Genomic DNA, 144,179 nt, shown 5'->3' with positions numbered 1-144,179 from the left:
GGGGGTATCATCTTGGAATATGTGGGTTATGGAACACCACGCTTCCACTGCGCTACTCTGATCTCTCACTGACATACGGTCTTTTGAAAAAAACAAGCTATTGTATTTGATATATCCGAGTCTTGATGACAAGAGAAAAATTATTGTAGCTACATCTCATGGATATCTTCCTAAGCACTTGGTATATTCTAGATCACTGGAGCTTGTACAACTTTATTTCTTGTAAGCTCAAGTTCTCTTCGAGTTCCATTGGGACAATTGATATAGTTATGTCCAATGTTGTGGCACTCGGGGCATCGATGTTTAGGGTGCTTTGGACATTCCCTTTTGAAATGACCTAACTCCCTGCAATAGAAACAACGCGGAGCTTTATCACTTGTGGTCACAAGATTCTTGGTTGTCTTTGGTAGGATTTTCTTCTTTAGACCAAATTGTCCTAGGATTCTTTTAGCAGATTGGAGTGGTCCTTTATCTTGGAAACTACATTCCCAGATTGTCCTGTTCTTAGTTCGGGACTGAGCTCCATGGACAATTGGCTTTACTTGTAATACTAAAGAATACTTCCAAGCTTCGACATTCTGGTAAGACCAAATCTATATTAGTTGAGAAGAAACAACTTAAGAGAAATTCATTACACATTACAACTATCATTCCTTGCCAGAGTATCTCTAATCATTTGCAAGTTCTAGGCTCAAAATAGATGCAACTCATATTACTCAAGTTAACTGTAGTTATAAGAGTAAGGTTTATTCCAATACAAGTTGTATTTCATGTCGACAAAATTTCTAGGATTCCTAATAATCCTGAAGTAGTGTAGAAGGTTCTAAGTCTTCGTCTTCGTCTGATTCCTCTATATATCCAAAGACTGCACTTGTGTAGCTTCGTTTTCTTGAAGGCTCCGTATCTTTTGGACTTAAGTTAGGGCAGTCTGCTTGGATATGTCCTAGTTCATTGCAATGGAAACATTGACGGTAGGGACATCTCCTACGGATGTGCCCTATCTCTTCACATGTATGGCATCTCTTACCTAGATCTCGAGAGTCATCTTTACTACAATTTTCCGATTTAAATTCTTAGACGATTGGATTCGCTTGGAATAATGCGTCTTGCAAGTCCGTTGGACGCATTGCTTCAAGATGGTGGTTCAGAGGAGTGTTTAGACCATGGAAAAACTTGGATACTTGCTGCGTAATATCCATAGGTAGTGCATATTTTAGTAGGGTTACAAACTTTGAGTAGTAAGCTTCCAAAGTTAATTCTAGTTGCTTTATCTTGAAGAATTCATTCATCTTCAAAGTCCAGTAGGTTGGCGGAAGGTATCGTTCGCGTACAACATCTTTCAGCTGAACCCAAGTAACAACGACTTCAGAAACACCTTGATCCTTGCACCATTGCTTCCACCATAACCGAGCCTGGCCAACGAGCTTAAGTTTAGCTATCATTGCTTGATTGGTAGAGGCAGTTCCCGAAGCAAAGAAATAGTCATCCATCGACTCAATCCATATCTCTGCCTCTGTTGCAATGTCTATCCCTTCTCCATCAAACTCGGGTGCCTTAATTTGCTTGAGAAGGAATTTATCCTCTTGCATGTCAACATTCATGGGTGCAGAAGGTGCCTAACAATCAAGCTATACTACTTAGACTATTTTGTTTAGGATATGTCTACAAACCATACATTAATCAATCACGTATCATCATAAAGTTTCGCTCTGATACCAACTGTGAGGTGCCCGTCCATCGGCTTTCCAGGCACTCTTTTAGCGGTCTATCGAGAAACAAATCTAAGCGTCGCTGCCCGGCACTCCCAGGGAATGTTCTGAGTTTTGTCGCCTAGGGTTTCCCGAATCCGCCTCGCAACGGAACGTTCACGACCGAACCCACTAGGATCGACCTGAAACTTGGGTTCCTAGTTGTCAAGGTCTCCTGTTAGCATTCTAGCGTCGGGTTTTGGACATCCTACTTTACGCAGAGATACCCAATCCGAAGCAGACCCATGCCACACTTGGTTCAAAGAGAATGGGAAACGAGAGGGATGCGCTGCTCAACCTCTCTGCCCATAGGGCATAGTCCCATTCCGGTCCCCTAAAACGGCATGAATCGAGTTCTAACGAGTCAATATCTAAAGGTCAAATGACAATAAAAACTTATGAGAAGCCTCCCAGTTCTCTGGGACCACCCTGCCGTAGGACGGACCCATCGGGGGTTCCGTCCACCCGCTTCTCTAAAATAGCTTTAGTTTTCTAATTAAGTCCTACCACATTTATGTGTGACACTTAAAATCAGCTTCATTAATTAAGCCTTTTAGGGAACAGGGTTCGTTCGCATAACTTATAGCACAGACACGAAAACAGAGCAAAGCAATCTATTGACAAACAAGTTCCTTAACTTATCTTCAAGTTAATGTTTGTCTCCCGCCCATACAGGAGAATTTATGTTTCGCTTTTGTCCAACAGAAGTATCCCTTCTGCCCTGTAGAAGTAGCTGGTCCAATTCACATGGCACCACAAACTCAATCCTTTATCTAGAATAGGATCTCCCAACATGCCCAGATGTTGGGGGCCACGGAGGTCTTCAACTCCATTCTAGACCTAGCAAGGGGTGTCCAGAGCTCCAACTGACCCGCAAGCTGTCTAGGAGCGAAACATCATTCCCGTGGTTGGCCTTTTCACCACTCGACCTTCGGCCCATGAATCGAGCAGTGCCCTCTCGGGTTAATACGCGGTGCGACCATGGAGGTGATCCACCCGTACAATATATCCTTCCTTAATTAAATCCTTTAAGAATCAAGCACGAACAAGGCATTCAGCCTAATATCATTTTCCAAGAAAACATTCCTTTAATCCCATGGCGACTTGTCATCACAAACCCTTGCCATGCATTTACCATAAATCACAAGCACTTGGAATAATCATCCAAACAACAACTAACAACTAGTTGAATATAAAAGCATTTAGGATGTTGGTCGCTCAATCAACAAAACCAATTGCATTTTTTCCAACCAATGCAATAATAGAGGATATAACATTTCCATCGTATATTTGCTCTCCCCCTTGGGATCTAAGAGCAATACCATGCAAAAATGTTTCTTAACACTTCCTTCCTTCGGCTAGGGCATATGTTAAGGGTTCAAACACTTTTCATGATGTAAGTTCTATAGGTCACTTACCTTGATCGATAACCCAACCCTGAATTTGGATTGGCAAAAGTCATCGTTATCCAACGGATCTCAAGACATCCTAGTTTTAACCCTTATGATCAATTTCTTGTACTAGCTCTTAGTCAAGTCATGAGACAACTAGAAAATTATCTCATATATCAAACGTGTTATAGGCATAATGTGTGAATACTTAATACGATAAGTACGAGATTATCTCAAGTAATTAGACTCTAACAGGCCGTGCATTGAGCTAGAATCTAGTTTTTCTTAATATTTGGGCTCTTAGCTAAGTACTTTTGAAGTATCTAAACCTTAAACTAGTACTTTCTATTCATGATTCTCAATGTCATATTCTTTTAGTAATTATGCTATTAATAACCCTTGACTATACTTTAATCTAGCACTTGGATGCCCAATCTTTTAATGTCATTTTTTTTAAAAACGACTATGCCATTCATAACGCTTGACTAATTCTTCCTTGTAATTGCTCTACTAGCAAATAAGTCATATGTAACTAGGTGCAATTATCTTCCCTTGATATATGCACTTCACAAACTCCATCTTCCGAGTAGACGAGATGAAATTTATCCTTTCCCATGACCTATACTCGTGCATCGTAGTATGGGGCCTAACGTATCTCATACGAGAATCAAAGCAAGCATCTATCAATTTTGAAAATACATTACTTAACGATCGGAACCGCAGTTGGATTGACAGTGATGCCTTTGCCCGAAGCCTTGTTGTTGCCGGTTGCAGGATTGTCATCCGCACGCGACATTCTTCGCTTGGAGACCATCTTCCGCAAGTAGACTCAAGAGGTTAAGAAGGTAGAATAGATTCAAGATGGGAGAGCGTAAGAGAAGATGGTTAAGTGGAGGATCGAGATAGAGGGAATTGAGCTAATTCTCTTCCTTGCAGCCTCTCGGGGTGACTCTTCTCTCTCTCTCTCTCTCTCTCTCTCTCAAGCTCTCTTTCAAGCTCTTCCTCACAATCTCTTGGAGGGGTATCCTTCTCTCTACCTCTCTCTCACAGCCTCTCGGGGTCTCCTTATGTTCTTTTTTTTATGCCTCTCCCATGCCTCATATTTATAGTGAATTGGAGAAGAGGGCTTGTGGTTGAGAAGTGGAGCTCTTTGTGGAGGGGGATCTTGGAAAGATCAGTGATCTGATGCTCAGATCATAAATCTGATGGTTCCATTGGCTCCGAAAGGGGGGTAAAACTCCAAGACACTTGGTTAGAAAGCTCTTAGTTCACTCCTTCTTCTTTTCTCTGTTCAAAGTGCTGTCCACTACCTGTGTACTGCGATCACGGCGCACACGATTTCGCAAATCCTCTCTTTATTTTTTTTCTTTTTATAAAATCTCCAAACTAACTAAAATATCACTTGTCTTTCCTTTTAAATGACATCCAGTTCTAAAAATATCCTACTAGCTTTGCCCAAAATCTAATGTTTTGGACCATCCAAACTATACACATTAACCTAGTGATTAATATAACTCATAAGTCTCGTTCACGTTGTAATTTACGTGAAGGGTGGCTACGGTCCTTGCCAATCCGAGAAAAATATCGAATTTACGACTCTCGATTTTTCTAAATAAAATATTTTAAATTAAATCAGATCAATGGAGCCAATGGAACCATCAGATTTATGATCTGAACTTGGTTAGAAAGCTCTTAGTTCACTCCTTCATCTTTTCTCTATTCAAAGTGCTGTCCACTGCCTGTGAACTGCGATCGCGGCGCGCGCGATTTCGCAAATCCTCTCTTTATTTTTTTCTTTTTATAAAATCTCCAAACTAACTAAAATATCACTTGTCTTTTCTTTTAAATGGCATCTAGTTCTAAAAATCTCCATATCTTTTTTTAGGATAATATCTAAAATATCTAAAATATACTAGTTTTGCCCAAAATCTAATATTTTTGGACCATCCAAACTATACACATTAACCTAGTGATTAATATAACTCATAAGTCTTGTTCACGTTGTAATTTATGTGAAGGGTGGCTACGTTCCTTGCCAATTCGAGAAAGATATCGAATTTACGACTCTTGATTTTTCTAAATAAAATATTTTAAATGAAATAAAAATTATTAATAATTAATATTAGTTAATTTTTGTTTAGTTAGTAATCTTACTAACTTATTAATTGATTAACTGACTTTCGAACTAACCAACTAACTTTTATTGTGCGGAGATATTACACATCAGTTTTGTTATGCAGAATTTACGTCATGTACCTGCTTTGACATGCAGTCTCATGTCAGCTGGACAGCTTGATGACGCAGATTATCATGTATCTTTTGGAGACTCTGCATGGAAGATCACTCGTGGCAGACTTGTGATTGCGAGAGGTGCCAAGGCTGGCAGGCTCTATCCCTTGATTGTATCCACTTCTTCCCTTGATCATGTGTTATCTGTGGGTTCTATCCCACATGTATCTCTTTGGCATACCCGTTTGGGCCATATGTCTTTGAAGGGAATGATAATGCTTTCTGGTTTGCAGTACTTATCGCCCCTTGATTATGCATGTTTTGATTCATGTGAGCATTGTCTTTATGGCAGATAGACTAGGTCTACGCATAAGAAGTCTGGTAGGCCACGCATGAGTGAGCCCTTGGCATTGGTACATTCGGATGTTTGTGGGCTCATGCCTTGTTAGTCTCTGGGTGGTGCAAAGTATTTTGTTACTTTCATAGATGATTTTTCACGGAAAGTTTGGGCTTATCCCATTAAGCTAAAATCCGATGTCTTGGTTGTGTTTCAGAGATGGCTTGCATTGGTTGAGAACCAGTTTGGGTATAGGCTAAAATGCCTAAGGACAGATAATGGATGTGAGTATGTCTCACGTGCTTTTGAGCAGTTATGTGATGAGAGGGGTATTAAGCATCAGTTGACCGCCCCCTACACCCCCCCCCAGAATGGTTTGGCTGAGCGGATGAATAGAACACCATCCAGGAGCTAATCTACCGCACTGATACTTGTTTATTATAGGTGGAGGTGAAGCAGTGCGAGCTAATGCCACATAAAGCATAGATTCACTTGGATTTTTTTGGCTCACACATGAGATATCACCTGTGTTGTACTACACACTCAATATGTTGGGGCAAATGGGCACATTCTTATTCTTTTAAGAGCTTGAACGCATGCATCATGGACTAGCTCTCACCTAGTCACTTGCATGCGGATTGAGACAAATTGTTGTATTGAGCATAGGGTCATGTGCCTTCTATCAAGAGGGTTGCAAGACCTAGCTCCACAATCCAAGTGAGTACTTTGTTGCTCCTCAACCCTTTACGGTCCTCGTCATGCAAGAGAAAGCATGGTAGGCATGAGAGAGGACTAGAGAGAAGGCTAAAGGTTTTGCTATTCTTGTCCCTCACCACTCACACATACACACTCTCCCTTAGCCTCACACACTCTCTCTCTCACACACACACTCTCATGCAAGACTTGGAGCAAGAAGGTAGAGGAGCAAAGTTTGCATAACACAAGAATAATCATTTCCATTCAAGCTCAACAGTTTTATACATAAATTCTATTGTTAGGATTTCCCCTTTCCCTTGGGCATCTTGCCCATCTTTTGGTCAATCGACGGGTGTCGTGCCGCTATGCGGACACTGTGTAAAAAAATCTAGAGTGTGGCTTCCTTTTAGATTTTGAGAGCCAATGCCACTTTAGGCATTAGTATTAGTGTCCATGGTTTAAAATATTAGATTTTTTTGGACAAGTTTTTAGTCAATTTTTGATGTTCTAGATATTATCTCTTGTAAAAATCCATAAAACTATAGGTAACTTCTAGATTAGGAGGACATGTAAAAGAAAGCATGTAGCTTTCAGCCAATTTGAGAGGATTTTATGTAAAAAAAGAGATTAGCAAAATCACGTGATGTGCGATTGCTGTTTTCAGGCAGTGAACAACACTTCAAAAGTGGGAGATGAAGAAGAAGTGATCTGGCAGGATTTTGGCTAGGTGTCCTGGTATTTAACCCCCCTTTTGGAGCCGTGGGAGGCATCAGATTGGATATCTAAGTAGCATAGAAGAAGGTATTATTTTGTACACATTTTTGTCTATTAGAGTTATATTTTCTCATAATGCTGAAAGAAACTGACATGCTTCATCTCTATTAGTATTCTTCTATATTTTCTAATTCTTTTTGGGAGTATTCTTCTACATCTTCAATCTCTTCGAACCCCTTCTCTTCCGTCTACTCCTCTCCTTGAATCTACCTACACCTTGCTGTCTCTTATCTTCAAGAACTTGGCTTGAAACCTTCAACCCTTCTCTTATCTCTACCATCTCCGAAGTCTAAGCTCTTGAACCCCCATACATTCTTCTCTTGCCAAACCCCTGTGGTGACCTTTAACCCTACACGCTGTGACATCGGTCCTCTTTGCTTTTTCTGCACTTTAATCCCTTGTCCTATGCTACTCTTTTGGAGATCGACTCTTGGAGAATCAATAAAAGGCTTTGAATAATTGATATAATTTTCCAAAAATCATGTAGCCATAAAGTTCGATGTTCTTATACTTCTAAAGTTGTTAACATTTTACCCCCTCCTAATGTAGTGCTAATCCCATGGCACTCTTGCTCTCTTTTGGCTAGTGGGAAAAATGAGATTTGTGGGGGGGTGTTGGGATGATGAGGGTAAGGGTTGGATAGGGTGGAGATAAGAAAATATGTGGAGGTTGAAGTTAGGGAAGTTTGTAGGAGAAGGTAGATATGGGCAACCGATGTTGATGGGTCCTTGAGTGCTTCCAAGTATCTATCATGTTGTGGTGTATTCCTTGATGGGGGTGAATACCTACTAGAGATGTGTAGTGCTTGTGCAATGGAATTGGGAGATGGGTGGAGTTCTAAGTAAACTTGGAGTGTTGTTCCACACTTGAGGACCCAGTTTGTGGAAGTTGTGGTGTTGTCTTGACTCTAGGGAGGTAGGTTTACCAAGCAAGCTTAGAATGCCCTGTGCTTGATGAGCCCTAAAGTGGTAATGTGGGAAAATGGGCTAGGGGGTGGCCCCCCTAGGTGCTATGCATTGGGTTTTGTGTTTCTCTCTCTCTCTCTCTCTCTCTCTCTCTCTCTCTGAAGTAGTTTGACAAGCAAGCACGCTACTCCAAAAATAGTTTGAGCACATGTTGAAGGCATCCCATGATAATCGTGTATTCTTTTAATGAATTACACAATTGCAAGGGAAATACAGAGTAGAAGGGATGTGTAAATAGTGTAAACTGGACTATCCACCATATCCTTGAGTAGCTCAATGCAATATGGAGGCAATAGTGCAGCTAGAAGATGAAGTCATATCACTGCCACTCAGTTAATTCCTATGTTTATATTGAAAAACATGGGTGGGAGTCACTCCTCATATGGCATTGGTTGATGGAGTAGAGTAATGAGGAGTTGGAGATAGTTGCAAGTTGTGATAGAAGAAGGATTAGGGCAATTAGTGAATCTTTCCACAAAAATGGCAAATGATAGGATGATGTCAAATGGTTAGAATAGGTAGGTCTTCTTATTGTCAACAACTCTAATATTGGGGATTTTAGGAAAGAGAAATATTGTTAGCCACACACCAAAGAATGAGCTTCCATTCACTTTTTGAACTTTATATACAAGCCCTAAAATCCCATGGGCACCCATCCATTTTTTACATGACTGACTATTGTGGTAAGGTCCTTTCTCTATTTCCTCTTCTAGTCTTATGCCTCCAGCCTACACCCGTCTAATATTTTACAATTGGCACAGGAGGGAGCTTGGCGCTCTTTTACACGAGTTTTTGGAGTTTTTTGAGGCGCCTTTCATTTAAAATTATGCTTTTGGCCTCAACTTAGCTTTAGAGGTCGCTTGCATGTCTTTGCTCTTTTTCCATCCTTTTTTCATTTTTTCATTTATTTTTTCGCCTTCTTGACTTGGGGTTAACTTTACCCCCCTCCGAGACGGGTGCCAGTCCCATGGCACTTTTGGTTGCTGTTGGGATTTAATAGGTAGCTGGCAAAGTTGTCGTGTGAGGGTAGGGCCACATGTAAACTCGGGTGCTTATGGAAGCTTGGTAATGATGTTTGTTGGAGAAGCCAAATGGATAGCAAGTGGATGACAACAGGGGCCTCCGAAGTCGGTGGTTTGTCGCCTTTGTGATGCCTGAAAGGAAAAGGTGCAATGCTCTACCTAAGGGGGGTGTCTACCTTATTGTGTAGTGCATTGTGCTCGTGCTGGTGGAATGGGGAGTTGGGTTTAACCACAGGCTAGCCTGGGTGATGTCCCACACTTGAGGACCCCATTTGTGCAAAGGGAGGTGTGGTGCAAGTAGCTTAGGGTGATAGGTCTAACCATAGGTGAGTGTTACCTCCCTAGGTATGTCCTGCCCTTGATGGGCCCTAAGCGTGAAGTGGGGGAGCAAAAAGGGCTAGGGGGTTAGGAGCGGAGCCAGTTGACCGAAGCCACTGGGCACGCCTAACTTGAGGATCCCTAGGTGCAGTGATCGTGCTTTATGTGGTGCTAAGTGCTTCTGCAAGTGAGTTGTTTTGTCCATTCTGTGTGTAATGTTCTTCTTGATTTTCCTTTCATGCTTTTATTTTTTCGTTCTTTCTTAAAATAAAATAAAATAATAGTATTATACTAGTAGAATGACAGCCAATGCCTAAATCTCATCGTCTGAATTAGGTGGAGAAGGGGGTCAGATGGATTTGCTCAAAAATTGATAGCTTTGCATGTATCCTTTCAGATTCATGCAGACGTGGAGGGAGGTGGTGGAGAGGAAAGGATGATTGCATCTAGTGAACTGGCTGTCGTTCATGTCTTCCAGGAGAGCTAGTCAAAAAGAGGGGAGGAGGCTAGCCCTCATCATCAGATGCGCCATGGAACAGCTGTCGATGGTGTTAGGGTCAAAGAAGAGGGGAGGTAGGCCACATTCTTGTGGAGTCGGGTCCTGCTTAAGTAATAATTTAAGTAACCTAAGATAATTACATATAGTTACGAAAGCTAGATCGGGGCATTAAGAGAAATCCGCGAGGAAACGCGTCATGGAGTCATCCAAGATTTTCGAGTTGAAGAGGAGGGCATGTTCGAAGGAGACAACATTAGAGTTGTAGATGATAGGAAAATCATAACGCCCATGGAGGAAAGCATCAAAATCCACATCTACATTACGATGGTACGCCATGAACGTGGGGTTGTTCCTCTCGTAGGGCAGGATGTTGCAAAAAGCCATCCAGGTGAGCATGCTGATGTCGCACACCCATCTCCTCCATAGAGGTTGGCAGTTATATCCCTGTATGGTATGTGGTACTTCAAACACTTTGTTTTGCCAAAACTCAACTTCTTCATTTCCCCAAAGAGTGGGGGTTTTCTCCCTTTTCTTTAGCCACTTTTATCCTAGTTGACTACCAATCGCAATCACCTCCTCCATCACTTTGAGCAGTAAGACCCTCCGTACGCTGTTGGGCATGAGGAAGCTGAAGGTGAATGGGTCTTTTTCTCTTTCTTGCCGCTCCCAAACTACCAGCTTTGCGTGGAATCTAGCGGGAATGTCATCAGGGCACGGTGGGAGGGGTGCAAACGGTTGCATGACTGGCTTGGCCCTTAGTTACTTCCTGGTTTCTTCGACTAACTTTCTCCGTCTTTCCCTGAGCGCGACTTGTCTCTCCGCAGATGGATCAACCTATTGTTGCTCTTGGGAATGCGGCGAGGGGGGTTGTGGAATCACCTCTTCATGCTTCAGTCCATTCAAAGACAATCAACAGGCTTGTATAAAGGTCTGGCCATCAACGCGTAATTCAGCACAAACCGCCGATAGTATCCCATATGGCCTAAGAAGCATTGGACTCCCTTATAGTTGATTGGGGATGGAAGGTCAACAATAACCTGGAATTTTGAGAAGTCAGTGGCAATGCTGTTCTTCGACACCACATGGCCTAGGATGCATCCATGCTTCTCTCAAAACTGGCATTTTAAGGGGTTCAAGGAGAGACGATATAGGTGACACCGCTCAAAGACTGCTTGGAGTTTGTCTAAGTGTTCCATTCAGGTCGAGTGAACGCAGAGGTCATTGACAAAGACTTCCAACTCTTTGCGAAGCATGTCTTTAAATATGGTGCACATGAGGCATTGGAAAGTGGCAGGGGCATTAGTCAACCTGAAAGGCATGACTATGTAAGCAAAGACGCCCCACTCAATGGTGAAGGAAGTCTTATGCTTGTCGGTAGGATACACTTGCACCTGGTTTATCCTGAGAAGCCATCCAGAAAACTGTAGGCCTCCTTGCCCGCCACTCTTTCAAGCATGTGCTCAGTGTATGGCAATGGGTAATTGTCCCTCTTAGTAGCAGCGTTCACCTTCTTGTAATTGATGCACACTCTGATTTTTCCGTTTTCTTCATCACGATGACTATGGTTGATACCCAGTCCGTGTGCTCAATTTCGTAAATGAATCCCGCTCTCATCAGTTTATCAATCTCTTCCTTGATAGCATGAGCGTGTTTTGGATTCATAGGGTATGGTTGCTGCTTCACCGGCGTTGTGTCTGGTGTCATGGGTATATTATGAGTCACTATACTTGGATCTACCCCTTTGAGCTCTTCCAAGGACCAAGCGAATGCGTCTACATACTCTCGCTTCCTCAGTCAAGTCATCGACAATAAAGACTGGTCGGGGTGTCTCCCCTTCCTGGGCTAGGTTCACCTCCTTGACCTTGGCTGGTCCCTCGATTGGTTCGCTCATTTGCCCTTGCCGTTTGACACCCAATAGGATCACTACCCTATCTCCTTTCTTGAATTTCGTAAATCTTGTAGGGAGGTCCCGTAGTTTTTGCTGTTCGTCTGTTTGTTCGTGTGTCCTTGGATTGTTTCGCCCTTTCCTGCTTCAATCGTCTATGCTCAGGTGGACGGGTAAGTCCCCCTTGGTGCGTTGGGTCTTGGGCGGCCTAGGTATTTTTGGGTTGCTTTCTGAACTTACCTCCGACTTAGAGTCAAACTCCTCGTCTTCGCTAGAAGAGGTGGTCTCCCTTGGTGGTCGCAGTTCAGAAGGTAATTCTATCCTAAGCATTGGTGTTGTTCTCGATTGGATTAGGTCTGTTTGCTCAAAGTCTATGGCTCCTATGTGTCCTAACGAGGTGCGATCACAATCCATGCGCATGACCCCTCGCTCTATCATGAAGTCACTCTTTTTCTGTGACTTGGAGTCTACCCATATTTGTTCTATTTCATGTCCATTAGTTTCGTATTCTACGATATCTATCTCACCCTCACTTTCATCACTGAAGGATTGGCAGTCTTAGTACTCGTCATTAGAGTCCTCTGCGTCAGACTGCTCGTCGTCTCCTAGGGCTTGGTATATCTCTTGTCGTTGATCAGGGACTAGGGCCTAGTTATACATGAGGTTTAAGTCATGCACCCTGGTTCGTTGCCAATTGGATTCGTCTAAGAGATCCTGGAGTGGTTTGAAGTTTGCTGCTGGATTGTCAGCTAGCTTGTCCGTTAAGTATTCCAAAATCTCTTGGAGTAGTTCTCTTTTGTTGTTTGGCACTTGGAAGGTGACGGGCTTAGGTCTCCCATGAAGGGTTCATGCCATCATGCAAACTGGTATAGAGGGCGTGCCGTTAGACTTGCCCATCATCTTGATGGAATGCTCATATGCCTCATGATCTGAGAACGGCAGGTCGAGTGTAGCAAGGACATGCATCCAATCTCGCTCATCCTCTGGGCATGGGATATACTTGGTCAAGGGCCTATAAGACTTCTTGACTTGAGCGTTACCTTTGAGCATCGCGGAGATGGCATCCAAGTCGACTAGTGAGGTCTTTCAAGTGTCCCCATCTCTACCCTCATAGCTTCCATTCTATTACCTAGGAAGACCAAGCTATTACCCCAATCTTTGATAACTCTGGCATTGCGCATCTAGGGTCGGCCTAATAGGATATTGTAGTCCACTTCCTTCATGACTATAAAGTCGACAGAAAACTGGACACTTGCAATTTTCACTGGCCAGTTTTTAAGTACCCCGAATGGATTCACTCTCATGCCATTTGCTAATGTGACATTAAATCGAGCAATCTTGACAGGTGGGTTTCCCCAAGTCTGAAGTACTGCATGGCTCAGCACACTAACCCCAGCTCTTGTGTCTACAATCCCCTTTCTCGCATGTCGCCTAGGGCTAGGACCGGTAATACTGCATGCATCTTGGTGCCTTCCCAGAAAGCATTAACATGCAAGGATTTTGGCATAGAGTGCAGCGTTAGACTCGGTATTTGTGTTTCTGCATCATGGTCGTGCAGATCAGCAGCTTGTTCTCGTAACCCCTCAACCCATTGCTTCAGGTCTTGCCATAGGGTGGCATGCTGCTTAAGCAGGTCTCCCAGGCTTAACGTCATAGGGGTGGTCACTAGCATGGTAAGGAGGTCGTTGGCTGCTTGTCTCTCTCCTAAACCAGATTGTCCTGGCCAATGGCCATGACTAATTTGTGGGCCTACAACATCAAGGCTTGGCCTAAGCAGTGCTGCTTGTGGTGCGATCGCATCTCCTGACTTTGGTTGAGGGGGTGAAACTAGCGTGATTATGCTGGGGAGATCATTGATCTCGTCCTCTAGTATGGGCTTAGCATTCCTTAAGTGCTCTTGGGCCTCTTTCACCCAGTCCTTCACTTTCTCTATGGCCTTTAGTTGGCACTTCAGATGCGGGTATTCCCCTACCTTGGTACTTCCCTTTTCGGCCATCTTAGGGGCTGAATTTTTTGCCTCTGTATCCATGACCTTCTTTCGAATAGGCAGAGTTGTAGCACTCTCAATTTTCAGTGCAATCTTAGCTTCCGACCTCTTCTTTCTCCGCCTATGGCTCTTTTTCCCTATTGAGGCTGCATCGAGGTTGCTAGGTCCTGACAGTGATATGCTGGCATGCTTCGTCTAGGCAGGGGTTATGACCCGCAATGGGATAGGTGTGGCCTCCCCATCGAGGTTCTTGACACCAAATAGCCCTAATGGGACAGATGGTATGTTGGCTGAACTTGAAGAAGGTTTTCGCTTTGGGCAATCGACGAAGAGATGGGTGATTTTGCACTCAATGCACCTTAGGTCAGCTTTGTCTTTGTTCTGCTGCTCCCTCTCAGGGCAATGTGATGAGACATGACATGGGTGACCACAAGTCCAACAGATGATTGGATCCTGCATCTGCCCTCCTAGGCCTCTACCTCATCCTGCGTCTATCAACAGATGATTGGATCCTGCGTCTGCCCTCCTAGGTCTCTACCTCATCCTCTCCCTAACGCCACCGCCAATACTAGTCGATAGTCCATAAGGATTGCGTTGCCCTCATTGTCGTGAGAGATGTAAGGGTATATGTAAGTCTCTTCCTCATTTGGCTCTTCCACGTAGTGGATTGGAGCGTCACTCGGTGGATGGGTCACGTAGGGACCAGGCGGTCTAGGTATGCATGTAGGGTTTATGTCCATCCTAGGAACAGTCGGCTTAATGCCATTAGGTGCAAGAAGGGCCAATGGGGCTCTCCTTCCGAAGAGTGGCTGTAGCCTGTCGCTAGGTAAGGCTGGCCATATGATTGTGAGTACGGAAGTCTTCTCGAAAATCTGCAATGCGCGACGTCGTGACCGAACCTGTTTAGCAGTTGTACTAGCAGATTGTCAGAGTATCTAGGCTCGACAAATCTCTTGATGAAGAGATTCTTGAGGCCATTGAAGTTGGCTCGCTCTGCGGCATCTAAGCTTGTATACCAAGTCCTACCCTTGTCACCTAAGCATAGCCCGAATGCTTGAGAGTGCTGAGTCAGGTCGCTGAGGCCGTTGGCTTCATAGACTTACTCGAATTGCTCTACAAAGCTATATGGATCGTCGTGGGGTTGGTACTTGTTGAGCTGCTTTGTGACTATTGGGATTTTAGACTGGCTCTTAGAGCCTTGGGTTGCTCCTAATCCTGCCACCCAGCATGTGAGAAATGCAGGATCTAGAGCATGGCAGAGGCGGAAGCTATGGAGGATGGAAGATGTAGATACTACTCATGTTGACATTGACAAAGAAGACAACTGTTACACAAGTGAATTAGGTTTCAAGATTAAGACTTGAACTCATAAACACAATCTTGTGTAGGACTGACAATGACACAGGGACTTGACAGAAAGAGACAAGTACTATTGCATTATCATCCTATCAAAGTGATAGTCAAGTACATCATTATATAGGATTGCTTGGTAGCACATTTCATCACTGTGCCTATGGGAACTGTCTCTCTTCCTAGAATGAACTGCATCTTCCTAGCCTAGTTGTTCCATACAAAGGGGCATAGATAGGGTGTGATTGGCAGATTCTCAACACCCCTCCTCAATCACAACCTGAAAGTACAAAGTGTGTAGAGGCTTTAGTGAGAGCAATACCTGCAAAGTGTAGGCATACCACAAACATGGCAAAACACCAGAGGCTGTTGTAGAAAAGGCTAAGTGTGGGTACCATAAACATGGTGGACATCCAGAGGCTGTAACAGGGGCCTCACAAAGTGTACAGAGGCTGTAGTACAAGGCTACATGAGGAGTTTTTTTCAAGCTTATGAAAGGAACATTAAGGCAGGTACAATGCTTTTAAAACAGAAAATGAGAGACAAGGACCGATAGTCCCTTGTGGTATTTTTCAGCATATGATTTCTCTTTGTCAGCATGGAAAATCTTCTTGTCTTTCATCTTTGGTTCTTCAGCTTTGAATGATGTGGTCTTTTGGTCTTCATGGCTGATCTTCTTATTGTCCTTCTTCCTTTGCTCTTTGATCTTATGGTCTTCTTGGTCTGGTTCCTCATGGACTTTGCTTGGAGCTTTATTCTTTGAGAGCGAAATTTTGGTGCCGGGAATTGCTTAAAAATAGCTAAAAATTATGAATATCAAGGGAAAAATATTCACCGTCAAAGGCGGCAGCTCGATCTAGGACGATTTTAAGCGTCAAAGTGCTTTAAAGGTGCCCGAGTGACACTTGTTGATTTTTCATAATTTTTCAGATAGTCATGCGGGTTGACACGAGCTACTAGCCAATGCGGGATGCTAAGCCGGACGCCCAGGATTTTTCAGAGTTCAATTCCGAGTCCGGACGGGGAAATGGCCAAGAAGTTGGGCAAGATTTGAAGAGGTGGACATTGGAGTGGCCAAAGTGGGCATGACCTTTGGGAGCCCAAGAAATTTTATGCCACATGAAAGTTAGATGAAGGAAATCGTGGAGAGAGAGAGAAGAAGCCCATGCTTGCATCACGCCGAAAATTGCGCCATCATGGTGGGAGATGCCTCATGTAGCCTGCACACAACCCCCCCATCAGACATTGGCCCTTGCTTCCCTCCTGAATGCTGACTCTATCGCCGCTCTTCGCTCCTCAATTGATGGCCTGAATGCTGAGATAGAAATCTAGTCTTTCTCTCTCCTCCCTCTCTCTCCTCTAAGAGGGAGTTCATGTGGGAAGAGAAAGGAAGAAGAAAGAATGATGGAGGCTTGTCCGGCATGGATCGGATTGCTCCACGGGCTGGAAATGGTGATTTGTGATCGTGCTGAGCATGAAGTGCTGCTGATTTTCAGATTTGCAACCATGGACATGAAACCCGAAACACGCAAATAAGCGGTAATTCAATTTTTTCAAAGGAAATTTGAGACTTCATGACTTTTGATTGATAAAATGTTGTTCATGTGGGCTAAAAATTGTTTATGTTGCTGTTTTCCATGAGTACTTGTTGATCATAATCAGAAAATCAGAAAAATATGCATCTTGTGGCTCAAAATAATACACTAAAACACGTAAAATATGGAAAATCAAGGGAAAATGATGTTTTTGGGTATAAAAATGGAGGAATAAATAGGAACACCAACTAAATTTTCATTTTTTCTGCAAGAAGGAACTAAGGGCCACAACCCATAACCTATTTTGAATTTTCAGTAATTAAGTAATGCAAAAAATAAGAGAAAATACAAGGAAAATAGAGAAAAATCACTAAAAATAGGGAAAAAATGCATTTTGGGTGCGGAAAATTAATTAAAATTAAGAACAATGTTTGTGAATGTTTTTGGGGACTGAAGCATGAGGATTTGCCTCAGTTCAACCCCACCTTCTTGTTCTAGTGTATTTCTCCCATTTTTTACACATAAAATGATGGCAAAATGCCCTATAAATCTATACCACAATGCAACATTTGATCGATGGGAGGGTAGAGTGGTTAGAATGTGTCTAAATGTGGAGTCAAATGATGAAAATATTGCTGTTTTGTTTGCATGCCATATAGGTCGGTGAATAATTATAAAATAAGAGCCTAGTAGCACAAGGGTTTCCTCGGTACTAGGTTCGTGCAACGCCCCATAAGAACGGTAGTTGAAAATCATTGAAAGGATGTTTTCTACATGTGCACAATATTGATTTCATAATTTTTTGAGCACTTGGCATCCACAATATGCATAAATCATGGAAAGTATTTAAAGGTATCAGAAATCCTGGATGCACAGCAATTGCTTTCATTAGGATCTTGACCCACGTTGAGTGAGAGATAGGACACCCTAAGCCATAGGCTAGTCGTGGGGTCTAGGAAAAAGAGAAGTAAGGACAATGGTACATTCCTGTATACGGTTAAATGGTACCTTGAGTGGATTTTGTGCGACATGTTTATATGTTAAGCGACGCATCGAGGGGCCAATCCCCAAGGTGTAGGAGAGTCGCAGAGGGGTGGCGGCATTCAGCCCCATTGGAGGCCCCTATGTCTGTGCTTCGTGCCATTACGCAATGTGTAAGGGACTCCCTCTGAGGAGTAGTGGGTGAGAGAAGAGTGGACTACAAACGACGTAATACAAATGCAAGATGTCTAGGAAGGCAATGTATGTGTCATCAACGCTCCTGGCCGCGAGGCCGTGGGGTTGTTGAGCGCATGTGATAGAGGTCCCGGCTAGTGCACGAGCCAGTGCCGGCCCGTTCTAGGTTCCATCAGTGGTGCGTCTGCCGGGAGCCGCTTAAAAGTGGCGGTCCTCGAATCATGGTTGTTTAGGGACCAACTAGCAGTTTATGCCAAAGGATACTGAGATTGATCCGTTATTTATCGATAAGCATTATCTAGCAGAAATCCAAAAGCAAGAGAGAGACGAAAGAGCTAGGCGACGTGCTGAAATTTTTAGGAGATATTCCCCTAAGCGTAGCGATGCTGAACCCTTACGAGGGAGTGAATCTAGTGGTCTTTGGGCCACAAGCAGTAAGTTAGGAGAAGGTGGAAGCTCTAGTGCTCCCCTTTCTGCCATAAGCCAGTCTACATCAAGTGCGGGAGGTGTAACCCCACCGTCCCCTATTCCTAGTGCAAAACCAATTTTCGTCATGGCGCAGCCTATTGCAATTCCAATAGGAACGACGGATTTGCCGGCTCTAGGTTACCCGCTACCCATTTTTAATGGGCTAGTTGAGGAAGATGCGGAACTCCACATCAGGGAGTTTCAAAAGCTGATGTTTAACTGTCGCATCCAAGAAGAAGGACATTTAATGATGTTCTTCAACATGACTCTCAAAGGAAGAGCTGCCATATGGTATCATGGTTTAGAAGTCGGAACCATATTGAATATTGATGCATTTTATGGAGCTTTTCGAAGGGAGTTTGCCCCTGAAAAGGGTAGGCAATATTGGTTGCGTGTACTCAACGTGACTCGCCAAGAACCACACGAAGCTCGTAGAAAGTAAAGCCGATAAGGAACCACCAAAGAAGAAGGTGAAAGTTAAGAAAGAGGCAATAAAGCTGGTTCAACGACCTAAAGAGCAGATGGTTTGGCGTGAAAAGCGAGCTCTATCGAACTATCATGAATTCGATTTGGCGAGCTCTCTTTGCGAAGTCAAGCCGGATGTGAATCTCTTAGAGCTTATTAAGCTTTCCCTAGGAGTACGCAAGGAATTTAGAAAGATCCTACGTACCGGGTATATAGTAGAACCTTTGGGTATTGCGCGAGTTGGTGATGACTGGTTCGAGCATGCTGAGAAGCATTGCCCAAGGGTTGCAGCCTATGTCGATGGGATATTAGTAGATTATGCCATTGTCGACACGGGATCATCTGTTAATATTATGAGTTCTGAACTGATGGAAAGGTTGGGTCTTGCGATCCAGAAAGATACCTCCACAATTCTCAGAATGGCAGATGATAGTTTGAGACAGCCGGAAGGCTGCATTACTAAGGTCCATGTTACTGTTGCAAATGTAGAATGCCTGTTAGACTTTAGGGTGATTCGTTTTGCAGGCCGTCCAAGTTACCAAGTATTACTCGGACAACCTTGGATCTTGCAAGCGGACTGCCAAGTAGATATACCCACCGGTCGACTAATATTCGACAGAGGTGCCCAGCGTGTGGTGGTTGATGCTTATCCTGAGTCCCCGCAGAGTGAGAGAGCTCCTCTATCTTCTACAGAATTGGAGACATTAGAAGATTTATCTGCCAGTGAGACATCATTGAGTGATGAGTCCAAAGAGGGATTCACCACAGAAGACATCTATCAGATTACTTTGAACGAGCCGATAGAGGGCCAAGATCGTATAAGAGATGCAGATGTTATCGAGCTAGACCTTGGTATGCCTGATGATTCATGGCCAATCAAATTAGGTTCTATGCTCAGCACAGCAGAAAGGGAGGACTATGTGGCCTTGATTTAGGAATTCCGTGATATCTTTGCCTGGAGTTATGATGAGCTGAGAGGCATTCCTCCTAGTCTTGCTGTTCATACAATTCCGTTGAAAGAGGGCAGTCGTCCTGTACGACAGAAACTAAGGCGTATGCCTTTCGAACTGAGGGACGGGCTGTTTGAAGAGTTACAGAAGCTTCGAAAAGTGGGTTTGATTTTTCCTGTGCAACACACGGAATGGTGTTCGCCAGTTGTGATTAGAAAGAAGAAGAATAATCAAGTCCGATTATGTGTAGACTTTAGGGAGATGAATAAGCAGACAGTTAAGGACTATTACCCGTTGCCATTTATTGACCAGATTTTGGATCAATTAGCGGGTAGGGAAATATATTCGTTTATGGATTGCTTTGCAGGATATAACCAGATGGCAATTGCAGAAGAGGACAAGTTGAAAACGACTTTTATTACTGTATTTGGTACTTTTGCGTACCATGTGATGGCCTTTGGTTTATGTAATGCGCCTGGTTCGTGGCAACGAACAGCAGATAAGACATTCGATGACATATCCCCTGAAGAGTTGAAGGTGTTTATTGATGACTTAGGGGCCGCCACCGTGAGAGGAAGGTAGCTGATCATTTTAAGAAAATGCTTTGAGCGCTGTAGACAATTTTGCATCGCTCTAAACCCACGGAAGTGTGTTTTTGGAGTACCTTATGGGCTATTGCTGGGTCATGTGGTCAGTTCGGTTGGAATTGCGACAGACCCCGAGAAGGTCAAAGTTATAGCTGCTATGGGTCCACCACGCACTCCGAAAGAAGTTCATAGCTTTCTGTCTTCGGTTGGTTATTACCGTAGATTCATAAACGCCTTGGCAGAAAGAACGTTGCCGCTTACAAATTTATTGTCCTTTAGCTGTTCGTTTGTATGGGGTGACCCTTGTAAGGTAGCATTTGAGGATGTGAAACAGGAGCTAGCAAGAGCGCTCGTTTTAAAAGCACCTAAAAGAGGTGAGGTGTTCTATATATTCTCAGCAGCCACCATGTATAGTATCAGCTGCTGTTTAGCCCAAATTTGGGAAGAGAAGTGGTACCACCCGATTGCTTTTGCTAGTCGGAAGCTGGGGGTATCCGAAATCAACTATACCTACATGGAGAAGTTGTGTCTAGCGATGGTCTTTGGGATCAAGAAATTCAGGCATTATATTCTCTATGTGAAAGTCGTGCTTTATACGAAGGCGGAGGGGCTTCGACTATTGATGAATAAGCTACAACCGCCTGATCATCTAGCGAAGTGGTTGATCACTTTGCAGGAATTCGATTATGAAATCCGTAGTAAGCCACCAAGGTTGCAAGGCATCGTGGAATGTCTGGTGGACTTTGGGGAGCCGAAGGAATCTGTGGCTGAAGGTAGTGACATGGAGTTGTTATTTAAAATAGATACGGCATCTATTCCCTCCTGGTATGCTGCAATAACAAATTATTTATCGATGGGAGAGGCGGGATCCGAATTATCTAAAGCTGAGAAACGGAAAATTAAGCAGCAAGCGTTAAAGTTTGCCTTGATCGCATGTACATTATATCGGCAAGGGGTTGATGACATCTATCGCCGATGTGTGATGCCTGATGAGGTGCCATTCATTTTGGAAGAGTGCCATGATTCTGCTTGCGGAGGCCATTTTGCAGGATGGCTTACAGCACAAAAGGCTTTAAGAGCAGGTTATTGGTGGCCTACCATCTTCCAGGATGCATTTGCGTATGTTAAGAGATGCGATATTTGTCAACGACATGATAGTCGAGAGAATAGGAAACGACCACTCACCCCTATTATGGCGATACTTTCATTTGAGAAGTGGGGAATAGACTTTGTGGGTCCTATTACTCCGTCGTCGACTGCACAAAAGAGGTATATCATTGTAGCAACTGACTACTTCACAAAGTGGTCAGAAGCACGTGCAACGAGGAAAGATGATGCTAAAAAAACTGCTAGTTTCCTTTTAGAGCAGATAATATGCCGTTTTGGTCCGCTGAAAGAATTAGTGTCGGACTGCGAAACCCATTTTCTGAATAAGGTGATCAAAAGCTTGACAGAGACTTGGCAAATCAAGCATAACAAGACAACCCCATATAACCCGCAAGCCAATGGGCAAGTTGAAAGCACCAACAAGCAGCTTGTGGGCATCCTGTCCAAAATTGTGTCGGAAAAGAAACGAGATTGGGATAAAAAGTTATACGTGGCAGTGTGGGCCTATAATACGACCTTCAAACGAGCCACTGGCCATACCCCGTTCAAGTTAGTATATGGGGAGGAGTGTGTCTTGCCTTTAGAGATTGAGCTGCCGACTATTCAGTTTGCCATCAATCATTCTTTGAGTGATGAAGACGCACTTTTTGAGCGCTTGACGACACTGGCACATTTAGATGAGCTTAAGCTGCAGAGCTTATTGCACCAAGAAGTGGCGAAGCGCCGAATGAAGCAGCTACACGACCTCAAAGCCAAGAAATACACCTTCAAGAAAGGACAGCTTGTTCTGTATTATGACGCACGATGTGAATTATTTCCAGGCAAGCTAGAGCCCAAATGGGATGGGCCCTATAGGATCGTTAGAATAGGAAAGAATAAATCCACAGTCTTGTTAGCTGACCTTGAGGGGATAGAATTTAAAAATAAGGTTAATCTTAATAAGATTAAACCTTATTATTTCTGATTGCACTAATACTATGACTGCCCTTGCAGGTCTAGGCGAGATCGATCAAATATCTGCAAGGAAATCGTGATAGAGGTTGATGGGTCGTCTGATCCCTTATTTAGAACACCCGTATTTAGAATAGCGGTACCATCAGGGAAAGCTCATTTGGTGGAGCAAAGGATATAAGGTGACTGAGCAAGAAGGCGGGACATTTATTCTACGAGCCTCTGTTCCCCTGGGAATGGTATGCTTTGATGTTTATCATAGTTGTTTCCAGGAGGATGTTATGCATAATCATGTTTTATTTCATCAGGACAAGAGGGCCAATCTATTAGCAAAGTCATGTTTGATTTCATTAGGCCAAGAGGGCCACTTCCCTGTCTAGTGCGGGTGCGTTTAATCGGGTGTTTGTTTTAAGTGTTGTGCTAGACAGGTTGTGTGATTCGTGGAATTTGGTGAAGCCTGGAGGAGCCTTTGCTGCGATGGAAGCTTCTTGTGGCCAATCCAGGTGATACCTCTCCTTTACGAGTACCTTTCTTTCCTGTTATATGTGTATTTGTACTTGTCAAGGGGATATATTTTTGTTGGGGACCGGCAACCAAGGCATGAAGTCCCAGGTTTAGGCTAAGTATGTTTGAGGGAGGTCGGAGTAGTCATTGCCTCTTGTAAAGACATTGTCAGGCATCGAAAGACCTGTTTTAGAAGGAAGTCCGTGTGGCCCTGCTCTGCTAGCCTACTAGGCAGCCATTCTAGGAGTTCTTGTTCGTAGTGGGGCAGTTAGAGAAGCCTGCCAGAAGTTAATAATGATGATGCCAAGAAACCCTGAACATCCTACAAGATGAATATAAATACGAAGGTGTGTAAAAAGGGGTTCTAACCCCTATCAAAGAAAAGAAAAGGAATGAACATATATAAGCAGTTGATCATTGCCTTGCGAAGGCCTAGTAGGTTCCTGGGGACGAATCAGACCCGGGGCCGATACCTTGTCTTCCTAGGGGTGGCTTCTTGCTGAAAAAAAAATGATGAAAAAACAAGGAAGGTTGGAGCGAAAATAAAAGTGAGCGTTAGAAAAGGATTAAGTGTCGCCTTGCGAGGGCTTGGTAGGTTCTTGGGTGCCGAGCCAGGTCCTGAGGCCGATGCCCTATTCTCCTTGGGTCACTACGCTCAGCTCCCTCCTTTTTACATGCCCAAGTATGTTCATAAAATAAAAACCCTAAAAGAAGAAATGTACTGAAAGAAAATACGCCTTGATCAGGCTATAGGAGTCCTCGCCTTGTAGGAGCTCCTAGTTATGTTGTCTTTAGTTGGTAAGTAGTTCAAACTACCACTTAGGGCAACCTCTTTGATAGGGTTTTTTTAGTTTGGCTGTGTTGGAGCAGTTGGTTAGTGACTCGCTTCGGATCTTCTATTAGATGATGCTAGGCCTACTTCTTATGGATGTCGTGCCTTGGTTTGACCAGGGGTAGGGGGAGCATTGTGCTGAGTTTTATTATATATTTGTTTTGTATCAGTTTGATGCTTCTTTGGTTGTTCATGTGCAGATATGTTCGTGGATTCGACGGGCTGAGTCGCCCTATCCCATGGTTGCCAATGAGAGCGGAATTTTGGTGCCGGGAATTGCTTAAAAATAGCTAAAAATTATGAATATCAAGGGAAAAATATTCACCGTCAAAGGTAGCGGCTCGATCTAGGACGATTTTAAGCGTCAAAGTGCTTTAAAGGTGCCCGAGTGACACTTGTTGATTTTTCATAAATTTTCAGACAGTCGTGCGGGTTGACACGAGCTACTGGCCAATGCGGGATGCTAAGCCGAACGCCCATGATTTTTTAGAGTTCAATTCCGAGTCCGGACGGGAAAATGGCCAAGAAGTTGGGCAAGATTTGAAGAGGTGGACATTGGAGTGGCCAAAGTGGGCATGACCTTTGGGAGCCCAAGAAATTTTATGCCACATGAAAGTTAGATGAAGGAAATCGTAGAGAGAGAGAGAAGAAGCCCACGCCTGCATCACGCCGAAAATTGCGCCATCATGGTGGGAGATGCCTCATGTAGCCTGCACACAACCCCCCCATCAGACATTGGCCCTTGCTTCCCTCCTGAATGCTGACTCTATCGCCGCTCTTCGCTCCTCAATCGATGGCCTGAATGCTGAGATAGAAATCTAGTCTTTCTCTCTCCTCCCTCTCTCTCCTCTAAGAGGGAGTTCATGTGGGAAGAGAAAGGAAGAAGAAAGAATGATGGAGGCTTGTCCGGCATGGATCGGATTGCTCCACGGGCTGGAAATGGTGATTTGTGATCGTGCTGAGCATGAAGTGCTGCTGATTTTCAAATTTGCAGCCATGGACATGAAACCCGAAACACGCAAATAAGCGGTAATTCAATTTTTTCAAAGGAAATTTGAGACTTCATGACTTTTGATTGATAAAATGTTGTTCATGTGGGCTAAAAATTGTTTATGTTGCTGTTTTCCATGAGTACTTGTTGATCATAATCAGAAAATCAGAAAAATATGCATCTTGTGGCTCAAAATAATACACTAAAACACGTAAAATATGGAAAATCAAGGGAAAATGATGTTTTTGGGCATAAAAATGGAGGAATAAATAGGAACACCAACTAAATTTTCATTTTTGCTGCAAGAAGGAACTAAGGGCCACAGCCCATAACCTATTTTGAATTTTCAGTAATAATGCAGAAAATAAGGGAAAATACAAGGAAAATAGAGAAAAATCACTAAAAATAGGGGAAAAATGTATTTTGGGTGCGGAAAATTAATGAAAATTAAGAACAATGTTTGTGAATGTTTGTGGGGATTGAAGCATGAGGATTTGCCTCAGTTCAACCCCACCTTCTTGTTCTAGTGTGTTTCTCCCATTTTTTACACATAAAATGATGGCAAAATGCCCTATAAATCTATACCACAATGCAACATTTGATCGATGGGAGGGTAGAGTGGTTAGAATGTGTCTAAATGTGGAGTCAAATGATGAAAATATTGCTATTTTGTTTGCATGCCATATAGGTCGGTGAATAATTATAAAATAAGAGCCTAGTAGCACGAGGGTTTCCTCGGTACTAGGTTCGTGCAACGCCGCAGAAGAACGGTAGTTGAAAATCATTGAAAGGATGTTTTCTACATGTGCACAATATTGATTTCATAATTGTTTGAGCACTTGGCATCCACAATATGCATAAATCATGGAAAGTATTTAAAGATATCAGAAATCCTGGATGCACAGCAATTGCTTTCATTAGGATCTTGACCCACGTTGAGTGAGAGATAGGACACCCTAAGCCATAGGCTAGTCGTGGGGTCTAGGGAAAAGAGAAGTAAGGACAATGGTACATTCCTGTATACGATTAAATGGTATCTTGAGTGGATTTTGTGCGACATGTTTATATGTTGAGCGACGCATCGAGGGGCCAATCCCCAAGGTGTAGGAGAGTCGCAGAGGGGTGGCGGCATTCAGCCGTCGGAGGCCCCTATGTCTGTGCTTCGTGCCATTAGGCAATGTGTAAGGGACTCCCTCTGAGGAGTAGTGGGTGAGAGAAGAGTGGACTACAAACGACGTAATACAAACGCAAGATGTCTAGGAAGGCAATGTATGTGTCATCAACGCTCCTGGCCGCGAGGCCCTGGGGTTGTTGAGCACGTGTGATAGAGGTCCGGCTAGTGCATGAGCCAGTGCCGGCCCGGTTCCATCATTCTTCATGTCCATGTTTTTGTCCCCCTCAAGCAAAGACATCTCATTCTTCATGATGGCCAAGGTAACTGGAGTGCCTTCAAAAACTTTAGATGGAATCATTGATTGCACTTTAGTATGAGCAACTCCATATCTCTCTGTAAGTAGATCACAAAAATCTTCTATGTAGTGTAGATAAGTCATGTTACTTTTCATAAAGTGTATCCACATATAAATCTTCTTGGTTATCATAGATATGACCAAGAATCTGCTTCAAATCTGTGAGTAAGTGGCAACCAAATTGATCTTCAATGTGTCAAAAAACACAAGTGAAGATAGTGTTAAATCAACACTCTTAAGTATCAAGGGATACTAGAGTTGAAGATGGTCATTCTTGATGCCGATCCTTTGCTTGATGAACCCGTTGTTTGAGTCCCCTCCTTGCTGGTAAAATCTTGCTGAACACTGAGTAAATACTCAGATCAGATTAGCAAAACCTTCAGTTGAGTGAGAAGAGTGAGAAGGATGAGTTGGAAGAGGAGCTTGATGTGGTTGTTTGAATGCTTGGTCTTCCAATCTTTGAAAATATCCAAGGATCTCCAAGAACTTCCCCTCCTTGATGTGTGGCATTGACTAAATCAGTGAATCTGGATGTTAATAGGGTGATCCAAGTAGCATGACTGAGAAAAATAATGGTTTTATGAGCTTGAAAGAAAATAGCTATGGAGTCCCACAGTTAGGGTTTTCAGCCTGGTTTTCGACCTGGCGCAGCTCGTAGACGCAATGATCACACGCGATATTCAGGGAGGAGTAGGTTCATGGGTCAACCTTTAAATGCCCTATGGTTGCAGGACAAGGCGTAGTACAAACGGGCAGAGGCGCAGATTTAACAGAGATCTCGAATTCACGCAATGATGGGCTCGATGATGAGCAATGTTGAACTGTGATGTGATAGGAGGCTGCGCCCTGACCTAGGCAAGATATCTCCAGAAGAAAGCGGGTCAAAATATTGAGTGTGGAAGGAGATCAAGAAGCTCCAAGGAGGCAGCGTGCAGTCCTGGCTATGGCAGACAACAGTTCAAGATGAAGGTCAAGTTGAAAAATGGAGACATGAGCTGACATTGAGCTAGATTGAGGTTGAGAGGAATCAAGAGAGGTTGGAGAAGCAATGCCATGCCCAACTGGGCTCTGATACCATGTGAGAAATGCGGGATCTAGAGCATGGCAGAGGCGGAAGCTATGGAGGATGGAAGATGTAGATACTACTCATGTTGACATTGACAAAGAAGACAACTGTTACACAAGTGAATTAGGTTTCAAGATTGAGACTTGAACTCATAAACACAATCTTGTGTAGGACTGACAATGACACAAGGACTTGACAGAAAGAGACAAGTACTATTGCATTATCATCCTATCAAAGTGATAGTCAAGTACATCATTATATAGGATTGCTTGGTAGCACATTTCATCACTGTGCCTATGGGATCTGTCTCTCTTCCTAGAATGAACTGCATCTTCCTAGCCTAGTTGTTCCATACAAAGGGGCATACATAGGGTGTGATTGGCAGATTCTCAACACAGCAGTGATGTTGCCAATGCTGCAGCACTTTGCTCTGCTGCGGTGTTGTCTAGCAGGTCGCTTCATGAGAAGCTCACGTAGCGTTAAGTCTCCTTCTAGGGCTCTCTTGTGATCTGTTCTATTTCTACCATCTAAGTTCAACACCCGCTGCACCTCACGCAACTTCGTGCTTTGCCTTTGGCTGCTAGCCTGCTGGTCTCTATTGTATTCAACTATACTTTGCAATGTCTTGTGGGCCAACTTTCTCTCTTCTTCTAAGTCTGCGATGATAGCATCTGCTATCCTGCCGCGGTGCTCATACTGGGCGTGCGCATCGTAGCTACTGACCAGCTTCTGCTGAATAGCCTCTGGGAAGACACCTAAGTCGAGGTTCTCGTTAGACCTGTGGTCTGAGCTTTCTTCTGCCATAGTCGAGTTCTCCTACTTCACCAAGCTATCGATCAGGTTGAGTAGGTTTGTCAAATCCACTTCGTTGGCGCCGCTTGCTTGGTCCTACTTCGCATGTTGATGGTTTGTCTAAGTCTTTGGGTCCTCTCCTATTTGGTGGGTTCCTTGAGTGGTTTATTCAAGTGAGTTCCTTGACTTATTAAATACAATCCTCAATTTATCTCCACTCAGTGTGTGTGTTCTTTCCAGTGCATTTATGCTCAATCAAGCTTTCAGTTTTCCTTAAGTGTACTTCAAGTGCGGAAATTCAAGGTGAGTGCGGCAAACAATTTCTAAGCGTCGTATGCACTCTCGCTTTGTTTTGGGCCTAATAGGCTTTGTCAATCAATTCTCTAGTCATCTTGACGGGGTTTAGGGTTTTTCTATTACGTTGCCTTGCTCGTTTTTTGGTCCAATTAGGGTTTTATGGCTCAGCAGGTTGCCTCTAGGTCTCTAGGTCTCGCGACAACCTATTCAAGCTGCTAAGTGGTTGTGCCTTACGATTTTGTCTATTCCGTGCGCCAGAATCAAGTTCTAAGCGTCAGAAGGACTTGCGATAGTTTGCGCTGCTGAGCTCTAGCCGGGTCATGTCAAATTTTTGAAAATTTGAGACAAATTCACACTCGGCCCAACTGGTCCTAATTGTAGGGACTGAGTGGGTGATTCGGATGGGCCAAGACACATGCGCCGAGGGCTAAATCACACTGGTCCGAGGGCCAAACTTTTCGTGGGTCTAGGACCGAATCACACTGGTCCGAGAACTGAACTTTTCGTGGGCTGAGGGCCGAGTCTTGTCGTTCGAACGGGGTTGCTCGGACGCGGGTCGAGGGCCAAATTGGGTCTTGGGCTGAGGGCAGAGTTGGTCAATGGGGCCGAGTAGACTTTGGGCCGAGGTCCGATTAGGGTTTCTTGGCCGAGCCGGCCGAATGGCAAGGGCTGAGGGCTGATTCTGGAACTTGGCCCAGAAATGGCTACTCAGACGGGCCAAATGCGACACGATGAATGCAATGCGATGACGATTTTGATCAAATATCACGATTTAGACAATTACTCCAAGCACAAACTTCCAGATCCTAACTAGGGTGCCAAGGGAAGTGATTGGTATACTTGAGGTGAGCGACAGGCTCTCCGATGACGAGATCGAATCGAATCTTTGCGGGGGCTCTCTCTCTCTCTCTCATTGCAATGGTTGCAAATGAGCTCTCCCTTGACCTCTTGGCTCTTAAACCCCTTCCCAGGTAAGGTTTTGACGCTCCCAATCACTCACTTGCCGACATTAAGCATCCCAAGCAAGCTTTTTGCCATTTTTTGCATGATTTATGCCTTGTCTTGCCTTGGTTTGCAACGGTAAACCCTACCCTTTCTCGATTCAATTTCCTAATCCTATCCTATGCTAAATGCAACAAGAATCAAAAGCAACAAATTGAAATGATTTCTCCATGTTTTCCAATCATCAAACACACAAACTAACCCAAAATACTTACTTGTTTCAAAGATCAAAACACCCAAACTTCCTACCTATCTCAAGCTTCATTTCGAGGATGAATCCCTTACTTTGATGATCGATATGAGACGTGCAAGTGCTCAAGCTTGAATCTGTTGGTCCTGGCAATGGAACCAAAAATGTAGAGGGAGCTCACGCTCAATCGCCAAGACCCACAGACCGCTTATTGTTTCAAGCATTTCAAGCGAGCTCTAATGGCTATCTCTCACCTAGTTGACGTGCCGTCGATCCTACGAGTGTAGTGAGCTTCCCTTAATGCCGATATGAGTTGCCTCCTCTCTTGCACACACCAGTAGCTCTATGATCCTAGATGCCAGCTCAAGCATCCTCAAGTTTCCTCCATCTCCAAGCTCCATCCACCATAGCCACGCGCATGAGAAAAGAGAAGAAGGAGAAGAGAATTAGAGAACTCTTGTTAGCCACACACCAAAGAATGAGCTTCCATTCACTTTTTGAACTTTATATACAAGCCCTAAAATCCCATGGGCACCCATCCCTTTTTTACATGACCGGCCGTTGTGCAAGGTCCTTTATCTATTTCATCTTCTAGCCTTATGCCTCTAGTCTACACCCATCTAATATTTTATAATTGGCACATGAGGGAGCTTGGAGCTCTTTTACACGAGTTTTTGGAGTTTTTGAGGCACCTTTCATTTAAAATTACGCTTTTGGCCCTAGCTTAGATTTAGAGGCCGCCTGCGTGTCTTTGCTCTTTTTCCATCCTTTTTCCACTTTTTCATTCATTTTTTTGCCTTCTTGACTTGGGGTTAACAAAGTCTCAAAGAGCATATCTTGTTACAGTCAAAGAAGATGAAGACTCATATTGATCGATTGGGAGATGGAAGTAGCCTTTCGGGAGTATCGATATTTTTACTATTCTTTGTTGTTGATATTGTGGTAATCTCAAATACTCCAAAGTCATTGTACGGATACTAAGATGTATTGCATACCTTTGTTTGGGACCAAAACCTTACATTGAACCGTGTAAAGGTTCAAGGTTATGGTACTCTACACCTCTGCCTAGTGGATTGAACGGCAAGTGTCTCATTTTATGTAGGGGGAGACAATGGAGAGAATCCAAAGTTATATCTCTAGAAGTTACACTATTGCAAGGGCATGTTTCACTATGGGATAAAGCCAAATATAGGCCAAATCAAGGCTATGCTACACTAGGAACCATGTAGAAACAAGTTTATGCACATGTAATTCCAAGAGTCTTGAAGAAAGCTTTAGCACTCTTAACACATTGGTTATACTACCACTCTTATATATGTAGCTCCTCTTTGGGGACCAAGCCTCTTCCACACGAAAAAGAGACCTACAACAAAGCAAACACCATTAGAAAATAGGGGGTTGTATGATGGATAGGCCCATAGCGATCATATTTCTCAAATGATTAAAAGTCATTGATGTAATGTGAGATAGTTAAAGAAAATATAGGAAGACCACATATCACGGCTAGTATCTTTTTTCAATTGATGACTTTTATGAAGACTTTGGAGCTTCCCAAGATATAGATACTCTAAACTTGGTCTAGAGTCATCCAAATAGCTAGCATTATTAGGGACACACAAAGTGTTGGTACATTCAACCAAGCACATAGCCACTTTTCTATATGTCCTATAATGAATCACCTCCCACCTCTATAGTAAAATATTCTTCCCTATAGCTTATTTTAGAGGAGCTCAATAGGATTATCAATATATACATCATCAATTACACTATCAAGACATGGGTCACACCTACCAAGCTACTAAGTATGAATATGGCTTTCTATCAATGATTTATGCGGCTAGCTACAATTATTCAGTTGGTTATTATTCTAACATGATTTTCTGAATTTTTGGCAACTCATGTGTAGAGCAAGGAGAATTGGAAAGGCGCGCCACGCGCAAGCATTCTAAAGATTATTTCCTCAAGAATTTATTTGGAAATTATTGGATTATTGTATTAGACGCACCGCTATTTCTTATAAAGCGTGCACATAGCCTCTATGTAAATATTTATTAGCAAAATAGATTTTTAGAAGATATATCCAATAAAATATTAATAGTTCTAGAGAGTTGTGAGATGCACAACTGCTAGCATCCATTAATTTAGATTACTCTATCTCTTTTCCAGTTCACTCAAACTCTTTATGCAAAGAGTGATTGTAAAAGGTCTAAATCTTGGGCAAAGAAGATTTCATAATATTATTATAAATACGGCGTGAAGGGAGCTGCCCACTTCATGTCGGGGGGAGATTGAACCCAATCTTGAGTCGCTTCATCTTACTTTACTTTCTCTTTTAGTCTATTTTTTAATTTCTCATGAGTCGTATGCAATTTTATGAGTAAAAGAGAGAAAGAGGGAGCTTTTTCCATTCGCTACGCGCAAAATACGCATCTGTTGCTTGCAACAGTGGTATCAGAGCCCAGTCTACCTCTTGGGCTTCCAATCACCTACCCTTGTTGAGATGACAAGCTCAGCATATGCAAACATTGATGATGGACCGCCTGGTTAGATGGGTCCACACATCTACACTTAGCACGTCGGTGGTCATTATGACTCTCACATGGCCACTGACTCATTACTTATTATATTTAGGTTGTTACACCTATTTACAGCTGGCATAGTTATAGCGCCAGTCGACTAGTGTAGTCGGTTATGCATTGTTTGACTTAGTAGGCCACTTTCATTTATGTTGTATTTTATCTATACTTTGTGTACATTGTAAAGTGTGTGGAAGAAGAAGAAGAAACCATCAAGAAAACGTTTTGGCCTCCATCTCTCTTCTTGTCTCTTGAGTGAGCTTCTACTTGTGCATTCTGTGTGTGTTCGGCGCAGCATCTTGAGTAAGTCTCCCCACCACGTGATTCTTGACAACCCTATGGTGTGAAGGCGATCCTCTACTGCAAATGGGCTCTATGGTCCGTCTCATCGCGAACTGACTACACGGCTAGATTCATAGGCCTTCAAAACCCCAAACCCCTCTATCACAGTCAAGAAATTCTGTTGTTTTCCCGGACATTGAAAAAGATCTACTCCTATATCATGGCACCATATTTCGTGATGAATTGGAGCTTACATGTGATTAGTAAGCTTAGTTAAAGCTTAATTAAAAAGCTTTGCTTAAGCTTAATTAAGAGCTTAAGCTCTATTTTGATTTTGGGGGGAGAGGGGGCGTTTTTTACGCCACGACAGCATCCACGACATCTTCTTGTCCAAAAACATTAAGTTTTATTTAAGGCTTAAAGCCTTATTAAGCAAGTTACATTACTAACTTGCTTAATCAACTTCAACCTCTCTTACTCCCCGTGTCATACATAGACTCTGCAAATCTTCACAAGTCACAACTGACTATCTCTTCCATAGAGGCAGTTCTCGTGCAGTTCTTTCCAGCTTCATAAATTTCACAAAATTTCTATCAAAAATTCCCCTTTCTTGCCTACTTCCATCCATAATTTCTTGTCCAAATACCATTTAAAATTTTGGTCTTACACGCCAAAATTCTTCAATGACAAGCAAGGCATCTTTTCATTTGCAAGGCATCCTAAATCTCCAGATTTCTCCATCAAGCAATCATGGCCAATTTCGACTCTGCATCACCGCTTCCTGAGCCAACCTTGGAGCAGCGTATGGATTTAATATCCATGCAACTTGAAGAAGAGCGTCAACACCGCATACAACTGGAGCAAGAACTGAAGTCCTTCAAGCGTCCTACCACTGAAATTTCTACCAACGACGATAACCTAGTTCGCGCCATCAATGCTACTTTGGATGTCCACGCTAGTCGAAAGGAGTCCAAGATAAGCAAGCTTACATTCAAATTTAATTCTTTTGATGGTCTTAAAGATGGTCACAAAATTCTGTCATGGTTAAGTTAGTTTGAAGCTTAATTTGACAATGAGAAATACTTAGAAAGTGATAAAATCAAATGTGCATCTCATTATTTTATTGAAAAACCTGCATTATGGTGGGATGTCATGCGTAAAAGCATTGATCGCCCTCTCACATGGAATGACTTTCTCAAGCAGGTTCTTACAAATTTTCTCCCTGCACAAATCGAGCTCCGTATGCAACAACAATGGGACCTATTCATGCAACGGGAACGTGAGTCTATCCCTCAATACACAGAAAGATTTTGGAGCACTCTCTTGCAGCTCCAAATGGTGGAGCTAGTGGCCGAGTCTACCTTCAAGAGAAATATATGTCCGGCTTAATTCCATCCATCCAAGCAGAAGTCAACATATTCAAGCCCAATAACCTGGATGAAGCCATATCCCTAGCTCACGACACTGAAAAGAAGCAGTCTAAAGACCAAAGGAAATTTCCAACATCCAACAGTAACAAGATGGGTAACAACTTTCGTTTTAATTCTTTCCGTAACTTCAATTCTCAATTATGAAATAATCGTTTTAACCGACGGCCATGGATGCGAAATGTTCTTAATAATCATGGTCAATCAGTTTCCAATTTTAAACCTCCCAATCCACCTTCAAATTTGCCTAAATCTGGTGAACCTAAAAATATTAATCCAAATGTCTCCAATGCCATTTTCAAAAATGTAATTTGTTATAATTGTAAGCGTCTTGGTCATATTGCGAGTCGTTGTCCCATGGGCAACACCCGTGATTGGAAGAAACCCATGGCACATCTAAATTTTCTTGGAGCTAAAGAATCCAACGAAGACCTTGAAGCAATGCCCGACTTCGATGAGACTGCACTTATCAGTGAAAATTCTAATGAACCTAAAGACCTTACTGGTATGCATGCCTTATTAAATATGCGATGCAAAATCAATAATAATGATATGATTGTTTTGCATGACGATAGTAGTACTCATGATTTTGTTTCAAAAAAAGTAGTAAGAAACTTACAACTTTAAACTATTTCATCTGCCTATAAAATTAAGGCTGCATTTCTAGGACAACGATATAATGGTACTAAAGAAGTTCATAATTTAGAAATTTGTATTAGATCTTATAAGGAAAAGTGAAATTTTTTAGTAGCACATTTGCAATCTGCTGACCTAATTCTAGGAATGCCATGGCGCCACCAATTCAACCCCAATATAGATTACAACATGTACTCAATGCACATTGAGCACAAAGGTAAACAAATTTTACTCGAAGGGTTAACAAAAACCGAATTATTTCCAATTATTAGTCATACACAGGCAAAGCGAGCTTTGCGTAAACAATCAAAAGCTTTCTTAGTATGGATTAATGAAGTTGATATTACAAAAATTAAACTAACTCCAAAGCAACATCATTTTATTGCTAAATTTTTTGATTGCTTTTCTAATGATTTGCCTTTACAACTTCCTCCATCACGACCCGAAGACCACCAAATTGATTTACTTCTTGGTAGTCAACCACCTTGCAAAGCTCCCTATCGCCATAACCAATTAGAACAGAAAGAGATTTAGAAGCAAATTGAAGAATTTCTAAGTAGAAAATTAATTCGTCCAAGTAGTTCACCTTTTGGAGCTCCTGTATTATTAGTTAAAAAGAAAAATCAAACTTACCACATGTGTATAGATTATAGAGCACTTAATAAAATAACGGTTAAAAATAGGTATCCAATACCTAGAATAGACGACCTTCTAGATAAATTACAAGGAGCAATAGTGTTTAGTAAAATTGATTTAAAATCGCGATATCACCAAGTTCGTATGTCTACTTCTAACATTTTTAAGACAACTTTTCGTACACAATTTGAACATTATGAATTCTTAGTAATGCCCTTTGGACTTACCAACGCACCAGCTATATTTAGTAGAATGATGAATAGAATATTATTGTATTTTCAGCATTGTGTAATAGTTTTTTTTAATGACATTATTGTTTTTAGCAAAACTGAAAAAGAACACGAAGAACATTTATCTTTAGTGTTTAGTTTATTAAAACAAAACCATCTATATGCTAACCCTGACAAAAGTTCTTTCTTTCAATCTGAAATAGAATATTTAGGTCATATCGTATCTGCCAAAGGCATACACGTAGATCCACGTAAAATTGAAGTAATTAAGTCTTGGCCAACACCTAAAAATGTACATGAAGTTCGTTCATTTCTAGGACTAGCTAGCTTTTATCGAAAATTTGTTTGAAATTTTTCATTACTTGCTTTACCATTAACTCTTTTGTTAAAGAAAAATCTTGTTTATCGTTGGGGCGACAGCCAACAACGATCATTTGAAATACTTAAGCATGCACTCACACACGCACCAGTTTTGCAGTTACCTGATTTCAATAGACCATTATTTCTTGTGGTTACCGATGCAAGTGGTTCTGGCATCGGTACAGTATTGATGCAAGACAATCACCCTATAGCATACTCTAGTTGTAAACTGAAACCTTCTGAACTTAAATATATTACATATGACAAAGAATTATTAGCCGTAGTTCATGCATTGCGCATATGGAAGCATTATTTAATGGGTTCGAAGTTTATGATTAAAACGGATCAACAGAGTATTAAACATTTATTGTCACAACCACAAATATCTGATGTGGGCATCATTTATTCAATCCTTTCATCCACTCATTCAATATCAATCAGGGAAGGAAAATGTTTCTGTCATTTCTACTTCTTCGTTGGACACAATGAAAAATGCTTATCTTCAAGACCCCAATTTTCATGATATTTTGGTAAATTTATCTAACAATCAATGGATCCCTACTACTAATAACTTTTCTGTTTCCGATGGTTTTATGTTTTATGAAAAACGGTTATGTATTACTAGTCCTTTTCGTCATTTCATTATGCAAGAAGTACACGAGCCTCCTTATATGGGACATCGTGGTATTATCTCCACACTTAGAAATTTACATGAAGATTTTTTCTAGTCAAATATGCAACGTGATGTCTCTAATTTTGTTTCTGAATGCATTGTATGTCAACGCATAAAAAGACATCATGGTAAGTCATATGGTTTATTACTTCCGTTACCTATCCCTAATTCACCTTGGGAGCAGATTTCTATGGACTTCATTACACGTTTACCACAAACTTCTTCACAAAATAATATGATATGGACCATAGTTGATAGATTTAGTAAACAGGCTTACTTCATTGCTTGTAAAAAGACCTTAAGTGATGCACAAGCCGCTAACTTATTTCTCAAGCATATTTTTGTGCACCATGGATTGCCGAAAATTATTGTGTCCGACCGAGATCCTCGATTCTGTAATAATTTTTGGATTGCATTGTTTACTAACTTAGGAACCAAGATTGATTTTAGCTTTGCATTTCATCCAAAGACTAACGGTGAAACAGAGGCTACAAATAGCACAATTTTGGATTTAATCCGTGCTTACACAATTTCTTCTCCAGCCACATGGGATAATCATTTGCACCTTCTACAATTTGCTTACAATAATACCACTCACACTGCTATACAAAAGGCACCTTTTGAAATTGTTTATAGTCACAAATTGCCAACTCCCACATTTTGTCTAACTCAGAAAATGCCTTCTGTTGACGATTGGATTCAAAATCATTCAAGTATTTATGAGCAAGTTAAACAAATACTAGCAAAGGCCCAACAATCATATGTAAAATAAGCAAATAAAAAGAGGCAAGCTATGATTTATAAAGAAGGAGATTATGTTTGGTTACGTGTTGAAAAACGTAGACTCCATAGTGTAGAAAAGAACCCAAATGTAAAATTAGCTCCTCGTTTCTATGGACCTTTTAAAATTATCCATTGTATTAATCCTAATGCTTATAAATTAGAGTTACCTCATCATTGCAAAATCCACAACACCTTTCACATTAGTCTTTTACGTCCCTTCAAAGGTTCTCTTCCTTTTCACCCTATTTATGAATCACCACTCTTGATTGCAGATGACCATGAAATCCTAATCCCTGAAATAATTATTGATGTTGACTATATGACCACTAGAACTGAAAATACTTATCCTCATTATCTTGTCAAATTCCACAATCATCCTGTTGAGGAAGCTCAATGGATGCACGCTCGTGATTTGCGATCTTTTTCCAATTTATTATCTCCACATCCAGCCAATAGCAATTGAGGAAAATTGCTATGCCACCCCGGGGTATGTTGCCAGGTGGCACCTATGCAAAGGGATGAGCACCTTAAATGGTTCTCCTTTGTGTGTACGTTGGCGAGATGAGCGCGTGTGTACATTGGCTAGATGAGTGCCTTAAATGGTTCTTCATCAATGCAGGGCACGTTCCTAAGAATTGTCTTAGGCGAAAGGTCGATGGGGACGCCTATCCTTTCCGGGCGTCGATGCAAGTGTGAACGTGGATGGTATCATTTTATCCACACGAGTAATAACATATTCGTGAATTAATTATTTGTTGTATGGAATTTCAAATTAATTGATTTATGTGGCTAGTTGCAATTATTCAGTTGGTTATTATTCTAACATGATTTTCTGAATTTTTTGCAGCTGATGTATAGAGTAAGGAAATTTGGAAAGGCACGCCACGCGCAAGTATTCTAAAGATTATTTCCTCAAGAATTTATTTGGCAATTATTGGATTATTGTATTAGACCCACCGCTATTTTTTATAAAGCGTGCGCATAGCCTCTATTTGAATATTTATTAGCAAAATAGATTTTTAGAAGATATGTCCAATAAAATATTAATGGTTCTAGAGAGTTGTGGGATGCACAACTGCTAGCATCCATTAATTCAAATTACTCTATTTCTTTTCCAGTTCACTCAAACTCTTTATGCAAAGAGTGATTGTAAAGGGCCTAAATCTTGGGCAAAGAAGATTTCATAATATTATTATAAATACGGCATGAAGGGAGCTGCCCACTTTATGTCGGGGGGAGATTGAACCCAATCTTGAGTCACTTCATCTTACTTTACTTTCTCTTTTAGTCTATTTTTTAATTTCTCATGAGTCGTATGCAATTTTATGAGTAAAAGAGAGAAAGAGGAAGCTTCTTCCATTCGCTACGCGCAACCCACGCATCCATTGCTCACAACAGTCCAATGTTTCAATAAACCTATTCGAAAGGTCTTTGTCTCTGATGATCTATCTAGTACCAGCATTCACCTATTCTATAAGAAAGCTCTAAGGTTGGAGTAATTCCTATCGAAAGAGAAGTCAGAAAAAGGAAAGAAGTCTATCAAATCAATCGAAAAACACCAAATGATGAAAGTACTAAATCGACTTCTGATTCTAACTTAGACATGGAGTCCAACAGTACAAAGTCTTATTCTTGAGGAGGAAGAAAGAATGAAACAAAAAAGTAAGAAGAAAGAAAAAGGAAAGAGAACAAGAGACAACAAGAACGAGGTTAGCAACCTCTGGTACACATAGTGCAACAATCCCAGACATGTCCTGCTGGCTAAATGTGGCCTGAACCAAAGATGGTGCAACATTTGCAACTTGGCAGCACATAACACTGAGTATTACTGGTACAATGGTAAGTTCCATATGGCATGTCCCATGGTTGGCAAGGGATCAGAGCAACCAATTCTGGCCAGTGGACAACAAACCTCCTAGCCAATGCGGTTCCTACACCGGCAATGGCATATGCCAACCAAGATTACTAGCAACCCGACAATGGCCACAGTGGGCTTAGTCAAGGTGGAAGAGGCCGAGGGAATTTCTAGCCCTTTTCTAAACATTATTTGTTTTGTATACAAGAAGGACATTGGCTAGTTGAATGCCCAAATGCCCCAACATATGATGCTTCAAATAGGCAAGGGTAAGGCATGACACATATGTCATGAGCCAATATAGTGGAGATCAAGGAATTGTCAGAATTGGAGGTTCATGTCATCACCTAGTTTGGCAAAATGCTAGAGGCAACCACAACATCCGGACCACGCCTTAACTATTGTATAGAACTTTTTGTTCATTTTCCAAATTACCAAGAACCGAGTTTAGCACTAGCATTAGTTTCTTCTTTGTACTTTCTTGCAACAGTCATGGCTTCATGGTGCTATCGATTAATGAAAGCCTTTTTCCATCACATCACCGTGTTTCAACCTTTCTTATTTCATTTCCATGTTTTCTAGAAGTAGTTGCTAGATTAATTCAGTTAGAACAACCCTTCTTTAGATTTAGTACAACATATCACCCACAAACTGATGGCCAAATAGAGTGAATCAATCAAGTCATTAATGATATTCTAAGTAAATATTGTTGGAAAGACCCAAGCAGTGGTTGCAATACCACTTTGCTCAACTTCTCTAATCCAACACTAAGGATATAAGCATCCAAGAAGATGCTAGAGGAAATGGATGAGCAAATTAAAGCCATAAGACAAGATATCCAAGCTGCCAAGGATCATCAAAAAACCTACATTGACATTGAAAAACAAGAGTGAATCTTCAAAGAATAAGACATCATGTTTCTTTGTGTCCATCTAAAGAAGGGCTCACTATCATTGGGTGAAATCAAAAGCTAAGCCATAATGTGGACATTACAAGCTCCTCAAGTACCTAGGGACCAATACATACAAGTTACAACTTCCCGAGCACTTAAAGATCCACAATGTTTTCCATGTTAGTCGAGTAAAGGCTTGTGTACCCAATCCTAATTGTATATTAGATGATCAATAAATTGAAATGCCAAGACAAGAAGCCCTTGAGCTTCAATCTTAGAGAATCCTTTGGTGTTAAGGAAAGGATCCTTGAAAGTATAAGAAAGCATTTCAACTAGCGGAAGGATTATCCTAAACAGGATGCCACATGGATTGACAATCAAGCCCTAAGCAAATAATATCCCCAAATTCTCTGTTGTCATCGCCGTCATCATCATCACACTCATCTTTACACTCATTGTGAAAGGTACGTTGATCGATCAACATATCAATCTTGAAAGGTGAGAGTTAATCAAATTAAACTTTTTGGGGAAGGAAGGACCAAACGCAACATGCTAAGTAATGGGACCGATCAAAGCGTATAAAAACCATAGCTATGAAGGCTTAAGCTATTTGTTTTGTTGTTTTTTTCTTTGAACATCACGTTGCTAAATGGAGAGAGAGAGAGAGAGAGAGAGAGAGAGAGAGAGAGAGAGAGAGAGAGAGAGAGAGAGAGAGAGAGAGAGAGGTATATAGAGGGAGTGAGAGGAGATAGAGAGCAAGGTTGTATAAAAGAGAGGTAGTAAGAAGGAAATAGAGAGAGAGAGTAAGAAGAAAGAGAGAGTAAGAAAGGGGGAAAATTACTAGATCAAAGATAAAAGGATCCCACCATCCCTTTTAAATTTAGGCAAAGCAATCAAAGGGAGAAATAGTGAGAAAGAGACAGAGAGCAAGGTTGTATAAAAGAGAGTTAGTAAGAAGGAAATAGGGAGAGGTAGTAAGAAGAAAGAGAGAGTAAGAAAATAGGGAGAGTGAGAGAGAGTAGACAGAGTGAAAGAGGGAAGAATAGTAAAAAGAGGAAAGGGAGATAGAGAAAGACATATTGGGAGACAAAGAGAGAGCGAGCGAGAGAGAGAGAGAGAGAGAGAGAGAGAGAGAGAGATATATATATATATATATATATATATATATATATATATATATATATATATATATATATATATATAAGACAAAGAGAGGAAAGATAGTGAGAAAGAGAAGATAGAGGTAGAGAGAGGGATAGTAAAAGCCGATGAGAAATAGTAAGAGAGAGAGAGAGGTGCACATAAAAGTGAGAGATCGAGGTTGCATATTTGGTTCATACTCCATAGTCATGTACTAATTCACCCTCATAGTTTTAGAGATTCTCATCATACCAATTTACCTTGCCACTCTCTTTGCCCCCATCTGCCTACTCTAAAGTAAATCCAACTACCTATCCATCCCCTATCATCATCACCTTACCCTTGTCATCTCCTCTATTCTCTATTTAGGGAATGCATCAGAAACCCTTCCAAAAATACATCATAAAGTTATACTAAGCCCACCCTCTCAAACCAAATTTCTCAATACTCAAGCCCTACATATACTTCCTTCAAACTTATTCTCCTACTCCAACAAACCTTGATTCGAGGCTACAAGTCCGACAAAGCCTAAAGAAGGAATGGAGGAGTCTACCGACAAGATGGCTCCTAAGTGAAGAAGCGCTTGAGCTAAATGCAAGGCAGCACGCACAAGCAACACCTCTATTGCACAACCCCAAGCCCAAGTTGTTTCTTTGCATTTCAAAGAGATCCTATTGAAATAATAATAGAAGAAAATCTAGTTAAGAAATGTCGATAAAATCAAACTGTCAAATAAATCAAAATCATTTATGGATACTCGAGATATCAAGTAAAATGGCAAAATACTACATATGCTTAGAAGGAAATTCAATTAGAATTACTATCCTATGATGGCATCTAGTCTTCATATAAAAATCCCTAAATAAATCAAATGTTTTTCATGTTAGTAATAAACTAGGGATTTAAAGATTTCATTGTGATAGTGATTTATTTTTACCTTCGAACGAAGCTCGAATATGAACTAGAATTATTGAATAAAAATAATAATATTTAAATCATTTTTAAGATTATTTTTTAATATTATGTTTGTGCCTAAGTTATGCAAATGAGTATTATTTTAAAAAATTAATTAAGATTACATGTATTTAACAAGATTATACCAAATTAATTAGAAAACTAAAACAATCATTTGAGAAAAGTAAATGATTAGATCCGCAATGAGTTTTTCCAATGGCAAGGTGGTCGCAATTAACCAAAGGTTTCCATCATAAGTTCAATGTTAGATTAGGCAAGGCTAGAAAGGCTGAACGTTGACTTTCCTAACGTGTTATCATTAGAACCCAACCAATGCTATTTAAGGAAATCAAAGTTGAGACTATACCCTATCAATAGAGGCGTCTATGCACATCGCCCCCCTCGTTTTTCACTCTCTTTAAATCAAGTGCAATAATGATTCACTTCAGCTTAAGGGATGATAGTAATACGATTACCTCATGATCATTTCAACTCTTATCAGGAATATTCTTTGCTCAAGGGATAAGAGGATGTGGGAGGAAATGACATGGCAATCAAGATTTGGAGTGTGGAGATAGTGAACTCCTCCAAGGTTATACATGGATCCATGTCTTGCAATGCACAATACAAATGGGCAAAATTACAATCTCTAGTGTGGAGATAGTGAACTCCTCCAAGGTTATACATGGATCCATGTCTTGCAATGCACAATACAAATGGGCAAAATTACAATCTCTAGTAAGAGCATACTTCAGGTGTTGCTAAGGGTATCTCTGTGTTGGACGAAAATTTAGATTACATATAGATCGGATATTCTATAGCATGACTTGAATTAAATTATTCCGTTGTGTTAATTTCTTATGTTGTCAATCCATCTTTTTTCGGTATATCATGATTCACTTGCTCCATGCTTGAGCTTTTTATCTTTTGTGTCTATATCATTGTAGATTTCAGAAGTTTAAAAAATCCAATTCCAATGTGTATTATTATTACATGGATTACTTGTGTGTTTTTTGAATAACTCTATGATAACTTAGAAAGAACCAATATCAAAATTAGGTTTTCTTGTACTTTTCCATTTCCAGTTCATAGATTTTTTTTAAAAAAGCTCATGATTTTACTTCTTGCTTGGCTTTTTTTTGTTTTTTTTTTGAATGAGCAGCTTCATTGTTGACAAGAGGCTTTATGCACCTGATCTTGGGATAACAAGGGCCAGAGGGACAATTTGCATAAAGCCAAAAAATTTTGTATAAAAACTTAGAGGTGGACGATTATGCTACAACTTTGCATCATAATCCGTTGAAGAGGAAAAGGAAGGGTCATTATCTACACTGGAAGGAGCAGCAAAAGCAACATGGTGACCCATTTCAACCTTGTGTGCCTCTTTGAGCTCCATAACAATCTCAGACATTGTAGGCCTGTCTGTAGCTATAGCCTCCACACTCTGCACTGCTACCTGAACAACTTTTGACAATGAACTGCTATTATAGCATCCCTCTAAGGAGGGATCAGCCACTAGCTCGTTATTGCCTTTCTGCACAGTCCATCTCACCTGAAAAAAACATGAATTAGATATCATCACTACAACAGCAATAATGTACCACCCACTTGACCCTACCGTTGTACCAGACCAACCTGGCCTTGTCTAGCACTACTTTTGCACATCTGACCCACAATTACATTTTTTTCCAAGTCCCACCTTGACATTGTCTAGACTCCAGACACTGTTTTTTGAGTATTTACTATATATATCCAGAGTTCCTTTCTTGTGCACAAGGCCAACCCAAACAAGTGATATTTACTTATCTCGAGAGAGAATGCAATGCTGCCTAAACACAGAGTTCAAGCCACATTTAGTGATGTCTTTATCCACTTCTAGAACTTACCCACTCTACAATGTTCCACTGCTCTTTTTGAAGACTTGTGTCAAATGGAATACGCCCACAGACAACCTCTAGAATCAACACTCCAAAGCTATAGACATCACTTTCCTTTGTCAATTTATTGAGTCTGAAGTACCTAAAGCCATGCAGCAACCACAATAGACGTAAGTTCAGACAACACTTTTCTTATAAATCCAGTGTTTGTATAAAGATTTAACAACTGAAATCCATTAGTACTACTCTGGATCCAAGTAGCCCAAAGTTGCATCTGGCGCTCCTTTATCACCATCAGGTAATAGCTCATGGAAAGCAAAATCTGATACTTTTGCCACCATTGAGTTGTTCAGAAGAACATTTCTACTTCTCACATTTCCATGTATAATGCTTGGAGAGCAGGCAAAGTGCAGATATTCAAGTCCTACAAAAAAGGTACACAGTGTGAAGTGGGATTGAGATTCTTGCAAGAAAAACACACAACTCTGAAGCAAGAAGAGAATCATCATACCTTGTGCTACTTGTAGTAAGATATTTAACCGTGTTTTCCAATCGAGAGACTCTTGATCTGAATTACACACAGCATAAGGCTTTTTAAAGCATTTTAGTAAGGAATCCAATATCAAAGCTTCTCCTTTTCATGGCAGTCTTACCATGCAGCTGATCATACAAAGTTCCCTTCTGCATATATTCATAAACAAAAAGTTGGCGATGGTATTCGTCGCAATAGCCGATAGCACTTAGAATGTTCTTGTGATGCACCGAGCAGAAGCGCTCAACCTGCATAATTAAACCCCAAGTCAACTCTCATGGTATCCATTTTCTTGGTCACGTGAACCTAATGGTGTGAGTGGACCATAAGGTTTTATGTGATTGACTTAAATACGAACACATGTAAGTAACAAACTTACCAAAGTTCATAAACAGCACTTAAAAAGTAGGAACACAAGTAGGTCCTACCAATCATGGCATGTAAGCTTGATGCTTCTCTACTGAGACCTTGTGGAAGGTTGGGATTGGCTTGCATCAAGGACATTGAGTCTCCGTATCAGTAGGTCATCCATATTTGTCATTGCACAGCTTTGTTTGCATAAGCATCAGCCAAACATAAAGATGGGCCCATCCCTTGCATAAAGAACTCATTAAGGCTCTCAAGCTTGAAGTTGAAACTGCCCACTCGAGGCCAATATATCACCATAAGTGAATCCTACAGAGTTGCCTTCTCCATTCCTGCTGCCACTCCTTATGTAATGCCTCTACCCTCATTTTTGGTGCTGCCTGCACAGTATCTACAAACCCCCCACCCCCCTCCCCGCGCAGTACAATTACCTCCTTCCTCTTCCTGTTTTCCCCTAGCCTTCTACACACACCTCTGCGACCTGACATTTCCTCACCCTCTCTGCCTTTCCCTCTTTCCTGCCTTCCCTCCCCCCAAACCCAAAAAGCACTTTTACACAAGAAGTTTGGTGGCTGATTCGTCTGTCAGTGAAGCCAAGCTCAGCTGAGTTGCAAAGGACACCGCCTCAGCCACCTCTTCATAGCTGCCTGCATCCCACCTACCCCACATATAAACTGCTGCAAAGTTGCCTGCCACTGGACTTCAAATTTGCCTGCATACTGTGGTCTCCACCCTTGTTTGCATACCAAAATGCCTGCATTCTTGGTTGCATACCAATGCCTGTATCCTTGGTTGCATACTCACCTACATCCCAACCTGCTCAGTTTTCTGCATTCAGCTATTTCTGCCTGCATCCTGCAGTTCCTTTCAGCGACTTGGCCACTTGTCCCTCCCTTCAACAATGCCCTGTCTTTCCCTGTCATGGCAGCTTTCCACTCTGCTCTCACAGCCCTTTTCCAACTTCTCTCCTCAGCTTGATCCATCCCTTCTGAAGGCCTAGTTTGCCCAAGGGGTGGGACTCCCTTGGCAAAACACCGATGCAAGTGCAGCTCAAGAGACAGTAGCTCAACAGGATAAAAGAGAAAATGAGATTCTTGGGATAGCAACCAGTCCTTCACACAGAGACTCCACTGCAGCCCCTCCTTTTTCTTCAGTCTATGTTTTCCTGCTTATCTGCTTGCTATTAGTGACAGAGTGGTGGCCCTTGAGGCATCATTTCTGGCCTCTTGATGGCTGGGATACCACCTACCACACTAAACAAAGTAAAAGACATGCTCTAGGCAGCTCTCATCCCTGAGCAGTCTGAGGCGATGCTTGCTACTAGCGCACTGGGCAGTCCAGACTTTAGTGGCATCCTTTCAGGGAAGGATTGAGGCCCCAAGGTTTATTCCTCACTCGGATCACCTTCCCATGCCTATAGACAAGTATCTCACACCCTACCTTTCCGAGATTGGGAACACATTTGGCCATGTCATTATGAGGGACAGAACCTTTACTCAAGTGGTTTTGGATGGCACACCCCCTGATATGTGTAAGTTAGGGTGGTTGTTCTCAATTCCTTACTTGACTCCCTCAGGCCATAGTTTTTCCCATACTTTTCCCTATGGAAATTGCAAATGGGTATAATAGTATGATTGGAATACAGTTCAACCCTCGGGGCTGAACCATATGTGACCCTTCTTTTACGGAGAAAAAAACCCAAGAAAATACAACACTGTAGATATTTCATATTGGAAATTTATAAAACTTAACCCTTAAACTTGAAACTTCAAATTTATATTAACTTGAAATCATGAAAGATCAAGGCATCACAACTCCCAAGGCTACTGAGAGCTAGTCCTTCGTGAAGACATCTGCAACATTGTCCTGAGTAGAGATATACTCCAGCTGAAGGGCTAGCTTGATTTGATCTCGAAAAAGATGATAATGAACTCCAACGTGACTGGTCCTTACACGACCAGATTCTATGCTAAGGCTATGGCACTTAGAAGCAGACAAGTGTGAGCCCATTTTGGGAATGCCCTAACTCCTGAACATGCTGGTGAAGTTGCAAGATCAAGGGTACCATGATAACAAGTTTGGTACTCTGCTGCTGTTGAAGAGGTTGCAATGGACCAACAAATAAGACTTGAACCAAGAGTGCAACTATTAATAACCTCCATGAGACTTCTGTGTGACGATGCCAGCGGCGAAATCTGAATCTGAATACCCCTAAAGAGTGGTGCCATGAGTGTACTACATGCCAATGTAATGGTGCCAATGTAGTAGTGCCATGAGTAGACAACTGACAAAGGATGCTGATAGAGAAAGAGATGAGGTCATCCTCAAGGTAGATCTCCCCCTTGAGGGCTTTCCTTTTAGAGAGAGAGTCTCTCCGTGTCTCCAAATCAGTAAATTTCAAGATAAGAGGTCAATCCTTGGATTCTTGTCGGCTATCGCCTTCTTTCCACCCCACTACACAGATATGCAAGGCTATAATTTTTCTTCTCTTCTCCTCTTCTAGTGCAACATTTACAAACTCATCTTTGTTTGGTGAGGCCTGGCAGCAGCTGCCTCTCTGTTATGTAGCAATGGCACCTCCCCTATTGAAGGGTGGTCTTGCAGCAAGCTTGAACAAGGGTCACACGGTCAACAGGAAGGAGCTTCCACCTTGGCCTTCCCCAACCAAGGGGAAGCTTGGATAGATGGTTTCCATGGTCAGGAAATTGATACGTGAAGTTGTAGAGTTTGCTCCACACAACAGTGAATTACTGAGTTGTTGAAGGTTGGCAAGGACAAATGTGCACTAAAGGTTGCCAAGAGATATATATGGACACAATTGAGGGCTAACAAGCATGAGGAGATGACCATTGTCTTGTGGAAGATAAGAGCTGCTGGTGGAGGTGAGAAAAAGAAATAAGTTGGTGGATTTGGGTATTTCAATGGCAGAGCTCTTGCTGCTTTATATCATCCATGAAACTCGTGTATTAGAAGTGCTGAGTGTAACCAACCTTCCTTCCGTGGATGGGTGGTAAATCCTTGATTACAACTAAATTACAGCAGCAAACAATTAATGCAAATCTGAAAATACAAATTTACCTACTGATCTTGGTCAATGCACACCCGATTGGCCCCAAAATTAGCGCAACTTTCCGTATTTCTTTAGCTTTATTGAGCAAGAAGTTAATTTACAATGGGATTCTCCCGATCCCCTTTGCAATCCAAACTCCCCTTGCTGTCCAAAGTTACCAACAAGTCTTCAATCTATTTTGCCCCTCGATTTGAGCACTTAATTGGCCTTAACCCGCTTTGATGAAGATGGAAATGCCCCAAATTCAATGGCTAGCTAGTCCTCCACCTGAATTTAGCTGAAATTCACCTTCAACCTTGAAAATTCCAAGTCTTGGAGCTTTCAATTTCTGGCACGATTCCCGAGGCTATTGATAAACCCTAATTTCTACTGTAAATTAGGGTTTACAGCAGATAAATTTGCAATTTCTTAGCCTCCAAGGGTCCAAATGTTGAGACCTTCGGAGGAAGGCTGTGAGATGGTTGGGAGATGAGAGAGAAAGCTATAGAGAGAGAAAATTCAAAGTTTTGTCGCAAAGAATGACTAAAAATCAGACAAACGCAGCTACCGTCCTACCACAATAGCTTGTAGATGCAAAGAACTGAGGAAAATCAATCATCTATTGCTGCTACCCTGTCTCAACAGCCCGTAGATGCTGTCACCTACTGTTGATTGGTCTTCTCCAACCCCTGGCTACCTCAGAAGGTTCTCCAATGGCTGCAAATCAGACCAGTAGCATCTCCTCCCTCTCTCTTGCAGGCTAAATACACTAAAAATGCCTCTCTCCAACCTCTAAAGACGTTTTTCTGTCTTGCATGACATTTTTGACAAGTGGCAGCCTTCCCAAATGGTTTTTCTAGTATTATCCATAATTAAATATTAATTTTCAGTCTTTAAATACTGAAAATTAATCTAATAATTATTTCGGTGACCTAAAAAATAATCTGACTCGCCAATAATTAAATTGGCTAGGCATCTTCCACTCTCGAGTGTCTCTGCACCATCTTTGACCATCAAATTGACGTTAGGTACCATTAAACACCACTTCTCTAGTGTCACCAACTGACACTTATGGCCAAATGAATGACCTAGACCAACAACCGGCACCAGATACCACCAAGTACAAACCTAACCCTGAGACTTCATACCTTTATTGCCGGTCTCCAACAAAAGAAAAATCCCCCACAAGTACATAAACGTATATAGCACAGAGAGAAAGTACTCGTAAAGAATAAATATCACCTGGACTTGGCTACAAGAAGCTTTTGCGCAAAAAAAGGCTGCCTCAACTTCTAGCAACTTTTGCCATTGACATCCCATGGTTTCCTCAAGTCCCGGGCTCGTAAATTTACTTTAACCCTAGTTGCACCTCACATGTGCAACATTTACTAAATCATGTGATTAAAAATTAATCCACATGTTAAGTGAAGTTTTCAAAAATACATGTCCTCATTATAGCCCTCCCCCTTGAAATCCTTGCAATTGTCCTCCATTGCACTGCTAAATGCATTAAAAGCAAAGTACTACACTGGAATTTTCATAGGGCATCATAGTCAACACAACATTGCGCATTGCTGTTCAACCATTCCTTATGCCCAACATATGCTGAAAAATTACCAGCCAACATAACATAACATAAGACTCACAAAGAATCTCAAAAACATTGCCAGATTATCATGTGACATGTCCATTTCTCATGAGCTCAACTCATCTCGCAAAACCAAACCATAGTATAGCGAAAACCAAGCATAAACCATGGCTGAAATATCAATGGCATCATAAGACATATTGTTGTCCCACAAAACCAACTGAATACCACTGAATATTAATGATCATACACTCAAAACCAGCATTCGATAATCAACCCCTGATGATCATTAATTGATGCTACACCAAGCATAACCAATGCCATACCAAGCATAACTGATAACACACCGGGCATAACAGATGCAAATATACAGTTTGAGAGCTGCAGTGAAAACCATATTGATCTGCATACCAAACATAGTGACTAGTACACTGAATAGTGGATATTGAATGTATTCAACATGCATTCAGGGTACTGTAGCTGAACAGTATATTTTCCAAGAGATCGCTATGAAACCATATAACCAACCTTCCTTCTGTGGATGGGTCATAAATCCCTGATTATGACTTAATTACAGCAACAAACAATTAATGCAAATCTGAAAATACAAATTTATCTACTCATCTTGGACAATGCACACCCAATTGGCCCCAAAATTGGCGCCCCTTTCGGTATTTCTTTAGCTTTATTGATGAAGAAGTTGATTTACAATGGGATTCAACCGATCCCCTTCGCAATCCAAACTCCCCTTGCTGTCCAAAGTGACCAACAAGTCTTCAATCTATTTTGCCCCTTGATTCGGGCACTTAATTGGCCTTCATCCGCTTTTATGGAGATGGAAATGCCCCAAATTCAATGGTTGGCTAGTCCACCTGAATTTACATGAAATTCACCTTCAGCCTTGAAAAATCCAAGACTTGGAGCTTCCAATTTTTGGCACACTTCCCGAGGCTGCTGCTAACCACTAATTTCTGCTGTAAATTAGGGTTACAACAAAGAAATTCGCAATTTCTCAACCTCCAAGGATCCAAATGCTTAGACCTTCGGAGCAAGGCTGTGAAATGGATGGGAGATGAGAGAGAAAGTTGTAGAGAGAGAAAATTCAGAGTTTTGTCGCAAAGAATGACTGAAAATCAGTCAAATGCAGCTATTCCCCTGCCACAACTACTTGTAGATGCAAAGAACTGAAAAAAATCAGTCATCTACTCCTACTGCCCTGTCTCAACAGTCTGTAGATGCTGTCACCTGCTGTTGAGCAGTCTTCTCCAGCCCTAGCTACCTCAGAAGGTCCTCCAATGGCTACAAATCAGACCAGTAGTATCTCCTCCCTCTCTCTTATAGGGTAAATACACTAAAAATGCCTCTCTTCAACCTCTAAAGACGTTTTTCAGTCTTGCATGGACATTTTTGACAAGTGGCAACCTTCCCAAATGGTTTTTCCAGTATTATCCATAATTAAATATTAATTTTCAGTATCTAATAATTATTTTGATGCCCTAAAAACTAATCTGACTCACTAATAATTAAATTGGCTAGGTTTCTTCCACTCCTGAGTGTCTCTGAGCCATCTTTGACCATCAAATTGGCGTTAGGAACCATTAAATGTTACTCCTCTAGTGTCACCAACTGACACTTATGGCCAAATGAATGACTTAGGCCAACAACTAGCACCAAATACCACCAAGTACAAACCTAACCCTGAGACTTCCTGCCTTTATCGTTGGTCCCCAACAAAAGAAAAATCCCCCACAAGTACATAAATACATATAGCACAGAGCGAAAGTACTCAGAAAGAATAAATATCACCTGGACTTGGCTACAAGAAACTTTTGCGCAAAAAAAGGCTGCCTCAACTTCTAGCAACTTTTGCTATTGACATCCCATGGTTTCCTCAGGTCCCAGGCTCGTAAATTTACTTTAACCCTAGTTGCACCTCACATGTGCAACATTTACTTAATCATGTGATTAAAAATTAATCCACATGTTAAGTGAAGTTTCAAAAATACATGTCCTCATGACAGCACTCCCCCTTGAAATCCTTGCAATTGTCCTTGATTGCACTGCTAAATGCATCAAAAGCAAAGTACTACACTGGAATTTCCACAGGGCATCATAGTCAACAGGACATTGCGCATTGTTGTTCAACCATTCCTTATGCCCAACATATGCTGAAAATTACCAGCCAACATAACATAACATAAGACTCACAAAGAATCTCAAAAACATTGCCAGATTATCATGTGACATGTCCATTTCTCATGAGCTCAACTCATCTGGCAAAACCAAACCATAGTATAGCGAAAACCAAGCATAAACCATGGCTGAAACATCAATGGCATCATAAGACATGTTGTTGTCCACAAAACCAACTGAATACCTCTGAATATTAATAATCATACACTGAAAACAAACATTCGATAATCAACCCCGGATGTGTTAGACAGTCATTTCCTGGACAGTCGGTGGAGAGCCGAGTATAGCAAGCTCCACGTCAGTGCAGAGGACACCTTAGCAGTACAACAAGATGCCACGTGGCCCTGGGCAGTCGGACAGCAGTTATGTTCAGTCAGACTACACAGTCGGCCAGTTTACTGCAGTTGGCTGCATTTAATGCAGCCAACCAGGTACAGTTATTTCCTATTTTTCCGGCTATTTATAGCCAGCTTGTGGCACACTCTAGCATTCTATTCACTTCAAATTCTGGTCTCGAGATCTATTGGCTGAGACAGACTGTGCTCAGGCTGACGGAGATCGAGGTCATCAAGTCGAAGACATATGCAGATATTTCCTCTGCCCCCGTGTATATTTCTGCACTCTTATACAACATACTACACTGCAGATTTTCTGCGTTTACACTGTCTCCTTTTCTCTCTCTCTCTTCTCTCTGCGTTCACTCTCTTTCAATCTTTGTCCTACGCTTCCACATAGCTGCACTCTGACAGGATGATCATTACATGATGCTACACCAAGCATAACCAATGCCATACCAAGCATAACTAATTGCACACCGGGCATAACAGATGAAAATATGCAGTTTGAGAGCTGCAGTGAAAACCATACCCATCTGTATACCAAACATAGTGACTACTACACTAAATAGTGGATCTCGAATGTATTTAGCATGCATTCAGGGTATTGTAGCTGAACAATATGTTTGCCAAGAGATCGCAACGGAACCATTAACCAGCCTTCCCTCTATGGATGGGTCGTAAATCCCTAATTATGACTTAATTACAGCAACAAACAATTAATGCAAATTTGAAAATACAAATTTACCTACTCATCTTGGACAATGCACACCTGATTGGCCCCAAAATTGGCGCCCCTTTCGGTAATCCTTTAGCTTTATTGATGAAGAAGTTGATTTACAATAGGATTCAACTGATCCCCTTTGCAATCCAAACTCCCTTTGCTGTCCAAAGTGACCAGCAAGTCTTCAATCTATTTTGCCCCTTGATTCGGGCACTTAATTAGCCTTCATCCGCTTTGATAGAGATGGAAATGCCCCAAATTCAATGGCTAGCTAGTCCACCTGAATTTAGCTGAAATTCACCTTCAGCCTTGAAAAATCCAAGACTTAGAGCTTCCAATTTCTGGCACACTTCCCGAGGCTGCTAGTAAACCCTAATTTCTACTGTAAATTATGGTTTAAAATAGAGAAATTTGCAATTTCTCAACCTCCAAGGGTCCAAATGCTAAGACCTTCGGAGCAAGGCTGTGAAATGGCTGGGAGATGAGAGGGAAAGCTATAGAGAGAGAAAATTCAGAGCTTTGTCGCAAAGAATGATTGAAAATCAGTCAAACGCAGCTACTCACCTGCCACAACAACTTGTAGATGCAAAGAACTGAAGAAAACCAATCATCTACTACTACTGCCCTGTCTCAACAGCCCGTAGATGCTGTCACCTACTGTTGATTGGTCTTCTCCAACCCCTGGCTACCTCAGAATGTCCTGCAATGGTTGCAAATCAAACTAGTAGCATCTCCACTCTCTCTCTTGCAAGCTGAATATACTAAAAATGCCTCTCTCCGGCCTCTAAAGAAAGACGTTTTTCAGTCTTACATGAACATTTCTGACAAGTGGCAGCCTTTTCAAATGGTTTTTCCAGTATTATTCATAATTAAATATTAATTTTCAAACTTTAAATACTGAAAATTAATCTAATAATTATTTCGATGCCCTAAAAACTAATTTGACTCGCCAATAATTAAATTGGCTAGACATCTTCCACTCTTGAGTGTCTCTGCGTCATCTTTGATCATCAGATTGGTGTTAGGTACCATTAAACGCCACTCCTCTAGTGTCATCAACTGACACTTATGGCCAAATGAATGACCTAGGCCAACAACTGGCACCAGATACCACCAAGTACAAACCTAACCCTGAGACTTCCTGCCTTTATTGCCGGTCCCCAACAAAAGAAAAATCCCCCACAAGTACATAAACACATAAAGCACAGAGAGAAAGTACTCAGAAAGAATAAATATCACCTGGACTTGGCTACAAGAAGCTTCTGTGCAAAAAAAGGCTGCCCCAACTTCTAGCAACTTTTGCCATTGACATCCCATGATTTCCTTGGGTCCAGGGCTCATAAATTTACTTTAACCCTAGTTGCATCTCACATGTGCAACGTTTACTTAATCATGTGATTAAAAATCAATCCACATGTTAAGTGAAGTTTCAAAAATACATATCCTCATGACATCCCTCCCCCTTGAAATCCTTGCAATCGTCCTCAATTGCACTTATTTACCGCAGCACAGAGGAGCGGGAAAATGGAGCAGAGGAGCGAGAAAATGAAAACAGAAGATAACCGAAAGGGCACAGGACAAAGGAAGGAAAAGGCGCCCCAAATGAAAGTCAGACCCTGAAAAATTTAAATGACGACCTCTCCAGAAGATCTCAATGTCGCCTCGAGAAAAGAAAAGAGTAAAAACGCACCATTAATTGTGAAAGCGCTTCCGAATCCTTGTAAAAGAGTGCCACGCTTACTCCTATGCAAATTCTATGCACTAGTTGGGAATGGGATAAGTTAGAATGGTGGGAAATAGGAAAAGAGGGCCTAGGCTAATGGCCGGCCATATAAAAAGTGGGGATAACCGCCCAAAAGTAGGGCATGTATATAAAGTTCAAAAGTGAATGAGAAGATCATTCTTGTGTGTGGCCAAAGCTTCTTCTTCTTCTTTTCTTGTTTCTTGCCTTCTTGCTTGTGCTTGAGTGAGGGATTGAGGGTGTGAGGGAGTGAGTGTGTGAGAGTGAGGGATCGTGGAGAAGAAGCTCTCCATCTTCTCTCTTCATCTTCTCTTCTTTTCTTCTCTTCTCTTTTCTCGCGCGGCTATGGAGGATGGAGCTTGATGGAGAGAGCTTGAGGTTTCTTGAGCTTGCCGCAAGGATCGTGGAGCTACCAGAGTGCAAGAGAGAGGAGGGAACTCGATCGAGCATCAAGGTAAGCTCACTACACCCGTAAGGTAGGCATTGCGCGTCGGCTATGTGAGAGGTAGCCATGGCCGCTCGGCTTAAAACACTTGATCAATAAGAGGTCCGTAGGTCTCGGGGTAGAGCTCCGTAGCTCCCCTTCATTTTGGTTCCGTTGCTGGGACCGACGGAATCAAGCCTCAAGCGCCGCGCGCATCGAATCGAGCATAGAAGTAGGGTTTGCAGCCCGAACCGGTGCTCGAGATAGTTAGGAGATTTAAGAGATTTTAATCCTTGGAGTAAGTATTTTGATTTGTTGTTAAATATTAGAGTAGGATCGTCCATCTCCATCTCTGTTTTTTATTTTTGTTGCATTAGATTAAGATTAGGATAGGAAAAAGAAGAAAAACAAAAAGGGTTCTACTACTGCTAGAAACAGGAAATAGGGGCACAAATTCAAATTTCTGGTTGAAAGAGTGTGAGGGATTAGCTTCTGAGATTACAGCAGGCTAGGATGGGGCAATAAGAGGTCCAGGGAACCAGGAAAGACCACATTTGACATTCTACTTTGTGAGAGAGTGAGCTTGAGAGCCAGGGAGAGAGAGAGAGAGAGAGAGAGAGAGAGAGAGAGTATATTAACGTCTCTAAAAGGCCAATGTGGCCTATGAGACCAAAGCAGTACATACAATGATGGTGTGTTTCTCATCTAGAACGAGAAAAAAGATTAAAAACATGCCTATAAGACTGAAAAGGAAATGAAATAGTGTCCCATAAAAGGGAAACATGTCAATGATCTGAAAGTGAGAGTAGAGAAAGGAAAACTCTCCATCAATGATATGTCTGTTCTCTAGGGAGGTGTATCTCTGCATAGCTGAGGCGTCTTGGCATCTGTCTCCTGTGGCGCTCAATGATGGCTTTAATTTGTCTGTGGTGTGGATGTCTAGGCCTTCGTCCGGGTGGACGTGGGCGCCTAGACCGGCTAAGTGCCACTGCTCTATCCAAAGGGACACCTACAGAAGATGAGGTCCAATGATGATGTACTCCTGTAGGCTGTGTGGCAGTAGTAGTGGTATCTGTCATACTCTGTCGTGTATCCATGAAAAAGTCAGTGACTGCTCTCTGTCTATGTGAGCCGAGCTGTGGGGGCCTCCTACTCCGTAAAATTGTTGCTCTGCGCCTCTGGAGCTCCAAGAGGAAAAATCCCAAGCATCTCTGATCCTCATACTGCATGATCCGTCTCAGGGGTCCAAAACCCTCTCGAAACAGACAGTGGTATCTACCTCGTATGTCGTAATATACAGTGCATCGGCAGATGTAGTGTTCCTCTGTCTCTGTCTCTCTGTCGCATAGTGGGCATATGCGTTCTTCTGTCTGTATACCCTCCCATCTGCCTGTCTCAATCCTCAGGTGGTGGGATGAGGTGCAGATCTGACCAATAACTGTGTGTAGTCCATGAGGCAACTGTGTGTCCATGTAATTGGGTCGGGTGATGAAACCATCCTCAGTAACCTGGAGGAAGTGGGTCTGGTAGTGTGCCATCCTCGTGCCATGGGGCGAGGGGGGTCGGATCCAGGTCTTCTCCGTATCTAACTTCAGTATGTCTGCTCTGATCACATGGTTTAGCTCTGATCGGCTTAGGTCAAGTGTAGGGCAATCCAGGCTATAGTCAAAGGGGGGTAGTCTGTCAATCTGCAGACCATGTAGACGCATCCATGTACTCATCTGAGCATACCAACAGTGTCTGTCACCGTCTGCTGCTAGTTGTCTAGAAGAGGCCAGGGCTAGCCGTGGGTATCTATCTTGGGGGAGCTCCCATAGTCTATGTATGAAAGTCACTGCCTGAACCAAGGCCTCAGCCACCATGGGTGATGCCCCCAACTCAGCTCTGATAATCTCATGTGGGGTCGAGCTCTTCGCTCGTATCATGCGTGAGATCATCATGACCAGTGGTCTTTCCATATGCTCCCATCCATCATAGTATTCCTTCTCTGGTCCATCCTGGTCTCCCAAAGGCTGTCTCCTCGTGTGAAACAGACTCGGACCCCAAATAGCTGCCCCATATAGGAGTGTGGGTGTAACCAAGGTGTCAAAAAGCCACAGTTTGGTGCGCGGCTCATGAAATTGTATGTGAGCACATTGCCTCTCCAATGCCCCTAAGGCTGCATATGCTTTTGCCAAACGAGCCTCTGATGTCTCTCTCCAAGAGAACTGTGGTCCCTTCAATGTGACCCCCAAATAAACATACTGCCTAACCATCTCCACTGGCTCTCCGTCAAAAGTAAACTGGTGCTCAGCTCTTGTCACCCAAGCAGCTGAAGTGTTAAATACCATAACTTTAGTTTTCCCAAGGTTCACCTTAAGATCTCTATCTCTGCAAAAAGCTGATAATGCATCCAAGTGTCTATTTAGTCCCTCAGGTGAGTCAGATATAAGTACAATATCATCGGCATAAAGCAGTAATGGTATCAGCACTCCAGCTAGGCTGGCTCCGGCCCCACCCGTCCTATCCACATATTCTGAAATTTCATCTATATACAGCCCAAAAAGTGTCGGTGAAAGTGGACAGCCTTGTTTCACCCCAATGGTGCTATTGACTGTATCTGAGATGCCCTCAGGTGTTCGTACTCTGCCTGTCACTGTCTCATATAGGGCATAGATACTCCACTGTATCTCTACGGGCACATCAATGTTTTGCATTCTTTTCATGAGTCTAGCACGTGGCACTGTGTCAAAGGCCTTGCGAAAGTCCACAAAACAGCAATAGATCTTTTTCTTGAATGCCTTGCCTTCTTCAATGATTGCCCTCAACGTAAAGATATGGTCTAGAGTTGTATATCCCCTCCTGAAGCCAGCCTGGCCTTTTGACCTCAGGCCATGCATCTCGGCCCATTCACTCAACGCTTGTTCCACGATAGAGCCATATATCTTGGCCAGCATGTGTCCAATCATGATAGTTCGGTAGTTACTAGGTAGCGCGGGGTCTCCACTCTTAAAGAGCGGCACAATAATATGGTCTGACCAACAGGTTGGAAATCCCTCACAAACTGCCCTATTAAAGATGTGAGCCAGCGTTGGTGCCAGAATATCACAGGCATGCGTGAAGTGTTCAGCCACTAAACTCTCATGGTCTTGGGCTCTTCCATTTTTCAGCTTCCATATGGCATTCCTCACTTTTTTTTCTGTGAAAAATCTGCAATTTGCTGGTCTTGAGGTTGAGGGGAGTGGCATAGGCTCTTGGCCAGGGATATCATAGAGTGTGCAAGCATATCCATGCCAATCATCCGGTCTAGTAATTTGTAGGGGTGGCTGGCTCTCATGCATCTTTTTCCATGCTCTCTTGCTGTCCTGCCCCAAGAACATGGAATACATTTCTGTTTCTAGTCTGCTCAGGTATTCCTGCTTCTTTTTGCGTACCAACCGTCTGAAGAGTGTTCGAGCATGCTTATGGGTGCATATACCAAGTGCCAGCTCTCGCTCAAAACGTGCTCGTGTCTCTCTGCACTCATCATCATACCAGCCATTCTGTGGAGCATTACCTCGTGGAGGTTTATCTGACGGTGTAGTGTGTGGGAAAGCGTATGCTGCTGAAGTGTGTATTATCTCGGCCAACTGTCCTGTAAACTCATCCAGAGAGGCCTGTGTGTCTAGCTCCCTCAATGCATCTCGCACAGTAATGCTGTATATGTGTGAGGTCGCTTCCACAAAATCATAGCGTGGTAATTTTGGTATATGTGACTGTGCTTCATGTATATGCCCATATTGCATTGTGAAAGCTAGAATAGCATGGTCTGCTACTAATCCAATTGGTCTGTCTGAGATTTCAAAACTTTTTATGTCAGGTAGCAAGTTGGGTGATCCAATCAAATAGTCCACTGTGCTTGACCCCTTCTTGTTATTCCAACATGTGAAGCCATTAGATCTTGGCCACTGTGGTAGCCCGTTAAGGATGGCCAAACCATGTGCACTTCCCAGTGCCAGTAGGTGTGTTCCATATTCTGTTATCTCTCTATCTTGGGCTGATCTAACTAATCCCACTTCATCTAATGCAATATCTCTGAACATCTCATCACTAGTGTCAAAGAAAGCAGATTGGTTGTTTCCTGTGCGTGCATTAAAGTCTCCTGCTAGTAGAACATCCCCAATTCTCATGTATCCCATTATGTCCTCATATAGTGGTGTATACGGGGATGCCTCTTTAGGGGCAAACTTAGAGTATGCAGGGGGAAAATAGCATATGGCAATATACATGTCGCGAGTTCTGCTTGTACGTAACCTGATCCACATGTATCTTGCCTCTACATCTCTATGTACCACTTGGACTGTATCTCGGAGCTCTTCTCTAAATAGAATTGCCACACCTCCTGATCCCCTCGTCCCTCCAGGCCGTCTAGGCTGAGGGCGATATACACTTTCCCATCTATATCCATATACACTTTCCCATATCGAGAGAGAGAGAGAGAGAGAGAGAGAGAGAGAGCTGCAAGGAGATCCTTGGAGTGCCGTTCGATTCGAGCACCACAGTGATTCCAGGTATATTTGGCATTTCCTTGTAGTGTTTTGCACCTATCTGGAAGGCACTAGATGATTCCATGGAGTAGGCGCTGAGCTTGAGTCATCACGCACAACCCGCGGGCTGTCGTCTGCGCAGTCGGACCAAGTTGTCTGGGTTCGATTCCCAGAATCAGACCACCCGATTTCTGGAGTCGGACCGTCCGACTACGAGAATCGGACCACCCCGTCCAATTCGATTCTAGCAGTCGGACCACGTGTCCTAGTCTCAAAATCGGACCAACTGCAAGGATCAGACCACTTTTCCTAGTGTGAGAATCGGACCATTGGTCCTAGCGCCATAATCAGACCACTCATCCTATCGCAAGAGTCGGACCCCCCTGTCCGACTAGGAAAATCGGACCAAAGTAGAAATCGGACCACCCTGTCCGAGTATCAAAATCGGACCACCCTATCCAAGTCTCAAAATCGGACCAGCCCGTCCGATTCCCAGAATCGGACGAATTGGACCACTTCACCAGAACTTAAAATAGAGGGTTTTTGAACCTTCCTGACAGTCCTGGCCACCCTGTTCACATCTCTGACCCCCCTGGAAACCCAATTTAGCCCTTAGAAGCTAGAGACCAGACAGGATAACCGAGGATTCACCCCAAATAGCTAGACACTGAGTAGACTGAATTCACACTAAGTACTAGAAAGCACGAAGCACAACTTGTGAATAAGATTGACAACTGCTTTCAATAACAAGGAACTCATCAGGAGATATAATAACATTAAGGAACCCACTATTAGGAGAAGATCCCAAAACATAGTTGGGTGCCTGAGAGCCCCATCAGTAGGACCTTAAGAGGACACGAAGATCCAGAAGGTGACAACATAGAGGATCGGACGCTGCCGGAGCTACTCAAATTGATCGACGACCTTGTGGAGCTGGAAGTGGGAGCAATGTCAGGATCACGAGGCGGACAAGGAGAGAACCGACTGGACTTGGGAGAATTCCCAGTCTTAGTGCAAGAGTTAGTCAATGAGTACGACTTGTTGACTAGGACGATAGTTTAGGGAAGACCAGTGGAGGAAGTAGTAGCAAGCCTAGAAGAGGAAAGAAAGGCAATTAGAAAGGCGCGAGAGGGCATAATTGCCTATAACCACGAGCAGAAGGCTAGGAAACTCCAACAAGATGTAGACATGTACGAGGCTCGGCGTGTACTAGCCTTAGCTGGTGCAGCCAAAGCAAGGCCAAATGCAGAGAGAGAACGAGCAGCACAAGTTGACTTATCGTTGAGTGAACTCGTAGCCAAGCGGCTCATGGACAATACGTCCGCTGAGCAGAGCACAACAACCTTAGCCACCGCATTACTCTCAGGATTAGGGGTCACACAAGGGGCAAAGGGGCAATCTAGAATCCCTATTGTAGCAAAGCAGCTAGACAAGTATGAACCTAGCAATGACCCATATAGCTTTGTGGAGCAATTTGAACAAGTTTGCGAAGCAAACGGTCTCATGGACCTTGCACAACGCTCTCAAGCTTTCGGTCTGTGCTTAGGTGATAAGGGGAGAATTTGGTACACTAGTCTAGATGCAGCTGAGCGCACGAACTTTGCCCGTCTTAAGGACCTCTTTATCAAGAGATTCTTTGAGGCAGGATACTCTGACAATCTCATCGTCTGGTTAACAAATGTCAGTCAGAGGGAAAAGGAAGACGTAAGGGACTATGCCACTCATGTACGTAGCCTCCTCAAGAGGATCCCTGCAAATGAGCGGCCTAACGAGAAGGCTGTGTCTACCGTATTATAAATGGAATTTGAAGCGAGGAGCTCTACGAGGCTTTGGCTAGCAACTCCACTCTACACCGAGACGTGTTAGCTAGAGTCTTTGAAGAGGCAATAAGGATGGTCGATCAGCTTAGGGAGCGAAGCATGAGAAACACCAGTCGGGACAGTACAAGTCAGAGAGCTCCAAAGCGGTCAACAGTTTCAGGAGAGAGAGAGAACTCTAGCATACAGGATAAGGGAAAGAGTGTTGACCAAGGCCAGGAGCTGGCTGAGGTGAGAATGGAGCTTGCACGATTGCAAGACCAAATGAGGAAACCTGTGCGGTCGCATGTGCAGTGTATACACTATGGCGGTAACCACCTCCCAGCCGAGTGCCAAGATCCTAGATCTAGGCCGTGCTCGAATTGCGGTAGGTTCGGTCATGACGCATTACATTGCAGACTACCAAGGAGATTCCCATATGCATAGCAATACAACCCTCCATACTTCGACAACAGGCCACCTAACCTCTTTGGCAGGGGAGCCCAGTTGGCGCTTCCAGCACCAAATGACGCAAGACCAGCCATTCCTAGGCTAGAGATGAACCCAACAGGCATACCCAGACCACCAGGGCCCTATGTAACCCATCCACCGAGTGACGCTCCTGTTCACTATGTGGAAGAACCTAGTGAATAGGAGACCTACGTGAACCCATACATATCCTATGATGAGGAAGGCAATCCAATCCTGATGGACTACCGACCAGTACCGGTGATGGCACTAGGTAGAGGAAGAGGCAGAGGCTTTGGGGGACCAAGCCAAGATCCAATCTCATACTGGACTTGCGGTCATCCAGGCCATATTTCATCACACTGCCCAGAAAGGGAACAGGCAAACAAGGACAAAGCTGACCTTCGATGCACCGAGTGTGGAATCACACACCTATTTCCTGACTGTCCATGGGGGAGGAGAGATCAATCCTTTGAGTCTCCGCCATGAAGCTGAAGCAAGTGGCAGTGTGGAAATGGCCCCAGTAGTTGTAGGCAAGGGCAAGTCCCTGCTACACCCCCTGCCTTCCTCCTTTGTGCCAGTACCAACCGACACCACAACCACCACCCGGCAACCCACACCCTCTCTAGACACAGCCCAATTGATGAACATGATGCAGCTACTTGTCAGTAAAGTGGCTGAAATTATACTAGAAGCCAAAGCAAAAAGGTCCGCTGCTGCAGATGCCGAGTCTAGGCAAGATCCAAAACGACAGAAGCTAAAGGCATCAACCACTACAGCCCCTACTCCCATGCCATCTAGTCCCGACTATGATGCTTATGTGACTGAGCTTCTAGCACAATTGGACAAGGCAAAAAAAAAAAAAAAGATAGCCCTGGTGGAGTTAGAGAAAGAAAAGGAAACTTCGGCAGCCTTAAGGCTAGAAGTTTCAAAGCAAGGAGCCGACCGAAGAAGGGAAGTGAAAACTCTACAAGATCAGCTAGAAGCAAAGACCAAGGAAGCCCAGGACAATGAGAGCCGCCTAAGACAAAGGCTGGAAGATGAAGAGCAAAACCTGGTGGCAGAATAGCGAAGCTTGAAGTTACTAGTGCAGCAGTATGCTGACTTGCAACAGAGAACTTCCGAACTGGAAAGGTACAGACAGATAGAAGCTCAGGAGGGCGAGCCAAGTGAGCAACAAGAAGATGCCATAGCTTTCCAGCTATGGTATGAACTTGAAGAACAAGACAGATTGGAGAGGGAAATAGAGTTCCTAGAACAAGAAAGGCCGGGAGTTCCTGCAGCAGAAGCACAAAGGCTGCAAAATGAGGCACGACGACTGCAAGATGCATTGGAGATTACCAAGGGAGACATAGAGGTCCTCGTGGCCATGGCCTTCACCCAAAAAAGATTGCACTTCGCAGAGATCCAAAGTCGCGAGTAGCTTGTGCAAGAAAAGTCAGAGCTATTTGCTGAGGCAGAAAAAAGATTCAGCATTGCAAATCAGGCAAAAGAAATTGCTGAAGAACAGCTGGCTCAAAAATCTAGGGAAAGAAACCAACTCTGGTTCTTAACGAATGAGCAGCAGCAAGTTGTGACAACCTTGGCAAGTGAGCTAGAGGAGGGAAGAAAGAAGATGGACGAGAGAGCCAGTGAGTGGGAAAGAAACAATTTTAAAAGAGTTAGGGATTTAACAGAACGCTTGGCGGTGGCTAAGTACGAGAGAGTGCTTGCGGAGTCCAGGGCAGAAGCTGCTGATGTATGTACCAACACACAAAGGCAAGCCTTCCTCAGCACAGTACTGCACGTCACCCAGGCGGAGGGCAATGATTCAATGGAGAAGGTAAGAAGAAAGCTAGAACTGACCACCTGAGCACTAAAGTATGGCCTTCAAGAACGGGAGCTTCCAACAGGCACAAGAATCACAAAAGAGCAGCAATTTCACTACCTGCGCCATGCTAGCCTCTCCACTGTTGAGCTTAAGGAACTTGGGTTTAAAGAGCTTGAGCAGCCACCACCACTATCACAAGCGGTTCCATCAGTTGTCGAGCAGAATGTCGGAGAAGGTCCAGACTTTGAGCAGGATTCTGAAGAAGAGCAACAAAGAATGCCCAGTTCACCTCTACCAGACCTCCCGCTTGAAGAGCCCGAAGATGCCCATATGCCCAAGCGCATTGTGACAGCTAGAAAAAGAAAACAAGAACTAGCCGAGGAAGCCCACCTCCCTCCACTCTTTTTTTACATCAACCTAGGGATAGATAGTAGAGCCATGACTAGACTAATGATGAGGGCAACCCTACTTCCCTCCTTTTGCCTAGAAATCTTAGAGGATATGAGTAATACCCGCTTCACGAGGTGAAATCATCATTTCTTGTCATCCATACCTCTGAAGGCCCGGGCTGGTATTAAAGAATATCTACAAAGTCGCGCATTCCTATCCCAATACTTGCGACCGCCTCGTAATCCAGCTGAAGGTGATAGACACTAGCCAGGACATCTTCCTTGTATGCAATTCTTTTAATTTTTAATATTTTAACAATTTTTTATTTTTTATTTTTTTTAAAAAAAAAACGAGAACTCACTAATTCACTACACATAGGGTTTACACCTAGCCCCTCCCCCGCTTTACGCTTAGGGCACATCAAGGGCAGGACTTCTAGACCTGTCACCCTAAGTTTTGCACTGCACCTCCAACAACACACGAACTGGATCCTGAAGTGTGGGACATTACCAAGGGCTTACCCAAGGTTAAACCCATCTCCCAGTTCCACTACACATACACTTACACCACACCGTGAGACAGACACACCCCTTAGGGAGTGCACAACTTTCTCTTGCAGGCTATGATCGTGACTCAGTAAATGGCTACCCAACTAAAGAAGATCATCCACAACATCCGCTAATAACCAAGAATTTTTCCCTGAGTCGGACAGGACACCACTACAGCAGCTTTAGGAGCTTTTGCATACTCCGATGGTTGGATGGACCAACATGCTTGATGTAGCCGATGTCTGTTGATGGCTACCATGATTGAACCAAATCAAGCAGAAGGAAAACTCAATGATGGGCCTACCATTAGCATAGATTTTGGAACCTCATATTCTCCAAATGTATGTTCAAACCCCTAGACCTGCGGATTACTTATTGATTAAGTGCTTTCGGATCAGCACGGGATGCATGGCTACATGGTTCTCAACAGCCGGCTAGCAATGAAAAGGATTAGAGATGCCCATGGAAAACCTTTATCAGCCATCGTAGAATGGGAGCTACAACTGTGTGAGAAATGCCGAGCATCTTCATAAAGTCTAAAGCACGCCGGAATCTCCCGATCATCGTTAATCAAACTTCATCACCTCTCATTCACAACAGCACCTTTTGATTGTGGTCATCTACCTACCAGTTCCACTTAGCAACAACCCCAACTACCCCACTACTTCCCACCACAGCACCATCGGACTGGCACTCAGCTAGGAGGGGGGTAATGTTTACCGCAGCACAGAGGAGCGGGAAAATGGAGCAAAGGAGCGGGAAAATGGAAAAAGGAGATAACCGAAAGGGCACAGGACAAAGGAAGAAAAAGGCGCCCCGGATGAAAGTCAGACCCTGAAAAATTTGAATGATGACCTCTCCAGAAGGCCTCAATGTCGCCTCGAGAAAAGAAAAGAGTAAAAGCGCACCATTAATTGTGAAAGCGCTCCTGAATCCTTGTAAAAGAGTGCCAGGCTCACTCCTGTGCAAATTGTATGCACTAGTTGGGAATGGGATAAGTTAGAACGGTGGGAAATAGGAAAAGAGGGCCTAGGCTAATGGCCGGCCATGTAAAAAGTGGGGATGACTGCCCAAAAAGTAGGACATGTATATAAAGTTCAAAAGTGAATGAGAAGATCATTCTTGTGTGTGGCCAAAGCTTCTTCTTCTTCTTCTCTTGTTTCTTGCCTTCTTGCTTGTGCTTGAGTGAGGGATTGAGGAAGTGTGAGGGAGTGAGGGAGTGAGTGTGTGAGAGTGAGGGATCGTGGAGAAGAAGCTCCCCATCTTCTCTCTTCATCTTCTCTTCTTCTCTTCTCTTCTCTTTTCTCGTGCGGCTATGGAGGATGGAGCTTGACGGAGAGGGCTTGAGCTTGCTTGAGCTTGCCGCAAGGATCGTGGAGCTACCGGAATGCAAGAGAGAGGAGGGAACTCGATCGAGCATCAAGGTAAGCTCACTACACCCGTAAGGTAGGCATTATGCGTCGGCTATGTGAGAGGTAGCCATGGGCGCTCGGCTTGAAACGCTTGATCAATAAGCGGTCCGTAGGTCTCAGGGTAGAGCTCCGTAGCTCCCCTTCAGCACTGCTAAATGCATCAAAAGTAAAGTACTACACTGGAATTTCCATAGGGCATCATAGTCAATACTACATTGTGCATTGTTGTTCAAACATTCCTTATGCCTAACATTTGCTGAAAATCACCAACCAACATAACATAACATAAGACTCACAAAGAATCTCAAAAACATTGCCAAATTATCATTAGACATTGTCATTTCTCATGAGCTCAACTCATCTGGCAAAACCAATCCATAGTATAGCGAAAACCAAGCATAAACCATGGCCGAAACATCAATAGCATCATAAGACATGTTGTTGTCCACAAAACCAACTGAATACCACTGAATATTAATGATCATACGCTGAAAACCAACATTCGATAATCAACCCCTAATGATCATAACTGATGCTACACCAAGCATAACTGATTACACACCGGGCATAACAGATGCAAATATACAGTTTGAGAGCTGCAATGAAAACCATACCCATCTGCATACCAAACATAGTGACTACTATACTAAAAAGTGGATCTCGAATGTATTTAGCATACATTCAAGGTACTGTAGTTAAACAATATGTTTGCCAAGAGATCGCAACGGAACCATTAACCAACCTTCCTTCCGTGGATGGGTCGTAAATCCTTGATTACAACTTAATTACATCAACAAACAATTAATACGAATCTGAAAATACAAATTTACCTACTCATCTTGGACAATGCATACCCAATTGGCCCCAAAATTGGTGCCCCTTTCGGTATTTCTTTAGCTTTATTGAAGGAGAAGTTGATTTGCAATGGGATTCAACCAATCCCCTTCGCAATCCAAACTCTCCTTGCTATCCAAAGTGACCAGCAAGTCTTCAATCTATTTTGCCCCTTAATTCGAGCACTTAATTGGCCTTCACTCGCTTTGATGGAGATGGAAATGCCCCAAATTCAATGATTGACTAGTCCTCCACCTGAATTTAGCTGAAATTCATCTTTAGCCTTGAAAAATCCAAGACTTGGAGCTTCCAATTTCTGGCACACTTCCTGAGGCTGCTGCTAAACCCTAATTTCTACTGTAAATTAGGGTTTACAGCAGAGAAATTTGCAATTTCTCAACCTCCAAGGTTCCAAATGCTGAGACCTTCGGAGGAAGGCTGTGAGATGGTTGGGAGATGAGAGAGAAAATTCAGAGTTTTGTCGCAAAGAATGACTAAAAAACAGTCAAATACAGACACTACCACAACACCTTGTAGATGCAAAGAGCTGAAGAAAATCAATCATCTACTGCTGCTGCCCTGTCTCAACAGCCCGTAGATGTTGTCACTTGCTATTGATTGGTCTTCTCCAGCCCCTGGCTACCTCAAAAGGTCCTCCAAGGGCTGCAAATCAGACCAGTAGCATCTCCTCCCTCTCTCTTATAGGCTGAATACACTAAAAATGCCTCTCTCCAGCCTCTAAAGACGTTTTTCAATCTTGCATGGGCATTTTTGACAAGTGGCAGCCTTCCCAAATGATTTTTCCGGTGTTATCCATAATTAAATATTAATTTTTAGTCTTTAAATACTGAAAATTAATCTAATAATTATTTCAATGCCCTAAAAAATAATCTGACTCACCAATAATTAAATTGGCTAGGCATCTTCCACTCCCAAGTGTCTCTGCGCCATCTTTGACCTTCAAATTGGTGTTAGGTACCATTAAATGCCACTTCTCTAGTGTCACCAACTGACACTTATGGCCAAATGAATGACCTAGGCAACAACTGGCACCAGATACCACCAAGTACCTTTGCGGTATACCTTATAGCAACTTTTGCCTTTGATATCCTGTGATTTCCTTGGGTCCCGGGCTCGTAAATTTACTCTACTTTTTCTCCTTGATGCACTGCCCACTTACCATTTCTTCGCACCTTTATAAGTTTGGCTAATTATATTGGTCTTTAAGCTAGAGTGGAGCCATCTGCTATCAGGCATCCATACTTTTGTCCCTTGTAGGGACTTGAGTTTGCTTCATCACCACCACTTTCTCTGTCATATCCATGTAACTGACTTTTGCTTGTGTGCCTTTTGGGATAGTACACATGGGCTCTCCCAAATCTACAAGAGGGACAACTGTGGTTAACTGTGCTAATAAAACATTTGTTTCTAGAATGAAATCTTGTTCAAGCTCTAGAACAAGATTCCCCCTATCCCATCTAGCAAGGAAACCACCAATCCTTATCTCTCTCTTATTACTTTCAATCCTCTCCTCCTTAATTTCTAACATAACCTCTTCACAAAAATGTGTTGAATCAGATGAATTTACTTTTTATATATAGTTGGCCAATTCTGCTTGTGATGACTGTATTATGGGCTCCTCCTTTGCTTTCTATTGTTCGTTCTTCAGGCCTTGCAGCTGTTTTTGCAGTTCTTTGATGTGTTCATCCTCCTGCCAAGTTCCAACTCCCCTTGAACTTCTTTCAGTTCCTGCACGAGGTATGACTTCCATGACAAAGGCTTTGCTGCTGGTGGGGGGGAACAGAGGTATCTGGAGCCTGACTGCTACAACAAACTTCTTTTTCTCCATCCCTACTACTGCTGAGACACAGAGGGGAAGTTGTCAATGTGAGTATACCAGATATCCCCAAGGGATTCCCCTTCCCACCTTGGGCTCTGCCTTAGATAGACCCCACACGATGGCCAAAAAGGCTAAATTCAGGGTTGTAGGCAGTGGCAGGGGCAGTGGCAGGGCGGAACTATCAACATGTTGAGTGTGGACAGATTTAACAGACGGGCAGGGCGGGGGGTGTTACAGAGTCGGGGTGGGTGGTGTTTAAAGCAGGGCAGGGTGGGAGGGTTACACAGTTAGGGAGGGGTGGGGGTTTACAGGGACAAAGCGGGGTTGGGGTTCTTCATGCCAATCGTGGCAGCCCAGCCACTAACACCCATGTGGTCTCGGCTGCTTGTCCTCATTGCCATGAGACGCCTTCTATTTACAGTTTAGTTTGCTCCAGCAATGCTGTAGAGCTTGTTTAGCTACATCCTTCTCTTTCAGACCATGATTTTCTGAATAATATAACTGTCAAGATCTCAAAAAGTTTTGCCAAGTGCTTTGAAAAGTTAAGCTTCCTATCAAGCGTAAGAAGAGTGATTTCTTCCTTGGTAATATTTCCTAGTTGTGCTTTAAAGTTGTTACCAGACTAGCAATGATAAATGCAAAAAAGGTGGAGATGAGTATGCAATTTAGCCATCACGAATTAAATTATACTTAATGATGATATGTTAAATAGACTAGTATAGAAAAGCCTATAAATTGCTAATATCCTTGGAGTGACAAAGAGAATTCAAGCACCTCATGGCACAAACTTTCAAGCTCTCTGGATTTTGAAAGTCTTGTGTTGGAAACAAGAACCCAGCAACAATCAACTCTTCTAGAGGCATTATTAAACAATATCAGGTTTGCTTGTGATTGAGTTTGCATATAATAACAATGTACTACTTCTTGGAAAATTAGGGTGTGCATAATTTGCATGGAAAAGAATAGTAGAGATTATTTACAGGCACGTAAATTGTTGCCATAATGAAAACTAAAGATGAAACATCAGAGCTGGTAAGTATATTCAAATTCGGACCTACGCTAATCTCGAGAACTCTCAACAGAACAGAAGAAGGTTGCATAAGCAGAGGAACCATAGGTTTGAAAACGCAAAATCCAAAGAAAAGAAGACCGATACTTATTACTAAATTCTGCCTGTGTTCTCTGACGAAAAATTAAAGCTCTCAAAGGTATGATTCACTTCAATTTTCGTGTATCACAGGTCATTGGTAAAAATCTTACCTACATATATAGCAGAACCCCATGCACACATGTGCATTGGATATCTAGGATTTGCCTCCTAGAAATAACTTTGTTTTGTGCTGCATATATGCCGCATGGGCAAATATAGCTATTAATTAATTGGTTCCCAAGCACTCGAGTACCACTATGATCAGACTTCTGTGCCACGACAGAAGCATATACTTTTAGCCCCTGACTGATCCTCATGCATCATGCATAGCAAGCCCTACTGGGAAAGTTGTTTCTCCCTACTAGAAAGAGTTATAGCAAGCCCTGACCTGATGAAGTGTACTGTGCCCGACTAAACTGACAGTTGCAAGGTGCAAACTTTCCACAGGAAAAACATTATAAAACCCACTCCTATGCTCTAACACCAAAAAGGTGCTTTGAATTTGAACTGATTCTGAATCCAATCCATTGGTATGAGTTGTTTAAATCAATACATCATGTAAAATAGGCAGAGACAATCACGAAGTTTATGTCATTTACCATGATCTGAAATTCACTCTGCAGACGTTGATATTTGCTCTGTAACAACTTGACCACAACTTCTTGTCCACTTGGAAGCACTCCGTAATATACACTTCCAGAGCAGCCTCCTGCCAGTTCCCTCTCAAAATTATTGGTAATAGCTCGTATATCTGTGAAAGTGTACTCAGACAAATGATTGGTGCTTTCCTTCCTAGGGCTGAGCACAGGATCTGCAACTCTTCTGAACTCTGTACTGGCAAGCATCCACTTATCAGTGATCAACATGGCATTATTCTCCACTACTAATTTGTGCAATCTGTTACATATTAAGCTAAAAATCTTCTCGATTCAGTTTTCAGCCATCAGAATACTCCGGCACTTAAAGGGATATAATATAAAGACAGATCCCCTTCATAAAGGAATGTCACGCTACACAGTTGGGGGTCATGGATCAGCATGATGTCTATCATAAAATTGTAATGACAGATTGGAAGAGCATTTCAAGTTTTACACAGAACAACAAACTAGCAAACTTCTAAATCAAATCAACAATGGATTCTGGTTACAGGCACTTGCTTCCTAATCATATAGCTCAGCAGATGGATGTGTCTTCCACCTATAGTCTGGCCCTCGACCACTGGGACAAGAGTCAATTAAGAGTATGACAAAGACTTGCCTAAGGTTGACAATCAAAACTTTAATGTGCATCTAACCACACACTACTACGGATATAACACATTTCTATGCAACATAAAACACAGCCACAGAATTTCTGGCTTTACCAGTGGTAGGTGGAATAGGAGGCCAGTGTCCAGAATTTGCCATGAGAAACCTTTTTCTACCAAGAAACTTCCATCTGTATATTGCAAGCAATACAATGATAGTAACTGCAAAAGTTATCCCAGTTCCCACCAGTATTTTCTGAAGACTCTTGCCAGAACTGGAAGGTGAAGGCGAGGGGGTGAGTTCAGGTGCAACTCCACAGTTTCTGTCCCCTGCTGGTTTACAGAGAAACGGATTTCCAGAAACACTGCAAAAACAAATGCAACAAACTGTAATTTTTCCGAAATGTGAATCTTGATAAACAAAGGAAACTCCAGTAAATTATTAGCTCCTAATATGATTTCAGAATGAATTAGAACATTTTGATAAAAATATGAAAATTGAGTACTCCAGGGAATGATTCTTGCAAATGAGGATAGTACTTCACATAGTTCAGAAGTTGTCAAATGTCTTGCACTAACTACATCAAGCAATCAACATGTGCATCAGCAAATACTGGAGGAACGGTTCACAAATCATCAGAAATAAGCACATCTAATCGCATGGCACTGATGTCATGGTTCAAATTGTCCATTTGCAACAACAGGGCTGCTAGTGAACAGCTAGTGGATGTACTTAGCTCTCTTTACAAAGTTCCTTGTACTTTGTATTATAACTCAAGGGAATTTTCTCCAAGGTGTTAATAATAGAATTTTCTTCTCTGAGCTTGGATCAGATAAGAGAATAGATGAGCACCCCAGAAAAGTTGGCTATGTTAGTATCTCCAGGAGAACTCTCTCAGAAGGGGACAACCAGAGCCTTTCAGATTTTTGTGAGGTTACCTCCTAATCTTGGCTTCCTCACTTGATTGTCACAAAAACATTTATAGCCAGGATAAGTCAAACCTTTGTCTGTTATTTTCACAACTCCTGAATAAACTCTCAAAATGATCAAAACATAATATTTTCAGAAACTCCTTACTTGATAGTGACAGTACTTCTGAAAGTTGGCAACTCCCCACTGAGATTATTATTTCGCAAGTCCCTACAAAACAAAAACTTTCAGACAATTATACATTTCCCATTTAGAAAAACAGGTGCTTGAATAAGACATCCTTACAGTTTGAGGAGGTTTGGGAGATTCACAAAAGATGAGGGGATGATTCCTTGCAAATTATTGTCATGTAGATCCCTGGACAAGTATAATCATCATAAACCATCAGCCAATATTTTAAACAAGCATGCACATAAATACATATGGGTCTGTATGTACATGTGTCACTTGTGAATAGATTTGCCATTATAATGAAATAATACAATTGCACCTGACATTAGTAACTTAAATATGAAGTGACCTGGTCAATAGAGGCAAATTTAGGATGAGGTATACATGGGCTTGTGAGGTCCATGTCTAGATCATGAAAGAAATGAATGCATGTAAATTTGTCCCTCAGAAACGAGCTTGCGGCCTCTGCTGAAAACAAGAAGAGTAAAGGGGCAAGGGGACAACCCTGTCTCACCAATCTCTGAATGCTAAGTCTATCAACTCTGGAACAACCGATGAGAACCTAGCCATGAGCCGAAGAGTAAAGAGCCACTGTGCCTATGACTCACTGCTTTGGAAAACCCATCCTTAGCATGGTGTCCTCCAAAAATTCCCAATCAACTCTGTCATATGGCCTATCAAAATTGAAAAGTGACACAATGAGATCCTGTGCCCTAGTGTTGCAACAGTTGTGGATTCCCAAACGGTAAAAATATCGTGCAGGATATTGTACTCCTGAACAAAACCTGTTTGGGCAGGGTGGATGATATCTGGCATCAGAAAAGATAATTTGAAGCTGATTGCTTTGGCAAGGATCTTATATGCTGCCCCAAGCAAAGTAATTCATCTCCACTGAGCGATCTCCAATGTGTCACCACTGCCTTTTGGGATGAGGTGAATCAATCTTCAGACAGTCTCTTCGGCATATCATCATGCCATAATCTCTTCGAAAGCTGCAGGAAACCTTGTATTGATAAGGTCCCAGTAACTCAAGAAGGTCCTCTCCAGATCATCACCTAGGCACTTGCCTAAGGGCAAGGCTACTAGAGGCTTTGCAAGCTCCTCCTTTGAACAAGGGGCCACCAAGTACCTACTCATATTCTCTATGATCACCATCTCATAACTTGGAGGTCTCATTGTGGAGCCTAGTAGGATGATATAATAATCTGTAACCACACACATAACCTGCTATAAAAACATAGTTGTTAGGAGTTCCAAAAATGAGGAAAGGGAAATGTATTTCAAAGTCACAAAATGGCTACTACTTTAGTCTTTCCATAATAAGATGCATTGCTACTACTTTAGTCATAGGGTTTGTACTATTTGCACTGCTTCTTGTAGTCTTTAGTCCACTAGCTTTATTGTTTCTCAGCTTGTATTGTTTCTTGTAGTCTTTAGTCCAAGGACTCATTATTTGGTAGTTACTGTTGGACTTTAGCCTTTATGTTATATGGCATTTATGATGCCTCAGTTTTAAGTTCTACTATATTTCTCAGTTTGTACTCTCTTGTTCAGTGTTTACTGTTGGACTTTATTCACACAACATTTCTCAGTCACCATTTGGCATTGACAATTATTGCTTTACTCTTCAATTTGAGTATTCATTATTTATTTATGTTTCAACTTTCATGGTTCATGTATTGTTTTAAAATTTTATGGGATATTTTTAGAATGTTTTTGAGTTAAGCTATAGTATTCGTTTAGTTTCTTTATTGATATTTCAATTATGTCTAAAAAAACATATATAATATAGGTCCTCATCCCCGTCCCCGTCTCTGTCCCCCATCCCCCGTCCCTGGTGATTATGAAACCAGACAACAATCAGGTCACATTGATTCTAAAGCACCTGCTTTAGAATAGTTTCATTTTATGCAACAAGACATTTTGTTACCTCAATGAATTTTATGAGTTTGGATGTCAGCTCTTGCATTAAGCTCGGTTGAATGACCGAGTTTAGAAAAAGACCACCTTCCGGTTGCCTGCATCAAAGGGAACTCCAGTCTCCTCTTTTTCAAAGGGGAAGGCCGAAGCTGGCAAGAACACTCGTGAAGGAAAAGTAAGTCCTAAAAAGGATGCCACCCCATCTTCTAAAATGGAGTCAAAGAAAGTAACCCCATTTGGCAACACTTTCCTAAAAGAATAGATATTGTACTCACTGTCAATGCCAAGGTCATGTGGACAAGGAGTGTTGTAACAAGGCTTAGGGTCATTCACCTAGATCTTCCACTTAGCAAATTGGGGCTCCACTTACACATGGCACTTCCCTGGGGCAAGCAAGAGGGAGTCCTCCAATCTTGTGAACCTGCCGCATTGGACTTCAAACCACATGCTCATCTAGCCACCCTTTTGGAGGCTGATGATGTGGCCTTGGTCCATTCAGTTTCTCCACCTTATCATGACTTCCCTTGGGAAAGATATGTTGAAGGACATGAATGATGATGGCCCCACCCTTAGGCTAGCACCTTCTAGGCCATTAGGGTACACTAGCTAGTACATCTTTAGGCTTGTCTAGCATTTGTTCCACTCATATCATCTTAGGCTATTCCAAGTAGGCCCATAGGCTAATGTGTCCCTTAGCCTACACATCTTTAGAGCTTTCCTTTTCTTCTATTACATTTACATACTCATTTCTATCTTTCACTCCATTTTACCCTTACTTTAGCTTACATTTGTTTTTCTTAGCTTAGCACTAAAGCAGTCATAGGGTTTGTACTATTTGCACTGCTTCTTGTAGTCTTTAGTGCACTAGTTTTATTGTTTCTCAGCTTGTATTGTTTCTTGTAGTCTTTAGTCCAAGGACTCATTATTTGGTAGTTACTATTGGACTTTAGCCTTTATGTTATATGGCATTTATGATTCCTCAGTTTTAAGTTCTACTATATTTCTCAGTTTGTACTCTCTTGTTCAGTGTTTACTATTGGACTTTATTCACACCATTTCTCAGTCACCATTTGGCATTGACAATTATTGCTTTACTCTTCAATTTGAGTATTCATTATTTATTTATGTTTCAACTTTCATGGTTCATGTATTGTTTTAAACTTTTGTGGGATATTTTTAGAATGTTTTTGAGTTAAGCTATTGTATTTGTTTAGTTTCTTTAATGATATTTCAATTATGTCTAAAAAAACATATATATTTTAGGTCCTCATCCCCATCCCCGTCTTCGTCCCCCGTCCCCCGTCCCTGGTGATTATGAAACCAGACAACGATCAAGTCACATTGATTCTAAAGCACGTGCTTTAGAATAGTTTCATTTTATGCAACAAGCCATTTTGTTACCTCAATGAATTTTATGAGTTTGGATGTCAGCTCTTGCATTAAGCTTGGTTGAATGACCAAGTTTAGAAAAAGACCACCTTCCGGTTGCCTGCATCAAAGGGAACTCCAGTCTCCTCTTTTTCAAAGGGGAAGGCCGAAGCTGGCAAGAACACTCGTGAAGGAAAAGTAAGTCCTAAAAAGGATGCCACCCCATCTTCTAAAATGGAGTCAAAGAAAGTAACCCCATTTGGCAACACTTTCCTAAAAGAATAGATATTGTACTCACTGTCAATGCCAAGGCCATGTGGACAAGGAGTGTTGTAACAAGGCTTAGGGTCATTCACCTAGATCTTCCACTTAGCAAATTGGGGCTCCACTTACACATGGCACTTCCCTGGGGCAAGCAAGAGGGAGTCCTCCAATCTTGTGAACCTGCCGCATTGGACTTCAAACCACATGCTCACCTAGCCACCCTTTTGGAGGCTGATGATGTGGCCTTGGTCCATTCAGATTCTCCACCTTATCATGACTTCCCTTGGGAAAGATATGTTGAAGGACATGAATGATGATGGCCCCACCCTTAGGCTAGCACCTTCTAGGCCATTAGGGTACACTAGCTAGTACATCTTTAGGCTTGTCTAGCATTTGCTCCACTCATATCATCTTAGGCTATTCCAAGTAGGCCCATAGGCTAATGTGTCCCTTAGCCTACACATCTTTAGAGCTTTCCTTTTCTTCTATTACATTTACACACTCATTTCTATCTTCCACTCCATTTTACCCTTACTTTAGCTTACCTTTGTTTTTCTTAGCTTAGCACTACAGCATCTCAACATGAAGTATTGCATGTAGGTTGTGGTCTCTTTTGGTACTTGCATGTTGGGCTTTGTACTTTAGTTAAGGCCAAACATTGCAAGTATGTACCGGTTTGGACTGGGTTGGAGACACAATTAGTTGGTTGTTCCATGATCTCTCTTGGTTGAGCCATTGTTCCTTAAACTAGCATGGAGGCTTCCCCTCCCAAGGCTAAACTTTAGGTATCAATTGATGCCAACACATATCTTCTAGAGCTAAGATGTTTCTACCATCCACTTCATCAAAATTCTTAGCACTGTGAGCAAGCATCAGCTCCTCCTCCTCCGACATCAACAACCATGGTTTGAGGAAGGGAGGGCAAGGAGATGCAAGGGTTTTGGGGGCCCGTGGGTGGGGGGGGATGGATGGATGTGGATGTGTGGTGCTTTTCCCACATGGTACATGAAGGTTTTGACATTGTCTTCTTGTCTTCAACATCAGCATCCCTTTCTTGTTACATCTCCCTTTGTATTAGATACATCATTGCTTTTCATAACATTATTATTAATCATTGTAAAAGGGCACTTGGGCAATTGAACAATTTTCCTATAAGGGCATTGTGTTGCATGAGTGTGCCCCTTTATGCAATACTTCTTTGCATTTACATTATGTATATATGTTGGGCCCTCAGTGTGAGAATGAGAAACAGAAGTGGAAGAATCACAAATGTTGAACACTAAGAAGAATAAGCAATGAAAGAGAGAACACAAGAACTCAAACAATGAACGAATGGGCAATGCAAGAGATATACCGTACAAACCACACATGTGAATGGCACTTGTGGTAACCAATAGTACCTCTAGACTCCCTCTCGCGTCAAGTGGAATTCAGCTGAAGTAACAAAAATGGAGGAGTGGAGTATATATAGATCCCAAGACAAATGAGCCTGCCCTAAATAGGCTGCTCAACTGTCCATAAAAGCATCCAATACAAAGCCTAATAAAAAGGCAAGCACTCATGAAATGTACACCACTAACGTTGGACGAAACAAAAACTTATGAGAGTAAACATCGTGAGTAGCCCAAAGAGGGTAGGTAGGCACACTTTAAGCAAAGGATGGAAATCCCTGCGTCAGAGTGACCCACGAAGTGTGTATCGGTGCACCATAAGCAGAGGATGGATATCCTTGCACCTAAGAGGACGATGCAATGGGTGGTGCATATCTAGGGGGAGTGAGGGGGATACCCAACACAGCTAGCCCATGATTAACAGATGTGTTCACTTGCGGGTGTGTGTAAGGTACAATGTTGATGGGTATTCCCAATAACTATGAACTGGGATGCAGAGTGAAATTCACCTATGGGTGTCTAGCATGTGGAACTCAAGAAGAAAAAGTGCTATCAATGGAAGGCCAAATAAGAGGCTGCAGCAATCGTGAAGTCTGTATGGATTGAGTAGAAGATGCAGCAGCCTATCACTTGGCTTCAAGGGCAGAAAACGCATAAACAGGCTGCAATGATGATGCAGCATAGTAGGTCACCAAGTGCTGAAGTAAGCATGGCAACAGTCGCAGAAATAGAGGCAGCTGCATAGTGAAGAGGGTTGATGGCTAGAATGACCAGGATATTGAATGGCTGAGCATACTGTCTATTTATAGATGAGCAACCACCCAAATTCGGAAAGTTTGCTTATGGGACATACAAACTCTTCTTAGTGTTAACGTCCAAGGTTTAATGAGAAATGCTCCTTTTTTAGCTTAACGCCCCCTCTCATGCCCAAAATTGAAACTAAAAAGGGACTACAAGCATAGCTTACCCTATGTTTACCCTGAGACATCCCACTCCAAAGCAACCAAGGCATTGCTCAATGGGTGCATGTTGGCTGCCCAATAACATACCAAGACTACAAAGGCAATGGTTATCTTAACTGAAGAGTCCAAAGGGCCACCCGAAAGACCAAGAAATTGGACAAAGGGTGCTCATCAACAACCAAGTGGCCTATCAGGCCTTGCAAAGGCAATGTTTAACCACTTTGAACTTTCTTTCTTTTTTATGAAGTAACTATGCCCATGGGGGAAATAATAACAAATCACAAAAAAAACAGTTAATACCCAACCTCTTGAAAGGGTGCTGATGATAAAGGAAATGGTAAAGAAGGATATCGAGGTATGGTGGTGACAAAACCGACAATGGACACAACTTAGGATCCGCTCAAGGGTGCTTTGCACAATGAGATATATAGATGGATGCTACACGATGAGAATGCAAATGCTATAATGTGCCATGCACCTCGATGTGCTTAGCACAAGCATGAAATATTGGATTCCTCGCAGCTGCCATGACACTCTGATTGTCAATCTAGATAGGAGTAGATGACTGTTGTTCCACACTAAGATCCAACCAAAAGGTATCTAAGCCAAACACATTCCAATTTGGTTGTAAATGTAGCCTTGTATTCAGCTTCATAGCTAGATGTGGCACTTTGGACTGCTTCTTGCTTATTCAAAAGATATATGAATCACCAAGCATGAAACAATTACCACTTGTGGATATCCACGTGTCAAAACATCTAGTCCAATCACTATCTGTGAATGCATGCAAGCAAAGAGAAGTGCATTTTTGAATGGAAAAGGCCCAACTCTAAGATAGCAAAGGACACGTTTGACCAGTTGCCAATGCACAATACCAAGGTTGTGCATAAAGCGTGCCAACTAAGAGATCCCAAATTGAATATCCAACCATGTATTACACAAATACAATAGACAGCCAACAGCATGTTGATAAAGAGAGGCTTCAAAAAGGGATCTCCTGCATCCTCCAAGTACAAACCTATGGCCTGCAACTCAACTAGAATAGAGATAGGCCTACAATCTTGCATCAAAAAATGCTTAAGGAGCTGCCTAATGTATTTAGACTACTGCAAAATAAACCCCCCTCAACTATAGTAAATTGTATGCCAAAAGAATAGTGCAAATGGCCAAGATCTATGACATCAAATGCATATTGCGATTCAGCCTTTAAGACTGCAATCTATGTCTCATGAGATCCAGTCAAAGCATATTATCCACATAAAGAATGACAATCAAGAGATTATCCCCATCTTTAGATTATCCCTGTCTTTGCAAGTATAAAGCATGCTTTCAATGTGTACATTACTATAGCCAAGAGTGATCAAATATGCATGTATCTTCTCATACCTTGCCCTAAGTGCATGTTTCAATCCATATAGGGGTCTTGTGCAACCGGCACACTATGCTCTAATGCATTCTCCAATGATCTCCTCTTATATAAATTAAGCTGATATAGGCCATTGTCCAATGTGGCAGTAATCATGAGGGCATTCCATAGAAACATGAAACGGGGAACGGGAACGGGGAACGGGGACGGGGACGGAGACGGGAGCGCCAAACCTAGGGAACGGGGACGTGGGAACGGGAACGGCATTTAAAAAATCAAAATTCATGAAAAAAATTTAATATTTCACTCATAATCCATGTGGACTCTGGAGTGTTAAAACTTAAAACCAAGGTATATAATCCACAAGGACAAATCATTTTAAGTTTTAACTTTAAGATATCATGCATTATTCTAAAACTACTCATTAGAAATTGAATTGCAACTTACAAGGCTCAAGAGGTAAGCTATTCAATTATAAATAATAAAATCCATAATACATATGCCAAAAATCATAAATGATAAAACAATGAACAATGAACTAAACTTAAAAGTCTAAGCTAAAAGAACATGCCTATGGTACCATTGCCAAAAAACTTAAAAGATTACAAATATGAAATTGAAGTCTAATCTTTGAAAGAACATGCTCATTGCCCCAAAAAACACTGCAAATATAAAGTCTAATCCCTAGACTAAAGCAAAATGCAGCATGCCAAAATAGCCCAAAGGGCAACTGCAAGACTGCAAGACTCAAGTACAAATATAATATCGGCATGGCACAACTGTCAACAACCCAAGTGTCACAGTGTCATCAATGATCATAATATCATATATAATGTAAATGTGTCATGTATCATGAGACTCGTGATAAGTAAGCTAAATCAAAGATCATGATCATGATCTGAGACTGCTCTAGCCACTCCTGAAGTGCCAACCTCATCATCATGTGTACCATGAATTGTTGCATCTCCCTCAACATCAGCATGTGTCTCCTCTTCTTGCTGCATCTCCCACTCTGTGAATGGATCAGGCTTTGTTGTCATACTGTTACATAACATCCTCAAATTAGTACTAACGAATACTAGATCGTTTGCCCTCTCCACACCAAGACGGTTCCTCTTCTTTAAAGCAATGTGAGCGTAGGTACTCCACAATTGCTCCAAACGAGAGGAGCTAACTGACTGACTCAAAATACGGATGGCTAGTTGTTGCAACTCAGGACCATCCGAACCATAGTCCTCCCACCACAAAGCTGCCCCAATCTTACAGCGATCCTCCTGTGCATCCCCACAACCAAAAGAACCCCGAAAGGTCCTATAACATAAAAGCTGATCTCTGATCTTTCGTCTAGTACCATGATCAGGCACTAGACGAGACAATATAAGTCTCCATGCATCCATAATCTCACTGTCATTCTCCTGACCCTTGCCCTGGAACTCAGGATCCACAACAAATGCAGCTACATGCATGGGTGAGCTATAGGAGTTCCACCTCGTCACAACTAAATGGTGTATTTCCTCATACGCCTCATCATTTGGTGCCAACTCCTGCAACTTTTCATTCAGCCTATCCATAGCCTCATATACCTTGCCAATGCAAGGTTGCATAGCATCCATAACCCTCAATAAATGTACAATGGGTGATACCATAGCATCTATCAGCTTTTCATCATCCCAAAAAGTGGAGTTATTTGCTTTCTCCAAGCATAAGATACCTGTAGGAGTATCTGCCAATGTTGATGAGGTAAACTCATCACTAAGAAATAACTGCCTCAAGGCACCACTGCATTCTCTTAACCTGCCTAGCATCAAGAAGTTAAAGGCAAATCTGGTATCAGAGTATTTTAAAAGTGTCTTCTTCGACCGCAAAGAGAAGTGATGGCGAAGAAACTAGTGATTCAAAACAAAGCTAACCATTTGAGCTCCTTGCTCTATGACAGGTGCAATCCATGACAGGTTACCAATATCCTTTAGTAGATTGTTCAAGCAATGAGCCATACAATATGAAACTGTGATATGTGGATAATATCCCTGAATAATAGCACCTGCTGCCCTATTTGCAGGCTCTCCATCTGCAACAAATCTCACAACATGCTCTGGGCCAATAAGCTCAACACCTGTAACCCACTCTGCTGCAAGTACATCTGCTAACTTTCCTGTCCCCGATGCATCATGTGAAGATATAAAATACATTTCCCCACGAGAATAAGCAACCATACCATGAATGGATCGCTTGCGTGTATCACTCCAACCATCAGCAATCAAGGAAACTCCATTTTTAGCCCACATGCTCTTTCTAGTCACTGCTGCTTGCTCAACAAGGCGCTTTTCCTTGTCGAGCAAAGTGGTGCGTAAGGTCTCTGATGAGATGGAGGTACATACGAAGGGCCATACTCACCAATCTTCTTGTACATCAATTTAAAATACTCTGACCTGGCTGCACGAAATTGAATGTGGTCATGATAAAAAAAGTGTGCCACTGATGTATCCACCTCTTCCTTCTTCTTGGGATCCCAACTAGCATCAAGTGTGCTTTGTCTACGTGCAACATATGGCGTTGTTGATGCCATGGCCGATGCAATGCCTGTAGTAGGTGTGGAGGTAGCACTTCCTGATACTGACCCTGCTCTAGATACATCTGATGGGGATGGTGTCACAAAAGTTGCAGGGTCAACTGCAACACGTCGTGGTCTAGATGCAAGATAAGCTTGTTGACCTGCTACACGGTCACGAAGCTCCCTTTGCTTCTCCAAGGTCACATTTGGACAAAACTGCACCTCTGAATTTGGCTCATGTAGGAGATGAGCTCGGACCTGATTATGCATAAATATTAAAATTTAAAATGGAACAAGTGGCAATTGGTAGTCCATATTCTAATATTTAAGTAATTTCAAAAAATTAAAATCAATAAAAATTTGAAATACAAATGCTCGGCTCAATGGATTACCTTGTTTGCTCCACTAGTTCGCTTGTATGGGCAAAGCTTGCAAGTCCATGGTTGAGATCCTCCACCACTCAAAGGGCGGTCAGCATTTACTTCTTCCCACCATGACCAATCATCAGACCTTCTTCCTCGACCACCAACCCGACGAGCGGGGCGGGAAGATGAAGCCATTTATGATTTCAAGCTGAAAATTGAAGGCCTTAGGTTCAAGAGTCGAGAGAAGGAAAATTTGAAGGCTGAAAATTGATTACTGAAGGCTCGAGAGAAGGGAGAAGGCTCAAGAGTCAAGACTCACTCAAGAGTCGAGAGAGAAGGGAAAGGGAGAGAAGGGAAAAGAAGAAGAAGGTTCATGGAAGAAGGAAGAAGAGAAGGGAGAAGTGAAGAGAAGGTAGAAGGAAGAAGGGAAGGTAGAAGGAAGAAGAGAAGGAAGAGAAGAAAGAGAAAGAAGAGAAAGAAGAGAAAGAAGAGAAAGAAGAAGAAGAAAGAGAAGGAAGAGAAGGAAGAGGTTGGAGGTGGGAGGAGAAAGAAGAGAAAGAAGAAGAAGGAAGAGAGGGAAGAGAAGGAAGAGAAGAAAGAAGAAGAAGGAAGAGAAAGAAGGTGGCTGGGCCCTGGGGCCTGGGGACAGGATGCCGGCGGGTCTCGCGAGCAGAATGCAGGGCCTTAGGCGGAAGCAGGTGGAAGCAGGAGAACTGGGCCAAGCGGGAGCAGGCGGGAGCAGGCGGGACGCAGGAGAACTGGGCGCAAGCGGAAGCAGTTAGTGGGCGGCCCGTAGGTAATTTTGCCACGTGGCGTTCCCTGTCTGAAACGGGACAGGAAACGTTCCATCATTTGGAAACGCGGTCCGCGACGGATACATCCCGGGGACGGCAATTCCACGTGCCAAGGGGCCGTTCCGGCCGTTTCCTGTCACTATGGGGCATTCCCATCACTACAGTCATAGAAACTACATCAATCCATATGGAATTTGACCACAAAACTAGGACATGCAATAGTTGAAACTAAACGCAAGTTTTCTTTATGCCAGGCACATACAAAACCTTTTCAAGTATGATAATTTTCCCATGCACTACAACAATGGGAATCTGTCCAATGCCTTGGATTGCATACCAAGTATACCAAGCATTATTTGCACATACAATCGATCCCCTCCTTTTGTACATTTGTGTATGATAGAAGCAAGTCATGAAAGGATGTGATGTGCTTGGAGGCACCATTGTCCAAATACCTACAAATTACGCACAACAAAAGTATAAGACTGACCCATGTCCAAACACACTAAATGTGCTATTGCATCCTTCACACTTGCTGAATTTTCAGATACTATCATGCCTAATTGCTTCTTCTTTCAATAGCAATCCTCTTTCTGAATTCCTCAATGACATGCCCTTTTTTCTTGTAGCAATTACATCTATTTTCCTTAGCATCCTTATCCTTGGTACTTGGAAGACTCCATAGAAGAGGTTAATTTGCCTTTGCCATTTGAGTTGGATGGCTGCCATGGCTTTTGTTTGTTCCTGTGGCTGGCTACAACTACTTGATTTTCTATACTTTTGTTGGAGTGATTCACCCATGATTACTCTTTTTGCAACAACAATCACACCAACCCATCAAATGTGTATGCATTAGCATCTCCTTTTGCAAACAAGTGAATTGGAGTGGCAAAACTCTAATAAGATTTAGGGAAGCCAGCCAAGACTAAAGAAATAAGAGAAGCATCAAGAATAATCTCATCAATATTTGCAAGTTGCTCCATTATATCCTTTACACGTGTAATGTAGGTGAAACCAGCCTTCCTTCTTGGAATGGGTGGTGATAACCTAATTTAAGAGTTAATTACAGCAATAAATAAATGCACATAAAATGAAATATACACTTTACCATAACATTCTTGGACAATAGACACCCTATTGGCCCCAAAATTAGCGCCCCTTGCGGTATTTCTTTAGCTTTTATTCAATTGGAAGGAGTACAACTTGAGATTCTTCAATCTCCTCCTGCTAACCAATTGCTCTTGCTGTTATAAATGCCAGCAAGCCTTTTAGGTCATTTGCCCCTTGTTTCACCTAGGACTTCTTCTCCAATTTGACCCTTGGCTGGCCAAATGCTGCCCCAAATCAATTCGGGATGGGCTGGCTCCTGAAATTCCTTGATAATCTTCAATTATCAGCTGCTGATTTCAATCCCTTGAGCCTTCAATCTCTGGCCCGGATCCCAAGGTGGCTGCTAAACCCTAATTTCCTTCAACTTTTCAAATGCTGAAATTTTCACTGCTATCCATCTAAATGGCACATCTTTCTTTTGCAAAGCATGCAATGGAGATGCAATTTCAGCAAACCCGCGTACATACTTCCTATAGTAAGAACATAAACCCAAGAAGCTGTAGATCTCATGAACATTTTTCAAAGTTGGCCATGAATGTATTGCTTCAACCTTAGCAGGGTCCATACGAATACCATCAGCCGATACAATATGTCCCAAGAAGTGGATTTCATGCAAAAAGAATTCACTCTTCTTGTCATTGATAACCAGTCTATGCTTACGTAGCTCATTGAAAACAATGTCCAAGTGCTTTCTATGCTCCGTCTCATTCTTTGAATAGACAATCATGTCATCAAAGAAAGTATCCACAAATGCTCTATGTGGCCGAAAGAAGCGATCCATCATCCGATTAAAAGTGGCAGGAGCATTCGTAAGTCCAAAAGGCATAACAAGAAATTCATATAACCCAAAAGATGTCCTAAAAGCTGTCTTAGGCACATCCTCCGATCTAATACGTATCTGATGATACCCACTTTTCAAATCTATACGGCTGAATATTACTGCCCCCTGCAATCTATCCATAACATCATCAATCCGAGGGATCAAAAAGCGGTTATTTATCGTGATCTTGTTCAGAGCACGATAGTCAATGCACATACGCCATGAACCATCCTTTTTTTGCACCAAAAGCACTGGAGAATAGAAAGGAGATGAGCTCGTCTGAATCAGCCCTTTTTCTAACAGCTCATTAAATGAAAAAACGAGATTTCCCTCTCCCTCCAGCCCTATTTAGCCTTTCCCCCACTTGCATGGGAAAGTTTTGCCAAGTGGCAGCTTTCTTAATCCATTTTCAGCAATTTCCAACCATTTAATTAATTTTCAGAATTAATTAACTCTGAAAATTAATTCAGCCCTTAATCCATGCCCAAAAAATTGACCTTGCCCATCTAAAAATTAATTGGCTAGGCCATTTGCAACCCAAAGTGGTCCCATGCATTAATTAACCCTTGGACAAGCATTAACCCATTAATTAATTCCTAGTCCCTAATGTCACCACTGACACTTAATGGCCAATTAATGGTCCTAGGAGCAAACTGACACCAAAATTCACCTAGAATCTAACAAGTGTAACTTGTTACAACTTTTGCCTTTGACACCCATCTTTTTCACAGGGTCCTTCGGTCTTCAACTGTGAGAAAGTAGCTTGCACCTCAATGTGCAACACATGTATATCTTTTAATTGCACATTTGATTAATCCTTTAATCAAATGTCAATTAAACATAAGCAAAGCATCAAATATTCACGTCCTCGTAACAGTAGGCATCCACCAAATCACCCTCAATCATGTACCTCTCAAGTTGTTTGCACAAATAGGCTACACGAGCCTCATCGCGCACTTGATACAATGAAGCAAGTTTATCCCAAGCATCCTTAGCCATTGTGCACGAGAATGTACAGAATAACCCGTCTCTTACACAACAATGCAATCAAAACATGTGCCTAGGCATCTCTCCCATTCCATCTCAACTGATCAAAAGTGGGAGGTTCAATAGGAGCTGGAGTGAAAGATCTATTTGTGATGACAAATGAACTAGATGAATGGGTAACATTCTATGCAAGAGGCCTCAGGCCTAACATCAAAACCAAATAACAGTCCTAAAGTTTTTTGGCAACCAAAACAACTTTATCTTGTATGCCCACATCGGCTAATTTGTGCCATCCAATTTGTTGAAATCCTCAAACATATTTAGCAATTCATTTCGGTTTGCCACGCTTGCTATGTATAGCTAAATTTCACAACTGCTCCTGCCAAATATGTACCTATAGGTGAAGCAATATGAAAAAGCAAAGGAAAACTTTAAAAATTTACAATTTTACACACAATTGATGATGTCGAATAAAAATTTACAACTAAGAAGGCTCCAATGTCTCTTGAACATCAGTGTAGATGATGAAATTGATGTTGATGAATTTGGAAAATTTTCACAAAGTCCGCAAATTTATTTGATCAAATTTGGTGAAATTCAGCTTAAATGTAAAAAGCCCCAATTAACATGAAATCGAACAATATCATGCATTAAACGAAAAATCGCCAAAATTTTGGTGAATTTTGGGGGTTTTCGACAAAAGCCCCAATTTTTCAAAAAAATTTGAGTGGAAGTTCATGTCTACTGCAAAAATCCCCAAATTTTGGGTGGGTTGCATTAACACACATGAATAATACTTTATTCTATGGGATTAATGCTGACTAAGTCTGGAGAAAAGAATATTTTAATGTTGGGACTGTTTTGACATGGCAAATTAGGCAACAAGACTAGTGGGCTATTTATCGGGTCACATACTAGTCAATGCAGGCAGGTCGGCATCAGATATGATGCATGGAGCAAGCGAGAGGTTGTCGTTCAATGCAAGCAAGTCCACATCAGGCATCATGGCCACAAGCGTCAATAGGGTTGACAACTCGATAGGCTGATGATGACAAGTAGGCTACGTGACAAGCACTCGAGGGTAGACCGACACCGAAGTAAATAGTCTAGTACATGTGTAAGTTGCGCAATCAAGAGGAGAACTCAAGTAGACTGAAGCAATCAGTTCAACACACACTATTAAGAATAAAGAGTCACCGTGCCTTTTACATACAGTGTTCGCGTGTACACGCACCCTTACACATGTACTATGTGTGTGTGTGTGTGTGTGTGTGTGTGTGTGTGTGTGTGTAATCAAAAACCTAAAGTGGTACACTTTGCGATTGTATCCACATCAAGTATTATGCTCTCTTTTTCTCACTCTCTACTCTACACTCACTCTCTCTCACTATGCAAACCACAGCATTGCATGTCTCGATCCTTGCGCATTCTGTTGACAAACTAGTATTAGAGCTACAGCAAAGGAGTGCACACTTCTCGAGGCATGTAATAGGTTAGTCTTGACTAGACGGATCAAGCGTGAGTTGCGACAATTAGGCGTGAGCTACGATTAACTGCAGGCAGACAATGGGATTTGCGATTGACTACAAGTCAGCATTAGCAAGCGACATCGGGCAGGAGGGACGAGCTGGAGAAGTCAACATCAACACGCGACGACCTAGACAAGCGACAAGCTAGACATGTCAACCATGAGCAGGCGATGGCCTGGCAAGACATCACGCGATAGGAGGCAAGTGTCATAGCACCACGATTTGGCAACCTTTTTTCATCTTTTTTTTTTAATTCTGCACTTTGTTCTCCTTCCCACTAATGGCCGTTCACATGCACAAGCACAATGTGAAATTTTGAGCCGAGAAACTAGGGCTTTCCCAGATTTGGGGATTTTGATGCAGAACAGGACAATTTGATTCAGAAATTGCAAATCTGGTGCACATTTGCCTTGGAAATCTGGGACTTTTCACATTTTAGTGAAATTTTATCAATTTCACTGAAATTTGTGCACACCGGGCCCGAGAAAATTGGGGCTTTTGCAGAATTTCATCAAATTGTGCAAGAATTGCATGGCATATGCACTTGGGTACATGTGTTGATGCAATTTGGGTGGATTTGCCTTTGAAATTTTGGGGCTTTTGACTACAATCATCAAATTTGTACCTGAGAATGCATTTGGAGCAAAAATTGCGTAGGATTTTGGGGATTTCACATGCATTGGTGCATTGGCCCATACATCTAGCTGTAATTGATTGTGGAGTGCAGTAGCAGACATTCTCTAATTCTGGAAATCAATTTGCAGATCTGAAATTTCTGTCATTTCTTGGATTTCACTGCCGGTTGGTACTTGTAGTGTACCATGGTCATTTACGTGACATTTGGGCTTGCATTTGCTGACATTTGAGTCAATTTAGTGCCGCAAATCATGGCTGGAAACAGTGACAGCAGCAACCTTTTGCACATCAAGAAGCTTGAGGGTGCACACAATTTTGCAATATGGTAAAAACAATGCTACAATGTCTTGGTGCAGAAGAAACAGGTGAAGCCCGTCAAAGTAAAAGGAATAAAACCAGCAGGTATGGAACAAGAAGAGTAGGATGATTTGGATGGGCTTGCATGCTCTACCATAGAGCTCTCAATGTCAGACAACTTGCTCTTTAACATTGAGAAGTTGAATTCTGCATATGAAATGTGGCAAAGACTTCAGGAATTGTATGCTTAGAAAAGTGCAGCCAGCAAGGTTTATTGGCTGAAAAAGTTGATAGACTTTCGCATGAAGAAAGGTACAGCCATGTCTGTACATGTAAATGAGTTCAACTCAATTTTCAGTCAGCCGATTGCTTTGGATTTCCACATTGATGATAAGTTCAAGGCTACTTTCTTGCTATATACTTTGCCTGAAAGTTGGGATACTTTCAAGTTAGCTTTGAGTAACTCAAATGCTCAGCTGTTATATTCTTATGTAAAGAGTTCTTTGTTGACGGAAGAACTCAACAAGTAAAATAATTTAGCAAACAAGTCTTCTAATGCATTGCACACTAGGGGCAGATTTCAGCAAAAGGGCAATTCTGAAAATAGAGCACGCAACAAGTCTCGTGGCAAAAATGTGGAATGTCATCATTGTGGCAGGAAAGGACACTATAAACAGGATTGTTTTCAATTGAAGAGAGAGAGAGAGGCAAAAGAAAAACACTAAAGACAACAAGACTAAGAAAAAGGACAGGCAACCTACAAAGAAAACCAGTGTGAAGATAGAGGTAAATGTAGTCACTCGTGAGAATGACAATAACGGTGATGTAGTTCTTGCTTCTTCTTTGAGTGCACATGCATTGATTGTAGATTCTAATGATGACAAGCACACTTGGATACTTGATTCAGGTGCAACTTTTCATATCACGCCACATCATGAGTGGTTTTCTGACTACAATGGTGGTGCATGTAGTGTTTTCCACTTGGGAGATAACTATGCATGTAAAATTACAAGTATTGGCAATGTGAAATTGGAATTTCAATATGGCTCCATGTTTATTTTGCATAATGTGAGACATATACCTCAACTCAAGAAGAGCTTGATAAGCACAGGGCAACTAGATGATAAAGGATATCATACCACCTTTGGGGATAGCAAATAGAAAATTTATAAAACCTCTTGCATTGTTGCCAAGGGCTCTAAAAGTGATACTTTGTATCCTTTGTATGTATCTAGCGTGCGTGACCATGTAGTCACCATAACCGAGCAACCAAGTGTTTCTTTGTGGCATAGCCGGTTGGGACACATGAGTCAAACTGGAATGGAAGTACTTTCTCGCTTGGGTTATTTGAAATGTTTAAGGTATGCTAATTTTGAACAATGTGATCATTGTATTTATGGTAAGCATGCTCAAACGTCACATAAAAAATCTCTCTCTCTAAAGTCTTTACCCTTAGTGTTGGTACATTCTAATGTACGTCCCTCAAGAAGTATGGTCGGGCAAGCCACCTTTGTATGCTCACTTGAGAGTGTTTAGCTACGAGGCATTTGTGCACATTCGCAAGGAAGAACACAACAAACTTGAGCCAAAGTCCTACAAATGTGTTTTCCTAGGATATGGTGATGAGGGTGAAATGGGGTATAGGTTATGGGATCCCAAAAAAAGGAAAATTGTACACAGCAACGATGTTATCTTCCAGGAAGATCGCATGCACAAACAGCTTGAAAAGACTGAGGAAGTCAAAAGGGTTGTATTCCGGGAAGATGTACCGATAGAACGGCAAAGAATGCCCACTGGACAGCAGCAAATACCTGATGTAAATGGCCCTTAAAATCCAGGGAATGATGCTAAAAATAATCAGCAAGATATTGCCCTTGATGCACCACAACTTCAGCAAGAACAAATGCCTTTGGAATAACCAAAACTGGCTATACAACATGCTGAACATGTAGAACAGCAAGCTGTTAATGCAGATTTACAGACTGAACAGCCAGCAAATCTTGATCATTGGGTCCGTAGGTCAACTAGAATGCAAAGACAGCCAGACAGGTTTGTTCCTGGTATCAATTATGTGGCTGATTATGTCATGTTGACAGATTGTGGTGAGACGTCATGCTTCAAGGAAGCAATGGATAGAAAAGACAGCAAGAAATAGCATATAAGGCTATGCTGTCAAAGATGGAATCTCTCATGAAAAATAGCACTTGGGATTTGGTGCATTTGCCTAAAGGGCAAAAAGTGCTACCATGCAAATGGGTTTACAAAATGAAAGTCACTTCTAGTTCTTTGACAAAGTACAAGGCACACCTGGTTGCTAAAGGATACAAGCAAGAATATGGAATTGATTTTGATGAAATCTTTTCTCCTATAGTCAAAATGACTACTTTGCGAATCATTTTGGGCATGGTTGCATCTAAACATATGGAACTCAAATAGATGGATGCGAATCATTTGGACTTGGTTGCATCTGAAGATATGGAACTCAAACAGATGGATGTAAAAATAGCTTTCTCACATGGTGATCAACATGAGGAGATCTATATGCAACAGCCTGAGGATTTTGTTGCAAAGGGGAAAGAGCACATGGTATATAAACTCAACAAGAGTTTGTATGGACTGAAACAGGTATCACGAGAATGGTATCATAAATTTGATACATTTATGCAATCTCAGGGATTCCATCGATCTTAAGTTGATCACTGCTTATACACCAAGAAGACAGCAGATGGCAGCCTTATTCTGTTGGTTTTGTATGTGGATGACATGCCGATTTCACGCAAGGATGTTCATCGTTTGGACTCCTTGAAACAAAGCCTATACAATAGCTTTGATATGAAGGATCTTGGTGAGACTAAACATATTCTTGACATGCATATACTCACGGGCAAATCATAGGGTCTTCTCTATCTATCACAGTAGGAGTATGTTACTAAGGTTTTGCAACGTTTCAATATGGAGGGGGGAAAGCCATTGGTGTACCATTGTCTCCATATGTGAAACTTGGTGCAGATGACAGCCCTACATCTAATGATGGAAAGGCTGAGATGGCCAAGATTGCTTATGCTTCAGTTGTTGGTAGCTTAATGTATGTTATGGTTGCTACACGTCCTAACATTGCATTTGTGGTGGGAGTGGTTAGTAAGTACATGGCATATCTTGGAAAAAAGCATTGGGAAGCAATGAAGGGTATCATGAGATACCTTAAGGGCACAAAGGACTTGTGCATCTGCTTTGGAAAGCAGAAGTCATCTATTGTTGGCTTTATGGATGCAAACTATGCTGGTCATCCTGACTGTAGGAAGTCTACTTTAAGATATGTATTTAAGTTCACAAGAGGAACAGTCTCTTGGATATCCAGGCTGCAAAAGTGTGTTGCATTGTCTATTACAAAGGCAAAGTATGCGGCTACCACTGAGGCATGCAAGGAGGCTTTATGACTTTCACATCTGGTGAGAGAGCTTGTTATTACAAAGGTTCCTATCCTCCACTGTGATAGTCAAAGTACTATCATACTAGCACGGAATCCTATCTTTCATGCAAAGACAAAGCACATACAAGTGAAGTATCATTTTATCAGGGATGTACTTGACAACAAGAGCATTGAGCTTGTCAAGGTACATACCGATGATAACCCTACAGACCTTCTCACGAAGGGTCCTCCAACAAAGCGGTTTGCGCATTGCCGCTAGATGATGGGGGTTGGATAGTATATGTATATTTTAGCTTTGTACATACATAGACTCAACTGATTCTTTCCTCTACCTTCAGGCACGTTGCCTTTAGGTGGAGGTTGTTGGGAATAAAGGGTCATCGTGTCTTTTACAGTATTTGGGTGCACACACCCTATATATCTATATATATATATATATATATATATATATATATATATATATATATATATATATATATATATATATATATATATATATATATATATATATCTAAAACCTAAAGTGATACACTTCAAGATTGTACTCACATCAAGTATTGTGCTTTCTTTTTCTCACTCTCTACTCTACACTCACTCTCTTTCAATGTGCAAACCACAACATTGCATGTCTCGATCCTCACACACTCTACTGAGACACACACAAAAAAAGGAAGCAGGTGCATGAGGAGCAACAGATGTGAAGTTTGAGACTCAATGGCAAGTGAGGCAGTGGCAGCTCGTGAGCTGAGTGGCACTTGTAACAAGATACGGCTCTGATACTGTTGTTAGATTAAGATTCAGCAGCACACACTCACAGTGAACAAGTGAACATCAAGAGAGAGGAGTTGCTAGAAGATTGTATCCTATGAGAATGATGATGAAAGTACAATCCCTAAGGTACTGAAGTACCACACCTACCAACAAGTGTTTACACAAGGAAAAAAACATTTTCCAACTAAAAGGTAAAAAGTGCCCGTGCGTAAGGAAGCATTTACACTAAAACTACAGAGGAACACGTTAAGTGTAACAATAGACCCCCTCATCAAAAAGTCATTCTGCTCAAGCAGATATTCAAGGTAAAGGTCCACTCAAATGACACCTTGGACAAAGGCAGGGTCCCCTTAGTGGCCAAACTTCATGACCAATAGGAGGACATTATCAACATAGAGACTCTCTCTCCCCTATAGCCTACATAACCACCCATTTGACTAGTATCACCAAGTGACCTCTAGATAGTTAAATCTATTTGTAGCAAGGGAGAAAAGATGCTACCCTCCCCTTGAGCACTACTTAACGCCCTAGGCCTACACTCTCCTAAGCATTAATGAGCCACGACCAAAGTTGGTTCCAATTGAAAAGCCTCTAGCTAAAGATGCAACAATTGTGGTGAATTTGCTAAGTTATTCCCCTCCATCCACTTCATATCCATACAAATAATGACAAGAAACTTTACCTCTAGTCTCCCTCTGTTAATTATTCATCAAGCGTACAATTTGTTGAGATTATATCTACGTTGGGACTTCTATGATTGATGTACTAGTCACTTGAGTTTTTGCAATTGTGTATGATCACTTACCGTGGCATTGAGTATCATATGGACAACTCCAAATTGTACTACATGTTGGGACATGCACATAGCATCAATAGTTCCAAATGTTGCTCGCTTCATTATTCGTCACATGTATTTGAGGCAATAATAAAACCCAAAAGTAGACTACTTGAGGCACTAGTCAATAGCCAAGTAGTGAAAAGGCTACAATGGCTTTCTAGATACTACAAGAATGCAATCAAGGTTCCTTCCATTTGTCAAAAAGGGGGTATGTCTCAAGCATGTGATCTTACTCTGTGCCTTGGGCATGATGGAGCTTGCATTGGTAGTGCTTGATATGGGGAAGACCTTGGAAATTGTGCATTTCCTAATGCCATATGTGAAACTCTTAATAAATTAAAAGAGTGATTTCTACCCTTAATGTGAAACTTTGGACCAAAGTTGGGCAAAGCAAATTTAAAATTTAAAGTTAGGCAAAGTTCGAGAGGGCCAACTAAGTTTTAAATTTGGGAAGCCTCTTTGGAACATTGAGCAGGGTCATTATTCTTCATTAAAGAAAATAATGTGGCTGTTATGCATGGCTCTCATTCCCACATCCCAAGCTTGAGAGCACTTGCTTTTTTTTTCATAAAAGATTGAGAGTGCCACTATGGCAAATCAGGTCTGATTTTTCAGCATTCAAGGCTGAGATTGGTGATTTGAAGGCAAAAGAAGGTCAACAACAGCAGCATTTTGTTGTGGGACACCATCATGTGCATCTTGGGCAGTATCATGATAAGCAGGAGGCCGGAAATTCCCTTCTCTAGCATCCTGGTGGCTCTTTACAGCAGGTCAAAGCTGAATTTCTCCTTCTCTCTCTTTCTTATGCAGCATAGTTGCTGAATCCATGCTGTTTGGACTGCATGATGCAATGGAACAACTTGCATGTGATGGTATAACGATTTTAGGTGCAATTGCAGCTGCTGGTTGCTCCAAAATTAGGGTTGGCCATGCATACAAGTTTCAAGACATGGAATCATTTTTAAAGCTATGGGTTTGGAGTGGTGATGCTTGTAGACACCTGTTGGTGTACATTAGGGTTGTGAGAAGTGCCTCCATTGGTGAGAGAAACCATGACCAAACATGGTTAGGGAAAATGGACTATTTTGAAGAGCATGCACTATGGATACATGGGAAAATTTGGGACTGATTAGTTGTCCTACACATAGGAGAACAAACAGCACACGTGCAGATTTTTTTTCTGGTTATAGAAAGTCATTTTTCCCTCCTAGACTCATAAGGGAGAGAGAGAAAATGAGAAACATTGGAGGAGAGGGGGAGGAAGAGCAGAAGAGAGAGAAGAGGATAGGAGGGATAAATCAAGGTCGAAGAGAAGGGGAAATGGATCTGCGGGGGGGTAAAGGAGAGGGAGGTGAAGGGGCTGGAAATGACAGAGAAGAGGGCAGCAGGGGTGGGAAAAAAAGAGGGGGGGCCATGGGGACAGGAAGGGCGGTTGGTGATGAGGAGAAAACAGGATGGCGAAGGTGAGTCAAGGACATGGACACGTATGCAGAAGGCACAAAAAGTATAAGAAGAGGGGAAGGCCAAAGGAAGAGAGGATGGTGGAAAGGCACACAGTATGGAGGAGGGAGTTAAGGAGATCTGCAGCTGGCAGGCTGCAGAAGGCAGGGGTCTGCTGATATTGTTGAAGAGGCTAGGGAAGGGAACTGTTGGTTTGTCAGAGGTCACATGGTCCCTGCCTGAAGTAGGACGGGCTGGCAACAAAAGGAAAGTTTGCAGAAGCATCTTAATTAAGCCAAAAGCAATGAAATGTTCATCTTGCTTATGTTATAAACTCGAGGCCAAAAGCAGAAGCCATCTGTGAGCTCCACCGCATAAACAAAGCGGCTTACAAAATGGAATTAAGTATCGCTTTGGTTTTGTCACGGTACTTTGGCCTCTTCAACTCAACCTTAGAAGACCCTACAGCTAAGTAAAAGAATTAATTTTCATAGTCTGAACCTATAGACCAAGATGGTAAACTCCCAGATTCTGATGGTTTTCATAGGCAAGAGTTTACAATATAGTTAAAGCTGTTAGATTCGCAATCGAAACTGGTATTTCGCCTTTTAGATCCATGCCTGATAAATTCCTGCAGACACACAAACCAGTTAACATTGTGTAACAGAAAGACATAAAAGCAGCACACATTAGTACAGCGAATGATTATGTAAGGCACGGAAGGGTTAACCAAAGTAGCCTAGAACACTCACAATGTTGTGACTCTAGGCACATTAGAGATGCTGCAGAGCAGCCATGACCACTTGTAAGAAACAGGTAAGCAGGGATCTCCATTCCACACAGAGAGTTTAAAATGTGTTTTCACATCTGAAAGTGCCCTCACTGTAGTGGAGCAAAAACAGAAAAATTGTTAAGTGTCAAGATTATAATATGAAAAGCAAAACAAAAAAACATTCTTACAGTCAAAACACGTACAAGCACTCAATGATCTGGCAGAATGACAAAGTGTATTATGAGGATCCCAACTTCTCTTTTCAAATAACTTTTTTTTGGATGAACAAAAGAATGGTCAATTGTATTACTCAATTGTACTACAAAGTTTTACAAAGGTGGTAAACTTCGGAGAACGCTCTCCACTAAAAACAAACTGGTCGCAGGCCTTCAAGATGTGCAACCCTGTGACTCCTTATAATATCCTAAATATTGAGCACGAGGTCGGCTCTAAGACATGTCAGTTAGGAATTGCCACCACTACAACTGTCGTGCCATCCATCTCCCATGCCTCTAGAGTGATACAAGGTGAGCTCTGAGACATGTCGGTTCTAGTCCAACCATTCTTCCTGACCCATCCTCAATAACGAGTGTAGTGTTAGGTATCTCAGCCTCGTAGAACATGTGACATGCTGAAGTGAGAAACTGCCAACAAGAAAACCCCCAGGTAAAGATCCTAGACTCGGCTCCAGTTGGTCCAGAATTGTGCAACTTCCTGTCCATATCAATGCTGCCTCATCACATGCCCAAGACAATGCTTTTCCAAGCCTTGCTCGGGGGATCCCCAGCACACCCCATCCTACTGCATTTGAGCTGACTGCCCACAACTGGCTCACGATGAGCAATCAGCCACTAGGATACCCACTGGCTGCCTGCTGTCCCACAGGTGACTCTAGAAGGTGATAGAATGAAGAAAAGGTGGTTGTAAGAGAAAGCCACTTCACATGGGAACTCAGGAATTGGGAGAAACGTTTTTTCTCATAGTATAAGCGTCCTAAATTGAGCTGAGAAGGAGACCCTAGAAACCTTTAGTAACGTTAGTTCTTTTTTTTTCGTAAAAGGTAATTGTATTAATTACGAAAAAAGTACAAGATTACTTGATTACAAGATACATGATGACAGTCTAAGCCATCATGTGAAGAGGTTCTAAGTACTACAAGTTACAACGTCATGGCAAAGATGCAGAGGAAATTGCCATATGCCAGGGACGTAAGTCCTCCCTAGAGAGCAAATCAGAATGCTGGAGAAGATCCAACTGCCAATACAAGAGGCCCTTAAGCCTCGCAATATGCCGCTGAACATTATAGGCGGAGTCAAAAAGAAAAGCATTCCGAATGGTCCAGTTATGCCAACAGCCCCAATATCGAAGAAAGTGGTACATGAGCTTCATATGTGGCTGTGCAGGAGTGGGGTATTTGGGCTGGCCGAAAACCCAATCAAAGGGGCGCAAGGTGAAACCAACCACTCCTTGCCAAACAGCCGACAAAAATAACCAGACTTTCTTTGCGATGGGGCAAGAAATAAATCGGTGGCGGGCGGATTCCACAGCAGTGGTGCAAAAGAAACAGTTGCCATTGGAGATTCGTCGCTTGGAAAGAGCCGAAGCAAGCGGAAGACCACCAATCATCACTCTCCAAAGAAAGACTTTACATTTGAAGGGTGTCTTGTTCAACCAGCCCTCCATCACAGTTGCCCTCCACCATGACCGGGATTTACGTAATCCCCATAAAGCATTCGCTTTGGTAACTAGCCATTGATGATCTTTAATCAGAATATGATACACTTGGTTAGCAGAAGCTTTGCTTAGAGTCAGCCGGCCTTGTAGGTCCCAATCCTGCCAGGGATGATCCGAAGCAAGGGCAGGAAAGGGTTGTCGGCTCTGGAGCACCCTCAAAAGCTGTTCCCATAAAGGCCTATATCCACAAGGGATCCTGAAAAGCCTCCTAGCTGTACGAAAATATATAAGCACATTGCGACTGGCAAGGGTGGCATCCGCAACTGAAGACAAGCCCAAACGGACCATCCGGTTGAATTGTGGTCTAAGCTCATGTTTACCTTCCCATGCAAGTAAACGCGAGACTGCCAGCAATTCCAATTGAAAAGAGTTAGTAGCTAAGCGATCCTCCGCTGGATGCCACTGAGCCTTCTGGAGGACTTGTTTCCAGGAACATACCAAATGAGTAAGCAGCGACGAAGAAGAACTGGAGAACCGCGAATCAGCATTAAGAACATGCCACCAAGAACTCCGGATTTGGGTATTGCCATGCAGAAGCCCATGGCCCTCAAGGAAATAACGGGCTATATCGACCCATGGATGATGATCCGAGCACATGGCGCGGAAAAGAGACCAACGGAGTGCCTGCATGTTAGTTTGGGCATCTAAAATAGCTCCGCCACCCATGCGTTTGGGGGTGCACGCATTCGACCAAGAGATCCAGGAAATACCTGCATGCAATGAGTCCTTCTTCCATAGCATGAAACGAATAGACTGAGTAAGAGCATTTAGAGTCGTAGTAGTCCAGGGCAACAATGGCAAGAAATATGTAAGCATTGGCAACATAATTGTCTGGGCCACTTTGAGGCGAACATGGAAGGGCCAGGCTTGAGATTTCCAATACATAAACTTAGCCACCATTTTCTGAGAAATCCACTGCAGAAGCTGCTTTGGGGGAACATCAACACCCAAAGGGTACCCAAGGTGCCTGACAATGGAGCCACGAGGAACAACCAGACCCTGCCAGTCCAAGGACTGCAAATCCGACTCCGTGCAGCTGAGAATGGCTGATTTGAGCGCATTGATACGAAGGCCGAACGCCTGACCAAAGAGGCCCCAAACATCCAATGCTCTTCGAAGGTTATCCTTGTCCGCACGCAAAATCATAAAAGTATCATCCGCCAGGGATTGGCTAATGAAGTGATGTCCTGTAGGAAGCGACAGTCCGGCCAACTGAGAAGAGGCTGCCATATGAGATAACATCGAAAGAATTGGATGTGTCGCAAGGGCAAAGAATAGAGGGCTCAAAGGGCACCCTTGTCTGACAGAGCGGGCAAGGACAAATGGCTCAGTAACACCTCCGTTCAGCATGACTCGCGAAGACGCTGCAGCGCTAATGGTGTATATCAGACGAGACATCCGAGGACCAAAGCCCATAGCAGACATAAGTTCGGCAAACGAAAGACCAGTCCAGATAGTCAAAAGCCTTTTCCAGGTCCAGTTGAATCAGTACTACCTCCTGATTAGAATGCCTTGCATAATCAATTGCCAGTTGAGCATTCAATACATTGTGCAGAATATTTCAGCCCTTAATGAAACCATACTGTAGAGGGTGCACAATGCCCGGGAGATGCTTATGGAGCCGATTCGCCATTACTTTGGAAAAGATTTTGTACATTGAACCCATCAAAGAAATTGGGCGCCACTGTGTCAACTTAGATGGCGAAGGAACGTTAGTTCTTTCTCCCTAGAGCTAGAGCCCTAGAAAGGTCTAGTAACACCAAGTCCTTTGAACAATAAGCCACCACGATACCCACCTTGGCTAACAGCTGTTCCAGAGGTGACTTTTAGAAGGTGCACCTGAATAAAGGATAGGAGAATGAAGAAGAGGTCATAGAAAGGAAATAACTTCACTTGGAGCATTTAAGACTGTAAGTCATGTTTTGATGAACTCTACATTAAGCCCAATACATATAAACTATTGCATGTATGCAAATAAATCATTAACTTATGCTCCACATGTAAGAAAACTATTTTTGGTGAGTTATCTAGCTGCAGTAGGAACACATGGCATTAGAGGAACTCAATCTTTACCCTTACGAGCCAAACATGAAACTATTTGTGTCCTGGAAACACCTATGCTCATTAGAACCTGGAGTCAAAAGTGAGGTTAGAATGAAAGGAAGAAAGCTATAAAAAATAGCAAGCAATAGTGCCAAACTTAGAAGCTATAGCCCATTGTTTTCTGGGCTAGAAGCCTTCAATATAATTGCAAATCCTCCTCCTCATAATGTTGGTTAGCCGTGCACATTGACTATATCTTCCTATGTCACTAGAACTTGAGCTTATATACAAGACTGGTTGCTATTCAGTGCTTGTTTCTCAGAAATTAACGAAGATGGTGAGAGATAGTGTGCATCTCAATGTTACTGTAATTTGGTCTTTTGTGTGTAAAATAGTTTTTCTTGTCTGATAATCCACCTGCAGTGTTCTTTTCCTCTCAGAAGTACAAGACTCGTGTAATGATTGGAAAATCTCTCTCCTCAGGTTTTAGAGAACTTAAATGATAACAATAAGCCAACATTAGCAACAAACCATTATGGAATTAGTTTTATGTCAAGTAAAGTTCTATAACTGCAAAGCAACAGATATTGAACAAAACAAGATTCCAAGCATGATGTACCTACACATTCTTAGGCTCATGAAGTGAGATACTAACCATCCTGATCATCTGTTTGGAGTTCAACCTTTTTCACGACATATGATTCTGCTGCATTTATGATGGGTTCACTCTTTGAGCTTGCATTCTTCTTCAATACAAGGTTGTATGATTTGCCAGTCACAGAGAAACTTGGAGAGAGAATCTCTATACTGTTGAATACTTCGGATTGTGACAGATTTAACTGGAAAACAAGTACTTGATCCAAGTACAGATCTGAGATTCGCTGTGCAGAACTGTTAAATTCAGCAAAGTACAATGCAAGATAATAATCACCACTTCCAAATTTTGCCCTGAATTCAAATGTCATATTGTTAGAACCATTGGCAATTCTTGCAGTTTGCATGACAGCCGAGGGTGGCATATCAAAAGGGAGTGATGTTATATTCTTTTTTGTGGACACTATACTGTACTTGGAAATATTTCCAATGACTACAGAATCCGAGTCCCAGATGCGATCAAACTGGTCATCAGGGTACCTGCAGGACCAAGCTTACCATGAGAAAGGTTCCAAGGAATATTAAATGATGCAATCACTGAAATATTAACTTAAAACAAAAAATCAAGGAATACTAAAGCTCTATCAGTCTATTAGAAGCTTTATGGGGACCATTTGAACCCCTCCCTTGTGACTGCTGCCACCAACACCTTAAGCCACCATTGCAGCCTGCTTCCACCCCCCCATCCTGTTGCTCCCTACCACCTCCCTCTCCTATCGCCTCCCCTCCTCTTTGCATCCCCCTTCAGATGCCACTGGTGCTGCTCGCCCACCTGCCACTGGCGCTGCTGCACGCCTGTCTGATTCGTTGCCAGCAGCTGCTGCCCTACAACGAGCATACACCCCTTCACCAGCAGCTGCTTCCTTTAAACCAGCATGTCACTCCCACCTGCTTGTTAGGTTAGGATTCGGCAACACGTGCACACTCACAGTGAACAAGTGAACAACAAGAGAGAAGGTAGTTCACATCCACTACGTAAGAATGATAAGAAAAGTACAATCTTCTAAGGTCCTAAGTACCATACACACTGACAAGTGTTCGCACAGGGAAAAAACCCTTCTCCACTTAGAAGGTAAAAGGTGCCTATGGAGAAGGAGCCATTCACACCAAAACTACCAAGGAACACGATAAGTGTAGCAAACCCCCATTGAGTGATTGATGTAACGTATATAGGGAATAGGCAAATCAGTCCCCAAATGGTATCAAGCCTATAGCCTTGCAAAAGGATTCAAACGTCTCTCTAGAGAGAGCTTTTGTAAACATATCTACCAAGTTTTCCTGTGTAGGGACATAAACCAAGTCAATCTCCCTTGTATTGAGCCTCTCTCTGACATAATCATAATGCACCTCAATGTGCTTAGTGTGAGCATGAAACACTTGATCCCTCGCAACTGCCATGGCACTCTAATTGTCAATATGCATAGGAGTTGGTGATTGTTGTCCTACACTAAGATCAACCAAAAGGCATCTAAGCCTTACACATTCCAATGTAGCTATAAATGATAGCCCTATATTCAACCTCACAGCTAGATGTGACTACTCTAGACTGGTCAGTCAAGAAATACATGAATCACCGAGCATGAAGCTATTACCACGAGCGGACAACCATGTGCCAAAACAATTGGCCCAATCATTGTCTGTGAATGCATGCAAGCAAAGAGAAGTGCCTTTAGGATAGAAAAGGCCAAATGTCTAAGTGCCTTTAAGATAGCAAAGGACATGTTTGACATCAGCCACGAACACTCCACTTTGCCAATATCTTGAACACTCTAGTTCGCCGGCACAACTTCTCTTTGTTGCTCCTTGGGGTAGGCTCAAACAGAAGGAGAAGATTGTGTTTGCTAATGAGCATGATACAACCATGATGCTTTAGATCTATCAATCACAATGCCTCTTGCAATTTGCCCCTAAGTCACCTTTATGCTATCTTTGATTATGTGTAGTTAACAACACAAAAAAAAGCTGGTTTTTCATTGAAAATTTATTGACCCTTTTTAATGTTTTCTTTTCATTTAAAAAAACAGTTAGTTTTTTGTTTTTCATTTAGAAAAACTGGTTGACACAACAATTAATGTAGTATAATGATGTAGTCAACTTTGCTAACCCTACACGTGATCATCTCTCCCTCTCATAGGATCCTTCTCTCACACAATCCTTATGTCCATGTAGCTCTCTTGCCACATCATCCAACCCTGCCTATCCCATCATATGCCTGGTGTATGAGCATGTGTATGTGGGTGGTGCCCAAGTGGATTACATTCTCCCCCACTAGAATTGCAGTTGTCCCTAGTCGCATAGCCTTCTAGTAGTTTCAAAGCAAAGGCAAAGAGTTATCACTAAACTAAGACTCATCCAACCATATTGCATTGTGCATGGGATAACCCATAAACTTTAGCAAATATTGAAGCTTCTTCCTTTGTGTACCCTTCTTGTACTTGTGAAGCGACACTTGTTGGGCTATTAGACAAATATGGAGCAACAAAAGCAAAGCAATGAATATGCTATTTACAGGGAGAACTAAAGAAAAGAACAAGAAAATATGAACTTAGAAATAATGAACCTCGGAAATGGAATCCATATATCAAAGCACAAGAGTACGTACAACCACATGCGCTAGGGCAACTAGCTATGACATGCTCGACTGAAGAGCCTTCAATAAAACAATTTTGGTGGTCCACTGAAAAATCCTACCCCCCACCTGTTAAGAGTCATTCCCTAGAGGTGGCCACGTCCACAATGCCACGTGGCAGTCGGACTGCAACAGCAGTCCAACTGCATCAGTCGGCTGCATTTAATGCAGCCAACCTCTTCATTTATGGGCATTATTTTCAGCCTATAAATAGGCTGAGTTTCCAGCAGTCTTTGTACATTATCTTTGACAAATTTCAGCCTGCTGATTATGGAGATTGCTCTCGGGGCTGATGGAGATCGAGATCCTCAAGGTGGAGACATACGCAGATATTTTCTCTGCACCCGTGTATAATTCTGCATCCTTATACAGCATTCTTCACTGTAGATTTTCTATGTTTCACTCTCTCTCTCTCTCTCTCTCTCTCTCTCTCTTTTCTCTTTGTTCACTCTTTGTCACGGTCATTCGCTTCCGCATTGCTTCACTTTGACATGGTATCATAGCATTGAAGGACTGTGGGCCTATCTGAAGAGGAGTTTTCAGCAATACACAAGGCTGTGTTTTCAGCGTTCAAGTGCAAGCAGGTGGGCTGCGCATCAGAACAAGGCTGAGGTGAGCGTAGGCGTGTGAGAAAAGAGAAGATTTGCTGAAGCTGCTGCTGTTTTTGCAGTTAGAGAAGAAAGAAGGCTGTGTTTTTAGCCTTCAAGTGCAGATTTTACCTTTTCAACACCTCCGGCGAGTGAAGAAGGAACAAGATGAGCGAATCTCAGCCCTAGCAGGCTATATTTTCACAATCAAAGGAGGCTGCTTTTTGTGTTTTGTGCAAGCATTGTAGGTGAAGATGTCTTCTGAGGCCGTGACAGAGTTTCAGGTGATTATGGACCGGAAGGTGCCCATCCTACCGGCTCTTCCTTCGGATCAAAAGCTCAATGGTGAGAACTACCGCATCTGGCGGGTTATGATGCTTGCTATATTGGAGTCCTATGATTTGGTGGAGCTCGTTACAGAGGCTATCAATCGTCCTTCTTCACGAGACGAGTCCAGACTCTCTTCCAGTGAGAAGGCGGAGTTGGCAAAGGCTCAGGCACATTGGGATAAACTCAATGCATGCATTCGCTCGTTTTTATCTCTCATGTACTACAGCTGTTATCTCTCATATAGAGCATTTGACGGTGGCTAGGGGAATATAGCTGGAGTTGGATCGGATGTATAATCGGATGATCGTCATGAAGCGAGTTTCTTTGGAAGTGCAAATGAGGACTATGATTGTCAACAAGTCATCATCCATGCGGGAGCATATCAACGAGCTAAGGCAGCTTCAGATGCAGGTTCAAAACGCAGGGAAGATGATCACTTTGGAAGACATGGCGATAACTCTTCTTTCACAGTTACCGCCTCACTTCAGTGGTTTTTATTCCACCTTGATTGCTTCAGGGGCGGTCTGAGACTCGTCGGTGGGAAGAGTTGGTTCCTATGGTCTTGGACCAAGAGGAGCAACTAAAAGAAACCAATGCTTCAAAATCTGAAGCTTTGGTTGGTCTATCCTCTCAGAAGAAGGGGAAGGACCAAAAGAAGAAGAAGGATGACAAATCTAAAAAGGATAAAGACAAGGAGTCTACTTGTCACATTTGTGGCAAAACACGTCACTGGAAGAAGGATTGCCCCGACAATGAGAAGAAGGAGAAATCTTCAAAGGATTAGGAGCGGTGTCTGCTCCCTCAATTTCATTGATTTGTTGGTCCCTCCACTTGAATTTAACTAAAAACAGCTTCAGCCCTATTGAATCCGAGTCTTGGAGCTTCCAATTTTCAATATGCTTCCTGAAGAGGCTGCTTAACCCTTATTTCTACTGCAAATTAGAGTTTACAGCAAAATCTGAAATTTCTCAACCTCTGGTAATCTCAATGCTATGATCTTCGGAGCAAGGTTGTAGAAAGGCTAGGAGATGAGAGAGAATGCTGAGGAGAGAGAAAATTTAGACTTTCTTTGCAAAGAACTGAAGAAAATCGGTCATTTACTGCTACTGCCCTGTCTCAACAGTCTATAGATGCTGCCACCTACTGTTGATTGGTCTTCTTCTGCCCCTGTCTGCCTCAAAAGATTCTCCAATGGCCGAAGATCAAACTAACAGCATCTTCTCTCTCTCTCTTGCAAGCTGAATGCACTAAAAAATGCCTCTCTCTAGTCTCTAAAGAAATTTTCCAGTCTTGCATGGGCATTTTTGACAAGTGGCAACCTTTCCAAATAGTTTTTCCAGCATTATCCATAATAAAATATTAATTTTTAATCTTTAAATAATAAAAATTAATCTAATAATTATTTCGATGCCCAAAAAAAAACCTTACTGGCCAATAATTAAATTGGCTAGGCAACTTCCATTCTCGAGTATCTCTACGTTATCTTTGACCATCAAATCGATATTAGGTACCATTAAATGCTACTTCTCTAGTGTCACCAACTAACACTTATGGCCAAATGAATGACCTAGACCAACAATTGGTACCATATACTACTATTTACCTATGCGGCATAACTTATAGCAACTTTTACCTTTGACATCCCGTGATTTTCTCAAGAAGTCCATTGAAATGCTCTGCCAAGGCCTATCTGGAATAGGCAAGGGCTGCAACAAACCCAGTATCTTTTGCCTATCATGCTTTACTTTTTGATATATGATACATGTCCTAGCAAACAGTTCTACATCATGTCTTAAAGCTAGCCAATAAAAGAAATGCTCCACTACCTTGACTGTGGCATCAATACCTCTGTGTTCTGCGTACAAAGAAGCATGACTTTCAGTGATTACTCTGGGCCTTAACTACTTTGTGACATATAGTCGTGCATGCAAAAGCAATGATGGTATCTGCATCGGCTTGGCAATTGCACAATCCGCAATTGGACTTGTTTTTATCGGACCCGAAACCAATCGATCATCAAAGGCTGTCTGCTCTAGTGTCCGGCAAAAATGGGATCTTTAAATGAAAGAATTGCTACATCATCAGAAATCCATCTCTTAGCACAAAGTGTCCATGCCTTTGGCCATTGCAAAGCTGATCATAAACATTAGCAAAGTTCGAATCAGCAACATATTGCTCTCTCATGGCATCCAACTCAATGTGATAAACCATACTGACAATTGAAATTTGTGGCTTATGTGAGAGTGCATCCACCACAACATTCTTTTTACCATCAATATGTTTAAACTGAAAGTGAAACATAGAGAGAAAATTTGCCTATCTCGTATGCTTCTCTAACAACTTTTTCTGCATCAAAAAGTACCTCAAACTTTTATGGTCTGTTTGCACTGTAAAATCAATCCCCTAACAAATAATGTTTCCACATAGACAATGCATGAATTACAGCCAAGAGCTCTTTCTCATAGACTTCCAAATTCTTTTCTACACCATAAAGAATTCGGCTTTCATAAGCCACAACTCGGCCATCCTGCATAAGAACAGCTCCAATGCTATCCAAACTATGAATAACTTCCTTAGATCGGGCAACACAAGCAAGCACAAGATCTGAAAGTTATCTTTTCCTTCAACTTTTCAAATGCTGAAATTTCCATTGTTGTCCATCTAAATGGCACATCCTTCTTCTACAAAGCATGCAATCAAGATGCAATTTCAACAAACCCCGTACATACTTCCTATAGTAAAAACATAGACCCAAGAATGTGCGAATCTTATACACATTTCTCAAAGGTGGCCATAATCGTATTGCCTTAACCTTTGCAACATCCACACGAATACCATTAGCAGATACAATATGTCCCAAAAAGTGGATTTCATGCAAGAAGAATTCACTTTTCTTGTCATTGTTAATAACCAACCTATGCTCATACAATTCATTAAACACAATCTCCAAGTGTCTTCTATGCTCTACCTTATTCTTGGAATAGACAATCATGTCATCCAAAAAAGTGTCCACAAATCCTCTATGTGGCCTAAAGATGCAATTAAAAGTAGCAAGAGTATTCATTCATAAGTCCAAAAGGCATAACAAGAAACTCATACAATCCAAAAGTTATCCTAAAAGCTATCTTGGATACATCTTCCAATCTAACACGTATCTAATCATACCCACTTTTCAAATCTATACAAGTGAATATGACTACCCCTTGCAATCCATCCATAACATCATCGATCCAAGACATCGGAAAGCGATTCTTTATCGTGATCTTATTCAAAGCACGATAATCAATACACATACGCTATGAACCATTCTTTTTCTGCACCAAGAGCACTGGAGAACAAAAAGAAGATGAGCTCGGCTGAATTGGCCCTTTTTCTAACAGCTTATTCACCTAACTCATAAATCTCCTCTCATTGGGCTGCACTGACTTAGTATGGTGACTTATTAGGTAGGCTACTTCCAGGGATAAGATCTATGCCATCATCTTCAAGTCTTTCAAGCAGTAGCTGCCTTAGAAGTGACTGAGAGAAAAAATCAGTTTACATTTTCAGAAATGATATGCGATCCTTCTCTAACTTAGACATGTTCCCAACATTCTCACTATCATCTTTACCCTTAGTAAAAACCAAGTACGTTGAAAGATGACTTTTCATTACTTTAGAAACGATAGCTACAGATACAACAAGGACAGATTCACCTTTCAACTTTACATTAAGTGTGAGTGTAGTGATCTTTTTTGCACGAGAATCAATCATTGCATGCATATGATGACACCATGGCATACCAAGCAATACATCACAACCCTAAAGCAGAGCAATGAAGAACTCTTCGTTGTCCACATACCCTTGTATATGCAACAAAAGCTTTCCAATGAGCGGTGTAACAGGCTCTGCATGGCCTTTACATGCCATTCCAACTTCCCCCATGGGTCCCATCTCATCCTCTTTGATGACTAGACAGGCTGCCATGTCAACGGAGATGAAGTTGGCTTGTGCACCATTATCAAAGAAACTCAATGCATGTTGGTCCCTAATTTTGTCCCATGCTCTGCATAACTCAATAGCATCATCATTGGGCTGATCACTAACAACATTGGGTACTAATCCCACTAATGTTTTAGGCTTTTTTCCTTTAGAATCTCCCTAATTTTCTGATTTTCCAACTTGAATAAAACATTTATTTGCAGCCATCAATTCCCTACACTGTGCCAATGTTTTCGAGCCCTTTCTTTGCTGTTTTGGCCTCTTTTCAAGCTGATTTTCAGATGTGCCCCTTTTCTCAGCCTTAAACAACTTTTTATTCGGCTTCTCCTCCCCCTTCTCTAGAAAACTTGAATCCTTCCCACGCAGCAAAGCATCGGCTGTAGCAGCAATCTCTCAAAGCTAAGACATGCTAGACATAGTGGATTTAATGCAAAAATCCCTAATTCTTTTGGGCAGCCCACAAACATATTTTTTCACTTACTCATGAAGGATTACGAGGCGATAAGAAGTGATAGGCAACAATGCATCCCAAAACTTCTTATTATATTACTCCAAATTCTTACATTCCTTAGCATCCAGCTTATTTCAAGCTGTCATGATGTCCACCTCAAAGGTACTTATCAACCAATTCGATGCAAACATTTGCTTGAATTGTACCCACGTTGACGGTGCTCTACCTTGCATCAAAAGAGTGGACCACCACTGTAATGCATTCCCTTTCAAGAAAGTGGCTGCCTTTCGAATCTTCGAGGACTCAGTGAAGTTCCCCCCTGAATAGGCTGCATCAGACTACTAAATGAAAGTCAAAGCTTTCAGTCTATCTTGTGCACCACTGAAGAACTCAAACTTCACTGCTTTTCCACCCTCATCATAGTCTTTTGTTGCCCCTTTGGATGTCAAGTTGTCATACACTAGTTAGTGCAAAAAGGATACATTTGCTGAATTTACATCAAAACCAACGCCAAACATAGCATTTGCATGACCAGCATTCATTCTTTAAGCCCCATAAGTATTCAAGGGTGCAAATGCAGTACCAAACATGCTATTTTGTGCCTTAGGCATCAAATCAATGCTGCCATACATAGGGTTTTGCATATTTCCTGCCATACCCGAATTGTTAGAATATCAAGCTCCCGTTACTCTTCAATCAATCTATCTTTATGTGTGTGGCTGACATTAGCTGGATACAGCTATACACGTGTGTGACATTCAATAAGTCGGTGTAGTCAGTGACTTAACCACAGTTAGTCTTGGTTAGTTATACCTATGTGTGTAAGTCTCTTTCAATTAGTATGATAAAGGAATAATGGAAAAAGAACAACAATGAGCTGAGGCTCATCTTCCGCTCCACTCTGTCTCTCTCCCTCTCTTCCAACATGATATCAGAGCTTGAACGCCTGAAGCCTGAAGGCTTGGCAATGGCCATTTGGCATAAAGACATCGTATCTGAAGAAAACGTCATCAAAGGAGACTGCCTGCAGCCCGTTTTTTTGCAGAAGCTATATCTTGCTACAGCAATGGTTTTTGGAGAAACAGCTCGCAATTCTTGACCATTTCGACGTGGTCTACATCTTTGCAGAGGAAAGTTTTTTCAAATTCCTCACAGATTTTGAGATATTCAACACAGACCTGTGCAGACTGGCTGTTTATTGCAATAAACAACAGGTGATTCCAGGGCACTAGTGGCCTTTATCCTAACAATGTATATACCCTTATTATCATGCATTTGAGCATGATATTAAAGTGTTGAATGCTCAGTTTTGGAGCTTATTTGTAGGCTGGAAATAGTAAACTGGTTGCTGTCCTAAATTTGGAAACAATATACCCACACGGTTGAAGTATATCTAATGCTTATTTGCTATTGACAAATGCTTGGATCATACCACTTGAGTGGTAGATGCTTTTTGGGATATTGCGAGTGCTGAAAGTCCAAAGTTTGGATTTATTTGTTGCTGGTTATACCAGGGTATTGACTCGTTATTGTCTGTAGGAAAGATACCTATCATCTTCACTTGACATACATACAATATATTCTGACCGATTGGACATGTATCAACTCCTACATAGAGTGGCAACTGAATGAGATGTTTTGAGACTATTTTGAGATCTAAATATTCTTGTTTTAACAGAGAAAATATTGCTGGTTATAGTAGTGGGCTGGCTGTATTTGGTACTGCTACTTGCATACAGTACAAACATTGATACTTGTATGGATAGAGTTTATTGTTGGGATGTTTTGCCACTACCATAGAATGTTTGGAACTGATTTGAGCTTGGTTTATGCTCAGTTGACTGTGTTTTTTCATTGTTGAAATACAGTTTATAGCAAGTAGGTTGTCAGGAAAACTATCCTAAATTACAGGAAACTATCCTGAATAGCAAAAAACTAGTCATGAACTGTAGGAAAAGGAGTCAGATACTTACAGGTTATATACATCACTGAATACCTAAGCTGCAACTATGGCAAATGCTCAAGGCACTGACAATATCACTCAAATTGTGGAAGAAAAGCTGGACAATAAAAATTTTGCTTTATGGAAGTTCCATACGAAGAATTTTTTGGTTGGCAGAGGTTATTCGGACTTATGTACAGGTGATGAGGCTGAACCTGAAATACATGAAAGGAATCCGACAAATGATCAGAAAAGGACTCATAAGCTATGAACTGACAGAGCATGCAAGGGGTTACATTGGTTTTCCTTATGTATATCGGATGCTATGGTTATACAGATTACTGGATGCAGTTCCCCAAAGGATGCATGGGACATACTCATAAAGAATTATGAAAATGTAACACATGCAAGAAAGATTCAGCTAAAGTAACAGTTCAATAACATATCTAGGAATTGCAAAAGCAATTCAGGCCTACACTACAAAGATGAAGAACATAGCGGATCAGCTTGCCACCATTGGTGTTACATTAATAAATGTAACTTATGGAAGACAGGCGCGAGGGATGACCGTCCGAGGGCCTTGGGCACCTGAACGGGGTCAAGGGGAGCCTAGAGAGTAAGTGAGTCTAAGAATGGTAGGACTCACCTAAAGCGGACAGCTGGCAGATGAAACTAGAGAGAGGAGCCAGCACTCATCTAGGCGAGGTTGGGTGGTGAAACGGAACGACATCTCTCGTGCTATGACAGAGTGATCACTGTATGGTATCGAAGACTGATGACAAGCAATCTTATACTGGTATCAGAGCCGTCGGGTCCTGTTTTTTGGAAGAGCCATTGGGTCCCGTTTTAATTTAGGCGAATGCTTTCATGTTGGCACGTTGGTCTCCCACCCTACTAATCTTCAATTCAAGCTTGGATTCGCGTCCGTGTGGGCGCCGTCGTCAAAGTTCGAGTACTTGACGGATTACGTCAGTACTGACCAGTCGATGCCTGACAGGATTGGCCCCACACGTCATCACACGTGACTGGTAACATCCGTCACAACCATAAATTCCCCCCTCCTCGGATTGGCCATCGTCGCCTGACAGTATTGGTGCCGTCGCCAGATTTCATGTAACCGAAGTGGACGGCAGTATGGAGCTAGTTGGGCGAACCGTTTGAGATATAGCTGTGGGTACAGCTAGTTTACACGTGACCTGTGAGGGCGGGGGGGGGGGGGGGGGAGGTGTGTTTAATCCCCTCCTTATTCCATGTTCTTGCCCGACAAGCTTCATTTCAACGCGAATGGCTTGGTTTGGAGGAAAGTACTCTTTTGGTTATCACTAAACTGTTAAATCCATCAACAGCTGCCTTATCACTATAATCAGGAAAGTGCTTCATTTTGTACGCAAACTTCTTATATTTGCTTTCTAATTCTAGTGTATTAATGGAAGGTAAAGAGAAAAAGGGGGTAACGGAAGATTCTAGTTCTAGGGACCATCCTATGGCGGATCCCCATGAAACAAAAATTCAAGAAGAACAATGAGAAGAATTTTTTGCTGCACGAGAACAATTTGATGATTTAACTGCTCGTGTGCAAGCACAGGGGGTTCAAATGGAGTTTCTAACTCAAACACTCAAAAATAAAATCTCAATTAGCCTTATTACTAAAAAGGGATAAAAATAAGGTAGAAACCTTGGATATTCCATCTTCATCGAAAGATTTAGATGTGACTATGCGAGATTCTAGAGAACCCCACCAAAAGTTAAGGGATAACCTAGTGTTAAAAGATATGAAACCCCCTCAATTTCTCGGGGAGGAAAAAGACAAAAATAAAGACATTATCTTTAATTTTCTCCAAAAATGGGAGGATTTGCATAAACTTAAAAATACTCCACCACATCTCCAAGCGCTGGAGGCCAGTTTAACCTTGGGGCCAAAGGCATATAAATGGTGGCGAACTTTAAAGGAGGCAAATAAAATACCTGAAACTTGGGCTCAATTTGAATCGATCTTTTTGAAAGAATTCCTTCCTGAAAATGAAATGGAAAGAAATTGGGAAGACTGGCATTATGTCAAACAAAAGGGAAGACCTTTGCTGACATATCTGGAGGAGTATTATGAGATAATCCTCAAATTGGAAGGAATAGATGAATTTCAAAAAACAAGAGGATTCATTAGGGGACTAGATAAGGCCTGTAAAAAGGAAGTGAAAAGGAGTTCACCTAAGACTCTTGAAGAGGCAATTAAATTTGCATTAATCAATGAAGATAATACACGTCCAAGTACACTCACTAGTCTCACTGATACGGAGCCCAAGACTAAGGAATTTGAAGCCTCAAAATTTGTAGGTAAATTTAAAAGGAAAATGACATTTTTTAAGGGCAAGAAACAACCCTTTGAAAAGGAACAATATGTAAGGCCAAAGTTAAGTCAAGATGACTTTGATAAGGCCAAAAAAGAAAAGCTATGTTTCAATTGCCTATCCCCTAACCATGCTGCCTGGAATTGCCCTCAAAGGAAAAAGGGGGAAGATAAAGAAAAGGATAAGGACAAGGGCAAGGGAAAAGAAAAACAAATCCATGTAGTGCAGACCCTAGAATTAAAGGGGCATGAAAAGTATAAATCTTTAGAGGTCTTGCACAAGGATGTACAACACAGGTGTTGTATGTCAACTTCTATGTGGCAGTCTACTTTTGAGCCATATGATTTAGTTAGAGTGCATGGATTGATAGCTGGAAAGAGGGTTAGAGTCATGATTGATAACTCTGCTACCCACAATTTCATAAATTATGCACTTGTCAAAAAATTGAAACTTCCCCAACAAAAGAGTGGGCATCAATATGTTGTTCGTATGATGCAAGGTCAGGATAATAAAATATGGGATACAATGATATCCAATTTGGAAATCGAGATCCAAGGATATCCAGATAAACTTGATTTTCAAATTATAAAATATGGAAAGAGCCGATATTGCTTTAGGGAGGGAGTGGCTATGGGGATTGGAACCATCCTTAAAATGTAGTTATCATCATAATACACTGGAATTTGAAAGGGATGGTAAGACTTTTGTGATTCAAGGTGAACATGAAGTATCTGATAACCCTTTGTTGTGTTCCACTAAAGTTCAGAAGCTGATAAAGAAGGAAGCTTGTGAGGTATATATGTTATGGTCTCTTCCCATACAAAACACTTTTACTTTCTGTAATATAAAGCAACAATTTTCTTATATTTGTGAGTTGAATGTAAGTAATGAATTAAGTGGTTTGTTAGATGAATTCAAAGATGTGTTTCCTTCTAATTTACCAAGTGGCCTTCCACCAGATAGGGGTGATGTAAATCACCCAATTGACACAGATAGGGATACACACCCTATTTCTAAACCACCTTACTTATAAGTTAAGTGAAACACAGCACCAAGAAGTTGAAAGACAAATTAAGGATTACCTTGATAAAGGGTTTATACAACCCAGCAATTCACCTTGGGCTTCGCCAATTTTATTGGTAAAGAAAAAAGATGGTTCTATGCGACTTTGTGTTGATTATAGAGCACTTAATAAGATAACGGTGAAGAATAAATTTCCTATGCCCAGAAGGGAAGATCTTTTTGATCAATTACAAGGGGCAAAATTCTTCACAAAGATAGACTTAAGATCAGGCTACCACCAAGTAAGAATTAAGGCATAGGATGTTCCTAAGACAGCATTTCGTACTAGATATGGGCATTATGATTTTTTGGTGATGCCTTTTGGCCTCACTAATGCACCAACTACTTTTATGAAGCTGATGAATAGTGTGTTACGGCCCTATCTAGGACACTTTGTAGTAGTCTTCTTGGATGATATCTTGATCTTTAGTAAATCAAAAGAAGAACATTTGGAACACTTACGATAAGTATTCCAATTGTTAAGAACACATTCCCTTTATGCGAAGAAAACTAAATGTGAATTCTTCGCACAAGAGGTCAAATATTTGGGGCATATTATTTCGAAAGAGGGAATCAAGATGGATCCAGAAAAAGTAAGGGCAATTATTGAATGGCCATCTCCAAGGAACCTGGAAGAGCTGCAGATCTTCCTAGGTTTATCTGGATTTTCTCGTAGATTCATTCGAGATTATGCCAAAATAGCTGTTCTAATGACAGACCAACTTAAAGGGAAAGGGAAGAGCTTTAATTGGGGAACAGACCAAAATGAAAGTTTTCAAAAACTTAAGGTAGCTATTGCTACAGCTCCAGTACTATTAATTGTGGATCCCAATAAACCATTTGTGGTTGAAGCCGATGCCAATGATAAGGCAATAGATGCGGTCTTATTACAAGAAGGTCAACCAATTGCTTTTGAAAGCAAGAAATTAGACCGTACAAAACGGAATTATTCTGTATATCAGAGGGAATTGTATGCAATAGTACATGCAATGAAGAAATGGAGGCACTATCTGTACGGTGCCAAGCTTTTGATCTTGTTGGATCATGAAAGCATTAAGTGGCTTAATGACCAACCGGATCTACAAGGACGTAAAGCTAGATGGGCCGAACTCCTTCAAGAGTTCGACTACGAAATAAGGTATAGAAAGGGGAAGTACAATATAGTGGCTGATACACTCAACAGAATGCCCACCATAAATTAATTGAGTTTCACTCAGTTCACTTCCGATTTACTTGAATCTTTGAAAGGAAAATGCCAGGTTGATCCGGTATATTCCAACATATGGGAAGCAATAAATAATGGGGATCCAAATGGAAGAGCCTCCACAGAGGAAGGAATATCTGAGGATGTTCATCAAGGAAATGGAGCATCAGGGATTGCTCAAATGAGATTCAAGTGGAAGAATTTTACCATTGATAATGGTTACTTACTCTACAAGGGTATGTGTCCCGAAAGATGAAGAAATAAGGCGCCAGATACTCTTTGAGTGTCATGATACCCCTAGTGCAGGACATCCAGGAGTTAATAAGACTTATAGTCTTATTGAAAGGCAGTTCTATTGACCTGGAATGAATAAGGACGTCCTTGACTATGTGGTCAAATGTAATAAATGCCAGGTTAATAAAGCTAAAAGATGGAAAATGGGAGGACTTCTCCACCCATTAGAGATTCCTTTGGGAAAATGGGAGAGTATCTCCATGGACTTTATTGTTGCGCTACCCAGAGCACAGAGGGGGCAAGACTCTGTGTGGGTGATTGTGGATAGGCTAACCAAAATGGCTAGGTTTATTCCAACTTCAACTAATGTTAAAACACCAAAATTGGCTAGATTGTTCGTAGAGAACATATACCGATTGTATGGCCTTCCGGCAAATATAGTTTCTGATCGAGATAGAAAATTTGATAGTCAATTTTGGCGTACTGTATTTAGGAAGTTGGATACTAAACTTAGCATAAGTACGGCGGACCACCTTCATTTGAAAAGCCTTCTACTTGCTATTCCTAAGGCATATCCAAATCCTACGAGACTAGATCATCATGGTCCCAACACTGTGTTGGTTTCTTTGTATGGTTTGGATACTCAAAGCCAAGGCAATCGGGTACGATCCGTCCGATCCATGGACTTAGTACAGTACTGAACGTACATTAAAAAATGTCGAATAAAATTCAATGTTTCGTATGGTCATTAAAAAATACATAGAAAATTAAGGAATAGTACAGTAATAACATGAGAGTCTTAGTTTTAACCTTTAAAAATCACAAATGTATATGAGAGTCAAGTTTCAAGTTTCAACAATACTTCATGAACATAACAAGTGGTTGAGACAAAATATATACTCCAATTTCATCATAAGTCTGAAGACATGTACAATAGGTCAAAAAAAGAGTCTTGGGCAAGTCACAAGTAACAAGTATCATATGCAAGACTCATGTACAAAAAAGGAGATATAAATGTCTAGACTAAAAAAGTATCTAGATAGTAGAGACTGTCATGGGTACTACTCAAATGAATCTTTAGAACCGTCACTCGAATGAGACTCATGGTCATGAGTAGATGAGTCTAATATGTGTGGAACAAAATCCCCATCACTAAGGAGATTGCCATGCTCATCATACTCGAACTCTCGAACAAGAGCATCCTCTGAAACACGAGCAATCGGAGTAAAAGAGCTTTCAGAACCATGCCTCACATAGGTTTCGACTGCTACCTATGTGCCATAGGTATAGCAAAAGGGGTGGCCATGGGTGGGTGTGTATATGTCAGGGGAGATTATCTCCCCTTGAGCTTGCGCCATACTAGAGGATACCTTGCCCAATGCCTTTGAAATAGGAAAATATTTCTTAATGATCTCATTGGCCATCGCTTGAAGGATCTGGACAAGTGGATGAAAAGCCATGTCACACTACTTGTTTGAACCTTGCCACAATACTTGCAAGTCCAACGATAGACAAGTGCAATTCATGGCTTTCTCAAGGTGTGAGGTGTGAAGAGAAAAGGCTTTATGAAGGGCTTTAGGCATGGTGAAGAGATAAACGTGGTAACAGAGGTCAAGGTGTAGATAGAGGAGGTGGTAAGAGAGGTGGAAGAGGATGTGGTAAGAGAAGGTGATATGGAGTAACTTGAAAGTGGAAATGGAGAAAGAGGAAGAGAAAGAGGGAGATGGAACTTGGAAGTTGAAAGGAAAAGGAAGAGGTGGAAAGATAGGAAGAGGAAGAGAAGGTGGAAAGAGAAGGAAGAGAAAGAGAGGGAGATGACTCGTGAGCTTGAGGAAGAGGCTTGAGCAATGAGGCTTGAGTAGAGAAGGCAACAGACTTGAAAGTTGAGGGTGAAGATTGAACTAGGAGGGGCTGTTTATAAAGGCCCAAAAGAATTTGAAAAGGGAAAATTTTTCAAAAAAAAAAAAAAAACAGGCAGGAAAAATGGCAAAAAAAAAAAACGGTCAACAGTGCAGGTATAGTCCCTGGCTGGACAGTCACCTGCGCAGGTATAGTCCCCAGCTGGACGGTCCGATCTGACAGATCCAACCAGACTGAACAGATCAGACGGGATGGTTCCGTCAGCAAATGGAATGCAACTAGGCTCAGAGCATCTAGAGTATCAAGAGGGGTTAAGCTACCCTGTAAAGTGCTTTTTGGGCTTCTCTACACCATACCATACCAGCCTTTTTAAAACTTGTGCATTTGAAGCTTATATAATGGCACTCTATTTAGCACCCCACACACATGGATTCACTTGTTGCTTGCTTTTGGTCAAGCTTCACTCTCGGCTCCCACTTGTGAGTGTACATTGGTGGTTCATTTTGGGATAACTCTTGTGCAATAATTACCATCGGGGAGTTGCTTTATATCATGCTCTCTTGTTTATACTTTACAACATCTTGTTACTAAGTCTATGATCTTGTGATGTTGTAAACACACTCTCTCTTTTTTGTCCCAACCTCTTGTGAGCCAATCGCATTTTCAAGAGATCTCACCACCATTCAATACCAGGTGTGATGCACCCAATCCCTGGTTCTGGCTGACAGGTCACCACTTCAATATGGGTAGCACCCAAGCCATTCCACACCCAAAAACTAGAAAAACAGAAATCTAGAGAGGATTTAATCTTCTTGACATGATGTATTCCAGCACATTCCGTATTTCAAGGCTAGGCAGAAACCAAGAAGCTTACTTCCAATGATTTATTGACGAATAATAGCATCTGACAGCTTGCTCATGTTCTTTGAAATTGAAATAACATCCCAAGATTTCACCATCCTTTTACCCAAAATGAGCGTTAGGAGAAGCAATATAAGCTAGCACCCAAAAGCATTAAAAGTTCTAGAGTAGAGTAGTAGTAGGAAGGCTTTTAATAATCCTGGAACAAGGCATTAATGCACCTGCAATATCTGATCCTAAAGGTTATGAAAGATTGAATGAACTTGTGTAAACTTCACCAGAAAGAATTGAGTGGTTCTATTTATTAACTCCTTGTAGTAAGTATGCAGCTCCATCATAATACATGAACTAATACAGTCAATGAAAGCAACTAATTCTTGAAACATATCCTAATGCAAGCAATGAATGCACTTGGCAACTCTTGACTGAGTAAGTCTGACCTGATTGAAACACTTGTACTTTGTCCAAAATTGATCCTTGAATTGGTCATTAGGAAATGGTTCGTATGTACAGGTGAGTACATGTTTTGATCACTAGATAGTGGCCGCATCTCCAAAGATGATATAAATGGAATGGATGAAGATTGGTTAGTGCGAGCCAAACATATACTGAGGGAGTTACTGACGGCTGCAACAACCATCTCATAGACAGTGACATCACTGACTCCACTGAAGCCAACAGTCACCCAGTGAGTGGCATCAAACAAGAGCTCAAAAGTTGGCAAAGTCGTGTCTGTAGAGTTATCGTATTTTCCATACACAAACCCAGCTCGAACAAGATAGCTTAAATTGGTTTTTGTGGGCAAAACATAGCAATTCTTCGTTTCATTTCCTGGAAAGTACCTCAGAGTATCATAAGGTATTTCGGCATCCTTTACAATGGCGTTTTCCCCTGTGGAGATGTAAGTACCATCTGGCACCCACCGGATGTTGTCAAATTCGCTTGATGAAGTTGAACCACAGTCAATACTCAAAAATTTACCTGCATAATGAAATAGAGCAAGTTCACGAGGTAGCTGACGTACTGATTAAGTAAACTGGACACAAAATCTCATCTTACTATGCATAGAAGTCCAACAAGTATAAAAAGAGTGGCCAATGCAATAAGTCCAGTGTTGATACACAATAATATGCGCATTGGTAAAACCCACGATGCAGCTTTAATGCATCTTGAATCGTTCCACCGAACAGCCCTTTCGTGGGAGAGAGAAATCGAACTAAACAGTATACACAGAATTCGTGCAGAGGCATTAAAAGTACTGGTGTTTGCCAAATTTTATGTGAATGTGTCTCTGTTTCCATGTTATTCATGCAATATGCTAATGCCTCGATGAAAAATGTGGATGTAAGTACCTTGATTTACTGTTCATGACAACTTAACAAAATAATAATTCTCTGAGAGGGGGGGAAAAAGTTAAGGCACCTTGGCCCTCAACATGTGAGAAAAGAATGGAAGCATATAATATCCATGTGATGGCCGAAAGCAATCGAAACGCACAGGTTTCTGGTTCATGCAGTGATAAAAGTGCGAAAAACCACTTCATTCCATGCATCCGATCCTTCTAAAAACCTATTGTGGAGGCAACCAGGAGCTTCAGTTGCAGATTGATGTTGCGAGCACCCTGTAATGTAAGCCTGTGCAACTCCTTGATGTCTGTCAGCTGGATGGGGACTCGAGAAATCAACTCAATTTCTTCTTCTTCTTTTTGTCTTTAACAGGAAGAGATCAGCTCGATTTCGAGGGGAGCTTATGTGCACTTATGATTCCAAGGAAGGAGATCGACAGGGCAAAAAGGATGGATCGTTTTGAACGCAAATGGGAGAAAGAATGGGAGATGGGGAAAGCCTGAAAGGGAGAAAAGAGTAGCTGACAGAGGAAGACGCAGCATAAAGAAAGATGAATTGGAGTTGGTCAATGGCACAGAAAAGGCCAACACAGAGACAAGACACACGCACAGAGAGAGAGAGTGAGATGATGATGATGATGACCCGGTCATTACAGAGAGAGAGAGAGAGAGAGAGAGAGAGAGAGAGAGAGAGAGAGATGAGTGTGTGTGTGTGTCAGCGAGACAGAGAGATCAATTGAAAATTAAACAGTTAGCCATGGATCGAGTCAAGGATGAAGGACTCGGGACAATAGCAATGTCGAAAAATGTTTTCTTTTACTCATTATTACATGATGAACCAAAACCTTCAAAGAGTCAAGGCTGTGACTCTATTTATTGCAACTAACGTTTCACGCACAAGGAACATTAGGTCGTTTGCGATAGTTTTGCTGCCCCGAAGCAGCAAGCAAAATTGCTGTGCTTGACAATTCATTTCTCCTCTTTCTCTCTTCTATTTTCCCTCTCTATTCACCCTCTCTCTCTCTCCCCCCAAATTCCCTATGTCCAATTTTCTCTCTCTCTCTCTCTCTCGCTCTCTCTCTCTCTCTTCTATTTTAGTTTCTTTTTTCTCCTCTTCCAGTTCTCTCTCTCTCTCTCTCTCGTATTCGCCCTTTCTCCTCTCTTTTATTTCTCTCTCTCCTCTTTTTCCCTTTTTTCCTATTCTTCTCTCTCTCTTCATTCTCTTTTTAAATTTTTTCTTCTCTCTCTCTCTTCTTCTTCTCTCTCTCTCCCTCCTCTCTTTTCATTCTCTCTCCTCTCTTTAAATTTTATCATTTCTCTCTCTATAATTCTCTCTCCATGTTTCCTCTCTCTCTCTCTCCTTCCTCCTCGTTCTTCTTCTCAATCTCTCTCCTCTCTTTTTCTTCTCTCCCTCTCTTTAAATTTCATATTTCCTCTCTCTCTCTCTCTCTCTCTCTCTACACACACACACACATATATATATATATATATCCACTTCCTTTCCTTCCCTCGGTCTCTTTTAAAGTATGTAAATTTTATATTTTTCCTATATATAATTCTCTCTCTTCTTCTCGTCTCACTCTCTCTCCACCCCCTTTTTTCTCCTCCCCTTTCTCCTAATTTTCCTTTTTTTTTTCTCTCCCTCTCTCTCTTTTAAACTTCTCTCTCTCTCTCTCTCTTCTTTTTTTCTTTTTTATTCTTTTCTCTCTTCATTCTCTTTAAATTTTTGTATTTTCTCTTTCTTTTAAATTTTATATTTTCTCTCTATAATTCTCTCTCTCTCTTCAAATTCTCTCTTCTTTTCTTCTCTCTATCTGTCTCCCCCCTCTCTCCTCTCTTTTCCTTTTTTTTCCTCTCTCTCTCTTAAATTGTATATTTCCTCTCTCTATAATTCTCTCTCTCTCTCTCTCTCTCTCTCTCTCTCTCTCTCCCTCTCTCTCTCTCTCTCTCTCTCTCTCTCTCCTTATTTTTCTTTTCCTCTCTCTTTCTCTTTCAAGTTTTTTTCTCGCTCTCTTTTTTCTCTATATATTTTTTCTTATCTCTCTATTTTTCTATTTCCTCTCTTCCCCTTTCTCTCCCCCTATTTTCTCTCTTTCGAATTATATATTTCCTCTTTGTCTCTCTCTCTAAGTCAAAATCTATATAAAAAAAGGTTTAATTTTAAAAAGACTACTCTCTTTCCTCTTTCCCCTCTCTTTGTCTTTTTCTCTTTCTTTTTCTTTTTTTATCCTTCTTCTTGTTTCTCTCTTACCACAGAAATTGCATCGTATGCTTGTGTGTAGAGACATTGGGAGTTACAGAATCATCATTGTTTCCTTTTTATGTAAAATCGTCACTAGGAAGTGAGTGTGTAGTCAAATACCACTTTCGCCAGTTTTGCAGATTTGCCCTTGTGAGGGTGAAGCTGTGTTTTTTGTAGTGACAGAATTTTTTGCAGTGTTCTGTAATGGCGTCTGATTCTCTTTCACAGATTGTAACTGAACATCTTGACAAGAACAACTTCCGAGCATGGAAGTTTAGAATGACGAATTTCCTTATGGGAAAAGGATATTGGGAATTTGTTGCAGGAAATGAAGAAGAACCAGTTCTTCCTGATGTTCCCAATCAACAGCAAATGCAGGCATTTAAAGCATGGCATGAGAGAGCCAGGAAAGTTATGTACTAGCTGTCTATCAGCATTTCAGACTCTATGATTGTGCATATTCAAGATGCAAGTACGCCAAAGGAGGCATGGGATACTTTGTCAAAAATGTATAGCACAAATACGCAAGCCAGGAAAATGCAGCTCAAGCAAGAGTTGCACAATGTGCAAAGAGAAAATATGAGCATCAATGACTACCACATGAAGGTGAAGAAGATTGCAGATGCGCTTGCTTCCATTGGGTCGCTAGTGGAAGATGATGATTTAGTTTCTGTGACCTTGAATGGTCTAGGAAAGGATTATGCACAGTTTCGAACATCCATTTCCGTCCGTGAAAGATTTCCTGATTTTGAGGAGTTGATTGCTCTTCTAATTTCTGAGGAGCAGAGAAATGGTGGTGCATCTTCTTCAGGAGGAACTTCAAAAGAAGCTGTCTTCTACTCAAATGCTGGAAGAGGTAGAGACAGGGATAGAGGAGGCCGATCTGGAGGCCGTGGTAGAAATTAGAATATGCAACAAACTCAAGAAAACCAGTCCTATGGAGGAGGACGTGGTAAATCTAGAGGCAGGGGGAGCCAAAGAGGTCGTGGTGGATGGCAAAGAGGCCAAAATACAAACAATAATGTTGAATGCTACTACTGTGGTAAAATAGGTCATATGGCTAAAGACTACTATAAAAAGCAGAATGACATCATGAATGGAAAATTGCAACAAGGGAATTATGCATCTTCTAGTAGACAGGGTGATGATAGAAATGAGCATTTGTTTATGGTGCAGCACATGAACAATTCTGTGACAAGTGCAGAAGAAAGCAACGATGTATGGTATGTTGACTCAGGTGCATCAAACCACATGACAGGTCATGTAGAATGGATGGAGGATGCAAGGAAAATAGAAAAACCAGGATTTGTGGAGACTGGTGATGATACTGCACATCCTATTGTGCAGATTGGAAAAATTCCTTTGTCTATGCATGGGAAAAAGAAATACCTGTCCGATGTATTTCATGTCCCGAATATCACCAAGAATCTGGTTTCTGTTGGTCAAATGGTTGAGCAGGGCTTGCAGGTCAGATTTAATCCTCATGGATGCTTTATTGAGGATATGAAAAATAAAGGTCGCTTGATAGCAAAAGGAAAGAAGAAGGGCAGAATGTTTACGTTGGATGCAGACATGCCTGAATTGAGTGCAGCAATGTTTGCACATGGGACCGGTGTAGTTGCAGATATTGATATCTGGCATAAACGCATTGGTCATGTTAATGTACAACGACTTAAATCAATGCAGGCCCAAAATATTATTGCAGGATTGCCTAAATTCAAGGTTGCAAAAATGCATAAGGTATGTGAAGCCTGTCAATTTGGAAAACAGGCAAGGAAACCATTTCCTAGACATGTTCAAGAGAGTAAGAAGCCATTGGAATTAATCCACTCTGATGTATGGACTACTAAAGCTGCATCTCTTGGAGGCTGTCATTATTTTATCACTTTTATTGATGACTATAGCAGAAAAGCTTGGGTGTATTTTATGAAAAAGAAAAGTGAAGTTTTTGGGCATTTCAAAACTCTTAAAGCTATGGTTGAAAAAGAAACATGCCTGCAAATAAAATGCCTAAGGTCAAATGGAGGGGGAGAGTACCTCTCAAATGAGTTTGCAAGGTTCTTGCAGAAGCATGGCATAAAGCAGCAATATTCATGTAGTCATACCCCACAACAAAATGGAATTGCAAAAAGGAAAAACAGGCATATTGGAGAGGTATCTCGTGCCATGCTCAACGAAAAAGACTTGCCAGATTTTTACTGGGCTGAAGCAGTTGCTACAACAGTCTACATAATGAACAAGACTCCCACTGCAGCAATACATGGGATAACTCCAGAGGAGAGGTATACTGGTAGGAAACCAGATATTTCTCATTTGAAGATTTTTGGTTGCATTGCCTATGTTCATGTGCCAGATGAGTTGAGATCCAAGTTGGATCCAAAAGCTGAGAAGTGCATCTTTATTGGTTACTCTCTGCAGCAGAAAGGGTATAGATGCTAGAACCCTTCTACTCGTAAGTTTACAGTGAGCAGAGATGTTGTTTTTGATGAGATGAGTAGCTGGTATAAACTAGTAAATGTGATTGATGATGTAGATGCACAAAGTGGTAATGCTGCACAGAATTCACAGCTGTCACAAAATATTAGTGGACCTGGAGCGTCCTCTAGCAGTGGTTCACATTCTTCGCCATGGACAAGCAGATTGAGATCAGGAGAATCTTCTCAAAGCAATACAGATAGTGGTATTTAGGTATCATGAAAAGGAAAAGAGAAGGTAGATCAGCCCATGTTTGATGTGAATGCAGGTCACTCTTATGTGGATGGTGAATCCAGTGGCTCAGAACAGAGCATTGATAATGAGTTGGGTATTCCTTCTATTGTTAGACCTGGAGTAAGGAAGACCAGGGATGTTTTGAGAGTACCTGGGAGTGAACCTACTTTGCGCAGGTCTACCAGAACTAGGTATCCTGTGGATAGGCTGAAATATGATGGATTTACAGCCATTCACTATGCCTATATGGTCAAAGTGATACAGGAACCAGAACCCACTTCTTTTGAGCAAGCCATGGGAAAAGAAAAATGGGAGAAAGCCATGGATGAAGAAATGGATGCCTTGGAAGTAAATGCTACATGGGAATTGGTACCTTTGCCTAAAGATAAGAATGCAATTGGTTGTAAGTGGGTTTATAAGGTGAATCACAATGCAGATGGTTCTGTAAACAGATACAAGGCAAGATTAGTAGTCAAGGGGTATGCACAAACATATGGCATTGATTATAAAGAAACATTCAGTCCGGTTGCAAGGATGGCAACCGTAAGAGCAGTCATTGCTATGGCTGCATCAAAGGAATGGTCTTTACATCAGATGGATGTAAAGAATGCCTTCTTGCATGGTGATTTGCAAGAAGATGTCTATATGAAGCCACCAGGTTATGTGCATGTTGTTCATCCTGAGTTTGTTTGCAGGTTGAAGAAAGCATTGAATGGCTTGAAGCAAGCACCTAGAGCATGGTCTGACAAGATAGGACAGTATCTTGTCACTATTGGCTTTCAGATTTCCAAGGCAGATTTCTCACTTTATGTGAGAAAAACAGAGAAATGTATTATGCTACTTGTCATTTATGTTGATGATTTGATTATGACAGGTGACAGTGATGAAGATATCCTTCATGTGAAAATGCTATTGAAGCAGAAGTTTGAGATGAAGGATTTGGGAGAGCTACGTTATTTCTTGGGCATTGAGGTGATTAGATCACCAAGTGGGATACAGCTCTTGCAGAGGCAGTATGGATTGGACATGCTGTCCAAATATGGGATGACAGGCTGTAAGCCTATTTTAATTCCTTTGGAGCAGAATGTGAAGCTGAGCGTAGATGCAGGTGAGCTTCTGGAAGACCCTACTATGTACAGACGCATAGTAGGAAGTTTGATTTATATGACTATTACCAGACCAGATTTGAGCTATGCTGTTGGATTGGTAAGTCAGTTTATGTAGGCTCCAAGGAAACCACATTTGGATGCGGCTAGACGCATACTCAGATATGTGAAGTCCACATTGCAGTATGGACTATTTTATGAGACTGGGGTTCAGATACAGTTGCATGGATACACTGATGCTGATTGGGCTGGTAGTATTTCTGATAGATGATCTACCAGAGGATATGTGTTCTCTTTTGGGAGTGCTGCAGTCACTTAGAGCAGCAAGAAACAGCCTACAGTTGCCTTGTCAAGCACAGAGGCTGAGTACAGGGGTGCAGCAATGGCTGCATGTGAGGTAGCTTGGTTGCATAAGCTACTTTATGATATGCATCAGCCTACAGATGGGCCAGCTATCATTTATTATGACAACATGAGTAGTATACACTTGGCAAATAACCCAGTCTATCATGCTAGAACAAAGCACATTGAGGTACATTATCACTATGTGCGGAAGAGGGTTTTACTAGGTCTTATTGATCTAGTTTATGTCAGCACAGAGGATCAGGTAGCTGACATATTCACGAAGGCATTGGGCGTAGAGAAGCTGCGCAAGTTCAGAGACCTGCTTGGTGTGCAGAAATTGGGATTGAGCTCGAGGGGGAGTGTTGAGATATCGAGCTCCACTCGTGATATGCCAGGGTGACCATTGTGCATTTATGTCACCGACTTGTCAGTTGTTGCAGATGCGGTTGGTACACCACCCATGAATAATAGCTAGATGACAGCTATCCTTATCTACTCTAGTTCATGGCTCAGTTAGTATGCCACCTTAGTTGAGTTTGGTTTTGAGACCCATATATAGGGTTCTTCTATTTCTATATACTTGAGTTCTTTTTGGCTTACACAACTAAGAAGAGGAAAACTATTTTCAACCTCCACCTCTGTGTGTATTCCCCCATTATGCAAGCAAGAAAGCTACAAGTGAGACTCCTTCCTTCTCTCCCACAATCTTGACAGTGTAGGGACCACATCAATAATACCAAGATCTACTACTAGATAGCCTAACCAAAGAGCCTCTTTGCAAGCCTTAGTGGTTGCAATATACTTTGCCTCTGTAGTAGATAGGGCCATGCATTTTTACAACCTAGACATCCAAAAAATAGCATCCCCAACAAAGGTGAAGACATAGCCAGATCTATTGTTTGCATGTCTTGCATAATCAACGTTAGTGTACCTTATCTCTCATATATCCTGGCCATCATAATATATGCAAATATTTGTAGCATCCTTAAGATACCTCATGATACCCTTAAGGCATCTAGTTCATGATGAGCACTCCCAGCAACATATTATCCACATATAGTACCATAATCATAAGGCTTACATCACAAGCCTTCTTCATATCTAAACATAAATCCATATCACTATAGGTATATCCCTGTGAACACATGAAAATATCAAACTCATAGTATCATTTTCTAGGTGCTTTCTTATGGCCATAAAGGCTCTTTCTCAACTTGCACACTAGGTTTTCCCTACCTTTTTCCTCAAAGCCCTTAGGCTACTACATATAAATCTCATCATGAAAGTTGCCATGTAAGAAAGTTACATTCATCTAATAAAGGTCCAGATATAACTGCGTAACCAAGGCCAAAACTAATCATAGGATAGTCATCTTGATTACATGAGAGGATTTCATCGAAGTCAACACTATGCTCCTACTTAAAACCCTTAGCAACCAATCTAATATTATACATTGGCTTGGGACATCTAGGGGTACTCTTCAATTTATACATCCACTTGCATGGCAAAAAACACTTTCTATTAGGCAAAGGAACTAAATCCATGTATCATTTTTCTCTAATGAGTCATACTTTAACTGCATGGCCCTCTCCCAAGAGTGACTATCATCCCTACATATGGCCTCATCATAGGTAAGAGACTCACCATAACATAGTCCATGGAGGACTCAACCCACTTAGGAGGATGTTTATCTCTAATCAAACATCTCAAAGCAAGCTGCGGGGTATGTACATCCTATCTAACATCATGGTCATGGGTGCCATAGGAGTATCAGGTGGTACTACAAGCTATCTCACTAGCTATATGGGAGTAAGAGGCTCCTCTTGAAATATCACCCAGCGTATCTCAACTACCTGCTCAAGATGCTTATGCATTTTCTCCTCATGGAAAATAACATCATGGCTATGAATGACCTTTCAATATAGCCCATCTCACCTACATCCCCATAACGAAGAAAGATGCATTTCATTGAGTTAGGATCCAATTGAACTTGTCCTTGGGAATATGGCAGAATGCCTCACAACTAAAGATATACAAATGAGCATATGATGGAGGTTTTCCATACCATATCTCCTCTGCAACTTGATAGTCAATAGCAATGCATAGGAATCGATTAATCAAATTTATAACAATAGTAACTGCCTCAACCCAAAAATGTTGCGATGGTAACCCTACTTGGCTAAGCATACTACAAACTCTCTCTTAAATTTTCATGTTCATATGCTTAGCCATACCATTCTAGGGCGGATTGTATGGGACAGTTAACTAACACTTAATGCCTTTCTCATTACAAAATGCTCAATGGCTTTAGATACATACTCACTTCCATTGTTAAATCGTAGGTATTTTGATTGATTTGCATATTCTACATAATCAAAGTCAATGTACCTCATGTCTCATGTATCCTAGCCTCCATAACATATGCACATATTTGCAGTGTACACCACATCTTCTATATCCTAGCCACCATAATATATGCATATACATGCAGTGCCCTTGATGTACCTCATGATACCCTTCACAACATCCCAATGTAACCTGCCAGGTATAGCCATATAGCATGCTACAACCCCCACTACAAATGTTATGTTAGGGCGAGTGTCTATCATGGCATACATCAAGCTGCCCATTGTGGATGCATAAGGGATCTTGGCCATCTCGGCCTTCTATCCATCAGACTGTAGACAATCGGCCTGACTAACCTTCACGTGAGAAGGTAAAGGATAGCTAACGTTCTACATATGAAACTGCTCAATGTCCTTCTAGATATACTCCTTCTGTGATAAGTAAAGGAGCCCCTTAGAGTGATCATGTGTGATGCGCATCCCAAGAATATATGAGGCCTGTCTTATGTCCTTTATCTCAAAGCTCTTCTTGAGTTGAATTTTCAAGGTATCCAACTCATCATGAGCAGTCCCAGTGATCAACATATTATCCACATAGAGTACCAAAATCGTAAGGCTGTTGTCACAAACCTTCTTCGTGTATAAACATAGATCTATATCATTGTACATATATCCTAGTGAATGCATGAAAGCATCAAATTTGTGGTACCATTTCCTAGATGTCTACTTAAGGCCATAAAGGCTTTTTCTCAACTTACATACTAGGTATTTCCTATCTTTTTTCTCAAAGCCCTTAGGTTTCTGCATATAAATCTCATCATGCAAGTCCCCATGTAAGAAAGCCATCTTTACATCCATCTAATAAAAGTCCAGATATAACTATGCAACCAAGGCCAAAATTAATCATTCACAAAGTAGTCATCTTGACTACAAGAGAGAAAACTTCATCGAAGTCAATACTATGCTCCTACTTAAAACCCTTAGCAACCAATTTGGTATTATACGTTGGCTTGGGACGTCTCGAGGTACTCTGCAATTTGTACACCCACTTGCATGGCAAAGTACACTTACCATTAGGCAAAGGAACCAATTTCCACTTTTGATTTTTCTCCAATGAGTCATACTTTGACTACATGGCCCTCTCCCTAGAGTGACTATCACCCTTGCGTATGGCCTTATCATAGATAAGAGACTCACCAGCAATTGTCACCATAACATAGTCCATGGAAGGTTCAAACTGCTTAAAAGGACGTCTATCTCTAATAGAATGTCTCAAAGTAAGCAATGGGACATGTACATATTATCTAATATCATGGTCATGGGCTATTGGAGCATCAGGTGTTGCAAGTTGTCTAGTTGGTTGTATAGGAGCAAGAGGCTCCTCTTGAAATATTAGCCAGCGTACCTTGACTACCTGCTTAGTTGCTTATGCATTTTCTCCTCATGGAAAAAAATGTCATGGTTTTAGATGACCTTTTGAGCCTACAGATTCTGTAGCTGATAGCCCATCTCACTTACATCCCCATTATGAAGAAAGATGCATTTTATTAATCTCAGATCTAGCTTATTGTGCTTGTCCTTGGGAACATGGCAGAAAGCCTTACAACCAAAGACATGCAAATAAGCATATGATGGAGGTTTTTCAGACTATACCTCCTTTGCAACCTAATAGTCAATAGCAATACATGGAAATAATTTAATCAAATGTATGATAGTAGTAATTGTCTCACTCTAGAAATGTTGCAGTGGTAAGCCTACTTAGCTAAGCATAGTATGGACTCTCTCCTAAATCATCTTGTTCATGCACTTAGCCATAACATTCTGGGGTGGGATGTAAGGGGTAGTCAACTGATGCTTAATACCCTACTCATCACAAAACTGCTCAAAGACTTTAGATATATACTTACCTCCATTGTCAGATCATAGATATTTCACCAAACTAGTTCTCAACAAGAGCAAGTCAATGATGAAACATAGCCAATACTTCCAATTTCTACTTTATGGAATATGCCTAGACCTTATGTAAGTAATCATCAATGAAAGTAACAATACTTCATGCCACCTAATGACTGACAAGGCATAGGCCCACAAACATCAAAATGAACAAGAGCAAGAGACTCACCCATGTGCATAATGCTAGACTTCTTATGTCAATTGTGTGTTTGCCTACCATAAAGACAATGATTACAAGAATTAAAACATTTACAATCAAGGGAGGACAGAAGATACCGTAAATAAGTAAGTATTTTCATTCCCTTTAATAACATGTATATAAGGCGATGATAGCATAATGATACATGTGGTACTATAGCCACTGCCAAAACATGGTCGATAGACCTAGATACAAGTAAGAGATAAAGAGTGTCTTAGTATCTAGTGCAAGGACAAGATTTCCATGGGTAATCTTCCATGAGGAATCACCAAAAGGTACAAAGTAACCTACATCATCCAACTATTCAGCGGAGAGTAGGGTTTTGGTCAAACCAGAACATAGCATACATTATGCAAAGTAAAGATGATGCCTAAAGCAAATTGTATTCATATATCTCCAATACCAACAATATCCAATGCCAAGTCATTACCCAATTTGACAATTCCTATCATGTTGCAATAAGAGTGGAACACTCTCATTTAGGGATAATATGAAATGAAGCTCCTGAATCAATCAACTAACACTAAGCATAAGTAGACAAGGTATCAATCAACTGTAAAACATCAAGAGAGGAAGCTGTAAGTATGTTATCATCATCCGAATCAAACTAAACTACATTAATCTATTCAATCTTGATGTTAGACTTATTGGGGACAATGCTATGATCATTATTTTCCTGCACTGTGCACTTTGCTCTTTCCCTTTTTTAAATGCTTATCAACATGCATTTTATTGCACTATGGCCAAATATGACCTAGCTTCCCACAATAATGACAAGTCAATGCGAACTTACAGCCATGGTCATTACCATGGGGATGTCCTCATGATTGAGATCAAGACTTTTGAGAGTCTCTCCCATGGTAGTCATGGTTGCTCTTAGCATTATTGCTTCTAACTATCAAAGCATGAGAGCTATGGGAAGCATCAACATTATTTTTGTTAACTTCTTCATTCAATAATGCACCCTCTACATCCTACAATTTTAGCCCATCAGCATGCATATTTGCACACATAGTGATACGAGATGTGTCCCATGATTTGGGATAACCAGTAAGAACAATGTTGGAAGATTCTCCTTAAAGTCAATCCCTTGCGAAGAAAAGTGATTGAAAATAGAATAAAACGCATTTAAGTAGATGGACATGAAAGTCCCCTCCTTCATACAAAGGTCCATGAGTTGCTTCAGTCAATATATCTGAGACGTAGGTGCTAACTCTAGTGTAAAGGAAGTGAAAAAGTGTTACCGTGTTTCCCGTAGCACAGAGGAGCAGAAAATGGAAAAAAGGAAATAGCAAAAAAGGCGCAAGATAAAAGCAGAAAAAGGCGCCTTGACCGGTAACCAGACCCTGAAAAATTTAAATGTTCGGGCACGACCCTCAGAAAGTCTCAGTGTCGCTCCGAGACAACAAAAGAGTAAAAGGCGCACCATTAAATGTGGAAGCGCTCCCGAATCCTTGTAAAAGAGCGCCAGGCTCGCTCCTGTGTAAAGTGTACGCATTAGTTGGGAATAGGATAAATTAGAATGGTGGAAAATGGGAAAAAGGGCCTAGGCTACAGCCGGCTATGTAAACAAGGGAAAAGGGGATGACCGCCCAAAAAGGATTTAGGGTTTTGTATATAAAGTTGAAAAGTGAATGAGAAGCTCATTCTTTTGGTGTGTGGCAAAAAGAGTCTTCTTCTTCCTCTCTTCTTCTCTCCTTCTTGCTTGTGTGTGCTCTTGAGAGAGGGAGTGTGAGGGTGTAAGGGAGTGAGTGTGTGGGAGTGAGGGATCAAGAGGGTGAAGCTCTTCACCATCTCCACTTCTCTTCTTCTCTTCTTTTCTTTTCTCTTCTCTTGCGCGCACAGCTATGGAGGATGGAGCTTGGAGATGGAGGAGGATTGAGGATGCTTGAGCTAGCATCAAGAATCGTGGAGCTACCGGAGTGCAAGAGAGAGGAGGGTACTCGATCAAGCATCAAGGTAAGCTCACTACACTTGTAGGATCGACGACGCATCGGCTAGGTGAGAGATAGCCATTAGAGCTCACTTGGAACGTTTGAAATAATAAGCGGTCCGTGGGTCTTGGCGGTTGAGTGAAAGCTCCCACATTTTGGTTCCATTGCCGGGACGAATGGATTCAAGCTTGAGCACTTGCGCACCTCATATCGAGCATCGAAGTAGGGGCTGCATCCCCGAAACGGAGCTTGAGATAGGTATGAAGTTTGGGTGTTTTTGATCTTCAAAACAAGTAAGTATTTTGGGATCTTTTGGTTGTTTGATGATTGGAAAAAATGGAGAAATTTGTTCAGTTTTTTGCTTTCGATTCGTGTTGAGTTTAGAGTAGGCTAACATTAGGAAATCGCACCTGAAAGGCATAGGGTTTGTTGCTATAAAATAGGGAGAAAATCTGGGAAAACAAGTGGAAAATGGGGGAAATGCTCATTTGAATGTGTAGGAATCGCAAGGAGAGTGATCAGTAACATCCGGGTAATGTCCAGTAGGGGTATAAGTTCTTGGAGGGCAAGGAAATCCTCATTTGCAACCAGCTGAGAGAGCGAGAGAGAGAGAGAGAGAGAGAGAGAGAGAGAGAGAGAGAGAGAGAGAGAGAGAGAGAGAGAGAGAGAGAGAGAGAGAGAGAGAGAGAGAGCTTGGGTGACCCATTCCGATCGATCAGTGCAAGGAGTCACGTTGCTATCAGCGATCCCCAGGTATATAGATCTCTTCCCCATCACTCCAGCATCACTCCTGTTGAATCTTATAGCCTGCAATAATCAATACCGCAAGATTCTGGACGATTTCATGCTTGAAAGTGCGTTTGGGTCGGCGGAATCAGACACCCGATTCAGTGTCCGATTCCCAGAATCAGACATTCGGACAACCGTCCGATTGGACCAACCCGTCCGATTTTGGAAATTGGACCAATCGGACCACTCAGACCCACCCCTGTCCGATTCGTAGAATCGGACCCATAGGTTAGGACACGTCAGCAAATCGGACCACCCACCTGGTCCCACTTGTCCGATTTTCAAAAATTGGACACTTAACCCCCATCCGATTCTGAGAATTGGACATCTCAAACTCGGACCCACCTGGTCCGATTCCGAGAATCAGACCACTGGTAAATCGGACGTCCGATTCTCAGAATCGGACGCACCCTTAGGCAGAAAAAAGAAAATTTACCCCCACGACCGACTGGAAGCGCAACCCGCTCCAGGACAACATAGCGAGCACCTTGTAGGTAGTTCCTGACATAGGAGTCACCACCAAGGGATAGGGGACGGTGCTGGAGCACTCCCCAGCGACCTGACGCATGAGAACGGAAATCCAATCGTAGGACCTGTGATCGACCCCCTAGTGAACAGCAAGAAGTAGCACAGACCCTAGAACCCATTAGAACGGCCAGGATTTGAGCAACAAAGCTTATCAGGCCCGAGACAAGACAAGAGGGCGTAAGCATATAGAGATTGATTGCCGCACTCACATTGAATTCCGCACTTGAGGTGTGCGTAAGAGAGCTGAAAGCCTGATTGACCACAAGTTCACGAGAAACGACACACACTGAGTGATCATAAATTGAGGACTGTATTCAATAAGTCAAGGAACTCACTCATATAAAACCACTCAAGGAACCCACCACAGCAGGAGAGAACCCAGACATAGACAAACCATCAAAGTGCAGAATAGGACCAAGCAAGGAGCGCCGACGATGAGGATTTGTCAAGTCTATTCAACCTGATCGTCGACAGCATAGTGGAGAGCGAGAACTCGACCATGACGGAAGAGAGCTTCGACCATCGGTCTAATGAGGAGCTCGATTTGAACGTATTCCCAGATGCTATTCAACAGCTGGTGAGCAATTACGACGCGCACGCCCGGTACAAGCACCGCGGTAGGACAACAGACGCAATCATTGTAGATCTAGAAGAGGAGAGAAGGCTAGCCCGTAAGGCATTGCAGGGCATAGCCGAGTACAATAGGGATCAACATGCTAGGAGCCAAAGGCAAAGCATGGAGTTGCATGAGGTGCAGCGAGTGCTGAACTTGGCTGGCTGAAACCAAACGGACCATGAGAGAGCACTAGAGGGAGACTTGTCGTTGAGCGAGCTTCTCATGAAACTGCTCCTCGATAATACAGCAGTAGAGCAGAGTGCCACCGCACTAGCGATGTCGCTGCTCGCAGGATTAGGGGCGAACCAAGGCTCAAAGAGCCATGCCAAAATACCGATTTTTGCCAAGCAACTCGATAAGTACCAACCTCATGATGACCCCTACAGGTTTGTTGAGTAGTTTGAGCAAGTCTGCGAAGCCAACGGCCTCAACGAGACCAAACTCAATGCTCGCAAGCATTCGGGCTTTGCCTAGGCAACAAGGGTAGGACGTGGTACACGAGCCTAGATGCTGTAGAGCAAGCCAACTTCAATGACCTCAAGGATCTCTTCATCAAGAGATTCGCCGAGCCCGGATACTCCGATAACCTGCTAGTACAATTGATGAACGTCAAGCAGAAAGAGAAGGAGGACATCCACCACTACGTAACCCATGTGAGGAGTCTCTTCAAGAGAATCCCTCTGGGCGAGCGACCGTCGACTGAAATAGCAGTTTCGACTCTATTCATCAGCGAAATTCGAGACGAGAAATTATATAAGGCTTTGGCAGGCAATTCAAGCTTGCAACGAGACGGGTGGCTAGAGTGGTTAAGGAAGCCATCAGAGTCGATGATCAGCTAAAAGAGCAAAGCTCCAGGGGCTCGAACTTAGAAGAGACCAACCCGCGAGGTTCCGAGAGAGCGTCAGCCTCTAGTGAGCGGGCAATCCCATCATCCTAGGATAAGGGGAAAGCCACCGAGGTAGACCAAGGCTTGGCTGAGGTCAAGTTGGAGCAGCCCAGTTACAAGACATGTTGAGACGACCAACACGCCCGCACGTCCAATGTGTGTACTGTGACGGAAACCACTTGCCGGTCGAGTGTCAAGATCCTACGTCAAGACCTTGTGCTAACTGCAGTAGGTTCGCCCATGATGTCGCGCATTGTAGATTACCAAGAAGACTTCCATACTCACAACCCTACGGCCAGCCTTATCTAGTAAACAGGCCGCAGCCATTCTTCGGAAGGGGAGCCCCATTAGCTCTTCCCACGCCTAACGATATGAAACCAACCGTCCCTAGAATGGACATCAACCCTACTGGCATTCCTAGACGGCCTGGTCCTTACGTGACCCACCCACCGAGCGACGCTCCAGTACACTACGTGGAGGAGCCGAATGATGAAGAGACCTATATATACCCTTACGTCTCGCATGATGATGAGGGCAATGTAGTCCTCATGGATTATCGACCTATGCCAGTGATGGCATTAGGAAGGGGACGAGGTAGGGGCTTAGGAGGGCAGACGCAGGATCCAGTCACCTGTTGGACTTGCGGTCACCCTGGCCATGTCTCATCACGCTGCCTTGAAAGAGAGTAGCAAAACAGAGATAAGGCTGACCAAAGGTGCGTAGAGTGTGGAATCACCCATCTTTTCGTAGATTGCCCAAAGCGAAAGCCATCCTCTAGTTCAGCCAACTTGCCATCGGTCCCATTGGGGCTATTTAGTGTCGAAAACCTCGATGGGGAGGCCACACCCATTCCACTGTAGGTCATGACCAGAGCCCAAACGAAGCAGGCTGGCATCTCTCTGCCAGGATCTAGCAACCTTAACGTAGCCTCGATAGGGAAGAAAAGCCGCAAACGGAAGAAAAAGAGATCGGAAGCTAAAGTCGCACTAAAAACCGAGAGTGCTACGACTCTGCCTGCTGGAAAGAAGGTTTCAGACACAGAGGCAGAGACTTCAGCCCCTAAGACTGCCGAAAAGGGAAGCGCTAAGGTAGGGGAATACCCGCATCTAAAGCGACAGTTAGAGGCCATAGAAAAGGTGAAGGAATGGGTGAAGGAGGCTCAAGAGCACCTCAAAGATGCTGAGCCCATCGTAGAGAATGAGATCGATGACCTCTCCAATGTAAGCACATCAATATCACTGCCTCAACCTAAGTTGGTACAATCCAGGTTAGGGGAGGGACGAGTATCCAACGATCTCCTGACCACGCTGGTGACTACCCCTGTAACACTTAGCCTGGGAGATCTGCTTAAGCAGCATCCTACCCTATGGCAAGATCTTAAGTAGTGGGTCGAAGGGTCACAAGAGCAGGTCACGGCAGACCCTCAAGACCATGATGCAGAAATGCAATTACCAAGTTTGATGCTACACTCCGTGCCTAAATCCTTGCACGTCAATGCCTTTTGGGAAGGCTCTGAGATGCACGCGGTCTTACCGGTCCTAGCCCTAGGTGACACAACAAGAAAGGGAATCGTAGACGGGAGCTAGGATTAGTGTGCTTAGCCACGCAGTGCTCCAGACTTGGGGAAACCCGCCTGTCGAAACTGCTAGGTTTAATGTCACGTTAGCAAACGGTATGAGAGTGAAGCCATTTGGGGTACTTAAGAATTGGCTAGTGAAGATCGCAGATGTCCAGTTCTCTATTGACTTTATAGTCATGAAGGGAGTGGACTACGATATCCTATTAGGCCGACCCTGGATGCGCAACGCTAGAGTCATCGAAGATTGGGGTAACGGCTTGATCTTCCTTGGCAATAGAACGGATGCCGTGAGAATAGAGATGGACACTTGGAAGACCTCACCAGTCGACCTAGACACCATCTCTGCTATGCTCAAGGGGAACACTCAGGTCAAGAAGCCCTATGGGCCCTTGACCAAGTATATTCCATGCCCAGAGGATGAGCAGGATTAGATGCACGTTCTTGCTACAATCGACCTGCCATTCTCAGATCATGAGGCGTATGAGCAAGCCATCAAAACGATCGGCAAGTCTAACGAAGCACTCTCTATACTAGTCTGCATGATGGCAGGAAGCCTCCGTGGAAAGCCTAAGCCTGTCAGCTTCCACGTACCATCCAACAAAAGGGAACTCCAGGGGATACTGGAATACCTAATGAACCAGCTAGCTGGCAATCCAGCTGCAAATTTCAAACCACTCTAGGATCTCTTAGAGGAATCCAAGTGGCAATGGACCAGGGTGCACGATTTAAACCTCATGAATAACTGGGCCCTAGTTCCTGACCAACGACACGAGGCATACCAAACCCTAGGAGACGACGAGCAATCGGATGACAAAGATTCTAGCGACAAATACGAAGACTGCCAATCCTTTAGTGATGAGAGTGAGGGTGAAGTAGATACCGTAGAATACGATACTGAAGGATGAGAAATTGAGCAGATATGAGCAAACGCCAAGCCGCAGAAAAGGCAGACCCTTAGAGTAGAGCGAGGAGTCATGCGCATGAATGTGATCGCACTTGGTTGGAACGCGTAGGAGCCATAGACCTTGAGCAAGCAGGCCTAGCCTAGCTAGGAACGACATCAATACTTAGGACTGAATCACCATCTGAACTGCGGCCACCAGGGAAGACCACCTCTTCTAGCAAAGATGGAGGGTTTGATTTTGAATCGGAAGTTAGTTCGGATAGTGATCCAGAGATCCCTAGGCCGCCCACGACTAGACGTACCAAAGGGGACCTACCCGTCCACCTGAGGCGCAGACGGTTAAGGCAGGAAAAGGCAAAGCAACCCAGGGATACATGAACATAAGAACAGCGAAAGCCGTAGGACCTCCCTAAACGCTTCATGAAATTCAAAAAAGGGGATAGGGTAGTAGTTCTAGTAGGTGCCAAACGTCAAGGGCAGATGAGCGAACCAATCGAGGGACCAGCCAAAGTCAAGGAGGTAGACTTAGCCTAGGAAGGGGAAACACCCCGACCAGTGTTCATTGCCGACGACTTGACTGGTAAAGAAGAAACGAGTCTTGTCGCTCTCTTGCGGGAGTATATAGACATGTTTGCCTGGTCCTTAGAAGAGCTACAAGGGGTAGATTCGAGTGTTGTGACTCACAACATACCCATGATGTCGAACGTAACACCGATCAAGGAGTGACCGTACCCTATGAATCCAAAACACGCTCATGCTGTCAAAGAGGAAATTGACAAGCTGATGAGAGCTAGATTCATTTACAAAATTGAACACACAGACTGGGTATCACCCATAGTCATTGTGATGAAGAAGGATGGAAAAATCCGAGTGTGCATCAATTACAAGAAGGTGAACACTGCTACGAAGAGAGACAACTATCCATTGCCATACATTGAGCACGTGCTCGAGAGGGTGGCAGGCAAGGAAGCCTACAGTTTTCTGGATGGCTTCTCAGGGTACAACCAGGTGCAAGTGCATCCTGCGGACCAGGCACAAGACCGCCTTTGCCACTGAGTGGGGCGCCTTTGCATACATAGCCATGCCCTTCGGGTTGACCAATGCCCCCACCACTTTTCAACGCCTCATGTGCACCATCTTTAAGGACATGCTTCGCAAGGAGTTAGAGGTCTTTGTCGACGACCTGTGTGTCCATTCGACCTGGATCAAACACTTAGACAAACTCCACGTAGTCTTTGAACGGTGTCGCTTATATGGTCTCTCCTTGAACCCCTTGAAGTGCCAGTTTTGGGTAAAGCACGGATGCATCTTAGGACACGTGGTGTCGAAGAACGGCATTGCCACTGACTTCTTGAAGGTTAGGGTTATTGTTGACCTTCCACCCCCAATTAATTACAAGGGAGTTCAATGCTTCTTAGGCCATACAAGATAATATCGACGGTTTGTACTGAACTATGCGCTGATCACCAGACCATTGTACAAGTTGCTGATTGTCTTCTCGAGTGGACCGAGGCCTGCCAACGAGCGTACGAAGAATTGAAAAAGGCTCTAACAATAGCACCAATTCTACGAGCCCCAGACTGGACCATTACCTTCCACGTGCACATCGATGCTTCTAAGTTTGCCGTGGGGGCAATGTTGTGCCAACTTGTTGAGCACAACTTAGATTATCCAGTGAGCTTTGCTAGCAGACAACTCACTGAGACGGAGATGAACTACTCAACAACAGAAAGGGAGGGATTAGCCATGGTGCTCGCTGTGAAGAAATTCCAGCATTATCTATTGGCCACACCCTTCATCTTTTTCGTGGACCATCAAGCCCTTCTCTATTTAGTAAACAAACCTTGTGCTACAGGGTGCATAGCTCGATGACTCCTCCTACTTCTAGAGTTCGATTTCTCCGTGGTAGTATGAAAGGGAAAACAACATTACATGGCTGATCACATGTCACGCATCCCCACAGGAGAAGCCGCTGGACAAGGCATTGTTGACGAGTTACCCGACGCCCACTTATTCCACCTGTCCAGCAAGAGAGACTTATTTAAGGCTGATCTAACGCCATATTGGGCGGACGACATAGTCCAAGTGCTCGAGCACGGACTACCTGAGCGACCAATAGAAAAAGCCCGACTTAGGCGCTTGATCCTGAAAATCTAGCCCTACCAACTGATTGCAGGCCAACTCTATAGGCTCGGGCAAGACGGATTGCTACGTAGATGCGTGTCTGAGCATGAGATGCATGATGTGCTCTTAGAGGCACACAGTGGCATCGCGGGAGGACACTTTAGTGGAGACACGATAGCACGGAAGGTGCTGCAGTCTCAACTATGGTGGCCCGCACTTTTCCATGATGCCAAGCGATTCGTCAAGCATTGTGACGAGTGCCAACGGACAAAAGTCTTGATTTGTAAAGATCAAATGGAGTTGACCCCAATTATTGCTCGCCAACCCTTCGAAAAATGGGAAATCGACTTCATAGGGCCCATGAGTCCTGTGGCGCAGTACTCACAAGCCAAGTACATCATTGTGGCCACGGATTACCTCACAAAATGGACAGAGGCAAGAGCCACACGAAGAAACGATGCTAGGATGACTGCCAAGTTCTTATGGGAGCAAGTGATCTCGTGCTTCGGCTGCCCCATCGAACTGGTTAGTGACCAAGGCACACACTTCATCAACGAAGTGATAGCACATCTCCTATCCACCTTTCTCATTATCCATCACAAATCCTCACCATGCTACCCTCAGGCGAATGGCCAGGTAGAATCAACTAACAAGATTCTTATCAATGTCCTGACTAAAGTAGTCTCAGCCTCACGCAGGCAACAAGCTGATGGCAGCCTTGTGGGCCTACCGCACAACTTATAAAACGGCTATCGGCCAAACCCCCTTTAGGCTGACCTATGGAACTGAGGCAATTCTACCATTAGAATTCTTCATTCCTAGCCTGAGAATAGCACTTCAAGAACGATGAGAAGGGAAGGAGGCATGGACGCAACGCCTGGTCGAGCTTGAGCGCCTATCAGAGACTCGTCTTCTAGCCACCCACGCGCTTATCTGTGAGAAAGCCCGATGCAAGAGCTGGTTTGACAAGCATGTCAAGCAGTGCGAGTTTGAACAGGGTGACTTAGTGTTCCTTTACTTAGTTAAGGGGCATAAGCAAAAAATGAAATTCAGAGGTCTCGGACCCTTCAAGGTTCGTGTGATTAGTCGAACCGGCAATGTCAAGCTTGAGACACTAGACGGTGAGGGAATAGGCTTCGTCAATGGCAGTTGTGTCAAGAAGTACTACCCTCCCACGCATCCTTGGCATGAGCCACCATTGTTAGAACCATTGGTCAAAGTATGAATAGCTAAAATCACTGAAATCAACGAAGAGGATGAGGAAGCCATAGAACCCACTTACCTCCGTATCACAGTCATTGCCAAGCAAACATGCGCTTTCAACACCTTGATCGACGAGGGAGCAGACTTCAATGTCTTAACCCACAGTCATTGGATCCAACTTGGCAAACCACTGCTTCAACCCACAACTGCCAAATTAAACCCATATGGGGCCCACTCATATGCACTTCTCGGCAAGTGTTTAGGGTCGCGGTTTCTATCGAGTCTGAGACTGTTCCAATGCTTTTTTACGTATTGCCAAGTGCTATAGACGCAGGCACGGAGTCACTGCTGGGGCGAACCTTCAAAAAGCAGACTCATTGCAATGTTGATTATGAGTCGCAGCGCATCCACCTAGCAATAGGCAACATGCGCATTGTCACAGCTTTCAGCAAGGGCTGCGCGACACCATCACCGTCCGCAAAGCCACCGGTAGAAACATCCGTAGGCAAGACTAAGGAGGGGGGTAGTGCGCGGCTGCCACTCCTCGACTTCCATAAATCGCAACCCGCAGCAGCCAAAGCTAAGGCCCAGTAGCCTCACTTTCAATGGGTGCCTAAACAACTGCAACAATTGCCTAGGAGTTGACGCTCCTATCCTCATAAGACCCAAAACTCTAAACCTAGGAGGCCAAGACGCAATCACAGGAAGCGCCGCGTGATCAAGAAAAGATGGGTCCCTAAAGCCCTCTTGCATGCGCAAGGCTACTACGAGGGAAATACCTGGCTGTGGATCCCTAAGGCCCCCACGACCAGAGGCACTATTCATACGCCACCCTCAAGCTTGATCAGCCCACGTCCCATAACACCTCAAAACCATAAGCCACAGTGCTCTCTAGAGCCCCAGCCACCCGACTCATCTACACTTCGGCCCAAGAGAGTCGCACAGGCCTATCGGCCCAAGCAACAGCCACCGTCACAGGAGGCATCATCCGACCAAGTCAATCCAACTCCCCATAGCAAACCTGAATGCAACAGTCCATCTGTTGTGACTGACCCCAATCCATCCATATTCCAAACAGCCCAACTGCAGGCTCAAGGAAACTCCCAACTGCAACTCTGTATTGTCAAGGCCTCTAGTTCTAGCAAACCTCGAACACCCGTCGGCCTCACAAACTCCTATGAATGAAAATCCTTTCTAGCGCTAGCCCCGCTGACCTCGCTGAGGACACTGGGGATAACGTGGTGGAATGCATTAAACGACTCGATGACACCTTCGTGTAGCTAGCACTCAGCTATGACCGCTTGGACTTAGGTCTATTAGAAGAACCCTTTGCAATGGAAGTGCGCAATATGCCTTGCTCTTGGGAGACTTTTGAATTCGCATTTGCAAAAGCTTCTCGCTCTCCTGTCGAGTTGCTCAACAGCGAGATCTCCAAACAGCAAGCCATTAAACAACGTCTCATCACATCCTACGATCAGTGGATCACTTATGCTATCACTGATCAGGAAATCACCGAGTTATCCAAGCTCGCTGATATTGATTCCACGTTTTTGAAGCATTGGTACACTCTTAGGCTGCAATGTGAAGTTGAGGGGTGCCGCATAATGACCAATGTTGAGCAGCACCGTGCAATCAAAACAGCAGAGTACGACCCCACCTACGTCGCGCCAACCTCGTATTGAGTATTAACCACTCTTCGTGGCCGACCCATGGAAGAGCACATCAAGGGGCATCCCTACCTTGACCGCCTCTTAACAAAGGAAGAGCTCCACATTGCAAGTCGGGTCGATTCTGGCAATCTCTTAACCGATATTCTGACATACATCACACACGTGGGTATCCGTCCATTCGAATTAGACCGTGAAGCTCAGCTAGAGTAAACCCCAACTTCTATGCTTGGCTCCTGCGCAAATAGACCGACGCTCTTTATGCCAAACGCCCTTGTCCTCTCAACCTCCAATCTTGGGATGGATTCTTCTCGTTCCAAAGGGGGAGGGGGTAAGGTGGAATTTAAAAAGTGAACCAAGTATGAAATGTCAATAAAATTTAAAATGCAACGGTAAAATGTAATGGCAAAAGTCTGAAAGGAAAAGTTAAGGCTATACTCAAAATATTTCAGGTCAATAAAATCTGTTACGCTTTTCTTCTTTCAGCAAGTTACTTGTAAAAAAGCACTAATGGTGGAAATGGCTGAACTTGCACGGTCGATCATGGCAAGCCAAGAGGCTGGCAAGCTCCCCTTCTCGGAGGAGGAGCAAGCGAAGTACGGACTCACGGTGGAGACTAGAGCCTTTAACCAGTTGAAGTTCTATCACATCTTCAACCTTGAAGACGTGGCCATCGAAGAGCCAGTAGTGTGCTAGATTATAGACCAATGCCATCTGCAGAAATACCTAGACGCAGTGGGCTAGAGGGTGGACTACACCCAGTGCACCGACTTTTTGTGCACCTTTAATAGAAACAGAGGCACCATCGCGGTGCGCGAGAATGAAGCCACCCGGCAAGTACAGATCAAACTGACCCCGAAGTTGGTGGAAAGGGCACTGGGGCTGCCAAATAAGGTGAAAAGAAAGCCGAAGAGGAACGTCTATGCCATGTTGGGAATGGACAAGGTGAAGGTCCATACCAACAATGGGATTAGCTTGGCAGACATCCCAAACCCAGACATCCAGCTACAAGCAAAAATGGTGCACGATTTGTTCTCGAGCTAGAGGTACAATAGCATAATGAGCCAGATCAACGTGCCTCTGCTCAACAGCATTGCGGCACAATCACTGGACGAGGTAAACCTAAATGGATTTGTAGGAGAACCATAGAGGCTTCGGCTAAGGCTCTAGCAACAGGAGGAAGAGCCGCTAGAGGAGAATCCCCATCGTCTCGATCAACACACAAGGCATCATCCTCCAAAGCCTCAACCATAGGGTTTGGAGGCATCCTTACTACCATAATCCAAGAAGCACTAGGGCAAGGATGGGAAGAAGAAGATAAGAAGGGAGGCGAAGAAGGAAGTGACGAGTCACCGTCACAATCCCCACCTCACATAGAAGAACAACGTAGGTCTTCAGATGAAACGGAGACTGACGAAGACGAAGAGGGAGAGTCCCAGGGCAGCCCACAGAGGCACGCAAAACAGAGAACGAAAGCCCTGCATGGAAAGAGGGAAGAGGAGCGCAAGAAAAAGAAAAGGAAGATCTGGAGAGGGCTCAAAGGGAGTCGCTCAGGGATGAGGAGGAGAGAAAAAAGAAGACTGAAGAGGAGTTGAAAAGAAAGGAAGAGGAAGAAATAGTGCTGGCCACCCGTTGCTCCATTGAGGAGCAGCACAAAAGAGACAAGGAAGGCACAAAGAGCCCGCACAGAACAGAAGCACCTGGTTCCAGTACCAGTGTGCCGGAAATCGCACCCCCGCCCCCAGTAGAAGGAAAAGGCAAAGAACTGACGACTCCAACTCCCCCTCTCTTCGTACCTTCTATGCCAGCCACTCTCATCATGACAACGTCCACTGTCCCTGCCACCCAAGGCTCTCCTCCAAAAGTCGATGAGAGCAACATGGTCACTTGGCTGCAGTTCTTGGTGGAAAGGGAGTTGGCAAGAGAAGCGGGCGTGGCCACCCTAGCGTCAGGAGTGAACAGGGCAGCCATGGCTGATATGGAGCCAAGGCCAGAGCTTAAAAGATAGAAAATAGAAGCCTTTGTCACCACCGCCACCATGTCCCATACCCCACCTCGAGCCGGCCAATACGATGAATACGTTAAGGAGATGCTCTCGTAGCTAGAAAAGGCCAAGGAAGTAAAGAGAATAGCCATGGAGAAGCTGGCAAAAGAGCGGGAATCATGAGCCGCTCTCCAGCTGGAGAAAACAAAGCAGATAGCAGAATACCAAAGGGAGAT

At 42.4% G+C, this 144,179-nt stretch overlaps 3 protein-coding genes across 4 annotated transcripts; all 3 read right to left on the bottom strand.

The window, feature by feature from the left end:
* Positions 1-43,011: 43,011 nt before the first annotated feature.
* LOC148033514 (putative LRR receptor-like serine/threonine-protein kinase At1g51810) lies at positions 43,012-119,716 on the bottom strand. 2 transcript variants are annotated; one of them, XM_087681461.1, is made up of 14 exons: positions 118,908-119,711; positions 117,926-118,466; positions 100,001-100,479; positions 95,549-95,678; positions 95,356-95,427; positions 72,072-72,143; positions 71,934-71,996; positions 70,973-71,220; positions 70,209-70,438; positions 44,558-44,684; positions 44,416-44,472; positions 44,151-44,328; positions 43,914-44,046; positions 43,012-43,579 (listed from the first exon to the last, which is right to left on the bottom strand). In XM_087681461.1, exons 1-14 carry the CDS (start codon positions 119,035-119,037, stop codon positions 43,304-43,306), a joined length of 2,736 nt encoding a protein of 911 aa, XP_087537587.1. In that variant the 5' UTR covers positions 119,038-119,711; the 3' UTR covers positions 43,012-43,303. The 2 variants fall into 2 exon arrangements, with proteins under 2 accessions (XP_087537587.1, XP_087537588.1); XM_087681462.1 differs by lacking the exon at positions 43,012-43,579 and having other exon boundaries at positions 43,909-44,046; positions 44,148-44,328; positions 118,908-119,716.
* Positions 79,381-81,033, bottom strand: LOC148033516 (uncharacterized). The gene has a single exon (XM_087681459.1). It carries the CDS (start codon positions 81,031-81,033, stop codon positions 80,107-80,109), a length of 927 nt encoding a protein of 308 aa, XP_087537585.1. The 3' UTR covers positions 79,381-80,106.
* LOC148033515 (uncharacterized) lies at positions 81,525-82,339 on the bottom strand. Its single transcript, XM_087681460.1, has 2 exons — positions 82,172-82,339; positions 81,525-82,037 (listed from the first exon to the last, which is right to left on the bottom strand). The coding sequence occupies exons 1-2, from the start codon at positions 82,337-82,339 to the stop codon at positions 81,525-81,527; spliced, it is 681 nt and encodes a 226-aa protein (XP_087537586.1).
* Positions 119,717-144,179: the final 24,463 nt, after the last annotated feature.

The sequence above is a fragment of the Lygodium microphyllum genome, chromosome 7 (genome assembly GCF_053477565.2).
Source record: "Lygodium microphyllum isolate KBCC chromosome 7, Lygodium_microphyllum_v1.1.10, whole genome shotgun sequence".
Lineage (NCBI taxonomy): Eukaryota > Viridiplantae > Streptophyta > Polypodiopsida > Schizaeales > Lygodiaceae > Lygodium > Lygodium microphyllum.
Note: the sequence above shows the minus strand (reverse complement) of the source record. Positions and strands in the feature narration are given on the sequence as shown.

Coding starts and splice junctions, on each gene's coding strand:
- LOC148033516 (XM_087681459.1), bottom strand. CDS start 81,033: ATGCTAGGCAGGTTAAGAGAATGCAGTGGTGCCTTGAGGCAGTTATTT.
- LOC148033515 (XM_087681460.1), bottom strand. CDS start 82,339: ATGGCTTCATCTTCCCGCCCCGCTCGTCGGGTTGGTGGTCGAGGAAGA. Junction 82,038..82,171: donor GAACTAGTGGAGCAAACAAG/GTAATCCATTGA, acceptor ATGCATAATCAG/GTCCGAGCTCATCTCCTACA.
- LOC148033514 (XM_087681461.1), bottom strand. CDS start 119,037: ATGCATGGAATGAAGTGGTTTTTCGCACTTTTATCACTGCATGAACCA. Junction 118,467..118,907: donor CTCACATGTTGAGGGCCAAG/GTGCCTTAACTT, acceptor TTCATTATGCAG/GTAAATTTTTGAGTATTGAC. Junction 43,580..43,913: donor AGTGGAACATTGTAGAGTGG/GTAAGTTCTAGA, acceptor TGTTTTTTTCAG/GTGAGATGGACTGTGCAGAA.